This window comes from Salmo salar, chromosome ssa01 (assembly GCF_905237065.1).
Source record: "Salmo salar chromosome ssa01, Ssal_v3.1, whole genome shotgun sequence".
NCBI classification, from domain to species: domain Eukaryota; kingdom Metazoa; phylum Chordata; class Actinopteri; order Salmoniformes; family Salmonidae; genus Salmo; species Salmo salar.
The window spans coordinates 13213021-13334916 of NC_059442.1; the positions used below are offsets into that span (position 1 = coordinate 13213021).

General features: G+C 41.7%; 6 protein-coding genes and 3 non-coding genes across 10 annotated transcripts; 1 reads left to right on the forward strand and 8 right to left on the reverse strand.

Annotated features, from left to right (window-relative positions):
• Nucleotides 1-72783: 72783 nt before the first annotated feature.
• On the reverse strand, nt 72784-82349 carry LOC106562977 (heterogeneous nuclear ribonucleoprotein R). Of its 2 annotated transcripts, XM_045714406.1 has the most exons (12): nt 82177-82349; nt 78984-79141; nt 77538-77656; nt 77327-77434; nt 77098-77211; nt 76328-76507; nt 75992-76127; nt 75382-75587; nt 75044-75193; nt 74812-74933; nt 74127-74668; nt 72784-72846 (listed from the first exon to the last, which is right to left on the reverse strand). In XM_045714406.1, the coding sequence occupies exons 2-12, from the start codon at nt 79135-79137 to the stop codon at nt 72815-72817; spliced, it is 1863 nt and encodes a 620-aa protein (XP_045570362.1). In that variant the 5' UTR covers nt 79138-79141; nt 82177-82349; the 3' UTR covers nt 72784-72814. The 2 variants fall into 2 exon arrangements, with proteins under 2 accessions (XP_045570362.1, XP_013983651.1); XM_014128176.2 differs by lacking the exon at nt 72784-72846 and having other exon boundaries at nt 73269-74668.
• Nucleotides 82350-82684: 335 nt separating this feature from the next.
• On the reverse strand, nt 82685-87413 carry rpl13a (ribosomal protein L13a). The gene is made up of 7 exons (XM_014128281.2): nt 87262-87413; nt 85853-85925; nt 85580-85645; nt 85170-85271; nt 83537-83622; nt 83311-83370; nt 82685-82939 (listed from the first exon to the last, which is right to left on the reverse strand). Exons 1-7 carry the CDS (start codon nt 87280-87282, stop codon nt 82730-82732), a joined length of 618 nt encoding a protein of 205 aa, XP_013983756.1. The 5' UTR covers nt 87283-87413; the 3' UTR covers nt 82685-82729.
• Nucleotides 83059-83140, reverse strand: LOC123726809 (small nucleolar RNA Z195/SNORD33/SNORD32 family). The gene has a single exon (XR_006758960.1). It is a non-coding gene; the product is annotated as a small nucleolar RNA Z195/SNORD33/SNORD32 family (small nucleolar RNA).
• Nucleotides 84895-84966, reverse strand: LOC123726819 (small nucleolar RNA SNORD50). Its single transcript, XR_006758972.1, has one exon. It is a non-coding gene; the product is annotated as a small nucleolar RNA SNORD50 (small nucleolar RNA).
• Nucleotides 85371-85452, reverse strand: LOC123726808 (small nucleolar RNA Z195/SNORD33/SNORD32 family). Its single transcript, XR_006758959.1, has one exon. It is a non-coding gene; the product is annotated as a small nucleolar RNA Z195/SNORD33/SNORD32 family (small nucleolar RNA).
• A 1050-nt stretch (nt 87414-88463) lies between the features above and the next one.
• Nucleotides 88464-90489, reverse strand: atp5if1b (ATP synthase inhibitory factor subunit 1b). Its single transcript, XM_014128385.2, has 3 exons — nt 90223-90489; nt 88911-89023; nt 88464-88748 (listed from the first exon to the last, which is right to left on the reverse strand). The coding sequence occupies exons 1-3, from the start codon at nt 90289-90291 to the stop codon at nt 88607-88609; spliced, it is 324 nt and encodes a 107-aa protein (XP_013983860.1). The 5' UTR covers nt 90292-90489; the 3' UTR covers nt 88464-88606.
• Nucleotides 90490-95008: 4519 nt separating this feature from the next.
• zmpste24 (zinc metallopeptidase, STE24 homolog) lies at nt 95009-101170 on the reverse strand. The gene is made up of 10 exons (XM_014128473.2): nt 100713-101170; nt 99748-99894; nt 99504-99590; nt 99291-99407; nt 99002-99154; nt 98707-98848; nt 98311-98468; nt 97849-97953; nt 97586-97729; nt 95009-96761 (listed from the first exon to the last, which is right to left on the reverse strand). The coding sequence occupies exons 1-10, from the start codon at nt 100815-100817 to the stop codon at nt 96537-96539; spliced, it is 1383 nt and encodes a 460-aa protein (XP_013983948.1). The 5' UTR covers nt 100818-101170; the 3' UTR covers nt 95009-96536.
• Nucleotides 101171-105502: 4332 nt separating this feature from the next.
• On the forward strand, nt 105503-106644 carry dynlt1a (dynein light chain Tctex-type 1a). Its single transcript, NM_001141503.1, is given in 5 exon segments — nt 105503-105566; nt 105856-105897; nt 106005-106128; nt 106245-106322; nt 106455-106644. Coding segments are annotated over 5 exon segments (342 nt in total). The 5' UTR covers nt 105503-105539; the 3' UTR covers nt 106526-106644.
• Nucleotides 106645-108605: 1961 nt separating this feature from the next.
• On the reverse strand, nt 108606-121591 carry rlf (RLF zinc finger). Its single transcript, XM_014128598.2, has 8 exons — nt 121315-121591; nt 119169-119323; nt 118850-118931; nt 117231-117366; nt 116879-117081; nt 115135-115271; nt 114854-114995; nt 108606-113932 (listed from the first exon to the last, which is right to left on the reverse strand). Exons 1-8 carry the CDS (start codon nt 121492-121494, stop codon nt 109133-109135), a joined length of 5835 nt encoding a protein of 1944 aa, XP_013984073.1. The 5' UTR covers nt 121495-121591; the 3' UTR covers nt 108606-109132.
• Between the last annotated feature and the right edge of the window lie 305 nt (nt 121592-121896).

Consider the following 121896-nt stretch of genomic DNA (forward strand, 5'->3'; position numbering starts at 1 on the left):
GGTGCCAATGCTTTTGAAGGTGACTGTAGTTCCTGACAGGCTTGCTTAGGTAATGAGGTTTTTCATTTTCAATTTGGCTAGCTGAATATTCATAATAATCCAATTTAGCAATTTTTCAGTGCTTTTAAGTCCCTGCTCTGGACATCCTGTATTGATTATGAAAGCCCAACATTACAGCCCAGAGCAATATTCCCCACATTATATTGTGATTAGTTAGATGTTTTCCCATTTTGGAAGACAAAGCCTATAACTGAGAGGGGGAAAATAACATGGTTATGGATGTACTTCTAAAAAGCATCTTGTGAGCGGTCTATATAACATGGTATTGCATGCTGTCCCTTTCAATTCATCGACACTTACCCAGCATTAGCTGTCCAGCACAAAATCAGCATTCATTCTAGTTGACACATCTCTTTGGGGGTTCCCTGAGCTCCAGTTACCCCATCACGCCTCCCAAAACCCCCAGCTGAGGCAGTTTGCTGCCCTATTTGCTGCCCTTGAAAATGTACAATACCATTCATTAACTTTGATGAGGGCTGTGCTGAGAGACCAGGGGAGAGAACATGGATGGGTTTTATTGTGAATGCAACTGGGAGAGGAGGACAGTGTGACACAATTACCAAGATGTGGATATAATCCCACAAGAGACGTATTCCAAGAAGAAGAAGGTCATATGATCATATGGACCAGGGGACCATGTAAGCACCAGCCACAAGCCTGAAATAGAACTGCTTCCTAAGAGAAACGGACTGAACCAGAGGGGAGGGAAATCTCTCTAGATGTCTCACTGGCCAGCCACAGCTAGATAGATGTCGGAATGAGCTACAGTGTTTCTCCTATTGCGCTGGCCATGCACAACATTACTCCTGTCCTCCAGAATCCCAAGCTCCCTCACCTTGTGCCTCGTTAACTCCCTCTGAGCATGGCTATTCATCATTCCAGAGTTTTCCTGCAAGTCTTCCCTCATTTTTGTATCAAGGGGCCAGCTCCCAAACTCAGCGAGGTATTCAGCCATGAACCAAGATATGAAGAGGCTGTTGTTGCTAGCTAACGATACTGGCTATCCCCGAATCCGCTTGTGAGGCCTTTGGAGAGGTGTGTACACATGAGGGTATTTTAATACATATCTGTTTTCCCATTTATCTGTTTACCAAGCGTATCTTCGATACAATTACTATTCTCCTCTCTCACTTATTTTTTATTACATACAGAATGATGGGTACATGATGTAAAATGTAAATGCAATATGATATATAATAGATATATTATTATATACAGTATGATCATACATATGCACTTTTATGTCTCCCTTGCTGAAGGGGGGGGGGTCTACTAATGTAGGCTATTTGGTTGGAAGAGTAGTTTGATCTATTTAAAAAGTGAGTACATTTCGATAACGGCACAATTTCATTCTGCTCGCTGGGAATAATCATCTCCAGCTTGGAATTCATTATAGTTGAGGATGAACATTGTGACCGAAACCTCCATCATGCTTGTGCATCAATGACTCCCAAGATTAACAAGTCAACAGTAAACATGTTGTCCCCTACAAATGATTTAGTGTCCCCCTTAGACCAATCATATCCCTGAGCATGTGTGCCAAAGTTTTACACTCCGAGTCAAACAGATCAAGAGATATAAACATGTGCCCGTTATAGCGTCACCGTGTGGTCGATATGAGTGTTGATAGTGTTCGCAACATGTGTACCAAATTGTGTTGCAATACGAATACCCTTGACTGATTTATATGCATTTATGGGCCAGACCATGTGAATGTTTATTGGTCAATTGCGGTCATGTTGTTGTAGGTACTAGTCTGGAAAATATTGCTTTGAGAAAAATTTGTCCATAGATTCCACAGATCAAGTTTCGTGCAGATCGGTCATTCGGTGTCAGAAGAATACCGTTACATTTTTTTCCCACAAAATTCTGAATGCCGGAAAATCCATCATGGATCCCTGAGGTAAATGTTTTCCTTGTGAGGAGATGGACCTACAGTATGTACCGAATTTCATGACCTTAGGTCAAATGGGGTGAGGCGCGTGACCTTTCAAATTTAGCATTTTCAATCTGTTGTTATAGCGCCACCATCTGGCCAATCAGTGTAATTTAAAGTATAAATGCCGGATCTCTGTGCCAAGACGCATCATTCACCCAAGTTTCGTCAAAATCTGGCCAGTGCTGTCTGAGATATCGCATGACTAATGAACGAACGGTAAGAAGGACGGCGGAGACAGAACCAGTCCCCTCCTCGATTTCATTTTGGGGAACAATTATCTCCCGCATTGACTGAATCAGAATTGTATGATGATATTGTAATCACAATGAAATTAAAACCTGCCTCCCCTTCACTTTCTCCTTCTGTGGGGGAATGTTCTTGAAAAGCCATTGAAGTATCCTAGAGAGTACCCATCCCTCCTCAACCTTGCCTTTCCCAACAGCAAATGAAGCACTACTTTACCCGACCACAGTCCCAGAGCCTCATGATAACTTTATACAGTTTGTCTTGAGTTACAGACATACTGTAGTCACTATATCTATTTGATATTCCATACGATCAGTATAACGATGTTGCATACTGCCTGTTCTTTTAGCCTCAGCAGTATAGCGTCTAGTAATCTCATTTTAATTTCTATGACACAAACAGAAGCGCTGAGTTTTGTAGATTACTATGGATTATCTTTCAAGCCATTGTTTCATCCATTCTGTTACATAGCATGTTTCTTTAATTAACCCCTTAGAAACGATGTCTGCGCTCCACCTGAGATTCGAATTAGCATAATGAAAACATTTTTACATTTTAGTAGACGCTCTTATCCAGAGCGAATTACAGTAGTGAATGCATACATTTCATTTTCATTTCATGTACTGGCCGCCCGTGGGAATCGAACCCACAACCCTGGCGTTGCACACACCATGCTGGCATTGCAAACACCATGCTCTACCAACTGAGCCACAAGGAAGGCCAAAACATCGGTCTGTTTAAGCTAGAGATATTTGTTTCTTTGCATGGGCTTTGCATGGGCTGTGTCTCAATGCACCACATCCTCCAATGGCGGCCTTCCGCATCTACAGTGCAACGTAGCTGAGCTGTCACTCCGTATAACTGATTGGAGACAGGCGCAGGAATACGTAATAGGGGGTTTTAATACTCCACCCAAAAATACAACATGCCATGAAAGGCATGTAGACGAAGCCCAAAACAAACACGTATACAAAAACACAGGGATGTAAACCCAAACAAAAGACCGAGGTTAAACCTCTAATAAAATACACGGGACGAGACCGGTAATAGCCTTTGCACAATACACGCAGCACGAAAGCCGAAACAACAAAGCACAGGTACTCACAAGACCAACGGACATGGGAACAATAACCGACAAGACAATGTTGAACAGAGGGCACATATATACAATTACTAATCAGGGGAACTGGAATCAGGTCTGCGTAATGAAACCGACCTAGAGGCCGGTGACATAGACCTCCGGAAATGGTGCACGGAATGAGCAGCAATACCGGGGAATCCGTAACAACAGCAGTGTTTGTCAGACCATGAAAATGTCAATTTTTCCATGTATGACTCTGTGATTCAATGCGTTTCTATGGGCTAATAGCAGTAAGGCCAAATTCAATGTTTCATCAAATCATTTTCATACATGCCTGAACGGGTCCTAAAATTCTAAATCAGATAGCTAAGTGATCCTTGGTGTGACCATTCACAATCAACCAACATCTTCAGTTATCATATAGCATCTGGCCCGACCTTATGGTATTGTATAATGTTGTAAGTTCCAAGTAAATGTCTCTCCCCAGATTGATTAAGCCTGGCTCGTCGTCTCCAATATTCTGGTAGTATCTCTGGAAATCATCTTCTAGAGCAGACCATTGGTGTGCACTTTATTTTACACAGATCATCAAATTAAACACCTGCTGATCATTGGAAATTTAGGAAATATTATTACTGTTGAAAATGTGTCAGAGGAAATATTGACTGACTGACTCACTGTCTGCTGACGCACAAAGTAGCAATGATGGAAGAGAAATTTTAAAATATATAATATAATATTTAACCTTTGAAAGGTAGTTAGAGAAAAGGGAAAAGTTCTTGAACCTATGATCTAAAAATGTCATATTTAACTAGTCAAGTCAGTTAAGAACAAATTCTTATTTACAATGACGGCCTACACCAGCCAAACTCGGACAATGCTGGGCCTCATTGTGCGCTGCCCTATGGGACTCCCAATCACATCCGGGTGTGAAACAGCCTGGAATCAAACCGGGGTGTCTGTAGTGACACCTCTAACACTGAAATGCAGTGCCTTAGACCGCTGCGCCACTCGGGAGCCCTAAGGATCTAAGGGGCATAACAGCACTGAAAGACACCCAAAAGGGACTTTCAGATTTGTATAATACAGCTTTGTGGTGAATTTCCATGAATATATGCAGTAACAACAACCACCAGTATTTATGCTATTTATCAAGCTTTTCAATATGCACAAAGTGACAGTGTTTCCCTTTATAGAACTGAGCTAAGAGAAAGGCTGTCAAACTCATTAGTTAGTGAATTTAAACGGTCTCTCCTGGCTGCATTCAAAATGTTAATGCTTGAGTGCAAATTAGTATTCCCAAACTGCATTTGAAAAAATTATACACGCTGAGCCTGTAGACGTGAGGCACTGCCTCTCACGCGGGAGAAGAGACATACAGTTCCAGGATGTTGATTTATTGCAGCAGGCAACATGGGTAAGGCAATAGTGTTCCTCTTTATATATAGAACGCAATATGTCTGCTCCCAATATGCCGCCAATACTCTCTCAACACTCGACAGAAGCTGACACTTTAACTCATTACCATTTTATTTGTCAGTTTGAATATCAATTACATTTCAAATGTAAAGAAAAAAACACAGTATCATACTTCAATGTAAGAGTGTTCTCATCGTGGGTTTGTAAATATCACAGATCGCAAAATGGCAACGCTAATGAAGAATACCACTACGACATGAAAACAATATTGTTTACCTCGATGGGATATATAAATGTCTCCATGAGCAGCACCAAGTCTTTTGATCCATCCCAACAAACACTAACAAGCCATTCCAAGCCTCATTAATAATGACCATGGGTTTATCTCCACTTCAGGACTACAGCCACGGGGAACCAGCATTCAATTGCACAATGAGGAAGAGCAGCAACAATTGGAGCATAGAAAGCTGTGGTAGGCCTGATATAGTGTGATATATCAGAGTGTTAATAGTGGAATAGAAAGCTGTGGTAGGCCTGATATAGTGTGATATATCAGAGTGTTAATAGTGACAGAGGATAGTCTAGCCTTAGAAATGACCCACAGTGTCTCTGCTGTGTGAGGACATATCCTGGCCAGATGTATTTCGCCTGCCCCATACATTGCTTTTCTCTTAACTACCATGTAATAACTGCATTATCATGTTGGATCACAGTGCACCGGGTGATATAGCAACTCTTTCTTTGCCATCAATTCCTGTGAAAACAGAATCTTCATTATCCTTAGCCAGATCATTGCTGTAGAGTTTTGTAGGTGGCACACCAGGATTATAGCAGTACACAGTGCACAGGTGTGCATTGACCGTGATGGGGCAAAACTCTTTAACAAACAATCATGTAATATGATGTGCCGTTGACGGTCAATTTTGCTGCTGTTTTCCCTGTTATGTGGCTAAGAATGAGCCTCAAATTTGCATTGTTAAAGTCACGCAAATGCAGCCATATAAGAAATATATGAAATGTTATAGATGTTTACGAGTGAATTCACCATATACCGGATTTCAACGTATTTGAAAGCCAAGAAGCACGAAGCAGAAGCGTTCATGTTTCTAATGTAAAACAGTTATGACATGATACAATTTTCCACAAAAGCTACACCGATTTAACCCCCGGAAACCAAGAGCCAGCATTTAATCATTCTGACAGCTCTCTGAAAACGTTCAACTTTAAAAAGATGGCCCTTTTCATGTTGATCTGTCAATGGCTTGCTGGGGTTTGAAATGGGGAACTGACAGTTGCTGGTCTTTCTTACGTTTTTATTAAATGGGGAGGGGGATTAAATCAACCAGGAAGGAAGAGGCGATGCATCCCCATGTGTTGAAGCGTACCTGCTTTTCCAAGCATGATGACACCATCATTTAGCTTTGAAAATGCAACCCAAGGCTGCTGCTTTGTTCCTGTCACTATCAGTTAGTAAAGATGAAAAGATAAATGGAAGGCAAAAGGCCAAACCTGACTGAAATGATAGAGTGTCTGCATATCATCGTAGGGGTGACTCTATGCACAAGAGAGTGGCATATGGAGTGATTGACAACAAGGATGAGAGACGCATCGCAGACAAAGACGAAGACCGAGTGCTGATCAGACAGAATGACAGAAAACGAGAGAGAGAGAGCGAGAGAGAGAGAGAGAGAGAGAGAGAGAGAGAGAGAGTAATGTAGCTAAGGCTTGAGCATCCAAAGGAATAACAACTGATTTCAGGCACAATCTCAGTGTGTGAATAGGGACATCTGTTGCAAGCTAGAACATTAACAAACTTGAACAAATTGAGTAGCCCATGCATACATAGCTTTTGTTAACCTCTATAATTGATACAATTAACATCCTACACCATACAATGATTTCATGGCTTACAACACATTACACAGTGCCCATATCATCAGATGAAGTGGAGCAATAGACTAGATGAAAGACAATTTCAGGGATGAAAAACGCTCAACGTCTAGTTTTGATTTACATTTGGTTGAGTTGCAACTAACATGAATTCAATGTGAAATCAACATAAAAATGTCAGATGTTTATTTGTTTATTTAGACCCCCATTAGCTTTTGATGAGGCAGCAGCTATTCTTCCGGGGGTCCACACAAATGCAAAACATTAATAGACAAGGACAGTAAACACAAATGTAAAATACAACGATATACAAACAATATAAAAAACACACAGACACACTCTAAACACACACAGACACACTATAAACACACACAGACACACTATAAACACACACAGCCACACCATAGACACACACATTTTTGTTGTATTATAATAAAAACAATACAACAAAAATGTGTGTGTCTATGGTGTGGCTGTGTGTGTTTATAGTGTGTCTGTGTGTGTTTATAGTGTGTCTGTGTGTGTCTATAGTGTGTCTGTGTGTGTCTATAGTGTGTCTGTGTGTGTCTGTGTGTTATAGTGTGTCTATAGTGTGTCTGTGTGTGTCTATAGTGTGTTTGTGTGTGTCTGTGTGTGTCTGTGTGTCTATAGTGTGTCTGTGTGTCTATAGTGTGTCTGTGTGTGTCTGTGTGTGTCTATAGTGTGTCTGTGTGTCTGTGTGTCTATAGTGTCTCTATAGTGTGTCTATAGTGTGTCTGTGTGTCTATAGTGTGTCTGTGTGTGTCTATAGTGTGTCTGTGTGTTATAGTGTGTCTGTGTGTTAGTGTGTCTATAGTGTGTCTGAGTGTTATAGTGTGTCTATAGTGTGTCTGTGTGTGTCTGTGTGTGTCTGTGTGTCTATAGTGTGTCTATAGTGTGTATGCGTGTGTCTATAGTGTGTTTGTGTGTTATAGTGTGTCTATAGTGTGTCTGTGTGTGTCTATAGTGTGTCTATAGTGTGTCTATAGTGTATCTATAGTGTGTCTGTGTGTGTCTATAGTGTGTCTGTGTGTCTATAGTGTGTCTATAGTGTGTCTGTGTGTGTCTGTGTGTGTCTATAGTGTGTCTATAGTGTGTCTATAGTGTGTGTCTTGTGTGTGTCTGTGTGTCTAGTGTGTGTCTATAGTGTGTCTATAGTGTGTCTATAGTGTGTCTATAGTGTGTATGTGTGTGTATGTGTGTGTCTATAGTGTGTCTGTGTGTGTCTGTGTGTGTCTATAGTGTGTCTGTGTGTTATAGTGTGTCTGTGTGTGTCTATAGTGTGTCTGTGTGTGTTTGTGTGTTATAGTGTGTCTGTGTGTGTCTATAGTGTGTCTGTGTGTGTTTGTGTGTTATAGTGTGTCTGTGTGTGTCTATAGTGTGTCTGTGTGTGTTTGTGTGTTATAGTGTGTCTGTGTGTGTCTATAGTGTGTCTGTGTGTTATAGTGTGTCTGTGTGTGTCTATAGTGTGTCTGTGTGTGTTTGTGTGTCTATAGTGTGTCTGTAGTGTGTCTATAGTGTGTCTGTGTGTCTATAGTGTGTCTGTGTGTGTTTGTGTGTCTATAGTGTGTCTGTAGTGTGTCTATAGTGTGTCTATAGTGTGTCTGTGTATGTCTATAGTGTGTCTATAATGTGTCTATAGTGTGTCTGTGTGTTATAGTGTGTCTGTGTGTTAGTGTGTCTATAGTGTGTCTGAGTGTTATAGTGTCTCTATAGTGTGTCTGTGTGTGTCTGTGTGTGTCTATAGTGTGTCTGTGTGTCTATAGTGTGTCTGTGTGTGTGTCTGTGTGTCTATAGTGTGTCTATAGTGTGTATGTGTGTGTCTATAGTGTGTTTGTGTGTTATACTGTGTCTATAGTGTGTCTGTGTGTGTATAGTGTGTCTATAGTGTGTCTGTGGGTGTCTATAGTGTGTCTGTGTGTGTATGTGTGTGTCTGTGTGTCTATAGTGTGTCTATAGTATGTCTATAGTGTGTCTATAGTGTGTCTGTGTGTTATAGTGTGTCTATAGTGTGTCTATAGTGTGTATGTGTGTGTCTATAGTGTGTCTGTGTGTGTCTGTGTGTGTCTATAGTGTGTCTGTGTGTTATAGTGTGTCTGTGTGTGTCTATAGTGTGTCTGTGTGTGTTTGTGTGTTATAGTGTGTCTGTGTGTGTCTATAGTGTGTCTGTGTGTGTTTGTGTGTCTATAGTGTGTCTGTAGTGTGTCTATAGTGTGTCTGTGTGTGTCTATAGTGTGTCTGTGTGTGTTTGTGTGTCTATAGTGTGTCTGTAGTGTGTCTGTGTGTGTCTGTGTGTTATAGTGTGTCTATAGTGTGTCTGTGTGTGTCTGTGTGTGTCTGTGTGTTATAGTGTGTCTATAGTGTGTCTGTAGTGTGTCTGTGTGTGTCTCTGTGTCTATAGTGTGTCTGTGTGTGTCTGTGTGTGTCTGTGTGTGTCTATAGTGTGTCTATAGTGTGTCTATAGTGTGTCTGTGTGTGTCTGTGTGTGTCTGTGTGTGTCTATAGTGTGTCTATAGTGTGTCTATAGTGTGTCTGTGTGTGTATAGTGTGTCTGTGTGTTATAGTGTGTCTATAGTGTGTCTGTAGTCTGTCTCTGTGTGTCTGTGTGTCTATAGTGTGTCTACAGTGTGTATGTGTGTGTCTATAGTGTGTTTGTGTGTTATAGTGTATCTATAGTGTGTCTGTGTGTGTCTGTGTGTCTGTGTGTCTATAGTGTGTCTGTGTGTGTCTGTGTGTCTATAGTGAGTCTGTGTGTGTCTATAGTGTGTCTGTGTGTGTCTATAGTGTGTCTGTGTGTGTCTATAGTGTGTCTGTGTGTGTCTGTGTGTCTATAGTGTGTCTGTGTGTGTCTATAGTGTGTCTGTGTGTGTCTATAGTGTGTCTGTGTGTGTCTGTGTGTCTATAGTGTGTCTATAGTGTGTCTGTGTGTGTCTATAGTGTGTCTATAGTGTTATAGTGTGTCTATAGTGTGTCTGTGTGTGTCTGTGTGTCTATAGTGTGTTTATAGTGTGTCTATAGTGTGTCTATAGTGTGTCTATAGTGTGTCTGTGTGTGTCTGTGTGTCTATAGTGTGTCTATAGTGTTATAGTGTGTATATAGTGTGTCTGTGTGTCTATAGTGTGTCTATAGTGTTATAGTGTGTCTATAGTGTGTCTGTGTGTGTCTGTGTGTGTTATAGTGTGTCTGTGTGTTATAGTGTCTCTATAGTGTGTCTGTGTGTTATAGTGTGTCTATAGTGTGTATATAGTGTGTCTGTGTGTGTCTGTGTGTGTCTGTGTGTGTCTATAGTGTGTCTATAGTGTGTTTGTGTGTTATAGTGTGTCTGTGTGTCTATAGTGTGTCTATAGTGTGTCTATAGTGTGTCTGTGTGTGTCTATAATGTGTCTATAGTGTGTCTGTGTGTGTCTATAGTGTGTCTGTGTGTGTCTGTGTGTTATAGTGTCTCTATAGTGTGTTTGTGTGTTATAGTGTCTCTATAGTGTGTCTGTGTGGCTATAGTGTGTCTGTGTGTGTCTGTGTGTTATAGTGTGTTATAGTGTGTCTATAGTGTGTCTATAGTGTGTCTATAGTGTGTTTGTGTGTTATAGTGTCTCTATAGTGTGTCTGTGTGTTATAGTGTGTCTATAGTGTGTCTATAGTGTGTCTATAGTGTGTCTGTGTGTTATAGTGTCTCTATAGTGTGTCTGTGTGTTATAGTGTGTCTATAGTGTGTCTATAGTGTGTCTATAGTGTGTCTGTGTGTCTATAGTGTGTCTGTGTGTTATAGTGTGTCTGTGTGTTATAGTGTGTCTATAGTGTGTTTGTGTGTTATAGTGTGTCTATAGTGTGTCTATAGTGTGTCTATAGTGTGTTTGTGTGTTATAGTGTGTCTATAATGTGTCTATAGTGTGTCTGTGTGTTAGTGTGTCTATAGTGTGTTTGTGTGTTAGTGTGTCTATAGTGTGTCTGTAGTGTGCCTGTGTGTGTGTATGTGTGTGTCTATAGTGTGTCTATAGTGTGTCTGTGTGTGTCTGTGTGTCTATAGTGTGTCTATAGTATGTCTGTGTGTGTCTGTGTGTCTATAGTGTGTCTGTGTGTGTCTGTGTGTCTATAGTGTGTCTATAGTGTGTCTGTGTGTGTCTGTGTGTGTCTGTGTGTCTATAGTGTGTCTATAGTGTGTCTGTGTGTGTCTGTGTGTCTATAGTGTGTCTGTGTGTCTATAGTGTGTCTATAGTGTGTCTATAGTGTGTCTGTGTGTGTCTGTGTGTCTATAGTGTGTCTGTGTGTGTCTGTGTGTCTATAGTGTGTCTATAGTGTGTCTGTGTGTGTATATAGTGTGTCTCTGTGTGTCTATAGTGTGTCTGTGTGTGTCTCTCTTTCTCTCTTTCTTTCTTTCTCTCTCTCGGAGGACCTGAGCCCTAGGACCATGCCTCAGGACTACCTGACATGATGACTCCTTGCTGTCCCCAGTCCACCTGGCCGTGCTGCTGCTCCAGTTTCAACTGTTCTGCCTGCGGCTATGAAACCCTGACCTGTTCACCGGACGCGCTACCTGTCCCAGACCTGCTGTTTTCAACTCTCTAGAGACAGCAGGAGCGGTAGAGATACTCTCAATGATCGGCTATGAAAAGCCAACTGACATTTACTCTTGAGGTGCTGACTTGTTGCACCCTCGACAACTACTGTGATTATTATTATTTGACCATGCTGGTCATTTATGAACATTTGAACATCTTGGCCATGTTCTGTTATAATCTCCACCCGGCACAGCCAGAAGAGAACTGGCCACCCCTCATAGCCTGGTTCCTCTCTAGGTTTCTTCCTAGGTTTTGGCCTTTCTAGGGAGTTTTTCCTAGCCACCGTGCTTCTACACCTGCACTGCTTGCTGTTTGGGGTTTTAGGCTGGGTTTCTGTACAGCACTTTGAGATATCAGCTGATGTAAGAAGGGCTATATAAATACATTTGATTTGATTTGATTAGTGTGTATGTGTGTTATAGTGTGGCTCTGTGTGTGTTGTAGTGTGGCTCTGTGTGTGTATAGTGTGTTATAGTGTGGCTCTGTGTGTGTTATAGTGTGTGTGTGTGTTACAGTGTGGCTCTGTGTGTTTTATAGTGTGTTATAGTGTGTCTGTGTGTTATAGTGTGGGTGTGTGTGTGTTATAGTGTGGCTCTGTGTGTGTTATAGTGTGTCTGTCTGTGTTATAGTGTGTCTGTGTGTGTTATAGTGTGTCTGTGTGTTTGTGTGTGTGTTATAGTGTGTCTGTGTGTGTTATAGTGTGGCTCTATGTGTGTTATAGTGTGTGTGTGTGTGTGTTATAGTGTGTTAAAGTGTGGCTCTGTGTGTGTTATAGTGTGTGTGTGTGTGTGTGTGTGTGTTTATAGTGTGTCTGTGTGTTTGTGTGTGTGTTATAGTGTGGCTCTGTGTGTGTTATAGTGTGGCTGTGTCTGTGTTATAGTGTGGCTCTCTGTGTGTTATAGTGTGGCTCTCTGTGTGTTATAGTGTGGGTGTGTGTGTGTGTTATAGTGTGTCTGTGTGTTTGTGTGTGTGTTATAGTGTGTCTGTGTGTGTTATAGTGTGTCTGTGTGTTTGTGTGTGTGTTATAGTGTGTCTGTGTGTGTTAAAGTGTGGCTCTGTGTGTGTTATAGTGTGTGTGTGTGTTATAGTGTGTCTGTGTGTTATAGTGGGTCTGTGTGTGTTATAGTGTGGCTCTCTGTGTGTTATAGTGTGGGTGTGTGTTATAGTGTGGCTCTCTGTGTGTTATAGTGTGGGTGTGTGTGTGTGTGTTATAGTGTGGCTGTGTGTGTTATAGTGTGGCTCTGTGTGTGTGATAGTGTGTCTGTGTGTGTTATAGTGTGTCTGTGTGTGTGTTATAGTGTGTCTGTGTGTGTGTTATAGTGTGGCTGCGTGTGTTATAGTGTGGGTGTGTGTGTGTGTTATAGTGTGTATGTGTGTTATAGTGTATCTATAGTGTGTTTGTGTGTTATAGTGTGTCTATAGTGTGTCTATAGTGTGTCTGTGTGTGCCTGTGTGTTATAGTGTGTCTGTGTGTGTTATAGTGTGGCTGTGTGTGTTTTAGTGTGGCTGTGTGTGTTATAGTGTGTCTGTGTGTTTGTGTGTGTCCGCACACAGTCCTCTCCGTTCTCTGTGTGTGTTACAGTGTGTCTATTTGTTTTATAGTGTGTATATAGTGTGTGTTATAGTGTGGCTCTGTGTGTTTTATAGTGTGGCTCTGTGTGTGTGTTATAGTGTGTCTGTGTGTGTGTGTGTTATAGTGTGGCTGCGTGTGTGTTATAGTGTGTCTGTGTGTTTGTGTGTGTGTGTCCTCACACAGTCCTCTCCGTTCTCTCTGTGTGTTATAGTGTGTCTGTGTGTGTGTTATAGTGTGGGTGTGTGTGTTTTAGTGTGGCTGTGTGTGTTATAGTGTGGCTGTGTCTGTGTTATAGTGTGGCTGTGTGTGTGTGTTATAGTGTGTCTGTGTGTGTGTTATAGTGTGGCTGTGTGTGTTATAGTGTGGCTGTGTGTGTTATAGTGTGGCTGTGTGTGTTATAGTGTGGCTGTGTGTGTTATAGTGTGGCTGTGTGTGTTATAGTGTGGCTGTGTGTGTTATAGTGTGGGTGTGTGTGTTTTAGTGTGGCTGTGTGTGTTATAGTGTTGCTGTGTCTGTGTTATAGTGTGGCTGTGTGTGTGTGTTATAGTGTGTCTGTGTGTTATAGTGTGGCTGTATGTGTTATAGTGTGTCTGTGTGTGTGTTATAGTGTGGCTGTGTGTGTTATAGTGTGGGTGTGTGTGTTATAGTGTGGGTGTGTGTGTTTTAGTGTGGCTGTGTGTGTTATAGTGTGGGTGTGTGTTAGTGTGTTATAGTGTGTGTGTGTTTGTGTGTGTGTCCGCACACAGTCCTCTCCGTTCTCTGTGTGTGTTACAGTGTGTCTATTTGTTTTATAGTGTGTATATAGTGTGTGTTATAGTGTGGCTCTGTGTGTTTTATAGTGTGGCTCTGTGTGGTATAGTGTGTCTGTGTGTTATAGTGTGGCTGTGTGTGTGTTATAGTGTGGCTGTGTGTGTGTTATAGTGTGGCTCTGTGTGTGTTATAGTGTGTCTGTGTGTTATAGTGTGGCTGTGTCTGTGTTATAGTGTGGCTCTCTGTGTGTTATAGTGTGGGTGTGTGTGTTATAGTGTGGCTGTCTGTGTTATAGTGTGGCTCTCTGTGTGGTATAGTGTGTCTGTGTGTGTGTTATAGTGTGTCTGTGTGTGTGTTATAGTGTGGCTGTGTGTGTGTTATAGTGTGTCTGTGTGTGTTATAGTGTGGCTCTGTGTGTGTTATAGTGTGTTATAGTGTGTCTGTGTGTTATAGTGTGTCTGTGTGTGTGTTATAGTGTGGCTGCGTGTGTTATAGTGTGGGTGTGTGTGTGTGTTATAGTGTGTCTGTGTATTTGTGTATTTGTGTGTGTGTGTGTTATAGTGTGTCTGTGTGTGTGTTATAGTGTGGCTGTGTGTGTGTTATAGTGTGGCTCTGTGTGTGTTATAGTGTGTCTGTCTGTGTGTTATAGTGTGTCTGTCTGTGTGTTATAGTGTGGCTGTGTGTGTGTTATTGTGTGGGTGTGTTATAGTGTGTCTGTGTGTTTGTGTGTGTTATAGTGTGTCTGTGTGTGTGTTATAGTGTGGGTGTGTGTGTTATAGTGTGGGTGTGTGTGTTATAGCGTGTGTATAGTGTGTTATAGTGTGTCTGTGTGTGTTATAGTGTGGCTGTGTGTGCGTTATAGTGTGGGTGTGTGTGTGTTATAGTGTGGGTGTGTGTGTTATAGTGTGGGTGTGTGTGTTATAGTGTGTCTATGTGTGTGTGTGTGTGTGTGTGTGTGTGTGTCCTCACAGTCCTCTCCATTCCAGGAGATGTTGTTTAATATTTTTTTAAGGTAATTTTGTTGTTTGCTTGAGTAATTTGAGATGGAAGGGAGTTTCATGTGATCATGGCTTTGTATTTAACTGGTATTGCTGTGAATTTGTTTTTGATTAGGGGACTGTGAAGAGACCCCTGGTGGCATTGTTGGATATGTATGGGTGTCGCAGCTGAATGCTATTTGATTATGCAGACAATATTGTCATTGGATTTGGGTTAAAAGTTGGGTGAAAAAAATATGAAATTGCCTTACGTTGATTCAACGTCATCACACTTATTTTTGGGCGGTGAAATTACGTGGAAATAGCATTGATTCAACCAGTTTTTTTCCCAGTGGAAGAGAGCTGACAAACTAAAGGGGATTGGCCAATGGATCGGCTTTGTCATCAACAACATTGCTACATTTCACACATTATCGTTGACAGCAGATAAGGGAAAAGTCACACGGGCGCGAAACACCTCTCAGCTGGCTATATGGAGCATTAAAGTCTTAAGGCTTGTTTTAGATGAAGGAGAGCATGGCACTCAGTGCACACAATGTACTTGTTTATCTATTGTCATTTGAATAGATTGGTCAACCTTGTAACATTTTTAATAATACCAGCTCAGTGTGCGTACATGTACTATGCAGGAGTTACTGTACATTGAAACATTGCATGCTATCAATACTCATGAGGAAAAGGATAACCCTAATTGTGCCAGGGTCACTGTCAATAATGGCTGATCACTGATCACTGGAAATAAAAAAAAACACATTTCCATTTCACACCTCGTACAAGTTACCCACTTGAACACCCTGTTTGACCTTTTGAACTATGTATTAGAGCTGATACAGTTCCATCAATAATGTGAAGGAGGAGAGCAATATATAGGGGCAGATAGTGAAGAATAAGTTCTACTGGATGGAGTGTCATGCTATGAGACCATACATTTCCCCCAGTAACCTGTCTTTTTAATGGTGGTGTCGTGTCTGTGACTATCATTAATGTGATGACATGCTATTTTATCAAATTGATTACCTAATGTTTAATTGATTACGTGATTGAATTAAATCATGCAACAATTAACTAATTGATAACCTGGGGCACCACGGGGAAGTTTATTTAAGGAGTTTTTCTAAAAATCTGACATTTCAGTCATCAATCAGTCATCAATCAGTCATTAATTATTCTTTACCTTCTATCAGTCTCATCTGAACGTCGTAAAATTCTTGGTTATCTGTACAAGTTTCCATAATGAATCAGCAATATACAAATTGGCTTAATTATTTATTTACTAACTAACTAACAGAAATACATAACAAACAAACAGTAGATATTGGTTACTAACAATGATAGAAAGTCCCTAGTGGGCTAAGCCGATATGACGGCTTGGTAGACAAAGGAAAGAGAATGTGGAAATAGCGGGAAACACTAAATGAATTCACTACACACAGTCTATAATTATATTCATTGAAATGCTAATCCTTTGCACATGAACGGCCACTCATTCGAGAATAATTGCAATTTAAATATTTACGCACGTATGTTGTTGTCTTCTCTGTTGGAATCCTTGATCGTCCTGTAGGGTTCATCAGAGTCTTTGGTTAACTTTCACAGAAGTCACAATGTCTTTCGTGGTTTTAGGTGGTTAGAATGGATACTTTAGAGTACCATTCAGAAATGTTATCATAGAATAGTAGCTTCGGAAGTTGTCTGTATTCTCATTCTAGACTTTCGGAATTTCTAGCTGCAGACTAGTAATTATATGTCTAAGATTTGCTCTTATTCTGTAGTGATCGATAGTCTCAGAGCTTAACCATTTCCAGCCGTGTAGCCAATGCTCCATGGGGTATGGTCTTGAATGAAACACACTCATCATAACTGTCCCTTAAGTGTCCACGCACCATTCCCACATTCTGAAAAGTGGAAATATTGTTTAATTCTCCCAATTTGGAGATTTAGGAGTTTGGCCAAGAGAGGTCTTTGTTCTCTTAGACTCTCTCAATACTGCATGGCAGTTTCTACAAGGTATTTATGACTTTTCGTAAAATCCTAAAACTGTGGCGAGAGGGGGGGGGGCTATGATCCTCCCCCCAGGGCACGTCATGACAGTGGCTTTACAATATGTACATGGCATTCGTAGATTATACATACATATAGTATCCCTCACTATTGGAACAGTACTATTAAAAATATTGAATTTTTCTCTCTTCGTTCTGCCTCTTGAGATGCATACATTTTGCAACAACTGCTTAACCTCTTGGGGCTAGGTGGGACGCTAGCGTGCCACCTGTGGTGCACTCCATCAACAGCAGGTGCATTTCAAGAGCGGCAAATTTGAATCCAAATAAATGTCAAAATTCAAATTTTTCAAAAATACAACTATGTTACACCATTTGAAAGATAAACATCTCCTTAATCTAACCACGTTTTACGATTTCAAAAAGGTTTTACGGCGAAAGCATAAATTTAGAGTATGTTAGGACAGTACATTTACAAGAGTTGTGTGTAATGTTTTGTCAAGTCAAAGACAGGGTCACCAAAACCATAAAACCAGCTAAAATGATACACTAACCTTTTACAATCTCCATCAGATGACACTCCTAGGACATTATGTTAGACAATGCATGCATTTTTAGTTCTATCAAGTTCATATTTATATACAAAAACAGCGTTTTACTATGGCATTGATGTTGAGGAAATCGTTTCCTCCAATAACCGGCAGTCAAGTCAGCGTCAGAAATTAAATAATTAAAATTAGAAAACATTGGTAAAATATTATATTGTCATTTAAAGAATTATAGATTTACATCTTTTGAACGCAATCAACTTGCCAGATTTAAAAATAACCTTACTGGGAAATCACACTTTGCAATAATCTGAGCACTGTGCCCAGAAAAATACGCGTTGCGATACAGACTAGACGTCATGTTGGGGAGATCTAAAATCGAAAATACTATGTAAATAATCCATTACCTTTGATTCTCTTCATCAGATGTCACTTCCAGGTATCACAGGTCCATAACGAATGTAGTTTTGTTCAAAAAAGCTCATCATTTATGTCCAAAAATCTCCGTCTCGTTAGCACATGATGTAAGCCAGCCGGACTTCTCGTCATGAACGAGGGGAAAAAATATATTTCCGTTCGTTCAAACATGTCAAACGTTGTATAGCATAAATCATTAGGGCCTTTTTAACCAGAACATGAATAATATTCAAGGTGGACGAATGCATAGCCTTTTATAACGTATTGGAACGAGGGTACCCAACATGAAGTAGCGCGCCAGGTGTCTAATGGGACATCACCGTTCCATGGCTCTTGTTCGGTCAGATCTCCCTCCAGAAGACTCAAAACACTTTGTAAAGGCTGGTGACATCTAGTGGAAGCAATAGGAAGTGCCAAAATATTCCTAAACCCCTGTGTTTTTCAATGGGAGAGGTTTAAACTCAATACAACACATCAGGTATCCACTTCCTGTCAGAAAATGTCTCAGGGTTTTGCCTGCCAAATGAGTTCTGTTATACTCACAGACACCATTCAAACAGTTTTGGAAACTTTAGAGTGTTTTCTATCCATATATAATAAGTATATGCATATTCTAGTTACTGGGTAGGATTAGTAACCAGATTAAATCGGGTACATTTTTTTTATCCAGACGTGCAAATGCTGCCCCCTAGACCCAACAGGTTAACTTGCAACGCTCCATCCCATATCACCTTAATTTGCCCCTGAGTGTGTCTCTGGAAAAAGAGGAGAAGGACAGGACACAGTCACAGATGGACAATTTGTGTGACAGGACACAGTCACAGATGGACAGATTGTGTGACATTGCGTTCACATGTACTGCATGTGGATAAATGAAACCTCTGGAGAGAGAGATGGTTTCTGACACTGGTGAGATAGCATGTTTGGTTCCATGTGTTCAGAATTCCACTCATATCAGCTTGACTCGTTCGGCTTCGAATTGTGAAATCTGTTACGAGAATATTATTTCTTGAGACGGCTTTTATAAAATCATCAAGCGTGCAGGGGGTAAAACTGGATTTAATCACCCAGTCAGTATATCTACTCTGTGCACTGTCATTTTAAATATACAGTGTATCATTTGTAACGCATCCAAAGCTAAATATGGTTTTGACTACTTAAACCATTGGTGAGTCAATAAGTATTCAACTATTTTGTTATGGCAAGCCAAAATAATTTCAGGAGTAAAAATGTTAACAAGTTATAATAAGTTGTATGGACTCCCTCTGTGTGCAATAATAGTGTTTAATATGATTTTTGAATGACTACCTCATCTCTGTACCACACACATATAATTATCTGTAAGGTCTCTCAGTAAAGCAGTGAATTTCAAACACAGATTCAACCACAAAGACCAGGGAGGTTTTCCAATGCCTTACAAAGAAGGGCACCTATAGGTAGATGGGTAAAAAAAAATCACATTGAATATCCCTTTGAGCATGGTGAAGTTATTAATTACACTTTGGATGGTATAGCGACACACAAAGATACAGGCGTGCTTCCTAACTCAGTTGCCCGAGAGGAAGGAAAGCACTCATGGATTTCACCATGAGGCCAATGGTGACTTTAAAACAGTTACAGAGTATAATGGCTGGGATAGGAGAAAAATGGATCAACAACATTGTAGTTACTCCACAATACTAACCTAATTGACAGAGTGAATAGAAGGAAGCCTGTACAAAACATGCATCCTGTTTGCAACAAGCCACTAAAGTAATGCTGCAAAGAATGTGGCAAAAATTAACTTTATGTACTGACTGGTTGCATCACCGCCTGGTATGGCAATTGCTTGGCCTCCGACTGCAAGGCACTACAGAGGGTAGTGCATACGGCCCAGTACATCACTGGGGCCAAGCTTCCTGCCATCCAGGACCTCTATACCAGGCGGTGTAAGAACGCCCTAATAAATTGCCAAAGACTCCAGCCACCCTAGTCATAGACTGTTCTCTCTGCGACCGCACGGCAAGCGGTACCGGAGCGCCAAGTCTAGGTCCCTAGTTCGGATCAAGGCTGTATCACATCCGACCGTGATTGGGAGTCCTATAGGGCGGCTCAGCATCGTCCGGGTTTGGCCGGTGTAGGCCGTCATTGTTAATAAAACTTTGTTCTTAACTGACTTGCCTAGTTAAATAAAGATTACTTTTTTTAAATACTTTAACACTTATTTTTCTTAAAAGTGCATTGTTGATTAAGGGCTTGATAGTAAGCATTTCACTGTAAGGTCTACATCTGTTGTATTCGGTGCATATGAGAAATACAATCTGTTTTGATTTGATTTTGTAACGGCCGTCTGAAGGAGTAGACCAAGGCGCAGTGTGGGTTCATCATATTTTAATTAACGTGAACCAGCAAAACAATAACCAAAACACAATGAACTAACAGTATTGCAGGTTACTCACAGCTATGCAAAAATCAACTTCCCACAAAAGACAGGTGGAAAAAGGGCTACCTAAGTATGGCTCTCAATCAGCGACAACGATGTACAGCTGTCCCTGATTGAGAGCCATACCAGGCCAACACAAAGAAATACACAACATAGAATGGAACATAGAAATAGAAAATATAGAACATACAACAAAACCCCAAACACACAAAACAAACACCCCCCTGCCACGGCCTGACCAAACTACTATAACAAATAACCTCTTTTACTGGTCAGGACGTGACAGATTTGAATACAAAGCATTATATTTGGGGCAAATCCAACACAACACATCACTGAATACCACTCCTGTCACATCTTCTTCTGCTCCTTCCCTCCGGCATACGACGTAGCCAGAATACTAACCACCGGTCCAGGATCCATCATTACGTACACCTGGCACTCATCATTACGCGCACCTGTTAATCATTATGATTCACACCTGGACTTCATTACCTTCATAATTTCCTCCCCTTTATATGTCACTCTCTTATGTTCACTCACCAGATGGTATTATTCTTGTGTACTGGTGTGTAGCTACATGGAATTGTCTCGTTGTTTTACTAAATGGTTCACCTGCTTCCTACTTCCCGACTCACAGCGCCATTATTAAAGAATACCAACTCCAACTATGGCAGCAGCAGGAAAGTTGGATATCTCTCAGACGGTCGACAAACAAGGGTACCATCTACGTCAACACCATGACCAGCTGGCTCAACTGGGGACGGACATGGAAGAGGTTCTCCGCAGTCTGCAGCATCTCAAACACCCCCAAGAGACGTTGCAGCCCAGCAGCGGAGGATACTCTTGGAGCCAGTCTTCCCAGTGAGCCAGCGAAACGGCCCATTCAGCAACCCGCTCAGGTCAGCGATGCCCGTCTATCCCTCCCGAAGTACGACGGTACACCATCCAAATGCTGTGGCTTCCTCCTTCAGTGCTCCCTCTATTTTTCACACCAGTTGGGAGCCCCCAACACCGAGAGGTCTAAGGTTGCCACGGTTATTTCTCTGCTGACCGGGCGGGCATTGGAATGACCTACGGCCGTCTGGGAGAGACGAGAGGAGGAGCTAGATTCTTATGAGGGGTTCATGGCTCTGTTTAAATGCTTTTTCGATCATCCCACGGAGTGCAGAGAGGTAAGTGTCTGCTTCAACTACAGCAGGGGAATCAGATGGCTGCTGAGTATGCGCTCACCTTCCAGACAGTAGCAGCTACCAGTGGATGGAATGAGCCGGCGCTTCGCACGCTATTTAGAAGAGGTCTGCGCAAGGAGGTACAGACGGAACTGGCCTGTCGGGACGACAACCTCACCCTGGACGCACTTATTGCGATGGCCATCTGTCTGGATAACTTTCTCCAGGAGCGTCGGCATTCTCATCGCTTCTCTCCCTCGGGATCAGAGCCTGAACCCATGGAGGTAGGGCAGAACGCAGAACGACACAGACGGATACAGCTGGGGCTATGTCTATACTGTGGGCAAGGAGGGAACAAGCTCCAGCGGTGTCCAATATTTCAGAATCCGGAATCCGCTAGAGCAGAGGAACTGTCACTTGATGTTCCATCCCCTGGACCAGGAGTAAGTATTCCAGATTCAGCTCTTCCTGCTAGACTCTTTTGGTGTCCATCACTGTGGCTGATTGTCCCTCATGTACTGTGTCTATAGCTTTAGTAGATTCCGGCGCCACAGGGAACTTTATGGACCAGACCCTTGCCTCATCCCTCAACATTACCATTTACCCACTCTCCTTTTCCGGTTCAAGGTCTCAATTGTCGGCCATTAGGATCTGGAACCATCACACACATCCCTCAACCTGAAGCTGGTTGAGAGAATGCCAAGAGTGTGCAAAGCTGTCATCAAGGCAAAGGGTGGCTACTTTGAAGAACCTCAAATATAAAATGTATATTTTTTGGGGTTACTACATGATTCCATGTGTTATTTCATAGTTTCGATGTCTTCACCATTATTCCACAATGTAAAAAATAAAGAAAAACCCTTGAATGAGTAGGTGTCCAAACTTTTGACTGGTATTGTGTGTGTGTATATATGCATTGATTCTTGAAGATTATAACTTATAAATGCCTCATGAGCTTAATTCAACTGTCACACTCCATGAGAACCCCCCCCCCCCCCAAAAGAGAATATAAGCTTGTTTTTCTCCAAGGTTTGTTAACCCCTGTGCGGCCTCGGGACGGACATCCAGCGAAATATCATATCGCCATTAGCATAACAAAATTTAATATATATATTTTTTCAAATTATATCGTTTTATAGGTACACCTCTCCTGAATCGAACCACGTTGTCAGATTTCAAAAAGGCTTTACAGCAAAAGCAAAACGTTAGATTATGTTAGAGGAGTATATCGTAAAAGTAGCCACATAGCCATTTTCCGACCAACCACATGCATCACAAATAACCAAAAAACAGCTAAATGCAGCACTAATCTTTGACACTCTTCATCAGATGACACACCTAGGACATCATGTTACACAATACATGCATTCTTTTGTTCGATAAAGTTCATATTTATATATAAAAACAGCATTTTACATCGGTGCGTAACGTTGACTAACTATTTTCCCTCAAATGCATCCGATGAAACAGAGCTACAATTTACTAAATTACTATTCGAAAACATTTTTAAAATGTAATATTGTCATTCTAAGATTTATAGATGAATATCTCTTGAAAGCACCTGTAATGCCAGATTTAAAATTAACTTTACTGGGTAATCACACTTTGCGATGAAAGGGGATGCGATTCTCTGAAAAATAGGCTAACGTTACAGGTCAGCACCATCTTGGAACAATCGCATATCACATCTAGTCTTGTATACTATTGTCAATAATCCCTTACCTTTGGTTGTCTTCATCAGAAAGCACTTCAATCAAATCAATCAAATCAAATTTATTTTTATATAGCCCTTCTTACATCAGCTAATATCTCAAAGTGCTGTACAGAAACCCAGCCTAAAACCCCAAACAGCAAGCAAAGCATGTGAAAGAAGCACGGTGGCTAGGAAAAACTCCCTAGGAAAAACTCCCTAGAAAGGCCAAAAACCTAGGAAGAAACCTAGAGAGGAACCAGGCTATAAGGGGTGGCCAGTCCTCTTCTGGCTGTGCAGGGTGGATATTATAACAGAACATGGTCAAGATGTTAAAATGTTAAAATGTTCATAAATGACCAGCATGGTCAAATAATAATAATCATAGTAGTTGTCGAGGGTGCCGCAAGCACGTCCGGTGAACAGATCAGGGTTCCATAGCCGCAGGCAGAACAGTTGAAACTGGAGCAGCAGCACGGCCAGGTGGACTGGGGACAGTCATCATACCAGGTAGTCCTGAGGCATGGTCCTAGGGCTCAGGTCCTCCGAGAGAAAGACAGAAAGAGAGAAAGAGAGAATTAGAGAGAGCATATTTAAATTCACACAGGACACCGGATAAGACAAGAGAAATACTCCAGATGTAACAGACTGACCCTAGCCCCCCGACACATAAACTACTGCAGCATAAATACTGGAGGCTGAGACAGGAGGGATCAGAAGACACTGTGGCCCCATCCGATGATACCCCCGGACAGGGCCAAACAGGCAGGATATAACCCCACCCACTTTGCCAAAGCACAGCCCCCACACCACTAGAGGGATGTCTCCAACCACCAACTTACCGTCCTAAGACAGGCCGAGTATAGCCCACAATGATCTCCGCCATGGCACAACCCAAGGGGGGGCGCCAACCCAGACAGGAAGACCACGTCAGTGACTCAACCCACTCAAGTGACGCACCCCTCCCATGGACGGCATGGAAGAACACCAGTAAGCCAGTGACTCAGCCCCTGTAAAAGGGTTAGAGGCAGAGAATCCCAGTGGAAAGAGGGGAACCGGCAAGGCAGAGACAGCAAGGGCGGTTCGTTGCTCCAGCCTTTCCGTTCACCTTCACACTCCTGGGCCAGACTATACTTAATCATAGGACCTACTGAAGAGATAAGTCTTCAGTAAAGACTTAAAGGTTGAGACTGAGTCTGCGTCTCTCACATTGGTAGGCAGACCATTCCATAAAAATGGAGCTCTATAGGAGAAAGCCCTACCTCCAGCCGTTTGCTTAGAAATTCTAGGGACAATTAGGAGGCCTGCGTCTTGTGACCGTAGCGTACGTGTAGGTATGTACGGCAGGACCAAATCGGAAAGATAGGTAGGAGCAAGCCCATGTAATGCTTTGTAGGTTAGCAGTAAAACCTTGAAATCAGCCCTTGCCTTAACAGGAAGCCAGTGTAGGGAGGCTAGCACTGGAGTAATATGATCAAATTTTGGGGTTCTAGTCAGGATTCTAGCAGCCGTATTTAGCACTAACTGAAGTTTATTTAGTGCTTTATCCGGGTAGCCGGAAAGTAGAGCATTGCAGTAGTCCAGCCTAGAAGTAACAAAAGCATGGATTAATTTTTCTGCGTCATTTTTGGACAGAAAATTTCTGATTTTTGCAATGTTACGTAGATGGAAAAAAGCTGTCCTTGAAACAGTCTTGATATGTTCTTCAAAAGAGAGATCAGGGTCCAGAGTAACGCCGAGGTCTTTCACAGTTTTATTTGAGACGACTGTACAACCATCCAGATTAATTGTCAGATTCAACAGAAGATCTCTTTGTTTCTTGGGACCTAGAACAAGCATCTCTGTTTTGTCCGAGTTTAAAAGTAGAAAGTTTGCAGCCATCCACTTCTTTATGTCTGAAACACAGGCTTCTAGCGAGGGCAATTTTGGGGCTTCACCGTGTTTCATTGAAATGTACAGCTGTGTGTCGTCCGCATAGCAGTGAAATTTAACATTATGTTTTCGAATGACATCCCCAAGAGATAAAATATATAGTGAAAACAATAGTGGTCCTAAAACGGAACCTTGAGGAACACCGAAATTTACAATTGATTTGTCAGAGGACAAACCATTCACAGAGACAAACTGATATCTTTTACGACAGATAAGATCTAAACCAGGCCAGAACTTGTCCATGTAGACCAATTTGGGTTTCCAATCTCTCCAAAAGAATGTGGTGATCGATGGTATCAAAAGCGGCACTAAGATCTAGGAGCACGAGGACAGATGCAGAGCCTCGGTCTGACGTCATTAAAAGGTCATTTACCACCTTCACAAGTGCAGTCTCAGTGCTATGATGGGGTCTAAAACCAGACTGAAGCGTTTCGTATACATTGTTTGTCTTCAGGAAGGCAGTGAGTTGCTGTGCAACAGCTTTTTCTAAAATTTTTGAGAGGAATGGAAGATTCGATATAGGCCGATAGTTTTTTATAATTTCTGGATCAAGATTCGGCTTATTCAAGAGAGGCTTTATTACTGCCACTTTTAGTGAGCTTGGTACACATCCGGTGGATAGAGAGCCGTTTATTATGTTCAACATAGGAGGGCCAAGCACAGGAAGCAGCTCTTTCAGTAGTTTAGTTGGAATAGGGTCCAGTATGCAGCTTGAGGGTTTGGAGGCCATGATTATTTTCATCATTGTGTCAAGAGATATAGTACTAAAACACTTTAGTATCTCCCTTGATCCTAGGTCCTGGCAGAGTTGTGTAGACTCAGGACAATGGAGCTTTGGAGGAATACCCAGATTTAAAGAGGAGTCTTCCAGGAATCCCAGGTCCACAACAAATGTATTTTCGTTCGAAAAAATGACTCCTTTATGTTCCAAGAGCTTGTTCTTGTTAGCGCGTCTGAAGGCTGATCCAAATGCTTCGTCGGCCACGGGACAGCCATTTCGAGAAAAAGCATTTTTTTCCCATTTAGGTTCGTTCAAACATGTCAAACGTTGTATAACATAAATCTTCAGGGCGTTTTTCAACAAGAGAGCCAATAAGATTCGAGGGGGACGATTGCATTGTGTTTCAAAACGTTTCGACAGGGGAGGGTAACCAGGGGCGCCGGCGTCATAATGGTGATGGCCCTCTCCGTGTGACCACGTTCCACAGCGTCTCATTCATTCAGTTTTCACAGTAGGAGACTCAAATCACTTTGTAAAGACTGGGGACATCTAGTGGAAGCAATAGGACATGCTCAATGAACCATAGCTCACGGTGTGATTAATAGGCAACGTGATGAAGTTGAGTTCGCAATTCAGAATTCCACTTCCTGTTTCCATCTGTCTCGGGGTTTTGACTGCCATATGAGTTCTGTTATACTCACAGACACCATTCAAACCGTTTTAGAAACTTTAGGGTGTTTTCTACCCACAAGTATTAATTATATGCATATCCTAGCTTCTGAGTTTGAGTAGGAGGCCGTTTAAAATGGGCACGAATTCTTTTCAAAAATCGCTTTAGCGCCCCCTATCCTAGGGGAACGCCAAGAGGTTATTAACATTGCAAATGTAAATAAACACTGTATAGCCTCATAACATGGTTAAAACAACAATGTTGCTATCATGGATGGTCAGTCCTTGCATCCATAGCTCTGGCTAATCTGGGAGTGATTACATTTCTCCAGGCCCATCCCTCAACGTTTTACCAAAACAGACTTTTTTATTGTTTTATTTGTGGATTTGCCCTTTAAACGACTGCATATTATTGAGATATAAAAGTGTCACCAAAAAGGTACACAATAGGCCTATAGCAAATGCAGCATATAGCATTCATTTTTCACATGTAAAAAGCACTTTCAGTAGTGCTCAAAGCAGGCCATTCCATAAGCACCACATTCATTTTTCAACTCGAATCAATGAGACCAATCAGTCCTCCATGATAACAGAGTAGGGCTGGCTAATAAGTCCTTCGTTTTCGGGTTAGCTCAGGTGAAACAATTTGGCTAATCTATACTTCCAAATTTCCAAGTCCAATACTTGGGGCTCCCAAGTGGTGCAATAGTCAAAGACACTGCATCTCCATGCAAGAGGTGTCACTGCAGTACCTGGTTAAAATCCAGGCTGCATCACATCCGGCCGCACAATTGGCCCAGCAGTCATTGTAAATAAGAATTTGTTCTTAACCGACTTGCCTAGTTCAATAAAGGTAAAAAATATAATTGAAGATCAAAGGATATAACATTTATTGGAATTCTGATAGATTTTGGTTTTTAATGTAAAGATATAATTGAATCGTATTATTATATGTACTGTACAGTTGAAGTTGGAAGTTTACATACACTTTGGTTGAAGTCATTAAAACTCATTTTTCAACCACTCCACAAATTTCTTGTTCACAAACTATAGTTTTGGCAAGTCGGTTAGGACATCTACTTTGTGCATGACACAAGTAATTTTTCCAACAAACAGATTATTTCACTTATAATTCACTGTATCACAATTCCAGTGGGTCAGAAGTTTACATACACTAAGTTGACTGTGCCTTTAAACAGCTTGGAAAATTCCAGAAAATTATGTCATTGCTTTAGAAGCTTCCGATGGGCTAATTGTCATAATTTGAGTCAATTGGAGATGTACCTGTGGATGTATTTCAAGGCCTACCTTCAAACTCAGTCCCTCTTTGCTTGACATCATGGGAAAATCAAAAGAAATCAGCCAAGACCTCAGAAAAAAAAGGAGTCCTATATCGACATAACCTGAAAGGCCGCTCACCAAGGAGGAAGCCACTGCTCCAAAACCGCCATAAAAAGCCAGACTACAGTTTGCAACTGCACATGGGGACAAAGATCGTACTTTTTGGAGAAATGTCCTCTGGTCTGATGAAACAAAAATAGAACTGTTTGGCCATAATGACCATCATTATGTTTGGAGGAAAAAGGGGGAGGCTTGCAAGCCGAACACCACCATCCCAACCGTGAAGCACGGGGGTGGCAGCATCATGTTGTGGGGGTGCTTTGCTGCAGGAGGGAACAGTGCACTTCACAAAATAGATGGCATCCTGAGAAGAAAAATTATGTGGATATATTGAAGAAACATCTCAAGACATTAGTCAGGAAGTTAAAGCTTGGTCGCAAACAGGTCTTCCAAATGGACAATGACCGCAAGCATACTTCCAAAATTGTGGCAAAATGGCTTAAAGACAACAAAGTCAAAGTATTGGAGTGGCCACCACAAAGCCCTGACCTCAATCCCATAGAACATTTGTGGGCAGAACTGGAAAAGTGTGTCCGAGCAAGGAGGCCTACAAACCTGACTCAGTTACACCAGTTCTGTCAGGAGGAATGGGCCAAATTCACCCAACTTATTGTGGGAAGCTTGAGGAAGGCTACCCAAAACATTTGACCCAAGTTTAAAGGCAATTTAAAGGCAATGCTACCAAATACTAATTGAGTGTATGTAAACTTCTAACCCACTGGGAATGTGATGAAAGAAATAAAAGCTGAAATAAATCATTCTCTCTACTATTATTCTGACATTTCACATTCTTAAAATAAAGTGGTGATCCTAACTGACCTAAGACAGGGAATTTTTACGTGGATTAAATGTCAGGAATTGTGAAAAACTGAGTTTAAATGTATTTGGCTAAGGTGTATGTAAACATCCGACTTCAACTGTAGTCGAAAGTGATGGGTTAGAAGAAGTCTACATAACCAACCCACAAAGTAAAATGTAACATCCATATATGGCCAACTATGTAAACTTTAACAGTGATTGATCCTGCAATAGATGTCGTTCAATTGGTAACATACATTTTTGTCTTCTTCTAATGCCTTCTAAAGGGGAAAGTCATCTAAAAGTAACTGAATGTAATCAGATTACGTTACTGAGTTTGGGTAATCCGAAAGTTACGTTACTCATGACAATTTTGGACAGGTAACTAGTAACTAACGAATTACATTTAGAAAGTAACCTACCCAACTCTTGCCACCACCATGCTTCCCCTTAGGGATGGTGCCAGGTTTCCTCCAGACATGACGCTTGGCATTCAGGCCAAAGAGTTCAATCTTGGTTTCATCAGACCACACAATCTTGTTTCTCATAGTCTGAGAGTCCTTTCGGTGCCTTTTGTCATGTGCCTTTTGCTGAGGAGTGACTTCGTTCTGGCCACTCTACCATAAAGGCTTGAATGGTGGAGTGCTGCAGAGATGGTTGTACTTCTGGAAGGTTCTCCCATCTCCAGAGAGGAACTCTGGAGCTCTGTCAGAGTGACCATCGGGTCCTTGGTCACCTCCCTGACGAAGGCACTTCTCCCCCGATTGCTCAGTTCGTCCGGGCAACTTCTTCCATTTAAGAATGATGGAGGCCACTGGGTTCTTGGGGACCTTCAATGCTGCAGAAATGTTTTGGTACCCTTCCCCAGATCTCTGCCTCGACACATCCTGTCTCAGAGCTCTACGGACAATTCCTTCAACCTCATTGCTTGGATTTTGCTCTGACATGCACTGTCAAATGTGGGACCTTATATAGACAGGTGTGTGCCTTTCCAAATCATGTCCAATCAATTTAATTTACCACAGGTGGACTACAATCAAGTTGTAGAAACATCTCAAGGATGATCTATGGAAACAGGATGCACCTGAGCTCAATTCCTGGTCTCATCGCTAAGGGTCTGAATTCATGTGTAAATAAGGTAATTCTGTTTCTTTTTTTTATACATTTGCAATGTTTTGCTTTGTCATTATGGGGATTTGTGTGTAGATTTATTATGAAAAACATATATTTAATCCATTTTAGAATAAGGCTGTAACATAACAAAATGTGGAAAAAGTCAACAGGTCTGAATACTTTCCGAATACACTATATATCAAAGGTTGTTTTATTCTCCCTATGCATAACACAGTACAGACGTCAAATGTCACATTTAGCCTGCTGGGATATTGCTTGCAATGAGAAAAGACCAACAACTAATCAACATTCAGGCAGCCTTATTTTGCCCTAAGTTGTCTGTGTGATGCCAAATACCAAGGTAACTGGCAATCAATTACAGCTGAATTTCCCCCTAGGTTTTAAGACCTGAATTATTTAAACATTGTAGATGATGTCTCTAAGGCTGTCAAATGCAGTCAATTAAATTGAATTGCTGTTTTATTGACAATTATTTATTGTATGTCACTGTGTGCTTAGTCTACTGGAAGGAACGGATAACTTCACTCATTGTGAGAGCTGTGTGTGTGTGTGTGTGTGTGTGTGTGTGTGTGTGTGTGTGTGTGTGAGTGCGTGCAGCGTTCATTTTCATGGTCCTTCGAGCTGGATAGAAACAATTGTTTCTGAGTTAAAGATATGACCTGTAGAAAACATTATGGAAATCTTCTGTTGACAACAAATACGGCAACGTGTCATCCCAAGGAATTATTTTGAAAATGAAAGCCTCTTCTAATGCATTTTAATGGTTTTCTGTTAGACAGAACACATTTAGCCTGTTTTCAAAGGCGTTATGTCCCGGCCCCACCAAAACCACTGTGCAATACAGGTACTTTGGATTCCCTTCTATGTATAAAGCACCTCTCTAAAGTTGAATCAATGTTCTATTACTTGGTGAGACTTTTGGGTAATCAGTGAATAAAATGAAAGGGTTTTAGTAACCTGCTATGAACTAACTACAACATCCATTATTGTCCCCCTGTGACTTTTGTCGTCTTCTCTGACCTAACGGCATTTAATGTAATCTACTGATGTCAAAAGCAACCAATATCATTCAATGAAGGACATCTTTAATTTTCCCACCTCTGATCTCTCCCACCGATTCTCTCAGTTTTCCATTTTGCACGACAAGTGTTTTCAATTGTCTCTGTTCAGGAATAAAAACCTTCTCAGCATGAGAGATTTCTTCCTTAGCTTGCTATGGATTCATATCTCTGAATGCAGCCTGTTTCCCAATAACTGCAAAGGCACAGTAGATAGTTCATTAACAGACACAAGTGGTATATTGAATTCCTTTTATGGAGTACTAATCAAAAGGAAATCAACAATGAAGATTTCGGACATTCTTGCATGGGATATTCTTCAATTAATACCCTGTTGAAGCAGAACAAACTGTGGATGTGGTGTTTTCAAGCTGAACATTCAGCATTTCTGATTGACTATGTTTATATGAGGCTCCTCATGGCTCCTAGACACAGACAGCTGTGACACAGAAAGACTGAAAAACATGAAAGGGAGTTTGGTAACCTGCATCTTTCGTCATCGCCATGTTTTCTTATGGCTACTCCAAAGGGAACAATAGTCCGATTCAGAAGGGTCTCCATGTTCTTTCCCCTGTGTGCGATGATTAAAGTCTTCCCCTGACTCTTTTGCCCTGCTCCTATAAAATGCCTCTACTGCAGTCCAATCCCAAACGTACTGTACATCCTGTATTTTGGGAAATTCGACCTCAACAATTGATGTCTGTAGGGCCTTTGTCACAAAAGTGGAAAAAATAATGCAAACATCAAAAGTTTCAGAGGCTCTCTCAAACCAACTATGAGGATATAGCAGGCTATATGCAGGAGGACTACTCTGTGGATATAGCAGGCTACATGAAGGATGAATACTCTAAGGATATAGCAGGCTACATGAAGGATGAATACTCTGAGGATATAGCAGGCTACATGAAGGAGGAATACTCTGAGGATATAGCAGGCTACATGAAGGAGGAATACTCTGAGGATATAGCAGGCTACATGCAGGATGAATACTCTGAGGACATAGCAGGCTACATGCAGGAGGAATACTCTTGAGGACATAGCAGGCTACATGAAAGAGGAATACTCTGAGGACATAGTACATGCAGGAGAAGTACTCTTTGTGACTCCAAAATCAGTGCTTTTTTTAGGTGTGGAAATGTTTGGGGTAGGATACTACAGATTAACAGACAGATTGGAAAGATTGCTATGACTTTTTATACTTTGTGTTAGGGTTCTGTTATGTTGGTCAGTAGCACTGACTGAGGTGGAATGAATACTGTACACATAAATTGGATGTACATTTCAAAATGTTGATGTAGTACATTCCCTTAACACAAGCCCTTTTTCAGATATGTTTGGGTTGGATTTGGTCGTCCTCCACTCCCTACGGACCTCTCTGTTGTGCATCCCCAAAAAGAGTTTTGTGCTGCCACACAGCAGCTTCTATCTTGGTGAGCAATAGAGGAAGAAGGTAGTCTCAGGAGGGCTCTGTGTGAAACAGATAATCAGGAGAGAAGAAGACGATCCATTGAGTTATGGTAAAAAGCTGAAGGAGGGCCTGGAGAAACGGAACCACTCTAAAATTCATAAACAGAGTTATGGATGCAAGGACTGACCATCCATAATATAAAATTATCGTTTTAACCATGTTTTGAGGCTGTACAGTGTTTGTTTATATTTAATTTGTTTGCAAACATTGTGATAAAACAAGCTTATATTTGGGGTTCTGATGGGGTATGAGTTAAACTACGCTCATGAGAAAATGTATACGTTTTTTTCTTCAAAAATCAAGGGGTACATATTAATTTACACATCCAAAAATAGATGTAGTAGATTTCCCCTTCGAACTACTGTGTGTGGTGGGTACGTTTGTGTGGTTTTTGGCTGTGGTCTTCAGAGGCTCAAACCGCCCACCACAACAACATCCATATGGAAGAGATGGGAATATAATGTTACTATCTGAGTTTGGGTTTGTTTGTTTATTTATTTGTTTATTTATTAATCCAACTCGGTGAAATGCAGGAGGTGTGATACCAGAGAGAATGTAGTTAAAATAAACCTGAGTTTTCTTTTGCTCTGTCTCTTCTCTCCCGGAGTCTTGTAAGGGTGGTAATAGTCTGTCTTCATTCTCATCATGTAACCCCACTCTCCCAGACACTCCCTCTGGACGTGAGTGGCATTTAAGCTCTGTAGAAACGGATGGGATCCGAAGAACTGAAATGACTGCCGCGATGCTGCAGTGAGGGAGCCAATGGCTGTGTCTGGGGAGAACTCATGTCGCTATTGGACAGTCATCTGATTAGCTCATCCTCTGCGCCTCGGTCCAACCTCATCCACCTCTCCCAAAACACTGTCTTCCAGGCAGTGTGATCAAACATGCCCTGATTACCTCTGTTCTCCTCAGATGACTGAACAAGTACCCAGGGTGAACAGACACAGTTTGATGCTGTTTTACTGGGGGTCAAACTGATACATTGTTAGGAACGGAGGCTGCGTTTAGACAGGCAACCCAATTCTGATATTTTTTCAGTAATTGGTCTTTTGACCAATCAGATTAGCTCTGAAAACGATCTGATGTGATTGGTCAAAAGATCAATGTGGGGAAAAAAAATCAGAATTGGGCTGCCTGTCTAAACCCAGCCTTCATGGTCTGTTTCTTTTTCCCTAATTGGTTACTCCTGCAGTCGCACCGTTGTGCACACAAGCCAAACACAGTCAGAAGAAACATTAAAAAGGTCCCTAGGTCCTTGTTCCCAACTTCACATACTACATCGGAGTCCTAAGGACTCCTTAATGACAGAACTTAGCTCGGTACACAGACAGTTGCGTCAGACCGTCCATTCCTCCACCGAAGACACTCAAATGTGATTGCAAATACTGCCTCTGAAGGAAGCTTTAGCTTTTTACCATGCCTCTCTTTTCTCCCAGCAGACCTAGTGGCAGTAATATATGTGCATTACTCATAGAGCCGTTACATTAAGTAATATTGAATGTGCCAATGTGCAAAGCTACTTTGACTTCTCGCCGGCTAATTCACCCTCAAGGGAGATTGAGTTTTTCCCTACTAAAACAGCACTAGAGAAGCAGGGCAAAGGGAGTGAGGGGTCTGGAAAGGGGTGTTTTTACTAAGGAATCACGAATACAATTCTGAGCTAGTCACACATTCGTATGGCTCTGTGAGCACTTCAAGTCCCTGTGGAAGACTGGGAAAATATATCTCTCCAATTTGGCTGGGGTGTATTGCATTTTGCAAAGAGGTATTTCAACCAAATTACAATACAATATCACCTTATCTTATGGATTTCTTATTCATATCCTTCCTCAATCTAATCAGTCTTACTATTTTAGTAAACACATCAAATTGTGACTTTGTTAGTCAAAACATTGCTGCATACAGTTACTTTGGAAAGTATTCAGACCCCATCCCCTTTTCCACATTTTGATACGTTACAGCCTTATTCTAAAATGGATTAAATAAATGTTTTGCCTCATCAATCAACACACAATACCCCATAATGAAAAAGCGAAAACATTTACATAAGTATTCAGACCCTTTGCTATGAGACTCGAAATTGAGCTTGGGTCCATCCTGTTTCCATTGATCCTCCTTGAGATGTTTCTACAACTTGATTGGAGTCCACCTGTGGTAAATTGAATTGATTGGACATGATTTGGAAAGGCACACACCTGTCTAGAAGGTCCCACAGTTGACAGTGCATGTCAGAGCAAAAACCAAGCCATGAGGTCGAAGGAATTGTCCGTAGAGCTCCGAGAAAGGATTGTGTCAAGGCACAGATTGGGGAGGGTACCAAAACATGTCTGCAGCATTGATGGTCCCCAAGAACACAGTGGCCTCCATCATTCTTAAATGAAAGAAGTTTGGAACCACCAAGACTCTTCCTAGAGCTGGCCGCCCAGCCAAACTGAGCAATCGGAGGAGAAGGGCCTTGGTCCGGGAGGTGACCAAGAACCCGATGTTCACTCTGACAGAGCTCAATAGTTCCTCTGTGGAGATGGGAGAACCTTCCAGAAGGACAACCATCTCTGCAGCACTCCACCAATCAGGCCTTTATGGTAGAGTGGCCAGACAGAAGCCACTCCTCAGTAAAAGGCACATGACAGCGCACTTGGATTTTGCCAAAAGGCACCTAAAGGACTCTCAGACCATGAGAAACAAGATTCTCTGGTCTGATGAAACCAAGATTGAACTCTGGCCTGAATGCCAAGCATCAAGTCTGGAGGAAACCTGTCACCATCCCTATGGTGAAGCATGGTGGCAGCAGCATCATGCTATGAGGATGTTTTTCAGGAGCAGGGACTGAGACTAGTCAGGATTGAGGGAAAGATGAACGGAGCAAAAGTACAGAGAGATCCTTGATGAAAACCTTCTCCAGAGCGCTCAGGACCTCAGACTGGGGTGAAGGTTCACCTTCCAAAAGGACAACGACCATAGGAGCACAGCCAAGACAACGCAGGAGTGGCATCGGGACAAATCTCTGAATGTCCTTGAATGGCCCAAACAAAGGCCGACTTGAACCCGATCTAAAATCTCTGGAGAGACCTGAAAATAGCTGTGCATTGAGGCTCCCCATCCAACCTGACAGAGCTTAAAGAATGTGAAACTCCCCAAATACAGGTGTGCCAAGCTAGTAGCGTCATACCCAAGAAGGTGCAAGGCTGTAATCGTTGCCAAAGGTGCTTCCACAAATTACTGAGTTATGGGTCTGAATACTTATGTAAAAAATGTTTTTAAATAAAAACGTGTTTTTGCTTTGTCATTATGGGGTATTGTGTGTAGATTGATGAGGGAAAAAAACTATTGAATCCTTTTTAGAATAAGGCTGTAACATAACAAAATGGGGGAAAGTCAAGGGGTCTGAATACTTTCTGAATGGACTGTAGTAGCTAGCGACTTGACTTTTTTCCAGCCAGGTGGACAGTCCAGTGAGTGTCACCTCTAATCCACGCCAGCCAGGTCTGTTGTGGCTCCCCGGGACAGTTGGCCACTGGAGCGTGAATGCTGTGCCCACTTGAACGCCTTTCAGAGCCCAAGAGACGCCATCGTATTTGTGCACTGAACCGCTGCCCGCTCGCCTGTGTGCCATAGAACTAGGAGGCCGAGTGTCGTCTGAGGTTCCAAGATTCTGTCAGCCTGCCACAGATCATCTAGACTCTAGAACAGCCCCCCCCCCTTGCCCATTCACCCTCTGAATGGCACTTACACAATCCATATCTCAGGGCTTAAAAATCGTTTTTTAACCTGTCCCCTTCATCTACACTGACTGTAGTGGATTTACCATGTGACATCAATAAGGGATCACAGCTTTCACCTAGATTCACCTGGTCAGTCTATGTCATGGAAAGAGCAGATGTCCTTAATGTTTTGTACACTCCATGTATGTCAAGTAAGTTCTTTGTAAATATCCTCTTCCTAGCATGAATCATCTCACCCTAGAATGACTGCGTTACATTCAATTAGGTCCATTTTTATTTGTGAATGTTTCAATTGTGCAAGCTACAAACAGATAACACTTTTAAGCACTATGTAACTATAGGTAACCATAGTGGTGGAAAAAGTACCCAATTGTCATTCTTGAGTAAAAGTAAAGATACCTTAATAATGGCTCAAGTAAAAGTGAAAGTCACCAAGTAAAATATTACTTGAGTAAAAGTCTAAAAGTATTTGGTTTTACATATACTTAAGTATAAGTATCAAAAGTAAATTTAAATAGCTAAAATATACTTAAGTATCAAAAGGAAAAGTATAAATCATTTCAAATTCCTTATATTAAGCAAACCAGACGGCACCATTTTCTTGTTTTTTAATTTCCGAATAGCCAGGGCCACACTCCAACACTCAGACATAATTTACAAATGAAGCATGTGTGTTTTGTGAGTCTGCCAGATCAGAGGCAGTAGGGATGTTCTCTTGATAAGTGCGAGAATTGGATCATTTTCCTGTCCTGCTATGCATTCAAAATGTAATGAGTACTTTTGGGTGTCAGAAAAAATATATTGAGTAAAAAGTACATCATTTTCTTTAGGAATGTAGTGAAGTAAAAGTAAAAGTTGTCAAAATATAAATAGCAAAGTGAAGTACAGATACTCCAAAAAACGACTTAAGTAGTACTTTTAAGTATTTTTACTTAAAGGTACTTTACACCACAGGGTAACCACTCTGTAGTTTCAATGTAGCCTACCTGCCGATGTAATTACTATGTAAGTACATATGTTTTTTCCCCGGTTCATTATAAAGTGGGACCAACTTTTCCCCCCAAAACACCTTTTGACACGTACCAGATTTCAAATTTTACTCTATAAGTGTTTATTTATCAGCTGGAAATCTTACCATCTGCCAAAGAGAGGAACCGTGAACAGGAACCTGAATGTGAGAAATTCGTGACTGTTTTTTGAACAGCTAGACACTTCTCAGAAACAGACAACAGACAAGCTCCATCGGCTTAGTCGTCATTATTAAAATGCGCCACCTCTCAGCCGAGAGTGAGCACTTCTCTTTTTATTAACAAGAAAATATAGGAGAGAGAGTAGCTCTTCTCTCTTTGCAAATATGTCAGACAAAATGTGGTCTCATTTGATGAGGTACCATAAGGATATTTCTTCCTGTGACCTATGGAACTGCCTGCAGGAAGGAACGGCAGAGAAGCAAAATCGGTAGTTGGCAGTTGGATGTCCGACTGTTTTGGTGCGTGCAGCTGGGCTATTGTTGAGGAGGTGTTTTTGTGAGCACAGCTTTATTAAGGTTGACTGCGGTTTCACCTCCCCTGAGTAATAATGGTAAGCAATAATATAATCCAGTTGGTTTGGAGTAAGCAAGGCTTTGGTGTTCACTTTAACAAAAGGAGGTAATTGGCAGTTTTGTCATTGGAGAGTGATAAGTGCCCGAGTGAACATACATCACTCATACTTGGGAGTCTGGCAGGATGGAGATGTGACTGAGCATTAGGCTCATTGGTCCCTTCAAGTTCTGCATTCATAAGTGCTACCTACACAAAGGGTATAGAAACTCAGCTGAGTGCTCACAAAACACACTATCTCAGGTATACCGTACTGTATATTGGTGAAGGGTTAAATTGGATGAATATGAGCAGAACAGAGTCCAACAGTCCCTGGTGATTGTACCATTGTAGTGGCCATAGAATGCAACATAATCAACAGCTATTGTTATATTCTCATCATGGACATACAGTATATGGTACTGTCATCACTTCAGTGCTGAGCTGGGAGGCCTTACTATAGTTTGGAGAGGATTCTTGACTCAATGTTACTGGAGATAAAAAATAAAAAAAACAATAACCTCAGAAAAGATATGGAAAAACTCATTACTCTTTCCTGATGTTCGTCATTCATTTGCGGCTCAAGAGCTTCCACCTCTCTTTCCCCAGGTCACCTTGTCGCCTCTCCTTAAACGACAAGCTTCTCGTTACAAACACCTGTCACATAATTTTGATCCATGTTCTTATTGCTGAACTTACCATCGAATCATACTACAGTCACCTGAGCACTCAAAACCCTCGAAATACATACATTGAAAAAAAAAAGAGTTAGAGTAGGTTTTCAAAGTAATCCTTCAAGATTGATGTCAATGTTGAGTCACCCCTCCAAACATCTACCATATTTCCTGTATTGCCCTGATTATGCTAATGATGATTGCTCCGACTGTCAGTTTCGGGCCCCCTGAAAGCTCCAAAATGGCCGCCCTACAGTTTCCTTGATAGCTGTGGTTAACTCTGCCACTGTGTGCTCAGCGGCCCAGGGTTGGCTCTGCTCATTTGGGAACTGTCATTAGTTCACCCCGTGTGTCATCTCTGTGGTGAAACACATAAGACTACAGTGACCCCAAGGTGTGAAGAAGAAGACCCCTCTCTGCCACCATTTTAACAAGGACGAGAAAAAAAAATACCTCTGAGAGCGCAAACATTTAGTCCCCCTAGATAACACTGTCTGAGTTGGACCAGCTCTCCAGCAGCCAATTAAAATCTACAAGGAAAACATTGATGGTGATATATAGTTTGTTTACTAAACTTATGCTAAATGAATGCAATGGTCCAGAAACCATTTTCACCGCTGGTAATTTATTTAAATATATTCAAATATTATATTAGCACTCCACACCATGTTTAAAATATATATTATTAATTATTCACTCCTCTCAGGGTCTGAGCTGTGTCTCAGTCATTACTTTAATTATGCCCAGCATCTGTAAACACTAAAGAGTTGCTAATCGAAAATCCACAACGCAGCCAAGCGCCAAAATGTAGCATATGCCAGGATTTCTTATGGATATGGTCCAAATGTGATGGATCTCACGCTTCATGTATCCCACTTCTAAACAACTCTCTCACTATACAAGTATTGGAAATGCTGCTTTCGCCTCCAGCTTTTGAACTAAGTAAGTGAATCCAGCCAGTGGACTGGATATTGATTGCAGTTGCAGCTGAATGTGAGGGAGAACCTCGAGGTAGGTTAGAGGTGAAAACAGATGGCGTGAAGTGGAGAAGTACATCGTCCCTCAAAGTCTGCATGTTACACCTTATGAATTCAGATGAGTATGTTTATGGTGGCATAGCAAAAATGGCACCATCTTTTGCTATTATACTATACATATATATACACTATGTACTATATTGCACATTCATCTACTGCAAATCTACCATTCCAGTGTTTTACTTGCTATATTGTATTTACTTCGCCACCATGGCATATTTATTGCCTTTACCTCCCTTATCTCACCTCATTTGCTCACATTGTATATAGACTTATTTTTCTACTCTATTATTGACTGTATGTTTGTTTTACTCCATGTGTAACTCTGTGTTGTTGTATGTGTCTAACTGTTTTGCTTTATCTTGGCCAGGTCGCAGTTGTAAATGAGAACTTGTTCTCAACTTGCCTACCTGGTTAAATAAAGGTGAAATAAAAAATAAAATTAAAAATATGGTCAGCCAAACATGCAAGATTTACTATAATTTACTATAATTCTAAAACTTTTTTATGGCTTATGACGTATTTATATGCTATCTGGGGGGCCTGACCTCTGAGGAGACCACAACCCCCCAAAAAATGTTTTTGGGGGGGTTTGACTACGCCAGTGGCTGTAGTCAAAACCAATATATGTATTTTTTATTTAACTAGGCAAGTCAGTTAATAACCTCTTGAAGATCTCTACAGATTGGTGTCCCACCCTCGGGACGGTTGAGCTAATGTGCGCTAATGTGATTAGCATGACGTTGTAAGTAACAAGAACATTTCCCAGAACATAGACGTATCTTATCAAATTCTTGTTAATCTAACTTCACTGTCCAATTTACAGTTGCTATAACTGTGAAAACATAACGTGCTATTGTTTGAGGAGAGTGCACGGTTATGTACTTGAAAATGTATATATTGACCAATTAGGAGCATTTGGGCAGACTTGATACAACATTTTGAACAGAAATACAATGGTTCATTGGATCAGTATAAAAAGTTGCACATGCACTGCTGCCATCCAGTGGCCAAAATCTAAATTGCACCTAGAGTCCTAAGTCAGATAATGGCCTTTCTCTTGCATTTCAAAGATGATGGAACAAAAAAAATATACACAAATCTTTATATTATCTTTTACCAGATCTAATGTCTTATATTGTCCTACATTAATTTCACATTTCCACAAACTTCAAAATGTTTCCTTTCAAATGGTATCAAGAATATGCATATCCTTGCTTCAGGTCCTGACCTACAGGCAGTTAGGCGAAAATTGAAAAAAAGGGTCCGATAACAAACTCTTATTTACAATGACGGCCTACCCCAGCCAAACCCTAAACCGGACGATGCTGGTGCGTCACCCTATGGGACTCCCAATCACGGCTGGTTGTGATACAGTCTGGAATCGAACCAGGGTCTGTAGTGACGCCTCTAACCCTGAGATGCAGTGCCTTAGACCACTGCGCCACTAGGGAGCACCAAGAATGAGTTATCGTACCAAATCAAGTTGGACAAACAAGCTCACACTTGGAACAAACACACACTGACTCTCCTTTAGCTCTCTCACATCCCACCTCATATTTGCAGTAGTTATTTTTTTAAAACCTTTTGTCTCCCCAATTGGTAGTAGTTACAGTCTCATCACTGCAACTCCCGTACAGACTCAGGAGAGGCGAAGGTCAAGAGCCATGCGTCCTCCGAAACACAACCCAACCCAACCCAGCCACACTGCTTCTTGACACAATGCACATCCAACCCGGAAGCCAGCCGCACCTATGTGTCAGAGGAAACACCGTACACCTGGAGACCTGGTCAGCATGCACTGTGCCCGGCCCGACACAGGAGTTGCTAGTGCACGATGAGACAAGGATATCCCTGCCGGCCAAACCCTCCCTAACCCAGACGACGCTAGGCCAATTGTGCACCACCCCATGGGCCTCCCGGTCGCGGCCGGCTGCGACAAAGCATGGGCTCGAACCCCAAATCTCTGGTGGCACAGCTAGCACTGCAATGCAGTGCCTTAGACCACTGCACCACCCGGGAGGCCTATTTGCAGTAGTATTAAAATATTTATAGAATGTAAAAACAAAACAAGGAATATGCTGTATTGAAGGTTTGTGTTGAGGTTGATGCTTTTTGACTGTTGATAGCAGACTTCCTATTTGCGATGTGGCGTGAGCTGGGAGCTATGACAGCTATTGACCCAAACAATATGCCCTAAGCATTCTGGACAGACAGCTCATTTATTTGTTGAGGGTCACAGAACACACACACACACACACACACACACACTCCTAGGAAGTTGCCGTGAAACTACAAAAGGAGGCTGACGGGGTTGAGATCAGAGGATATAGAAAAAAATATGAATCAACACGTCAAGCCACCTTGGTGTGGAAACGGTTATTGTGCCATGGCCTTTAATTGTGACAGCAAACATATTCCCCTGAAGCTGACCTGATTACATCTTCCCCACCCTACAGGTGGCCCTCCTCACTACAGGTGCCCCTCACTACTGTTGTTGAGCCACAGGTGTTTGCTGTGTCTTGACAGAAGCATGGAAGAATCGTAATTGTAACCGGTTGCAAATGTCAATATTTCCAGGGTGAACAAGAGGAGCATTAAAATGACATATTCCTATTCGTACACAGTTCCTTCAGAAAGTATTCAGACCCCTTGACTTTTTCCACTTTTTCCACATTTTATTACGTTACCGAAGGCACTGTACAGGCACGAAGGCACTGTACTCTGGACCCTGATCTCTCTTTTGAAGAACATATCAAGACTGTTTCAAGGACAGCTTTTTTCCCATCTACGTAACATTGCAAAAATCTGAAACTTTCTGTCCAAAAATGACGCAGAAAAATTTATCCATGCTTTTTGTTACTTCTAGGCTGGACTACTGCAATGCTCTACTTTCCGGCTACCCGGATAAAGCACTAAACAAACTTCAGTTAGTGCTAAATACGGCTGCTAGAATCCTGACTAGAACCAAAAAATTTTATCATATTACTCCAGTGCTAGCCTCCCTACACTGGCTTCCTGTTAAGGCAAAGGCTGATTTCAAGGTTTTACTGCTAACCTACAAAGCATTACATGGGCTTGCTCCTACCTATCTTTTCGATTTGGTCCTGCCGTACATACCTACACGTACGCTACGGTCACAAGACGCAGGCCTCCTAATTGTCCCTAGAATTTCTAAGCAAACGGCTGGAGGTAGGGCTTTCTCCTATAGAGCTCAATTTTTATGGAATGGTCTGCCTACCAATGTGAGAGACGCAGACTCAGTCTCAACCTTTAAGTCTTTACTGAAGACTTATCTCTTCAGTAGGTCCTATGATTAAGTATAGTCTGGCCCAGGAGTGTGAAGGTGAACGGAAAGGCTGGAGCAACGAACCGCCCTTGCTGTCTCTGCCTTGCCGGTTCCCCTCTTTCCACTGGGATTCTCTGCCTCTAACCCTTTTACAGGGGCTGAGTCACTGGCTTACTGGTGTTCTTCCATGCCGTCCATGGGAGGGGTGCGTCACTTGAGTGGGTTGAGTCACTGACGTGGTCTTCCTGTCTGGGTTGGCGCCCCCCCTTGGGTTGTGCCATGGCGGAGATCATTGTGGGCTATACTCGGCCTTGTCTTAGGACGGTAAGTTGGTGGTTGGAGACATCCCTCTAGTGGTGTGGGGGCTGTGCTTTGGCAAAGTGGGTGGGGTTATATCCTGCCTGTTTGGCCCTGTCCGGGGGTATCATCGGATGGGGCCACAGCGTCTTCTGATCCCTCCTGTCTCAGCCTCCAGTATTTATGCTGCAGTAGTTTATGTGTCAGGGGGCTAGGGTCAGTCTGTTACATCTGGAGTATTTCTCTTGTCTTATCCGGTGTCCTGTGTGAATTTAAATATGCTCTCTCTAATTCTCTCTTTCTGTCTTTCTCTCGGAGGACCTGAGCCCTAGGACCATGCCTCAGGACTACCTGGTATGATGACTCCTTGCTGTCCCCAGGTCACCTGGCCGTGCTGCTGCTCCAGTTTCAACTGTTCTGCCTGCGGCTATGGAACCCTGACTTGTTCACCGGACGTGCTTGTTGCACCCTCGACAACTACTATGATTATTATTATTTGACCATGCTGGTCATTTATGAACATTTTAACATCTTGACCATGTTCTGTTATAATATCCACCCGGCACAGCCAGAAGAGGACTGGCCACCCCTCATAGCCTGGTTCCTCTCTAGGTTTCTTCCTAGGTTTTTGGCCTTTCTAGGGAGTTTTTCCTAGGGAGTTTTTCCTAGCCACCGTGCTTCTTTCACATGCATTGCTTGCTGTTTGGGGTTTTAGGCTGGGTTTCTGTACAGCACTTTGAGATATCAGCTGATGTACGAAGGGCTATATAAATAAATTTGATTTGATTTGACTGTATGAAGTCTTTACTGTCCATAATCATTGATAATCCTATCGCCCCATATTTACCCTGTGCACATTTTTGTTGAATAAACAAGTTGGCAGTGCAAATGTGTAAATAAAAGAAAATTGATGCGGGACAATGAACCTGGGCCATTATAAACCAAGTCTGAGGACAAACAGTCATTTCTATTTCATTTTCACTGCAGCCACGTTTTTGTCATTAGAATTTCTCAAAACACCCCAAAAGCCTTGTAGCAAAGCACCGTGCAAAGGTCGTGCATGTTTTCCAATCACCAATACCCCACGCTCTCGACTTGTCCATGCGCCACATAACCAGCTTGCAGATTTATTATTCCCAGACAGGCATTAGAATCGACTCCAGTTTCTTTCATAAATACCAGCTTGACACTAGGCAGAACTGAGCAGTGCTTGGGCTGTCAAGATGCTGCGCTGTGCACTGCCACTGTATGTATCACCCCTGTCAATCAATGTGGAATTGAGAGTCGCTACATGGAATCCAACAAAAAAAATCATAAAATGATAAGTCATATTAGATAGCTAGCAATCAGTCACTCCTATCATTAACATAATAACATTATCAGAGTCACACCCAGTACCTCGAAAAGTATATATAAAACAGAGAGTCAAATGTTACTCTCAATTTGCCAATGAACCTGTTTTCCCCAAAAGGGTAGCTGTTGCATTAGGCCAGGGAGTGGACGTGGACCAGCAGAGAATATTAATTATGCGATTTAAGACTTACAAAGTGTTCAGCCGCGCCAAGCAGCCAAACATTCTGCTGACTGATGCATGACAAGAAAGAGAAAAGATTCTGAGTGCCTAATGAACCCAATTAAAACACAACTCAGCCTTAGCATATGCTGCTTTAATGAGCCTAATTGGGATCTGGGTTAAAACAATAGACAGGTGGTTGTCTATTGATGTTTTAGGTTGCATCAGATGCCATTGCTGCTATTTATAGACTCATGATAAAGTTAGACATGTAGGCCTAGTAATTTACCATGGCAACGCTTTCCTCTTCCAATCCTAACAATGTTGCCAATGAACGTAACAAGATTGCCCTTGTGGGCACAAGACTGTGTTAGCCCACTGAGATAAAGCCTAGCCATTCACTCAGGAAGCTAACACAAGTCTTCAAGTCTCAGGCACAGTTACTCATCATGCAAGTGTGGTTTACAGAACCATGTCCCAACACCTCACTACTAGTTAGCAAATGTGATGATATCCAATACTGCCCAAGTGAATTTCTCTCCCTAATCACTGACTGACCACCAAGGGGTTTGTTTATGCCAGAGTCTGAGATCTCTCATGCAGAAACTTAAAAAACACATGATTAAAAACCAAGTTCTAGGATAGCTAAAATGTCCTGTTGAGAGACTAAATCAAAATCCACAGTGAGAGTACATGGTAAGCATGCAACTTAACCTGTTGCAGTAGATTTTATGTTTGGTTGCTTTGAATTAATATACCAAAACTCATCACCCACTTGAATTTTAAGTTTATTTCCTAAATCCTGGCCTTCCTTTCTAAGCTACCACATGAGCCTCCACATGCATGCTCATGAAAGGAGCATCTCTGGACAGAAGAAACATCTGCCAACTATTGAGATTATTAAGGGGATGGAGAAGGATCACACACCCCCCCAATTCTGCCCTAGTGCGAGCTGTCCCATAATCACTGTACTGCCTAATACCTGTGAAATTATCCCTCCATTCACCACTCTGACGAGAGCCAGGGCCATCTCTTGCCATGAAACAAAACACAGCTCTTATTGCTCAAATTCTTACAAATAAAAATAATAATCTTGAGTAAATATTGATATGTGACATTTGTACAATGTGCTCAATATGTTTTCAATACATCAACGGTATAATATACTGAGATATCAGCCATATATCCCACCTATAGTTTACTATGGTGCACCCCACTCTATTTTAATATGAGAGCTTTCAATATGCAAAGTTCAATGGAAATACAATAAAACTTGAATCCACAGGAAAACACAACCCAATTAACAAATATTGACTTATAAACCACTATGAGATTGAATCAAATGTGAGTCACTGTGCCTATCAATAAACATTGTAAGGTGTTTAAATGTGGTAGGTTCTTATGACAGTCCCACTGAAATGCATGGTGCAATGACGTCTTGCAACAAATAATCCTACCACACCATAGTATGGCAGTGCAAATTCAGGGTCCTTCAAGGAAAAGGCAAATCTTCTTACAGATGGTTCGGGCAGCTCGCCATCCTTGGTGGAACAAAATCCCAAAAACCTGACCTGTTTTAAAAACAGGATCACACTATATACCATGAGCATCTTTTCATATAAATATTAATATAGTGCTTTGCTTTAATCTCTTACAGGAATAATAAAATAAAACTTAGTCAAAATGCTTTATACTTTAACTACAGCACCAGGCTCATGAGGACAGGACAATAGACTAGCCCGGGCAAATTGTAAATACTAGGGCTTACAGCTATACACCATTTTTATAAAGTAATCTATGATAATAGCTAATCACATTTTATAAAAGTATGAAAACTAAAATAGTTTGTCATGCATGATCACTAATGTTTGCTATTTCAATTGATTGATAGCTAAGCTAGCCTAAATATCAACGGCTTGTGCTTATGCTTGGTTCAGTATGAACACGCACAAATAGCTTAGCTAGCCAAATTGCTAGCAGCTCGTTCTCCTTATGAAAACTCACCAAATCCTGGCGTCAATTTTTCCCTCAACCCCTTCACATCATGTTCGGATAGATAAGTGAGTGTTAATATCCAGTTTTCTCTTTTTAGTTAAGTTTATTACAACTTCTCATGACGATTTGAAAGTTCGTTTTTCTTCCATAGAATGGCGGTAGCTCTTCACGTTCCGTTCCAGCTCTTTTTCAACATGTTGGCGCCCACTGGTGTAGAACGTGAGGTTAGGAGAGGGACTGACATAGAATATAAACTGCTTGTCATGCAGCTTCTGACAATTGATTTGTAATAGCTGTCAACTTTTAAACATATCACAATATAATATAATATAATTGGTTACTGGAATCTCACTAGTAACGATTAGTATTCAACATTAGTTGACCTGCGCTACCTGCTGTTTGGGGTTTTATGCTAGGTTTCAGGATAAGCACTTTGTGATATCTGCTGATGTAAAAAAGGCTTTATAAATAAATGTGATTTGATTTGAGAGAGACAACACTGTAAATAACCAATAATATAACATTTGAAATGTCTATATAATTTTGAAACTTTTGTGAGTGTACTGTTTAATGTTAATTTCTGATTGTTTATTTCTTGGCATTGCTTTGGCAATGTAAACATTCCCATGCCAATAAGGCTTTTTAAATTGAGAGAAGAGAGAGAGAAAGAGAAGAGAGAGGGAGAGAGAGAGAGAGATGTTTATCTCCAGTATTATGATTGCTTGTCTGGATTCCTGGCTCCTGGCCATTGCCGATTCAAATTTGTGACCTTCTGGACAATACTTAATAAAAAAACAATATCCCACATCAGCACATCCTACGACTACGTCATTTAGTGACAATATATTTAGTCCATTATTGGTAGGCCTAAGCATGTGACTAAGGAGGACAATATTGAAGTCACTCACCTATGTTCTAATTCTATCATTCTAAATCATAATTCCATTTTGGAAAATGACGATCAGATGAGCTACATAATCATTCAGACTTGGTCATGAAAATGCATAAACACTCACACATGAACACATGGATGTCATGCACGGTCTTGCATCAACACCTTAAGCAAGGCTGTCGAATGAACAGTGTGCGTGTCTTGCTGTCTGGTTGCAGATACGGCAGAAAGAGAAGGCTGAGATGAATGTATTTCTTTAGTTAGCCACTGAAGGTAATGAGCCATGTGAATGACAGAGAAGAGGGGGTATATTTCGTTTTAGACTGGTCGGGATTGTCTCAGATTCCATGTGAGGTGAGAACGCAGCTCTGAAGCTGTCTGATAGCCATGAATCCACCTATGGAAAAACAAAGGAGATGATGACTCAACAATCAATACCCAGATGGGCTGACTAAAGAGGCTTTCAGCCTAAGAGAGACAGAACTATTGATTCAGGACCTGTGTAGCTCAGGGGTCCTCTGTAGCTCAGTTGGTAGAGTATGGCGCTTGCAATGCCAGGACAGTGGGTATGATTCCCGCGACCACCTGTATGTAAAATGTACACACAAATGACTGTATGTCGCTTTGGATAAAAGCATCTGCTAAATGGCATATATTATTATTATATTAGGACTGAGGAGTTGTCACCTTTGACCGTTGGCTCATTGCCGTATGCCACGACTTCGAGATATTGGCTTGAGTCGTTCTCCACTCCAGCAGAAGCCAGTCGCTTTTCTCTTTCAGTGTTGGTCAACTTATAAATTGCTTTTGTTTCAGTATCCACATCTCTTAGACTGACGTTTGTCAGTGGTGGTGAGAAGACTTGGTGTTTACAGTTTGTGTGATCTCAATACTCTGCATTTGTCATGGAAACTGCCTGATACAAGGTACATACAGTTGAAGTCGAAGCTTACATTCACCTCAGCCAAATACATTTAAACTCAGTTTTTCAATTCCTGACATTTAATCCTAGTAAAAATTCCCTGTCTTGAATGTGAAATGTCAGAATAATAGTTTATTTCAGCTTTTATTTATTTCATCACATTCCCAGTGGGTCAAAAGTTTACATACACTCAATTAGTATTTGGAAGCATTGCCTTTAAAATGTTTAACTTGGGTCAAACGTTTTGGGTAGCCTTCCACAATAAGTTGGGTGAATTTTGGCCCATTCCTCCTAACAGAGCTGGTGTAACTCAGGTTTGTAGGCCTCCTTGCTCGCACACACTTTATCAGTTTTGCCCACAAATGTTCTATAGGACTGAGGTCAGGGCTTTGTGATGGCCACTCCAATACCTTGACTTTGTTGTCCTTAAGCCATTTTGCAGCATCTTTGGAAGTATGCTTGGGGTCATTGTCCATTTGGAAGACCCATCTTCATCTCTAGTAGACAGAACGCGTCTCCTTCCTGAGCGGTTTGACAGCTACGTGGTCCCATGTTGTTTATACTTGCATACTATTGTTTGTACAGATGAACGTGGTACCTTCAGGCATTTGGAAATTGCTCCCAAGGATGATCCAGACTTGTGGAGGTCTACAATTGTTTTACGAGTTCTTGGCTGATTTCTTTTGATTTTCCCATGATGTCAAGCAAAGAGGCACTGAGTTTGAAGGTAAGCCTTGAAATACATCCACAGGTACACCTCCAATTGACTCAAATGATGTCAATTAGCCTATCAGAAGCTTCTAAAGCCATGACATAATTTTCTGGAATTTTCCAAGCTGTTTAAAGGCACAGTCAACTTAGTGTATGTAAACTTCTGACCCACTGGAATTGTCATACAGTGAATTATAATTGAAATAATCTGTCTGTATACAATTGTTGGAAAAATGACTTGTGTCATGCACAAAGTAGATGTCTTAACCGACTTGCCAAAACTATAGTTTGTTAACAAGATATTTGTGGAGTGGTTGAAAAACGAGTTTTAATGACTCCAACCTATGTGTATGTAAACTTCCGACTTCAACTGTAAGTGAGAACTGCCTCTGTAACTACTGTAAAACCCATTACATAAGAGGTGATTATGGGAACATCCAAAACCTGAATTGTGGCAAAATTTGGTATGAAACATAGTGATTTGTAAAAAAAAATCTAAAAATAAAAGCTGGACATTTGACAAGAATATTTCAGATCACTGGGGGCCTGATGGGTTAGATAAATTAGTTGTTTACCAGGCCAACTGAAGCATGCTTACTACTACAGATGTCACAACGTTATTAATGGCATTGTTCAGTGCAAGCATACTCTCATTCCTCTTATGATGTGTGGGAATAGTTAGGCTGCCCTGCTCTTGAACCTATATTAATACAAAGACATGGGACTGAAAATCTTTAACACAAAACCTTGGAGGAAGATCTATGCATCTACTATATAAGAGTCAAATCAACAAGAATGGCTTCTATCTTCAAGTACAATTGAGTAGTTCTGGAAATAGGTTTCTCTCACATTCAATTTTGCTGAAGTTGTTAATGCGGTACTGGAGGTGCCAAATGGGTTATGTCCGACATACCTCAAGCCACTTCTTATCGTGTCCCTGTGTACTCAAATATCCCTTTCATACAGACCAAAATCCCACTAATTTACCATGCCTGCTCTTTTATACCAGCTTTTTCATATATCTGAAAGGGGTTGGAGGTAAAAAACAAAAAAAACAAGGTAAATTAAAAGCCACCTAAAGACCTAAACGGTCTGTGAACATTTTGTATCTTCTTTTTTGCAGGTAAATTCATTAACACTGCCATTGTTTAACACCACCCTAATTTGAAATGCAAACAGTCCCCATGGTTTAAATGCTCCCCCACAACCCTCCCAATTTGCCAGTTACCCAGTCAAAACTGTTCGCTGCTCTGGCACCCCAATGGTGGAACAAGCTCCGTCACGACGCCAGGACAGCGGAGTCAATCACCACCTTCCGGAGACACCTGAAACCCCACCTCTTTAAGGAATACCTGGGATAGGATAAAGTAATCCTTCTAACCCCCCCCCCCCAAAAAAAAATAAAAATAAAATAAAAGATATAGATGTACTATTGTAAAGTGGTTGTTCCACTGGATATCATAAGGTGAATGCACCAATATGTAAGTCGCTCTGGATAAGAGCGTCTGCTAAATGACGTAAATGTAAATGATATCTATAAAATATGACTTTTTCAACATGTTGTGTTACAGCATGAATTTAAAATTGATTAAATTTAGATTTTGTGTCACTGAACTAGACACAATAACCCATAGTGGATTTTAATTTTAATTTTATTTTTTACAAATTAATTAAAAAATGGCTAAATAAGTACAGGTGTAAAAACTTGCTTAACATGTCAAATACTAGTGGTTAACATGTTTTTTGAATGACTACCCGATCTCTGTACCACACACATACAATTATCTATAAGGTACCTCATTCGAGAAGTGAATTTCAAGCACAGATTCAAGCACAAAGACCAGGGAGGTTTTCCAATGCCTCACGAAGGACACCTATTGGTAGATGGGTGAAGATGAAAAAAAGCAGACACTGAATACCCCTTTGTGCATGGTGAAGTTATCAATAAAGTTTTTGATGGTGTATCAATACACCCAGTCACTACAAAGACACTGCAAAAAAATTTGCCAAATAAATTACCTTTTTGCCCTGAATACAAAGCGTCATGTTTGGAGCAAATCTAACACAACACATCAGAGTAACACTCGTAATATTTTCAAGCATGGTGGTAGCTGCATCATGGCATGGGTATGCTTGTCATCGACAAGGACTAGGGAGTTATTTAGGATAAAAATAAATGTAATAGCGCTAAGCACAGGCAAAATCAGCTTTCCAACAGACACTGGGAGACAAATTCACCTTTCAGCAGGACAATAACCTAATACCTCAAAGCCAAATGTACACTGGAGTTGCTTACCAAGACATCATTGAATGTTCCTGAGTGGACTAGTTACAGTTTTGACTTCAATCAGCTTGAAAAATCTATGGCAAAACTGTCTAGCAATGATCAACAACAAACTTGACAGAACTTGAAGAATCTTTAAAAGAACAATGGGCAAATATTGTCCATCCAGGTATCCAGGTCTTGAGACTTACCCCAAAACACTCACAGCTGTAATCGCTGCCAAATATCATTATAACGTATTGACTCAGGGGGTTGAATCAATATATATTATTGTTTAATTTTTCATTAATAAGAATACAAAAATATATATATTTTTCTTCCACTTTTGACATTACAGAGCAATGTGTGTGGATCATTGACAAAAAAGGGCAAATAAATCCCTTTCAATCCCACTTTGCAACATAACAAAATGTGTAAAAAGTAAAGGGCCGTGAATACTTTCTGAAGGCAAGAAAGTGGTAAATAAGGGGGTCATATAAACATTTCCTTATATGTTTTACAGGTAATATAGCACATCTTCTGTCTGAAATTTTCACGTCCTGACCATAGAGAGCTCGTATTTTTCTATGGTAGAGTAGGTCAGGGCTTGACTGGGGGGTTTTGTCTAGTGTATTTATTTCTATGTTTGGTTCTAGTTTCTTTTTTCTATGTTGGGGTTTTTGTCTAGTTTTAATTTTCTATGTTGTGTTCTAGGTTCTTTTTTCTATGTTGGGTTTTTGTCTAGTTTAAATTTTCTATGTTGTGTTCTAGGTTCTTTTTTCTAGGTTGGTGTATTCGTATGATTCCCAATTAGAGGCAGCTGGTCATCGTTGTCTCTAATTGGGGATCATATTTAAGTTGTTGTTTTCCTCACTAGTGTTTGTGGGAGATTATTTTGCGTTAGTGCATGTTGGACTGCTTCGTCGTGGTTCTTTTGGGGTTTTTTTGCTAAAAAAAAATGTATTGTATGTATTGCATAGTTTCACATATAAATAAAGATGTGGAACGATACGCACGCTGCGCCTTGGTCTCGTTCATACGACAACCGTGACAGAAATGGGTAAAATTGTTAACTTTCTGTACTATTCAAAGGGTTCGCATTCTGGACTTAATATATTGTACAAGCACTGAAGTCTGACATTCAATTTCTCTCAACTTGTTCATGCGGTATTGGAGGTACCAAATTGTGTTATGGCTGACATACTGTACATCAAGGCACTTCCTATCGTGTCCCTGTGTATTCAAATAGTTTCAACTTTATTGTACAACAACAAGCACTGAAACAATATTTTTATGTGACTCACTTTTACATTATCCCTACATCATTGAGGGACTGACCCAACTCTAATTCCAGGAAGGGAGGGCTGTGATTGTTTAGACCATTATAGTATGGCCTGGAGGAGACACTCACACACTCCATGGTCTTTTCAATCTTTCTCCATTGGTAGCCTAGCCTATTGAGAGCTCAATAGCAACCATCTAAAAACTCATCTTTGGAGTAATCAAGGCAATTTCTCCATCTGTTTTCTCAGATTTCCCTCTTAAGAGGTAGAGTTTTCCGGCTCAGATATCTCCACTTCTGCTTTGAAGGCCTGAGCTCCTGGCCACACAGGTGTTGGCATGTGCATCCTACACAGGCCTTAATTACAAAGACAAGTTCATGATCCAGTTGGAGCCACTTGAAATTAAAACAGTAATTAAAAAAAACACCATGCCCACACAATTTGACCCATAATCACATTAGCACATAAACGCTATGTTCCTCTCTTCTCACAGAGGCAGCGACTCAGATTTTCTGCCGTCTTTTGTTGGCAGGATGTGCTCTAGGCTCTTGTCAATGTCACAAATCTAGCACAAGCAAAAAAGATACGTGGTGGGCTTTAAGCTCTCATGTTAATTAAGAATAATACTTGCGTGTCCTTGTTTAAACACCAAGCAAGCAAAGGACACCGGAGGCTAATGTTACATTTTTAAGCTGTTATTCGTTCAAGGTTTTTTATGTTGAAATGAGATTTGGAGGAATGAGGCATAGCCACTGAAATCCGATGATCAACATCAAAAATACATTTGACTTCTTGATTCTTCATATGGCAAGCTCAAATGGTCTCAGTCAATAAAGCACCATCACAAACACATTGGCAACAAATCTACCAATTTGACTTACATTTAAGTTATTTTAGTATACTCTGGTACAGATTCTTTTTGATATTGTAGAGGGCCAGGTAAAAGTTATAGCATGAAGAAAGTACAAGCCAAGCACTTCAAAGGTGAGGTGATCCCACTACTAGTAAGAAGTATCCTCAAAGGTATTCTCTTCATTCTCAAAGGGAGGCAGTGAAGTGTTTTGCTAGTCAAAGTTTATGGCCTCATATCATCTTCAGCTGAAGGGGAGTGGTTCACTTCCCAGTAGCCAAGCACAGAGACAGCGTAAAACAATTAGGAGTGTATTACTGGTGTACTGAGATAGGAAAACAACTATTATGAATATGCTCATAACACTAAGGGTTTGGCCGTGAGTTTAATGCTCACTGTTAAAAAGAAACCGCCTAAGAGAGCAGTCTAATTACCCACTTAAGAGCCTAGTTCTAAATCTCCATTTCAACCATGGAGTCACTCATTCAATAAAAAGTATAGCCACTTCTAATGCTTTTATAAATGGTAAAATGTTTCTTAACTGTAAATTGAACAGTTAGTGAGGTGAAACTATTCATGTTTAAAAAAGTTCAGAAGGAAGAAAAGCTGGACCCTCCTTCTCTACTACAAGCAAGTATTTCACTGCCCTCAAGTGGTAGCAAAAGGCAACTTATTTTGAGATCAAATCAGCTCCAGACATCTATAGAAGTGCCCAAAATGAAGCTAATGAACAACATGTTACATCAGCCTAATTCAAAGTTTTAAGCCCTTATTGGGTTGGGTAGATTTGGTATTCACTACCCAAAACAGCTGGAATACAATTACACACACTGAAATGATTCAGCAATAAACCCAGCTCAGTATCAGTCCATGTCTCCTGCTTGATGTAAATTGCAAAATTCCTGAAACTTTCATTAATATCCCTGTTGTTCCCAAAATCCCAGTTGGAGGATTGCTGGAATCAGGAGGGAATATGCAAGAAATCCGGAATCCTCCAACCAAGATTCCTAGAAAACCAGGGAAATTATTTAAAATTCACGGAATTTTGCAACCTTATGCCTGGTCTTTGGTCTCTGCAGTCAGATCAGTCTAGCAGTTTTTCGATAAAGTCGCACTAACATTGATGCCTGACAGATCAACCAATCTCAACTCATTAAAATGTTTCACATTACCATATTTTGAATGTGGACTGGGACATGAAGTAATAACCAAGTAGATGTAAACAGCAGGAAGTAATAACCATGTAGATACTTGGTGTTTGTAATATGTAATACAATTATGATTAAATCATAAAAGATGGTACGTCAGTACCAAATCTCAGGACATAAAATGATGCTAGGAATTCACTGAATATTTCACCTTAAACCCTAAATTATTGGTATTTCTCAGAGTATGAGTTTAAATCACCATATGTGATACACAGAACAAGAACAGAGTAGACAAAAGTCAGACACAGCAGAGTTAAATTAATTATTTATTTTTATTGATGAATGACTTATGGCTTCCACTCCAATTTGAATAAAAAACAGGCTCCTCTCAAACTGGACTTTGTGAGTACTGCTAAATCTGTTCAACATTTTCATGAAGGAAATTCGAGTTTGGCAAGAATCGTGGGAAAGACACCCTCCCCCACCCTCCCTTCGGAAAATCAGATCACACTTCCATTCTGATCCTCCCCACCTATAGGCAGAAACGTAAACAGGAAGCACCCGTGGTAAGGACTGTTCAACATTGGTCTGACCAATCGGAATATATGCTTCAAAATTGTTTTGATCACGTGGACTGGGAAATGTTCCGGGTCGCCTCTGAGAATAGTATCAACGTATACACTGACTCAGTGACGGGGTTCATCAGGATGTAGAGGATGTAGCTCTCACTGTGACGATTAGAACTTATCCAAACCAAAAACTGGGGATAGATGGCAGCATTCGCCCAAAACTAAAAGTGCAAACCGCCGCATTTAAAGGTCCCGTGATGCAGTTCACAGCAGCACTGACTGCATCAGAGTTTTGAAACTCTTTCCCCCTTTTGTTCCATACTGACTGAAGACCTATCTAGCCAGTAACTAGCTAACACCAAACACAGATGAAAGGCAAGACATATAATTACAGAATCTTTGCCATGGATGAATAGTGTAAACTTAAAATTATATTTCTTGACACCCTACAGTGAAATTTTGACACCAGTAGAGTAGCTATCTAGCTATATAAACCCCGCCCCTCCGCAAACACGCCTTCTCTGATGTTGGTTACAAGGCGGTACTTATTTAAATTAGGTAAATAAATATCATGTCACTATTGGTGTATTAAAATGAGAGTTAGCGTGATGTCACCCTATCCCCTTAATAATCCAGCCTCCTGAATCCAAGTGTTTGACATGGGGGAGGGGACCAGTAACTTCAAACTTTATCAATGTAGAAGCAATAGTAATTTTTCATACTTTGGTCATCATACTTTGTTTCATCTGGTTTAATCCAAATATCATCAAACTTCATGAAAAACATGATTTTGACTGTTCATGACCTTTAACCATGGCAGGGTGACTGGGAACATGGACGTGTACAAACAGACTAACTACGGCCTCCATAAGGCAATCAAAGAGGCAAAACGACAGTACAGGGACAAAGTGGAGTTGCAATTCAACAGCTCAGACACGAGACATATGTGGCAGGGACTCCAGTCAATCACGGATTATAAAGGGAAAGCCAGCAACGTTGCGGACTCCGGCGCCTCACTCCTGGACAAACTAAACACCTTCCCTTGCCCACTTCGAGGAAAACAACATTGAGCCACCGACGCGAGCCCCCTGACGCTCACAAGGACAGTGTGCTTTAGTTCTCCGTGGCTGACGTGAGTTAGTCATTTAAGCGTGCTAACTCTCACAAGCCGCATCGTCAGAGCATGTGTAGACCAGCTGGATAGAGTGTTTACGGACATATTCAATCTCCCAGTCTGTCGTCCACATGTGCTTCAAGATGTCCATCACTGTTCCTGTACCCAAGAAAGCGAAGGTTATTGAACTAAAGTGGAGTGCTATGAAAGGCTAGTTAAGGACCATATCAGCTTCACCTTACCCAACACCCTAGACCCACTAAAATTCACATACCGCCCCAACAGATCCACGGACGACTACAAAGTGCCCTATCCTACATAGACAAGAGAAATACCTATGTAAGAATGCTGTTCATTGACTGCAGTTCAGCCTTCAACACCATAGTGCCCTCCAAGTGAAGGTGGGCAACAACACCAACGCCACGCTGATCCTCAACACGGGGGCCCACAGGGGTGCGTGCTCAGCCCCCTACTGTACTACCTGTTTATGACTGGGTGGCCACACGTCTCCAACTCAATCAGCAAGTTTGCTGATGACATAACAGTGGTAGGCCTGATTACCAACAACGATGAGACAGCCTACAGGGAGGAGGAGACAGCGGAGTAAAATAACCTCTCCCTCAACGTCAACAAAACAATGGAGCTGATCGTGGGCTACAGGAAACAGCAGAAAGAACACACCCCCATCCACATCGACGTGCCGCAGTGGAGTAGGTCAAAAGCTTTAAGTTCCTCTGCGTGCACATCACTGACAACCTAAAATGGTCCCTTCACACAGACAGTGTGGTGAAGAAGGTGCAACAGCGCATCTTCAACCTCAGGAGGCTGAAGAAATTCAGCCTGGCCCCTGACATAGGGCCTGTTCACCCCACTACCATCTAGAAGGCAGGGACAGTACAGGTGCATCAAAGCTGGGACCGAGACTGAGAAACAGCTTATCTCGAGGCCATCAGACTGTTAAACAGTCACCACTGGCCTTAGTCACTGTTCTAGCCGGGCTATCTCCTCGGTACTCTACCCTGCACCTTGAGACTGCTGCCCTATGTACATAGAGCCATGGAACACTGGTAACTTGAATAATGTTGACATACCGCTTTACCTACTTCTTATGTATACAGCTCTGGAAAAAATTAAGAGACCACTGCAAAATGATCAGTTTCTCTGGTTTTACTATTTATAGGTATGCCTTTTGGGTAATATGAACATTTTTGTTTTATTTAAATAAACTACTGGCATTTCTCAGAAATCCCAAATAAAAATATTGTCATTTAGGTCATTTATTTGCAGAAAATGACAACTGGTCAAAATAACAAAAAATATGCAGTGTTGTTAGACCTCGAATAATGCAAATAAAATAAGTTCATATTCATTTTTAAACAACACAATACTAATGTTTTAACTTAGGAAGAGTTCAGAAATCAATATTTGGTGGAATAACCCTGATTTTCAATCACAGCTTTCATGCATCTTGGCATGGGGTTCAGGTCTGGAGACTGGGCTGGCCATGACAGGGTCTTGATCTGGTGGTCCTCCATCCACACCTTGATTGACCTGGCTGTGTGGCATGGAGCATTATCCTGCTGGATCCTCCACCAAATTTAACAGTGAGTGCGAGACCTGGAGAGGCCTACAAGCCACAGTGTCTCGCACCCACTGTGAAGGGTGCGAGACACTGGATCGGTGATGACCTGTGGGTGCTTCAGCAAGGCTGGAATCGGACAGATTTGTCTTTGTGAAGGACGCATGAATCAAGCCACGTACAAGGTTGTCCTGGAAGAAAACTTGCTTCCTTCTGCTCTGACAATGTTCCCCAACTCTGAGGATAGTTTTTTCCAGAGAAACTGATAATTTTGCAGTGGTCTCGATTTTTTCCAGAGCTGTATTTATATTAGGATCTCTGACATTGCTCCTTCTGATACTTTTTTATGTGTGTATCGTTGTTGTTTTTGTATTGCTAGGTATTACTGCACTGTAGGAGATAGAAACACAAGCATTTCTCTGCACCTGCGATAACATCTGCAAATCTGTGTACGCAACCAATAAACTTTGATTTGATTTGAGATGAATTGAACATGGCATTATCCAGGATAAAATGTGGACCAGTCTATGTGGTCTAAAACTGGCTTTAAAGCTTCTGTTGCTGTTCTGGATCTGCTTCCAGCAGTTCTGACCTACATTCCTAATCTACATTTAAAGAGCTTTTACTAATGCAATTGGATTCATGCAAACCATGCAAGTCATAATTGAAATGAAATTTAAGTAATTAAAGCTGATAATGTCTCAAATATAATAATCTGATCTTCATGCACAAGTGCCATGCATGTATAGCCATGGTAAAAATGGTAAAACTATGCGAGGGAGTTAATTTTTCCCACAAGCCTTTTACTCATGACAAATTAATTCAACTGTAAACACACTCGCTAGCAAGCATACTCGAGCCAGTAGCATACTTGAGCCAGTAGCACACTGGACAACCAATTAAAATGTTTAGGCCTATCTTCTCGTCTTAACGGAAAAACACTTAAGCCTACTTGAGTTGCAAGGTAGCCTACCTAATTTGCTGAATGAAGGACTGCAAATGCCATTTGAGTTGAGCCATGACTCGTGCTACCGAAACAGGTAGCTTTCTCATCAATAGGCCTGCAACTATTCACCGTTTACTCCCTTTTAACAGGGTGTAATTTACTTAATATTGGTATTTGAGACATATTTGAGACAGAGCATTAGAAAGCTGAAATTCTTTCCTTTTTAACCATTACATCCTCTGTGTTTGATTTGTGAGCTTAAACTTGATATGATGGGCAGGCTTCTGTTAAACATTAAACAAAGTAGTAGACTAATGAATACGCTATTTGCCTTCATCAAAACATTATTTTTGTTGCATATTTTAGTCTGGATCTTGCCCAGGTTTAGGGGGATTGTAACCAATGATTTATATAAACCCTAGATTGTTGATGCTATGTATTGGCCAGTGACATATATATATGTTTAGCTCACGAAATATAATTTAAAAGCATGCATTAAGGTGACTATAATAGTATAAACGTGGCAAAAACTAATTTACACAATAGGCCTAAGACCTGATAAAGATATACCACCGTTCAAAAGTTTGGGGTCACTTAGAAAGGTCCTTCTTTTGAAAAAATAACAAAAACAACATTGTCAATTAAAATAACATCAAACTGATCAGAAATACAGTGTAGACAGTGTTAATGTTGTAAATGATTATTGTAGCTGGAAACAGATGCCTCACAAGTCCTCAGATGGCAGCTTCATTAAATAGTACCCGCAAAACACCAGTCTCAACGTCAACAGTGAAGAGGCGACTCCGGGATGCTGGCCTTCTAGGCAGAGTTCCTCTGTCCAGTGTCTGTGTTCTTTTGCCCATCTTAATCTTTTCTTTTTATTGTCCAGTCTGAGATATGGCTTTTTCTTTGCAACTATGTCGAGAAGGCCAGCATACCATAGTCGCCTCTTCACTGTTGACATTGAGACTGGTGTTTTGTGGGTACTATTTAATGAAGCTGCCAGTTGAGGACTTGTGAGGCGTCTGTTTCTCAAACTACACTCTAATGTACTTGTCCTCTTGCTCAGTTGTGCACCGGGGCCTCCCACTCCTCTTTCTATTCGGGTTAGAGCCAGTTTGCGCTGTTCTGTGAAGGGAGTAGTACACAGCGCTGTACGAGATCTTCAGTTTCTTGGCAATTTCCCGCATGGAATAGCCTTCATTTCTCAGAACAAGACTAGACTGACGAGTTTCAGAAGAAAGTGCTTTGTTTCTGGACATTTTGAGCCTGTAATCGAACCCACAAATGCTGATGCTCCAGATACTGAACTAGTCTAAAGGCCAGTTTTATTGCTTCTTTAATCAGAACTACAGTTTTCAGCTGTGCTAACAATTGCAAAAGGGTTTTCTAATGATCAATTAGCCTTTTAAAATGATAAACTTGGATCAGCTAACACAAGGTGCCATTGAAACACAGGAGTGATGGTTGCTGATAATGGGCCTCTGTACGCCTATGTAGATATTCCATAAAAAAATCTGCCGTTTCCAGCTACAATAGTCATTTACAACATTAACAATGTCTACACTGTATTTCTGATCAATTTGATGTTATTTTAATGGACCAAAAAAAAGTGATTTTCTTTCAAAAACAAGGACATTTCTAAATGACCCCAAACATTTGAACGGTAGTGTATATTTTCTGGTTGAAATCTGGTCGGGATGTCTTATAACCAGATCGCAACCAGATTATGGTTAAAATCTGATGGAATTACTGACCAGTTACCTAAATGCTACTCAATTAATAGACACCAATCTATATAAACATGTGCATAGTGTTTGTGGGCCATGCACCAGGGCTTCCTTTAGCCGGTAATAGCCCGCTTTTGGCCGATAAAAAATGAAAAAGCCGATAAATACAATTGGCGCCGACCAATTGTCCAGAAGAAAAAAATTCCATTGCAAAATAATGCTTTTTAGCCTATTCATTAATGGAAATACCAGTCAATGGAAATACATTTGACAGGTTATGCTTATCAGTCTATAAGTTAATTAGCATATTTTTTTGCTAATTAAATTGGCGCGTGTGTACAGTATATTCGTTATGTATCTTATTTATCACATGAGTAAAGCATACAGATACAGAGCCTTCGAACGGAAAATCTGTCAGACAGCGCGAGAGCTGCTGCTACAGCATCTCAAACAGCAAATGCATACTGAAGGCCGACTTCATCAACGTGTCACACACCACTTTGCAATGAGCTGGAGGCAGTATGTATTTTGAAAACATATACTTAATTGTTCGAAACCTGAACGTTTTACTGCATATTATGAGGCATATCTTACCTTGCTTCTAAGTTGCCTAGCCAAAATCTGACCATATCCATGGAGGCAATTATTTTATATAAACTTAACTTCTTTGTCCAGTAGTCAAAGGCACAATCTAATCATATTAGCAACCCATGCTACTTGTTGCATATTAGATCTCCCCGCTTTCTAAATTTTTAACAGATATTTTCATCCCTGCCACATGAAACCGCTCGCATGTGTGGTGCAATTTGACAATGTTGTTTTCCATTAAATTGCATTATGAAACGAACATTTGTGCGTAGCCTACTGCCTTGTGCACATTGCTGTGCTTATAATGTGAAGAAATAATTAGTTTATCAATATTTTAAGCTAAACTTTCTGATCTGGTGCACCAGACTCATTGCTTTTTAACGTTTATTTATTTATTTTTTGCCTAGGCCTACTGGTTGTATAAATTTGGGATCTATCGTCTCACAACTGTCCTAGAGTCTGTTTGGAATAGGCTATTTCTTTCTCAACAAACTAATCAATAAAATAGGTAAACTTTTCTACTATGGGGATAGTATATTAATATAGGCTAGTGATTTTGCTGGTCATTACTCATCTTGTTGGCTGAGGAAAAGTCAATGTGGACAGTTATTCTAACATCTTCAAAGTATGCATCAGAATTCGGTAAGAAGGACCGCACATCGTTGCATGTTCTGTTGATATTAATTACCATAATCAAAATGTGATTTCTGTAATTCTGAGCACCGTGGGTGATGCGAGTAATCAGGTTACGCACCCAATGCATATAGGTCCGGTAAATTAAAATGCTGCCGGTCAAATGTCCAGTGCCACATTTTCTTAAAGGAAACTCTGCCATGCACCCATTGGATATGACACTAGAACCTTTACAATTATTAAAATGTTATTTTTCAGCAGGTTTTGCATGACTCAGCTTAACACAGTTGGCAAACAATAGCTGGCAGAGTGCACCAAATTGGGTTAGGGTCTCATGGCATACTGTACCCAGTCAACACACTGGGCTCGGGCCTATTCCGTTTGACACTTAGGGGACTAGACATGGACTCGGACTCAGGGAGCTTCATGCGGGCCGAGCACTTCCCGATTCCAGTAGAATCATATTACTCTAGTCTCCGCATTGATGCGAGTAACCAGTCTTGTTCAGTACATTGCAATACATCCGGGTATCTCAAGCACACCGGTAAAAACACTGGAGTTGCAGTAATTAACATTTACCAACAGATGGCATCACCGTGCCATTTCAGACCCATACCATCTTCCCTTTTATAAAATAGGAGAGCAGCTGTCAATTCCTTAACAAAACAAACATAGTAATAATTTCCAACATGAACAATTTAGTTGTTTTTTTTCTGAATTATTTTCTTCAGGTAACAACTTAACAGATTTTGATTCTCTTCCCTTTTATCACCGTCTGTCCACAATCCCTAATGGGAAACCTACAGATTAAGTATTTTTGGTCGCTGGGGCAGACGCCCGCAGCGTGAAAAGACAGGGGGCTTGTCTGCGGGTTCCTGCACAGGCGTGTCACCTGACTGTATACGGGGAGTATTCATGGGCGAGGGCGCTGCCGACCTGTGATCACCTGGCTCTTCACCCAGTGCCTCAGGCCCCATGTGACTTGCTGGGGTTCCGTCTTTGTCATACGACCCCTATGACCTTCAGGGTTCTGAATAGGTGCTGGCTCAGCAATCCGAAGGTCAACCCTGTTACGATGGTACAGTGATCCATTCACTTCAACCAAGTAGGAGTATGGTGCCACTTTCTGTACACAGGATCCGAGTCTCCAGAGGCCCGTCCGGTCTTTTTGCAGAGGTTCTTTGCGATTTTGACTGCCGACTCCGCCTTCCCATTAGGTTTTGGGTGTCGTGGCTTCATTCGCACTGTTTCGCCCACCCTGAGCTCAGGTAAGTCTTTTGCTGATTTGTCATAGATGAACTTGGAGACCTGTCTTCTGTGAAGTAGCTTCACCAGCACATCTGTCTGTCACCACACATGGCTCCAGGAGAGTGCTGGCTACTGGCAGAGCTGCTTTTAAGCGCCGTGCCATGAGGCGCTGGGCCGGGCTGCTATCCATGCCTTCTGTCGGGGTATTGCACCACTGCAGGATTGCTTTCCAGGCATCTTTGCCCTCTCGCAGAGATTTTTTGCAGAGGTTCTTTGTGATTTTGACTGCAGACTCTGCCTTCCCATTAGGTTTTGGGTGTCGAGGTGATGAGGTGATGTGCTCGAATTCCCATTCTGCAGCAAATTTTCGGAACTCAAATCCAGTGAATTGGGGTCCATTATCTGAAATGACCCTATCTGGCTGGCCATAGCGGGCAAACTGAGCCTTGCAGCGTTTGATCGCTGTCTCTGCTGTGAGGTCGGGGAGGAGGTCAATCTCCCAGAAGTCTGAGTAATGATCGACTACCAGCAGAAAGACTTTGCACTGTGCTGGAAGAGATCTAGACATACTATCTGCCTGGGGCGCATTGGCATCTCCTCTTTGACTGGCCAATATTCTCTGATGGCTAAAGCAGTTTCTTCCTTGCAGTCGGGCCAGCCCATCAGAATCACAGACCTCAATGCCTGGAGTTGCTCGTCCCTGTCTGTGTGCTGTCTGATTTGTATAAGGTGCTGGTCCATAACATTGAGGTAGTCAGCCTGGTTGATGTGTTCAACATCCACTTGCTGTTTGTAAGCTGCACACTGCATGTTGTTCATGCGTGTGTGTGTGTGCCTGATGCAGTAGCCCTGCTGAGCGTGTCACTCACATACATCGCTGGCCCTGGCTTAATCACCACCTTGAGGTTGTAGTTTTGTAGGGCCAGTAGCATGCTCTGCAGTCATTTCAGGGCATTCAGCAGAGACAGCCTTCACTTTCTCAGGATCCACCTTCAATCCGGTGGAGGACAAGATGTGCCCATGAAAGCGGACCTCTGGCACTTTAAACTGAAGCTTTTTTATGCTTAGCCTTAGCTTTGACCTGTCTGCATCTGTCCATCAGGGCCAGCAGCTTGGCGTCATGGTCACATTCTACCTCCTCATCACTGTCCCCATAGCTCACTAAGAGGATGTCATCTGCTATGGGTTCCATGCCACTGAGTCCCACCAACAGCTCGTGCTGTTTCCGCTGATAAACCTCTGGAGCCACAGAGACCCCAAACGGGAGCTTCAACCACCTCTTCCTGCCCCAGGGTGTCCAAAAGGTGGTCATGTGTCACATCCTGACCAGTAAAAGGGGTTATTTGTTATAGTAGTTTGGTCAGGGCGTGGCAAGGCGTGTTTGTTTTGTGTGTTTTGTGGTTTTGATGTATGTTCTATATTTGATGTATGTTCCCTATCTATGTTTTGTATTTCTGTGTTTTGGCCTGGTATGGCTCTCAATCAGGGACAGCTGTACTTCGTTGTTGCTGATTGGGAGCCATACTTAGGTAGCCCTTTTTCCACCTGTCTTTTGTGGGAAGTTGATTTTTCATTGCTGTTAGTAGCCTGTGAAACTGTTCGTTCGTTGTGTTGCTTCTTGTTTATTGTTTTTGCTAGTTCACCGTTTATATTATTAAAATATGATGAACCCAACCCACGCTGCGCCTTGGTCTCACTCTAACGACGGACGTTACAGAACTTCCCACCACAAGCGGACCAAGCAGCGTGGAAAGGAGGACTGGACATGGGAGGCCATCCTGGACGGCAAGGGATCCTACACTTGGGAAGAGATCCTGGCCGGAAGGGATCGCCTCCCATGGGAACAGGTGGAGGCACTCAGAAGAGCGGAGGCAGCAGGAGAAAAGGACCAACGGCAACGGTATGAGGGAACACGGCTGGCAAGGAAGCCCGAGAGGCAGCCCCCCCAAAAAAAAATGGGAGGGGGGGCACATGGGGAGTGTGGCAGAGTCAGGTTGGAGACCTGAGCCAGCTCCCCGTGCTTACCGTGGCATGCGTTGTACTGGTCAGACACCGTGTTATGCGGAGGGCACGGTGTCTCCAGTGTGTGCTCATAGCCCGGTGCGCTACATCCCAGCCCCCCGCAAGTGCCGTGCTAGAGTGGGCATCCAGCCAGGAAGGAGTATGCCTGCGCAGCACATCTGGCCACCAGTGCGTCTCCTAGGCCCAGGCTACCCTGCGCCTGCTCTACGCACGGCAGCAATCAGTCCTCTGCACAGCCCAGTTCGCCCTGTGCCAGCACTCCGCCCGTGCAGGGCTACAGTTACAACCCAGCCAGGACGGGTTGTGCAGGCTGTGCGCTCCAGACCTCCAGTATGTCTTCGAGACCCAGTCTATCCTGTGCCTGCTCCCAGAGCCAGGCCTCCTGCATGTCTCCCCAGCCTGGTGAGTTCTGTGCCTGCTCCCAGAGCCAGGCCTCCTGCATGTCTCTCCAGCCTGGTGAATCCTGTGCCTGCTCCCAGAGCCAGGCCTCCTGCATGTCTCCCCAGCCTGGTGAGTCCTGTGGCTGCTCCCAGAGCTAGGCCTCCTGCATGTCTCTCCAGCCTGGTGAATCCTGTGCCTGCGCCCAGAGCCGCCAGAGCCGCCCGCCAGTCCGGCGCAGCCAGAGCCGCCCGCCAGTCCGGCGCAGCCAGAGCCGCCCGCCAGTCCGGCGCAGCCAGAGTCGCCCACCAGTCCTGCGCTGCCAGAGTCACCCGCCAGTCCGGCGTCGAGGGACCCCGCTCTAAAGGCGCCACCAGTGTGGTGAGCCAGTGGTGGAGCGGGATCTGCGTCCCGCTCCTGAGCCACCACCGTAGGGGGAAGGATTGGAAAGGGGGGGGTGTAGCACAAGAACTGTCGTTGACGGTGGCCACCCTCCCTTCCCTCCCTTTAGTTTGGGGTTATTATTTTGTGAGTTTTTGTTTCAGGTGCATTCGGGGACTGCACCTTTGGGGGGGGGGGTACTGTCACGTCCTGACCAGTAAAAGGGGTTATTTGTTATAGTAGTTTGGTCAGGGCGTGGCAGGGGGTGTTTGTTTTGTGTGTTTTGATGTATGTTCTATATTTTATATTTCTATGTTCATTCTATGTTCCCTATCTATGTTTTGTATTTCTATATTTTGACCTGGTATGGCTCTCAATCAGGGACAGCTGTACTTCGTTGTCGCTAATTGGGAGCCATACTTAGGTAGCCCTTTTTCCACCTGTCTTTTGTGGGAAGTAGATTTTTCATTGCTGTTAGTAGCCTGCGAAACTGTTCGTTCGTTGTGTTGCTTCTTGTTTATTGTTTTTGCTGGTTCACCGTTTATATTATTAAAATATGATGAACCCAACCCACGCTGCGCCTTGGTCTCACTCTAACGACGGACGTTACATCATGTAGCTGCTGGGCTTGTCGAGCTTGCACTGCAGGAAGGCATCTGTGGTGTCCACGAGCGTGAAGACTCTGGCCTTCGGGAGCTTGTAAAGAACATCGCAGCCTGATTAACTTTTTCAGGAGTAGGGCCATTTGAAGTTTTTATTTGGCAGGTAACTTAGTAAATACCTTTGGTAATGGTTAATCATGGTTAATGGTTCATCTATGTCTTTACAGTTCCTGAATCATGTCAATGACCTTATGCATGGCCACTACTGCAGTGGTTAGCCACCCACTCAGTTACCAGGGACCTATTCTGCCACATCCCAAGAAAAGGAGAGTGAACCACCCCTCCTTAAATCTATAGCCATTGACTATGATACACGCTAAGAAAATAATTACATCAAAAAATGGTTCTTCGGTAGTCCCTATAGTAGAACCCTTTAAAGAATCCCTTTTTGGTTCCAGGTAGAACCCTTTTGGTTCTAGGTAGAACCCTTACCTGGAAACAAAAAGGCTTATCCAATGGAGACAGCCAAACAACCCTTTTGGAAGCCTTTTTTCTAAGACTGTAATCTGATCTTCAATGTGGACAGAGGAGCAAATGCCTTTGCTACCACTCATGTGCACACCAGTGTAGTTGCTAAGTTACATGTGAGTTGAGACATTTAACATAGACAATGAGACATTTTTTGTAGATTCTGTTAAATATACAGCATTTTACTGTGCGTTACTGTTCTGTGGTGTCTTGCATGTCTACATTATGCCAATAGGTAATTTATTTTCTTCTCTTTTTATGCTTACAGTAAGTGTCATGAAAAGCCAGAAAACTCAAGAGGTTGATGTGTTGCGGGCCCTCTGGAAAGTCCTAATATACACCCCTGACCGCCGTAATAAAGCTGATTCTCTTCACAACAGATCTGACTCATCACACCACTCTTGAAGAAGGCCACCCCGCTCCAGTTCGCCTTCTGTGCTCAGAGATCCTTGATGAGGATCTACCCCATCACACCATTCATCATTAATACTATGCATGTAATGTCTGTGGGTGAATCTTGAAACAATTACTGTATGCAGATGTGCAAAAAATTGTGATGTAGATTTGTTTTTGCCATTGCTTGATCTAATAGGGGCGGCAGGTAGCCTAGCGGTTACAAGGTAAAAATTTGTCTTTCTGCCCCTGAACAAGGTAGTTAACCCACTGTAGGCCGTCATTGTAAATAAGAATTTGTTCTTAACTGACTTGCCTAGTTAAATAAATGTTAAGAATATGTTGCAGATTTCAACTTTCATTGGTGCCTATGGAAACAAATAGAAAGGTAACGAACAATGTATTCAATTTCCAACTTTATCCTCTGCAATACTTTTTGCAGCAGGTGGGCATTATCAGGTTATGATGAGGTCTTAACTATGACCACATAACATAGTGGTCAGAGTTAACAATTATGGTAACAATTATGGCCAACTGGTCGTATGGTGGTCAGAAAAAATATGTCATATTCTGGTCAGTAAAAAGATGTACAAAAAACAACGTCCATTTCAACCAGTTTGTGAACAGAAGACGTCTTTTCAACCAAGTTTTGCCCACTGGGTAGTCTTTTGAATGTGAAACATTTTAGTGCCTACAGCTACTATGATATAAATGGAGCTATGAATTTGCTATGACAGCAAAATTCAGATTTGTTTTCTCAACTCCATAAGTGGAAAAGTGAAGTTATATTAATAAATATTCAATTAGCTACTGGGCATTGACGCGGATTTTTTTTACAAAACATAGAGCAACAAATTGAATTCCAGAGAATCATAGAGCTGTCACTCCCTGATCTGTTTCACCTGTCTTGTGCTTGTCTCCACCCCCCCATCAATTGTATCCCATTTTCCCCCATTATCCCCTGTGTACTTATATTTGCGTCCACTGTTGGTCTGTTGCCAGTTCCTCTTGTCAAGTCTTACCAGCATGTTTCCCATATCTCTAGTTTCTGTTTTCTAGTCCTCCTGGTTCTGACCATTCTGCCTGCCCTGACCCTGATCCTGCCTGCCTGCCATTCTGTCCCTAATTGAAGCTGCCCTGGATTACTGACCTCTGCCTGCCCTGGACCTTCCGTTTGCCTGCCCCGTTTTGTAATAAACATCTGAGATTTGAACTGTCTGCCTCCTGTGTCTGCATCTGGGACTATCCTGAGTCGTGTTAAGAGCAACAAATTGAATTCCAGAGAATCATAGAGCAATAAATGTAATTCCAGAGAGAAATAACTCCAACACTGGGAGCTGATATGCAATTGGAGTAAGCTCAAAGAGCTTCAGGCTCGAACCCAAAGAATTTATAATGGGGTCTGTAGTGGTTTAGACTAGAGACAGAGCTCTTGTTTTCACCTCTAAAAGGCAATTGCCACAGGCAGCTATTTTTGCTAATCCTTACGACACATTACATTTGATAAAAGTAGTGTTTAGAGTAAGTTTCTGTAAACTAAGGCTTTTGATAATGAACAGAATTAACAATTTTTGGTATTCTGAATCGTATACTGTATTCTTTCTCCAAGTAACTCAAAGTTTCTTCCAACTCCAAAGTTAACTTCTCTAACTGTGTATTGAGGGATACAGTGCTTTTCTCTCTACCTAAACTCACCCAGACACTGACGTTTGCTTTCCACATCTTAATCCCCACAGGGATTTGGTGAGACCTGAATCAGAGGGAGAGAAAGACAGTGAAAGAGAACAATGGTTTGGGAAGAAAACATCCTAAACTTACCCCGTAGTCCTTACAGCTGCCTCTGTCTGGGAGCCCCACCTAGCAAGTCCACATCGTGACAAGACTGGGTCGGGGCCACCTCGGACACGCACCCTGATAGATAAGCCAGGTGACAAAAGCAAGGAGTTAAAATACGATAGAGAAGTACCTACATCACTCCTCCTGGAAGTCATCTGAAATTAATCAGATTCTTTTCTTGATTCCTTTTTGTTTTTTGGAACCACAGGGTTGAGAATTAAAACGGTTTGGTCGTGAATTTCTAAAGTTAGGTGTAGCTAGTGCTTTGGCACCATTTGGTTGTTGAATCTTTTGTAGCATGGTAATAATCGATTGTATTTGGCTTCTGGTTGAGTGATCATTTGGTTCTAATTGCAAAATTGCATTGCATTGCAAATTGAGCATAAAATATATATTCTGTACATGATGTTATCCAGTGTTTATCAATTAATTTGAAGCAAATTAGCAACATTCAGATCCTTATTCAGAGATAAGGGTGCTTGTGTGAGCCAAAGTTTGATGAATTTACATAGGACTTCCACTTCATAGTCATATACAGCATCAACAAGACAACTCTCAAAATCTTACATTGCAGTTCCATGGCATTAAAAGTGTTTGTAACATACAAGAGATAACAGGGCAAAATACATGTGGAACAATATACAGTACCAGTCAAAAGTTTGGACACACCTACTCATTCAACGTTTTTTTCTTAATTTTTTTACATTTTCTACATTGTAGAATAATAGTGAAGACATCAAAACGATGAAATAACACATATTGAATCATTGTAGTAAGCAAAAATGTGTTAAACAAATATATTTTTGATTCTTCAAAGTAGTCTTGATGACAGCTTTGCACACTCTTGGCATTCTCTCAACCAGCTTCAAGAAGAATGCTTTTCCAACAGTCTTGAAGGAGTTCTCACATATGCTGAGCACTTGTTGGCTGCTTTTCCAGGTGCTTTTCCTTCACTCTGCGGTCCAACTCATCCCAAACCATCTCAATTGGGTTGAGGTCAGGTGATTGTGGAGGCCAGGTCATCTGATGCAGCACTCCATCTCTCTCCTTCTTGCTCAAATAGCCCTTACACAGCCTGGAGGTGTGTTGGGTCATTTCCTGTTGGAAAACAAATGATAGTCCCACTAAACCCAAACCAGATGGGATGGCGTATCGCTGCAGAATGCTGTGGTAGCCATGCTGGTTAGTGTGCCTTGAATACTAAATAAATCACTGACAGTGTCACCAGCAAAGCACCTCCACACCATCACACCTACTCATCCATGCTTCACGGTGGGAACCACACATGCAGAGATCATTGGAACCAAAAATCTCAAATTTGGACTCATCAGACCAAAGGACAGATTTCCACCAGTCTAATGTCCATTGCTCATGTTTCTTGGTCCAAGCAAGTCTCTTGTTCTTATTGGTGTCCTTTATTAATGGTTTCTTTGCAGCAATTTGACCATGAAGGCCTGATTCACGCAGTCTCCTCTGAACAGTTGATGTTGAGATGTGTCTGCTACTTGAACTCTGTGAATCATTTATTTGGGCTGCAATTTCTGAGGCTGGTAACTCTAATGAACTTGTCCTATGCAGCAGAGGTAAATCTGGGTCTTCCTTTCTTCCTGGGGTCCTCACGAGAGTCAGTTTCATCATAGCACTTGATAGTTTTTGAAAAAACTTGAAGAAACTTTCAAAGTTCTTGAAATTTTCCGCAATGACTGACCTTCATGTCTTAAAGTAATGATGGACTGTCATTTCTCTTTACTTATTTGAGCTGTCCTTGCCATAATATGGACTTGGTCTTTGACTAAATAGGGCTATCTTTTGTATACCATGTCACAACAAAACTAATTGGCTCAAATGCATTAAGAATGAAAAATTCCACAAATTAACTTTTAACAAGGCACACTTGTTAATTTAAATGCATTCCAGGTGACCTCATGAAGCTGGTTGAGAGAATGCCAAGAGTGTGCAAAGCTGTCATCAAGGCAAAGGGTGGCTACTTTGAAGACTCTCAAATATAAAATATATTTTGATTTGTTTAACACTTCTTTGGTTACTACAGGATTCCATGTGTTATTTCATAGTGTCGATGACTTCACTATTATTCTACAATGTAGAAAAAAGTACAAATAATGCAAAACCCTTGAATGAGTGGGTGTGTCCAAACTTTTGACTGGTACTCTATAGGTATACAAATTTCACATAAAGATGCCTGGGGCCATATGTGTGCAGGGACCATCATGTATTTATTTTAGCATAAGATAGCACTTGCACAGATGCACATTAGGGCACGGGTCAAAACTATACGATACAGAACGGTGGAGGGCTGATATGTCAGGAATAACACCAAGTAAAAATTCCGAGCCCACTCCAGGATATGACTCAGGAACTGAGAGCAGCCTGAGATCTCCATTGAAAAGATAAATAAGCATATCCAATAGATTGCCTCACAGTTGAATCAAACAGCAATAGGTACAGCAACAGGATTTACTCTGGGTTGGGTACGGTCAGATACTTAGCTACTTTTCATTTTACTTTTGAAATGTATTAGGATTGAACATGATTGCTAGCTGTGAATGAGAGGACGTGAGTATCCAGCCTGGAGCGCTGTAAGCTGGATAATCAATTATAATAAATGTATTATGTAATATATAATACATTTAATTTTTGAACATTCAAGCCTATATTAATAATGAACAGAATGTGATTATATTATCATAGTTGGCTCTCTTATAAAAGTCGACCATCAACTGTATTAGGAGAAAAAAACTTATACCAGACGCCATTGTATTGAAAACCCTAACACATCAAATATCACTATTCACTAACCTCCAACATGATGATAAACACTAGACACGCGGTCCTATTCTAAACAAAACGTATTCTGTCTATAATACAACAGTAGCAGGCTAACGGCTTTATTCCGTCCAGCTAAACCAGCATGGAACTCTGTGCCCAATAATCTGTTAGAAAACAGCTATCTGATGAGGGAAGTAATGTGAGTGTATAAACAGATGACTTAGGGGGGTTGTTGGTTCAACTCCAAGGCATACCATTTCTGTGCCCTTAAACTGATTAAGTTTGGCAAATTTGTATAGATGTATATCTGAATAAGCCCTAGACAGGGTGCCAGAGTAGAGACAATGAACAGCGATCATAAAGTTCATATGTACTTCCAAAGATCCATTATGGGGCAACAGCATCCAATCTGTCAGTACAAACAGATTAGCCAATCGTGTGGTCCTTCCACGAGACGTTCAGCAGACATAAGATTCCAATTGCATTAGTCCTCGAGATTCCAAATGGTGAGCAGAAAAACATTTATCTCTATCTTCAGATTTGTTTTGCCAAATTTAGACATGAGCATTTGGAACATGTGGCCATGATAGGTCAATAAAGCAGGATTGTCCCAAGTGCAGGACACAGTTGAATGTTGGCTTTAATTCACTCTTTTCAGGTGAACTCAAACAAAAAAATGGCTAACGCAGCACTTACACGTAATCACAGGATAGTCTTTTTCATCTGCCCTCTTTTATGATTCTCGTTCAGGATGGCAGTGAACTTTTGACTTTCAACAATCAAGTGATATGCTAATACAGCATATACACACAGACTGATCCTTTTTCATCTGCCCCCTTTTTGTTTTTGTTAAGGACAGCAGTGAACTTTTAACTTTCAACAAAGGGTGACACCTAATCTGCATAACCTGTACCTACAATATATCTTTGGTCTCTGGCAAGGTAGCCTAATAAAGGCAGCGCTAGTTTGGGGAAGCTTTGTGACTGTAGTCCTCATACGAGGAGAGAGCTATTTTCTATGTTCTGCTCAGTAAACACACCACTGCATTATCTGTGTTCACGCATAAACCTCTAAGTATTAAGCAGAATTTCCCATTCACCTTACCACAATTTGTTTTACTAGAGGTGTTTACCAGAAAACGAATTGAGTCATTTTCAACATGATTTAACATCAGATACTAGCTGATGTAATAAAACTGGTGCATTATTTTACTGAGCAAAACAAGTGAAGTGGGCCGAGCCCCTCAGCAGAGGAGAGTAGCGCCAGTTTAGCGGTGAAGAGGTAAACCAGGCTCACCCTTCTTTGGGGAAGAACACAGCAGAGAATAGATGTGTTCCTCACTCACTCAACCGCTGCCGTTCTCGCGTCTTCACCTGGGGTAATTCGGAATAAAAGGAGAAACTTAAACAAACAAAACACAAAATAAAACTGTTAAGTTGTAATAAAATGGGAGAGTAGCTAAATAAGAAATCAAAAGGATAAAAAAATTATCCGAAAAATATGCTGTACTATTTATATTGCCGGGAAATGGAGGGGCCAGGAAATAGCACATTTGCGTGAATTGCCAGGTGTTCGGTGTAAATGTTTTGATGTCACTTTACACTATTTGGTGTAAAGATGCCCAAATTGGAGTAGCAAAACATCAGTCAAATAACTATATGATCTTAATAAAAGCAGTTGCTTTGTGTCTTTCATAAAATAATTCAGATCACTCACATTCAAGGCCAAACATGGAGGTCAAAATTAGTCTAATCATGACACGACTTGACACAACTGAATTTGAAATTGCTGATAATTGAATGAAGTATGGTTGAGTTTTATTGAAATGTAACAAGAACATTTTTATAAATACAAACACATCAAAGAGCAAATTGTCTTGGCGATTAAGGTTTTGCCAGACCCATTATCTAAAAGGGCAAATTTGAGAGAGTTGTAGTAATACGTTTAGAAAAACACAGTTTGTCTACTTCTACGAATGCTTAACATACAACTTTTACGTAACTATTCCGGTACATGAAAAAGTGCAATTTTCCTCTCCTTTTTTCCCCACCTCTGCAACAAAACTGAAAATAAAGCTTTCAGTTTAAAGCCTTTATGTACAAGCAAAGTCCTATGCCTACCTATCAGAAATCTGGGAGGGAAAATGTCCAATGGGGAGAGGGGTCTGGGAATGGGTTGGTGGCCAGTCACTGAACGATTCTCATGATTGCAAATGCTTTCTCAAAGAATTTTTCTCTTCTTTTTTTTTTTATGATCGTCCAATTTTTCCTGTAAATGCCAGCTTAAAAAAGCTAAACAAAAAAATCTTAAATTTTAAAAATAATAAAATAATGGTAAAAAATGTCCCAAGTAGCCACAAGCAAAGCAAAAAAGGATTAGCACAAATTATTAAGCAAGCTTATGTATGTACATTCATATTTTGCTCCATATTGGTACTATAGTGCAACAAATCCATATTTCTAATGTTATTTATGCATTTTGATTCATTTTTTTATTTTTTTTCTATTTCTTTTGAATGTGAAGGGTGATATATACACACAGCCAATCAAAGGTTGCTGTCAAAGCCCAATCCGTTCATGTTTTGTCTACTTCCATTGGTGCCCATAAGAATCTTGGTAAAACTCCTGGTTGTCATTATTGTAACCATAGTTACCAGAGTAGTCGCCACCTTGTTGCAGGGGTTGCTGGGCAATGGGTTGGGAGCCCCAGTTCTGGATGTTGGTCTGCCTGCGCTTGGAGTCCGGTTGGTTGTAACCGTCAGCCTTCCTCTTCCCGCCCAAGTTGTCCCCGCGGTTTCCCCTGGCCCCTCTGATGCCGCGGCCCCTCTGCTGGGGCGGGCCTCCCCGGCTCCCACGGCTTCCCCTCGGTACACCCATAGGAGCCCCCCTTTGGACGTAGCCACCTCTGCCGCGAGGGGGTGGTGCTCCTCGGCCTCTAGGGGGAGGGGGGGCACCTCGACTCACCCTGCCCCCCCTTCCTCTCGGCACGTAGACATCATCGTATCCCCCATAGTAAGGGTCGTCGTAGCCACCTCGGTAGTCATGGTAGTCGTAACCACCACCGTAGTAATCATCGTAGTAGTCCTCGTAACCGTAGTAGTCTGGAGGGTAGGCATAGCCACCTCTCCCACCTCGGCCTCTGCCTCGCATGGGAGGCGGCATGCGTGGAGCAGGATAATAGTAGTAATCATCATATCTGTGACAACAACAAAGCAAACAGGGACATAGGAAATAAGACAAATGGCATATATATAGAACAGGAAAAAAATATCATAATACAGTCATACCAGCCACTCCCAGCGGACTGGGCGTGGCTAGGTGCGGTCAACCTCTACTCACCCTGTGGTCCTAGTTGGCTGTCTCTGGGCCTGCCGCTCTTTCCTCTTCCTGTCCGGAGGCTTTGCCAGAACAATCTCTATCTCCTCGCCTTCCAATTCTTTGCCATTCATTTGTTGCATTGCCTAAATAGTGATGGGTTTCCCCAAGTGAATTTCCCAGAGATTTTCTACAAGCACAAGGCAAACACATAGCATGCATACTCCAAGGAGGTGTAGAAGATGCCAGTACTCACCTTCACGGCAGCATCTCTGTCCTCAAAGTGTACAAAGGCATAGTCCTTCAGCTTCTTTACCCGCTCCAACTTCCCAAACTGGGAGAAGGTTTTCTCTAGGAGCTCCTCTGTGACTGGTGTGGCCAGGTTCCTCACAAACAGCACCTTTACCTGGTGGAAGACCAACTCAGACAGTTTAGAAGTTGTTCTCTGGCATATTACGGCCAGTTCTCTCAGTGTAATGTTTCTACATGAAAGATATCTGGGTATTTCCTCTACTCCCTAGTATCTGTGATTTAACATCCTTGTCTGTAGTCAGATACTAGCTTGACGGAGGGGGGGGATCTTCAGGACCTTACCTTTGCCATAATCTCTGGGTCCGGTTCGTCTACTGGATCTGCCCACTCAACAGTAACAGGGTTCCCCCACACCTTCACCTTGCCACTCATGAGGCGGCGACGGGCCTGGGCTGCAGTTTTGTGGTCCTCGTATTCTAAGAAGCAGAAGCCACGGTTCTTCTTTTTATCATCTGGCTGGTGGTAGAGTATCACCTCCACGAGGCCCTCTGGTGGAGGCACACATATGTGCATGGTCAAAAAGAATCACAGGAAAAGCCTCCATTACACTGATTATATAATATGAGTGTAATATGATTGACTAGGAAATGAGGTCACCGGTAAGAATAGATTCATGAAATCATTTGGGATGAATGTCAGAACACACAGGGCTGCACCAACTAATATACGGTATGAAGATAGGGAAAGAATGGCAGATATTTATATCTAGGTGGGGTACCCAGGTATTCAAGCATGAATCAGATAACTTAATAACTTGTTGAAAATCTCTATGAAAGTATGTAAGAATCTCCAATTTCCTTGTACTTGTCAGCCGATGTTTCAAATATAAAACCTTGTTTAGATTGAGGGCACCAAAAAAGATGACATAACAATGGTACTGATTTTCTCTAACCTGTGACTTTGCTGAAATCTTCCAATATGCTTTCTCTTGTCTTGTTCTTTGGAATTGACCCAACAAACAGACGATTGTTTGCGACAGAGATGCAGACACCCAGGTATTTGCCCGACCGGATTTCATAATTATCACACTAGAACAAAAATATAAACAAAAAGTGTTCTCAAAATTGACCCCCACACAGATAAGTCATGCAGTTACACTTCATAGATAACTCTGGCATGATGATACACAGTGACCAACCTGTCTACAACGTTCATGGCTAGCAAAGCAAACACAATAAATTACCAAGTCATGCTCTTTACTTGTGGCGATTAAAAGGGGAAATCTTACAAGCTTGACGGCCTCTAGGGCAGCATCTTTATTGCAGAAGGTGATGAAGGCATATCCTCTGTTCTGACCCGAAAGGAGGGGGTCCATCATTAGACGCAGGTCCCAAATGGGCCCGGCTTTCTCAAACAGAGGCACCAGCTCATCCTCATACAAGTCTCTGGGGATCTTGCCAACAAATACCTGCATTGATAAGATCAAATTGGCAAATTACAAGCATACTGTGTAGCTTTGATTGTATTCAATGCATTTTTGACTTGGACAAGATGGAGCACTCTAGAAACTTTAGAGGTCGATTTGTGAAAAAGGCATATTAGATAATATTATAACTTTAAAGGCTGAGTAAGATGTTTCAGAAGATTGTAGTCATTACTTACCAACAACAGCTGCAAATCACAATAAAACTACATCAAGTTTTAAAGTTGACTTTCCTTCCGTTGTCTACCTAATACTAAAAATGTTGTGGTTCAAAGTGCGGTATTTATTTTGTTCCAATAGCACCAATGTTTGCTAGCAAGTTTCTAACTGCATTGTGGCATTAACTAACCATTAATTACTTACATATAACAGATTTTAATTTCCGTATATTTGTGGACAAAAATCGGACTTATTGCACCTTAAAAATGTTGAACCGTAATAAAATTGCATTCGTTTCCATAAGGTTGCGAATATTTTTTTCAACAGCCCAAAATTGAGAGGAGGACACCTCCTTAACAGCCAATAGCCTGCATGAGAAGACTGACAGGCAATAGAAAATAGGTTGTGCTTCTTGCCTCTGTTCCGATTCCAGGCTGGGCCCCTGAGTACACCTCGTCAGGTGGAGGCCCCCCATACTTCCTCTGTCCTGTGGTGACGTCCAAAGTGTAACCTGTTCTTTCCAGAAGAGCCTAGACAGTATCAAAGACAGATACATTCACTCAGAGACCTTTAGTCCATATGTCCATCATTGTTAAAACATAAGCTTATGGCACTTAATGGGAAAAGAAGAAACAATTTGTTCACCTTTATCTTAGTCTCATCAGGACCCTTTGTGGATTCTTGAACTTTACTTCCTTGCTTTTCTCGCTGTCTGTATGTCTTCATCACACCACAGAGAAATGCACTTTTGTTCTGAGAGAGAGAGGACCAATAGCGTTTAGTGTAAATCACTTTTATACCTTGTTGCGTCTTTGTATGACTACTCTTGAGGGACGATGTGGACAGGACCACTCACCTGCACATGTGACAGGTCACTCTCCCTGAACTGCTGTAACACTGACAGGGCTCCCTCTTCATTGAACTCCCTCAGGGCGTCGATGGCTCTCTCGTCCAGGTCAGCGTAAGCCACCAGTCCTGGGATGCACACACACACCCACACAACACACAGAGAGAGACAGAGACAGAGACAGAGACAGAGAGAGAGAGAGAGAGAGAGAGAGAGAGAGAGAGAGAGAGAGAAAATGTTATTTAGGCCGAGTCTGCGGATCCATAGGTAACCACCCTGCCCCCTTGTTTTTTTTGCCCCGAGAGCTGAAGATCCAATTTACGTTCTTTCGCATGTATTATTTTACAGACACATTTTTTTTAACATAGCTGCTGCTCAACCTCCCCCTTCACATTTCTCTCTTTACCCACCCTCTTCTGAACCCTCAACCAATTTGATCTACATGATCATGTAGGCTACGTCTCTGCCTCATATTTCTGAACATGCGGCTATTTGAATGAACATTCCAAAAAAAAAAGAAAGTTGGCTAATTTAGGGTGTAGGCTACAACCTTCTCTGTCTGTTGAAACTAAGGATAATGCCGTAGCACAAGCAGGGGCGCAGTTTACACAATGCATTGGGGCAAAACAATCTGCGTTTTAGTCACACGTGTACATCTCTAATAATGTCATCTTTATAGTTATGCTTCCATACTGTAGCCTGAGAAGCTAAAAAAAGAACACTGCTACTTTGACTGCCCCCTGCTTTACAAATGTTTGCAGTGACGGTGAACAAAATAACATTAAATCGCTATTTAGACTGCGTGTCTGTGTCTTGCTCGTGTTTGATATGCTGTCTAAATTGCTGCATGTACAGCCTCTTGACAAAAGAACATGAAATCGTTACTTAGACTGCCATTTTGTGTTGTGCTTATGTTTGCAATAGCCTACTGTTACAACAGACAAAAATGTTTGCTGTACAATAAGTTGATCATGTCTATTGTACAACATGTCAAAGTCTGTAGACTACACCAGGCAAAGATGTCCGATCATCGATGGGGAGAGAAAGGGGCAGCGGTAACATAAAAAAAATCTACATAGAGAATCCTGTACATGCGCAGGCCCTCTCTGACCTTTAGTTGTCGGGAAGAAAGGTTCAGGAAAAGTCGGATCAGCAGCCACTCCGTTCTATTTATAGGGTCACAACTAAGTCATACATTCCTGGTGAGAGTCACTGAAACATGATGATGACGCCCGGGGGAGAGGGCTCTCTCTGTAAGTCACCATTACACAGCTATGAGCACAACGCTCACTGACTCCTTCACTCAACGTGACTTACATCATACCACCGACCACGGTGGAATCCTTTGGTTGATAGTCTTCTTGAGCTTGCAGAAATATACATTATGATGTCTTAAGAAATATCATGCAATGCAATCAAGAAGTAGTGTGAACAACCCTCGCCCTTTGCACTTACCAGTCTGAAATATATTATCCAGGCTCTCCGCCACTTTCTGTGGAAGGCCTGCATCTATGAGTGTCTGGTAGTTCTCTGTGTGTGTTACAGTTATGTCCATTGGTTCGTCTTCCTCCTTAACTGGAGCTGAACTGCCATTCACTTCAGCTGCCATTCTCCTTTGGGTCAAATGATGTGAATCAAAAGAGATAGCAGGGGACTAGACACCACATGAAGAAGCAGGCCTATACATCACCTATGCTGCGCATTCACAAACAATATGTAAGACATAATAATACAATACTAGCTACTCTACAATGAGCAGAATACTATTTACTGCCCAATTATGGATATGAACATGTTAGGTATTGGGTAAAATGCAACTGTGATGCAATAGGCTTATTTATTTTCCATTGCCACCTGACCCACCATTAGCTAGCTAGCTAATGTCATCGTCATGCAAGAGTCCAATAAACCTCCACAGCAGGGAAAGAATTATCAAGCCTATGTCGACAGAAATTCAGTGGATACATTTTTAAATGTGAATAATAGAAATACGGAAAGTTCAGCTTGGTAAGTTAGCTAGCTAGCTCGCTATCTATCTACAGAGCATTGTTATAGAGCCAACCACTGATGTCTGACAGGGGGCACTGTATTGAAGCCACCAAGCAGCCATTTTCATACTCCTCCATGATAAAAAATTATTATTTTTAAATAATAGATTTTGGAAGGTATAAAGACATTTATTAATGTCTACAGTCATTTTTGCAAAGTATATTCTATTACAGACACCTTAACACATATTTTTTTATTATATTATGTGAACTAAACAAAAAAAGTAAAAATATCAAATAAAAAAATATATTTAATGTAGGTTACTTTTAGTCAGTAGTTCTGAAAGTAGCACTCACGAGCCAAAAGTGGTCCCCAAAGTTGTGTACTACATCACATATGTACACTGCAATATGTGCACCATGTCATTGCTCTCTCTCTCGCTCTGATGTATGTGCATCTTGCTAGATGTCACTCAAATGGCGAGGGGCTGAAGCTCATTGGCTAGAACTCGAATTGCTAGGGGGCTGGCACACGTGGGGGGAAATGTAGGGAAATGGTGCAGAGATTTTGTGGCTAATGGGGAACATGCATAAAGATGGCAGAATTCAGATATGATGTCATTGGCCTTGTTCGAGAAGATCAAAACTGTAATGTATCATGGGCAAATTGTGATTGACTGACCTACAAATAATAATGAGTAGTTATTTATGGTTCAAGGTTCTTTGTAGATCAGTCAGTCAAACAAGCCCATTGTCTTAGCCCTATATACTGAGTTTTTAAACTACTGCGACACGATATGGTTCAATGTACCAATAAATCAGCACAATCTACGTTTTAGTTTTTCCAAATTGCTGGTGTCTTGAAGCTAAATTTGAGATCATGTATGCTCTAATGGCCATACAAATAAAAGCACAACGGAGAGAGCTATATACAATACTGCTAATTTAGCAAAACGAGGAATTTGTGGTAAGTACATGAGAAACACCATCTTTATACACCTCCGCTATTGAGGTAAAACAGTAATTCTGCTCATAGATTATGCACGCATGAACTACACATTGACACATCCAGACCAAAGCGGGTGGATTAAAAAATACTTAGTCGCCAAAGTTCCGGAGCATGTCTTTAAAACTTCTTCGGGATCGGTGTCCAGTCCACGGGACAGTTGAGCTAACGTAGGCTAATGCGATTAGCATGAGGCTGTAGTAACAAGAACATTTCCCAGGACAGACATATCTGATATTGGCAGAAAGCTTAAATTCTTGTTAATCTAACTGCACTGTCCAGTTTACAGTAGCCATAAAAGTGAAAGAATACCATGCTATTGTTTGAGAGTGCACAGTTTTGAACATGGAAGTTATTAATAAACAAATTAGGCACATTTGGGCAGTCTTGAAACAAAATTTGGAACAGATATGCGATGGTTTATTGGATCAGTCTAAAACTTTACACATACACTGCTGCCATCTAGTGGCCAAAATCTAAATTGCAGCTGTGCTGGAATAACACATGGCTTTTCTCTTGCGTTTCAGAGATGGTACCAAAAAATAAAAGGTTTTTTTCTTTGCATTATATTTTACCAGATCTATTGTGTTATATTCTCCTATATTCCTTTCACATTTCCACAAACTTCAAAGTGTTTCCTTTCAAATGGTTACAAGAATATGCATATCCTTGCTTCAGGGCCTGAGTTACAGGCAGTTAGATTTGGGTATGTAATTGTAGGCGAAAATTGATCCTTAAGAGATTAACAAATACTTAAATACATGTAATTTTGTCCTTGTAACGTCTTACTAAAATACTGTAGAATTCAATTCATTCCTGTGGTCTGCTGCTGAGAAGTACCAATATGGCAACCGGTGGCTTCAAAGCCTCTCATTGGCTATTACATTGCATCCGCAATACAGATTTACACATCATTGGAGCCAACCAAGCAGGAGTTAAGTGCCAGTGTAATGTGATGTTATTTTACCCCCTAGCCCAACTGTCCATTGTATACTCTTTATATACACACAGACACACACTTGTGTCCCCCATGTACCTTTGTATTGATTTGTCAATAACGGTAGCATTCTGTAAAACCACACACACAAAAATGAGTGCCAGTGTCGACCAGACAGCCACCTGGATACTTTTTCGCGCGCTATATTACAAGTACGAGGTAATACACCATTCACGTGCTAGATTGCTAACCGAGATGGTTAGCAATTAATCTATGAAATTCAAGCACGATATTACAGTAACGTTGCTTTTAACTGAAAAGTGCGACAAGTAGCAAAGCTAGTCGTTTGAAATATATTTTGCATGTGGGAGGTACATCTGGCTAACGTTACTACTAGCTGGGTTGCACGATGCATGTCTGGTTGGTATGTCTGAGACGTGGGCTCGTCTGTAGTACACAAAGCCAAGCAGACCCGCCCCCCTCGACTGAGCATAATTGGCAATTCGCTTACATTAATACCAGTACACACGCAATTAAAAATGAGATCAAAAGGCAGGGATTAAATTCCATTTGATTTCAAATGTTTTCCCCCTATGATTAACTAGTGTCCAACACCGGGGCCTAATCGCTCTAGCTAGTTGCTACAGTATCGCAATTTCAACAGCCCATTTTGCTAATCCTTCCCGATCAAGAACAACAAAACCTGGAAGCACTTACCGCTCCACAAATCCCAGTATTAAAAAAAAAAGTTAAAATTGTCACAGTATGCCAAATGTGAACAAAAGTGTTCCGGAAAATGTGATTCTTGTTTATTTGGGTTTGCACATCGGAGAATGACCGAACTGGCGCTCGTTCACGCCCCTTTCTCGCGGTCAACCCGACCCTGCCAGCCGCGCGCACGCATTTGATCCACGGGGTTTCCTACAGCATTTCACAAGGACCAACGCCATAGAAATATGTTACATTATTAACGCATTTAGCACCGATTAATAATCACTTGTTACACGCAAAATGTGTCCGTTATGAAAAATGTACAACCTGGATGTTGCTCCAATTGTAAATAAAACAGCATTTTGTCTAGGCGTGCTTCCATTGTGTTCTAACTTTGATTAGAAGTAATACTGTTCATCTCTAGCAGTAGGACTGCATCTCAAGATTCATTACATTTCCTTCTCAACTTCATGCAACTCAAACACACCAAAAAAATGAATCAAGCGAGTCAAGCTTTCTATAAACATTTATTTATCTTTATTGGCCACCACGAACCAGCTCAGACAAGGACACCATATTGTTTCAGGACAGCAGTGTACTTTGAAATCGTGCTCTCCACGTTCTTCTCTGCCAGCTTTGACAGCTTGGTCACTGTCTTTTTCTTGGCGTACCGGATCTTGGCCTTCTCCTTCCTCTTCTCCTCCAAGGTGGCTGTGATGGCCTGGTACTTCCAGCCGACCTCGTGGGCCAGACGCCCGAGGAGGGCGAACTGGGGAAGGCAGGTTCACACAAAGTAGAAACAATGTCAAACAAATCATTAGCCCAACAACCCATATAAAGGTCATAAGAATAGTTTCCACTACTTAGGGTTATAATTATTATTTGGCTGTTGTCTCAGATGGTAGTGCATGTAAAGTATTCTCATGGTCGTTAAACTCGAATATTTACCGATGTAAACGTCACTGACAAGAATAGATGGGTACCTGGCTAAATACATTTCGGCCAATGTCTGGCTAGCAAGAATGTGGCTAAACATTAGCTAAACTACAGTGTTGCCTGCAACTTTTGACATCTACCTACTAGTCAATGAAGAGTTGATCAATTCAGTGGTGTTATTTGCTAAACCGATTTTAGGCTTACCTTGCGAGTGGGCTTCAGACGGACAATCTTCAGGGCAGCAGGTACGACCATGCGCTTCCTCTGTGGAACAAAATAAATGTCAGCTCCAAAAGCAACAGCAAGTTCATTAAAAGGGGTAAGACATTCACTTCTCATACTCAAAGTCAATACTCAAACAATGTAAGTATTAAAAAGTAGCATCACCAACAGCACAAGATCAGTTATGCTGGATGATTGAAACACTCACCTTGTCATAAGGAGGTGGGACACCATCGAACACCTTCAGCCTCTCCAGTGCAGCCTGTCCCCTCTTGGTTTTGTGAGGCAGCATGCCTGTTGGGTTCCAAGGGGGATCAATAAAGTTCGGATCTTACTAGGCAATTAGGTCAACCCACATAGGATAGGCAATACGCTGTAGCACAAGGGAAGCCAAGGGAAAAAAATATATCTATACTTATGGAGACAGTGTCACACACAGGTTCCATGCCAATTTTAAATTGTAAATATGAAATAGGTATAAATCCCAAATGTGCAGAAACTTCCCTCTAACTGTTAACTTCTTATGGCTTGGGGGCGCTATTTTCACATCCGAATGAAAAGTGTGCCCAAAGAAAAACTGCCTGCTACTCAGGCCCAGAAGCTAGGCTATGCATATAATTGGTAGATTTGGATAGAAAACTAAAGTTTCTACAACTGTTTGAATAATTTCTGAGTATAACAAAACTGATTTGGCAGGCGAAACCGAGCACAATCCATCCAGGGGAAAAAATTTGAGGTCAATCTGTTTTCCATTGGTTTTCTATGGTAAGCCCGTTAATAGAAACATGCTTGCAGTTCCTATAGCTTCCACTAGATGTCAAAAGTCTTTAGAAATTGGTTGTTTTTCTTTAGAGAAATGAAGTAAGGCTTTTCAGAACGAGGGTCCAGCCTAGGGCTCTCTAATGTTTTGATGAGCGCGACCTAGAACACGCTCTTTGTTTTCCTCCGGTATTGAACAGTTTATCCCGCCTTAAATTCGATTGATTATTTACTTTAAAAAATACCTAAAGTTGTATTAGGAAAGTTGTTTGAAATGTTTGGATCAAGATTACAGGTAACTTAAGATATTTTGTAGTCATGTTGCGTGAGTTGGAACCGGTGTTTTTTTATTTTAATCAAACGCGCCAAATAAATGGACATTGGCGATATAACGACAGAATTAATCGAACAAAAGGACCATTTGTGATGTTTATGGGACATATTGGAGTGCCAACAGAAGAAGTTCTTCAAAGTTAAGGCATGAATTAAATCGTTATTTCTGACTTTTGTGTCGCGCCTGGCGGGTTGAAATCTGATTTTCATGTGTTGGTATGCTGGGCGCTGTCCTCAGATTATCGCATGGTTTGCTTTTGCCGTAAAGCCTTTTTGAAATCTGACACGGTGGCTAGAATAACAAGAAATTCAGCTTTAATTTGGTATATTGCACTTGTATGAAAGTTATTTATTTTTTTTAATTTGCATTTGGAGCTCTGTCATTTCACCGGATGTTGGTCAAATCGATCCAATTAATGGGATTTGAGCCATAAGAAGTTAACAGACACCAGCACAACATTGTGGCCCTGACTAAACTCAGCAATCAGATCCGAAAGTTTGTCTCATCAAAATGATCAGCTTCGGGATAAGTGTTCATCACAGTCAAGTAGGAACCATATGCTGTGCAAGGTGGAGTTCAGAATGTGCATACTTCATGCCACTGAATCACCCCATAGGGACCATTTAAATCAATGTCCATAAAGGTGAGGTCCAAGGAAGCCCCTGGACTAGTAAAACAGGCAGCTGAAAAACAGCCAAAATTTGAGCTCGAAAAAAATCCCAGTTTAAAGAAGGGACTGTGATCTTACCCCTTACGGTCCTCCAGAAAATTCTGCTGGGCGCTCTGAAGTGATATGGTCCACGTGAGGGGTTGGTGTTCATTCTCTTACGCAGGAAAGCCAGGTACTTCACTATTCATAAAGATAGGCGCAATACATTCAAGCTATGCCAGTGTCTAAACCGTTACACAACAGCCACAATTTCACAACTCTGGTCATACCATATTGCTTTATGTCTCAGATGGTAGTGCATGTAAAGTATTCTCATGGTCGTTAAACTCGAATATTTACTGTGGTAAACATCACTGACAACAAGCAAATCTTAAGATTTGGCTCAAAATAGTTACTATGAATCAAAGGTAGGACATCAGAATCACACAACACATTACAATTACACCAAAGGGGTTAACCTGAATATATACAAAGTGTCAATAACTTACATTTGTTACGGTAGAAGTTTCCAGAGATGTTGATACCCTCACATCTCACAACTACCACCTTGTGGCCTGAAACGGGAGAAATCATGACTTACATGAGTTATCATTGTAGTTAAGCAATGTAGGTTAAAAGCATCACTGACAGTTGTAGCAAGCTAGTCAAACATATCTAGGACCAAATCAAGGTGCAATTACACATCAAGTGACATGAAATTCTTGGATTTAATATTGATTAAAGTAACAAGATGGGTATTAATTTATCGCGACATGACTCACCAAGCAGAACTTGCTTCGCCACAATGGCAGCGAGACGACCAAGTAGATGGCCCCTGCCATCAAGCAGCAGAACCTGGCAAGGTAAGACGCACATCAAGTAATTGAGAATAGCTGCACACCACCTGTGGTTCAAATGATTCAACAAAGTTGCCTAAGTCTCAGATCGTAGTGCATGTACAGTATTCTCATGGTCGTTAAACTGACAAACAAAACAAATTAACTTGGATAAATACATTATAGCTACGGTTTAGGGCCAACATGGCCGAATCTGGCTAACAAAAGCATCCAGTGCCTTCAAGTAAAGATATAACATTCAAAATGGGTATTGTTTTTGTGCATCTCTGTGCAGCGTTCCAGCGATTCCATGGCAAATTTCATGTTCACGTGAATCTGAGCTACAGCCATTCAAGCAGGGAGAAATTAGGCTCGTATGACGTAGCATCGAGATGAAGCCACTCACTAAACTGTTAATAGGAAAACGACTATTAGATCTAAAACGTCCATCATACATGTCAGATATCAATATTGGCCGATGTCATAAGGCAGGAGGTTGTACTCTACAAGGAGCCATTATTCATATTTTTGTTGCATTCCTACCTCAAAATGTCTAATTCAATTGGGGGTTTAAAACATTTCTCCCATTGGTTTGCATTTTCAGTTCCGGTTGCATTGCGCCATTGCGAATGCCAAACTCCACTGAGGCACATCGATCTTCATGCTGAAAATCGTGAGATTGTAGAATCCTAAATTGAGCTATTTTACAGCTAACTACTCCACAACACGCTGATAATGACTTGGGTATTATAGTGTGTTGCTACGTTTGCTAGCTAGCCCATAGAGAGCATTGCATTGTGGGGTTAGTCGATTTGAGCTGCAACAGATATCCACATGTTGCTACCAACCTTATCACGATAAAAATCAAACATTCACAAAAAATTGTTCGTGTTAAGTAACCCTTTAAAATTATAGGAATGAGTGGTTTCGGGGGGGATTCCATTTTAACTGGGTCTAAACATTAACTCGCGTCAACGTGGCCCTTGGCTTACCCAACTACCGTTATAACGTTAAATAGTAAATTCAGTGTTAAGAAATCTTCAAAACTAGACCCATTTGACCTCAACACTTCACCAAAAATGCCAACGAACCAGGGATTTATTCTGAAGGGTTTTTGTAGCCAACTATCCAGCCTAGTCCGAGTTAGCCGCGTTGCGTTCTTTTAGCTATTTAGCTAAGTTGCGTTAACCAACATATGACATCCTGGATGTGTCAAATAATACGACAAATGCTACGAAATGATCTCCACTAGTCTTCATTTACAATACACAGAGATATTTAACCGGAATAAAATGTATCTATATGGATGTATTATTTACAAATATAGATATGTTGGTTCTTGAGCGCTTACACACCTTATTGAACCGGTCCGCCATGATGTGCGAAAAGAAAGACAGACGGGTTGTCCCGCAGTAAAAGACAGGGGTTTCTAGGCGGAGCAAAAGTTTTAGAGGAAATGACGAGTATGTTCATTCTTATTTACGGGATTTATACAGGGCTTTATACGCAGTGTACAATGTGCTAATTGCCACCCTCTGGACAGCGTGAGGATTAAAGAAATCATTACTCTCCCTAGACATGCATTGGTCCCTCTTTATCTGGGTCCATTGGACACTCTTACAGACTGTTGTGGCTGCTTTGCTTGATGTATTGTTGTCTCTACCTTCTTGCCCTTTGTGCTGTCTGTGCCCAATAATGATTGTACCCTATTTTGTGCTGCTACCATGTTGTCATGTTGCTCCCATGCTGTGTTGCTGCCATGCTATGTCTTAGGTCTCTCTTGATGTAGTGTTGTCTCTCGTCTTGATGTGTTTTGTCCCATATTTTTATTTTTAATCTCAGCCCCCATCTCCCCAGGAGGCTTTTTGGTAGGCCACCATTGTCAATTCTTTTTTTTTTTAACTGACTTGCCTAGTTAAATAAATCCATACAGTCAATGGGTTAGATGCATGTAAATATCAGAAATAGACACGTCTCAAATGTATAATACTCCACAACAAGCATCTCCTTCACAAAGTGTCAGCTTCATGTTTTCATACATGTATTGGCTTTCATACATCTATAGCAATTAGATAAACATGACTATTGTGTGTCCCTTTCAGGAAATGTCTTGCATAGCAACAGCACAGCATCAATACAATGAAAATCAAACAATATTACAAACATGTGGATAAGGTTCATGTGGTGGGGGTGATTTCTGTGCTCTGGCGGATGTGTACATGGGATCTGTATCTGCGGCCTGATAGTAATAGCTGGTATCACCTTCAATTAGCAATGTTGCATGATTGTTTCTTCAATGGAGGATGTTATGGCATTGGCAAAACAGAGTTGTGTACGGACACCAATTCATGGGATAAGTTTCAATAAAAGACATAGCATCAAATTGTCTTCTCTTTGCCATTCATATTGCCAGAACCCATTTGGACAGTACAGCTACACTAGCTGTAATCATCCTTCTGTAATGTGGCGAACAATCATCCTCCATAATGGCACCCCACATCTCAAATCTTAATTTTAGCACAAACAATAATTGAAAGCAATAACCATGACAAAACAATAACCATTTCAAATAAATGTTTAATAACCTCAAGCATATACAGAACAATCAATCACATATACACAGCTGCCCAGAGACAGTGCAGGCGATGACTAGGATTTGGCAATAGAGAATCCCTGGCCTTTATTCTAATGGAGTGAGTCTCAGTCATCGTGCTTCAGTTTCCTAATTTTTCCCTTGTGACGGTCAATCTCACTCTGCAGCCTCGAAATCTCCTTCTTGTGGTGGTCAATCTCCTCTTGGTGATGCTGCTTTAGTGCAGCCAACTGTTCTTGCTCTTTACGCCTGTAGAGGGAGATTGGAAAGTGTTAGGTACAGTGAGGACACAGTATGAATACAGGCCAGGCAGACTGCCACAAAGCCTCGATAAATATACAGTGTCAATTTTGGCAAACAAATAGGTCTACCACCAATTGGTCGTACAGTATACTGTAAGTCCCAACTAACCGGAAGTACATTTCCTCCTCTGCTGCCTGTTTCTTTCCGAGGGCTCCTCCTGCCTCTCTGACAGATCCTCCACCGCCACCTCCTTTCCCTGCACCTTTGCCCAACTCACCCAGCTGGTACATGGAGAAGATTAATCAACAGGTGAACATATAAGAACAACAAGATGTTCCTTAGTAGAACTATGTATGAGATTGAAATGTTGGCTTATGGACAACCTTTGTTTGAGAAAAAAACATGACCACATTGCATAAAGCTTTCATTTTACAATGGTAAAGGCTAGGCTGTTATCAGCATACAGTATATAGAAGTAAAGGGTTCTCACAGAGATGGAAAGAGGTATAATCTTTGCATCAGTGCCATTATGGCGTCTGACAGCATGGGCAGCGAGAATGAGCTACCTCCATTTTAAAGTAGTCAATTGTTTTTCTGTTTGAAAAAAGTGCAAAGCTAATATTAGTGATTAACCACCACCTGCAGTGCTGGAGTCCTGAACCAAATCTTGTCATTCATATGTTGTGGCCACTAGATGCTGGTATCATAGTGGAGATCATTTCATAGCACCCCATTTGAAGGGGACAATGCTCTGATCATTGGCTCTCTGCTCCCAAACCATAGACATCCAAGCCCAATTTACTACTTTAAAATGGTGGAAGCCCTAAAAGGCAACGTCCATGCTAAAACTGGTTATTTCCAAGTTGAGTCCTGTATACATCTCTATGGGTTATCCTTATGAAGTGTCACGTGACATGCAGCTAAGGCACATATTGAAGTGGGGAGTTTTTTGCACGCGGAACACCGTAATCTATGTCAATGCATTGCAAAGTGTTAGGCTATGTAGCCTCAAATAATGCATACACTAATTCTCATGTCCCAATGAAAAACTCCCCCCTTTAATGTTGACTGAAAAGACCAACAGAATTGACCAGAGAACGTAAACACTGCCTTTAAAAAAAACCTCTGACCATTGTGGGCAACAACTGTAAGGTCAGAGAATTGTTTCAATAACCATTCATAGCGGACGCATTCAACCAAATTCCATACACACATTAGACCGAGGTGTATGATTGAGCTGCTTACAAAGCTATTTCGATTCATAGAACGGCGTCAGTACAGTCGTTTGCTACAATTTGTATCAGAACGTTCCAAATACCAGCTAAACATTGTAACATACTGACATAGTAACAAGAGCATTACAAAGTGTCCAAGGCCATCGCGAAATCACTTGACAATTGAATACGACTCGTTTCATTTTAACTTTGGACTGTATTAGCAGCGAGACGTGGTTGTCTAATCATATGTGGCGCATTTTTACCTGGTCAGATGCCATCCTTAGCTGTGTGGTGAGGAGACTCCTAACATCAGCTCTCAAAAACCTTGCCATTTCGTCCCAAAAAACAACTAAATTTAGACCGTTTGCCCTTGTCTACCAAAATAAACCAAATCAGGGCCTAACCATTTAATACAATGGGGGTGTTTGTGGATGAGAATGAACTGAGTCTTTATTTTTCTATGAAGGATCAATAAGATACAGCGAAATAGATTACCATCTGTGAAAAGTGGGTTTTTACCAGTAAGAACGTTTTAATAAATGGTGATCTGCCTCAAACAACAATTATATTTGAAAAAACGTTCACCCCTATGCGTAATGGTACGGTCTCATAACGGACAGTATGATACCAAAGATGTTTTATCATATTGACAAGATAGTCGAGTGACCGCTCTTACAAGGGAAATACATGTCCTCAAAATTGAAGGCAGGCTGAATGACGCAAGATCAGTTGGGACCATTTTATAAAGTCGTTTTATGTCAAAGTTGCCGAAATGCCACGTGCGTCTACTTACATGTGCATTCATAACAACCTAACCATTACAAAACTTATATTCGATCAAATGAGCTTCACGTAGCAAAAGAGCAATTACATGTTTTGTTGACCAAATTCGACACTCTCATTGACCTCCATACAAAAATTCCTCACTTTCAGGGCGGCGTAAACTCCTTCGCTTTGCCTTTCTGATGACACCGCTATAGCTAGACCGTTTGATATAGATGGACTGCGTACTACGTAGTGGCGTCGGGAGTGGCCTTGCACTTCTGCTAAATTATGGCTTTGATGACCACATATGCATGTTGTCAAACACACAGTAGGCCTACACCACAACTATTTGACATTTCAAAATTAAATTCTATTTCGAAATTAAGGTATTGTATTTATAGCCTACTATTAAACAAGTTCAGTCATCAGAAAACAAGCAGGAAAGCCATGCATGACTCTTTACCCAGTAGTAAATCGTTTGGGTAACTGACATTTTCCATGACCTATATTCCAAGTATCACACTTTAGAGGCAGCGTGAAAACAAAACGTTTGTTTTATGGTGTAACAAGTGGTCAGTTAAAAGGGCAATCAGCAGGTGCAACAGCAATTTTTGGCCTTAAGTATATAAATGATATACACATTGATTTTTGAAGAATTAACTTATGCCTCATGAGCTTAGTTCATCTGTTGTACTGCATCAGAACCCAAAATGTAAATTAGTTTTATTCCAATGTTTGTAAACAAACTAAATGTAACACTATATAGCCTCAAAACATGGTTAAAACTGTACATTTAATATAATTTATGGCCAGTCCTTTGAGAGTGGTTACATTTCTCCAGCCCCATCCCTCAGCTTTTTACCGAAAGAGATGTGGGGATCAAGAACACTTTGTTTCAGGTGCTGACTGCCACTTTAAAGTCAGTAATGAGATTATGTGGTCTGTAATTTACTGTAATTGGTCCCTTATGCAGGCTATGCTTACTATGTGTAGACATAATTATTGTTTTGATAGCCATAATCAACTACGCTATACAAGATATTGGGCTAAAATATGTACCCTTAGCCTGGTCTCAGACTAGACGGACATAGTAAATGTAAATCCAGGACACTCATTAGTATGATATGTTACGTTTGGCATGGTTACACAAGATAGATGGTTACTAACGAAAGTAGGGTGGTTGGTCGGGGTGGGCGTATAACGCGAATGTCTAGCAAACCAAAAGTTGCGAGTTCAAATCATCACAGCTAACCCTTCCCCCAACTCCTAACATAGCTAACATTAGCCACCTAGGTAGAATTAATAAAATATCACACAGTTTGAAAATTCATAACATAATACGAAATGTAATTCGTAACATATCATACGAAATGGACATCCACAAATAAATACCAACGAAACATGAGTGTCTCAAAACTAAATGAGTGTCTCAAATTTACGTACACAATAATATTGTACACAATAATATAAAAAGCTTTGAGACCTGGTTGGCAGCGATATGACTATACAAATGGGCCATATCACAGTTAGTGCAGTAGTGCATCTGTCACTATATGTGACTCTCACTACCCATAAAAAGGTTGAGACACAAATAGGAAAAGACAGCTGCTGTAAGGGACTTTATTCACAATGCTGCAAGAAAAGTATGTCCTTCTATAACAAACCAAACACTTGATTCATCTGATGTAGCCCCCCCCTCTTCAGTCAAAACTGGGTTCATTATCACACCTCGCACACACAGGCACCAGAAGATAAGAAACAAAACAATAACACATTAACAGTAGAGTCCAAACCACATATTACAAATGCATTCACTTTTTTTCTCCCTTTGCCATTAAGCTATTCAATGATTTAAAAGTACAGTATGGTCAGACCGTTAAAAGTGCATTAAAAAAACAGAAATTGTGTTGAAAAAAAAAATAAACTTGGAAATGTAACCTTAATTGAAAATTCCTTTGGTCCATCATTGGCCCAAATATTACTTAAAAACTATCACCACAAGTGACAGATCCCTGGGAAGTCACAGGCACTCAAACCTTAATACAGGTAACTGCCAAAATAAAGGAAATACCAACAAAGTGTCTTAATAGGGTGTTGGGCTACAATGAGCTGCCAGAACAGCTTAAATTCACTTTGGCATAGCTTCTACAAGTATCTGGAACTCTATTGGAGGGACGCAATACCATTATTCCACAAGAAATTCCATAATTTGGTTATTTTAATGGTGGTGGAAAACGCTGTCTCAGGCGCCCTCCAGAATCTGCCACAAGTGCTCAATTGGGTTGAGATCTGGTGACTGAGACGGCCGTGGCATATGGTTTACATAGTTCATGTTCATCAGGCCAAGTCTAGGTCCAAAAGGCTCCTTAACGGCTTCTACTCCCAAGCCATAAAACTAATGAACAGTTAATCAAAAGGCTACCCGGACTATTTTCATTGACCCCTTTTTTTACGCTGCTGCTACTCGCTGTTTATTATCTATGCAGTCACTTTACCCCTACCTAAAAAATCCAAATAATTTCAGATCTTCATTGTAAAGGGTTTAAACACTGTTTCCCATGCTTGTTCAATGAACCCTAAACAATTAATGAACATGCACCTGTTGAACGGTCGTTAAGACACTAACAGCTTGCAGACGGTAGGCAATTAAGGTCACAGTTATGAAAACTTAAGAAACTAAAGAGGCCTTTCTACTGACTCTGAAAAACACCAAAAGAAAGATGCCCAGGGCCCCTGCTCATCTGCATGAACGTGCCTTAGGCATGCTGCAAGAAGGCATGAGGACTGCAGATGTGGCCAGGGCAATAAATTGCAATGTCTGTACTGTGAGACGCCTAAGACAGTGCTACAGGGAGACAGGACGGACAGCTGATCGTCCTCGCAGTGACAGACCACATGAAACAACACCTGCACATACATCCGAATATCGCACCTGCGGGACGGGTACAAGATGGCAACAACAACTGCCCGAGTTACACCAGGAACGCACAATCCCTCCATCAGTGCTCTGACTGTCCGCAATAGGCTGAGAGAGGCTGGACTGAGGGCTTGTAGGCCTGTTGTAAGGCAGATCCTCACCAGACATCACCGGCAACAATGTCGCCTATGGGCACAAACCCACCGTCGCTGGACCAGACAGGACTGGCAAAAAATGCTCTTCACTGACGAGTCGCGGTTTTGTCTCACCAGGGGTGATGGTCGGATTCGCGTTTATCGCCGAAGGAATGAGCGTTACACCAAGGCCTATACTCTGGAGTGGGATCGAGATGGAGGGTCTGTAATGGTCTGGGGCGGTGTGTCACAGCATCATAAGACTGAGCTTGTCTTTGCAGGCAATCTCAACGCTGTGCGTTACAGGGAAGACATCCTCCTCCCTCATGTGGTACCCTTCCTGCAGGCTCATCCTGACATGACCCTCCAGCATGACAATGCCACCAGCCATACTGCTCGTTCTATGCGTGATTTCCTGCAAGACAGGAATGTCAGTGTTCTGCCATGGCCAGCGAAAAGCCCGGATCTCATTGAGCACGTCTGGGACCTGTTGGATCGGAGGGTGAGGGCTAGGGCCATTCCCCCCAGAAATGTCCGGGAACTTGCAGGTGCCTTGATGGAAGAGTGGGGTAACATCTCACAGCAACAACTGGCAAATCTGGTGCAGTCCATGAGGAGGAGATGCACTGCAGTACTTAATGCAACTGGTGGCCACACCAGATACTGTTACCTTTGATTTTGACCCCCCTTTGTTCAGAGACACATTATTCAATTTCTGTTAGTCACATGTCTGTGGAACTTGTTCAGTTTATGTCTCAGTTGGTAAATCTTGTTATGTTCATACAAATATTTACGCATGATAAGTTTGCTGAAAATAAACACAGTTGACAGTGAGAGGACGTTTCTTTTTTTGCTGAGTTTACATATTACATCAAACATGGTCCAAGCACACCAAGACAGTCGTGAAGAGGGCACAAAACCTATTCCCCCTCAGGAGACTGAAAAGATTTGGCATGGGTCCTAATATCCTCAAAAGGTTCTACAGCTGCACCATCGAGAGCATTCTGACTGGTTGCATCACTGCCTGGTATGGTAACCGCTCGGCCTCCGACCGCAAGGCACTACAGAGGGTAGTGCGAACGGCCAAGCTTCCTGCCATCCAGGACCTCTATACCAGGCGATGTCAGAGGAAGGCCCTAAAAATTGTCAAAGACTCCAGTACCCTAGTCATAGAATGTTCTCTCTGCTACCGCAAGGCAAGCGGTATCGGAGCGCCAAGTCTAGGACCAAGAGGCTTCTAAACAGCTTCTACCCCCAAGCCATGAGACTCCTGAACATCTAAACAAATGGCTACCCAGACTATTTGCATTGTCCCCCCTCTTACTCTGCATTGTTGGTTAAGGGCTTGTAAATCAGCATTTCATGGTAAGGCCTACACCTGTTGTAATCGGCACGTGACAAATAAAATGTAATTTGACCACTCATGCCCTGTGGATTGGGCATCGTCATCCTATGGGGGCATAGTCATGGTAGCCAAAATAATGGCCTGCCCAGCATTTTTATACATGACCCTAAGCACAATGGGATGTTAATTGCTTAATTAACTAAGGAACCACACCTGTGTGGAAGCACCTGCTTTCAATATACTTTGTATCCCTAATTTCCTCAAGTGTTTCATTACTTTGGCAGTTACCTGTATAACTTCAACAATGATCCATCTCAAGCATAGTCTTGACTAAATCTGAAAAGGTGTGTATCTTTTGAAGTTCTAGTGTTCACACACACGTCTCATAATAAACAGTTGTAGATGGAGCCAATCAACCAGCAGGATATACTATTAATAATAAATTGATGGCCCATTCGCTGTACATCCTATTGTCATTCTTGATATTTTTTTCTCAAACACCCCCCAAAATGGATTGGATAGGGATAGTTCCACCCCTAGTGGCCAGGGATAGTTCCACCCCTACTGGCCAGGGATAGTTCCACCCCTACTGGCCAGGGATAGTTCCACCCCTACTGGCCAGGGATAGTTCCACCCCTACTGGCCAGGGATAGTTCCACCCCTACTGGCCAGGGATAGTTCCACCGCTACTGGCCAGGGATAGTTCCACGGCTACTGGCCAGGGATAGTTCCACTACTGTACATTGAGGTTTTATGAGAAAACACTTGGAATGACAAATTCTCAGGGGAGTAAATGAAATTCAAATAGAACTTCAGTAAAAAAATGTAAACCTTGCTGAAATATGAGAAATCCTTGATCAATGTGACCTGTACTAGCTGGAAGTGCTTAAACTAAAAATGTTTGGGTAATTATTTATGCCCACAATTGTATTGCATGTTCATGTTTCCCTATGTTACGGACGTCACTCTGCTTGCTTAGTGAGTACAGGTTCCTCCCGATTCGGCTCGCAGAGCTCGAACTCAGGACCTATGCCTGGCTAGCACACGTGACCGCACTCCTTGACAACTTACAAACCGTTTGAGCTATCGGGAAAATGTATAAATCGATAGCTCCATCGGCGACATGTCAAGCTAGCTGTGGCATGAGCTTATGGTACATTCTTAACTCCATTACACCTAGAATAAGCATAGCCGATAGATCTTGTCTCACACTAGATTTCTGAAAACTTTTGGTATTGTGCAAATTTGAACCTGGAAGAAAAAAAAATTACCAAAAAAGGAACATAATGGCGAGGATAAAGGAGAACAAGAATAGGGAAACAGAGGTAAATAAGGGAGACTACATCAGAGTGCCAGAAGAGGCCTGCGGAAACCCTTGGGGAGAGGCAGCGGGCGTGGCTCTCCTTTTGGGACTTGTCAGTCCTGCTTGGTGCTTCCCAGGGCCCGTAGGCGCTCCAGGAGGGGAGGGTGGGAGTAGTGCCACATGGAAAAGAGCCAGTCAGCCACAGGGAAGCCCAGGTTGTCTTTGTTGAGCTTGATGAGTGCAGAGTAGAGCTCTGAGGCTCGACCCATGCCCCGCGCAAAGGAGTCCGCCTGGAACTCAAACCTGCGGCTAAGGACAGTCAGACAGAATGACAGGACCTGGAGGTAAGAATGGGAGAAATATCAGTTTTCCTCAGTGGCCTGTAGCAGGTACTCATCTGCTCATCGCCATCACAAAAACACTTTCTGTTTAAGCGGACTTAAGAAATATATTGTAGCTTTAGATGTATATTTCTTTGGCCAATATTTACTACTAGTATGCTCAACGTATTTTCGCCAAACAAACACTGGACTTAATGAGAATAGCTGCCACAGCACTTGCAGGGCCAACAGATAAGGCCTCCGCTGAAGTGTATTAAGAGGTCAGATAGACAGAGTGTACAAAACATTAAGAACACCTGCTCTTTCCATGACAGACTGGCCAGGTGAAAGCAATGATCCCTTATTAATGTCACTTGTTAAATCCATATCAAAATCAGTGTAGATGAAGGGGAGGAGACCGGTTAAATAATACTTTTTAAGCCTTAAGACATGGATTGTGTCTTTGTGCCATTCAGAGGGTGTATGGGCAAGACAACATACTTAAATGCCTTTGAAAGGGGTACGGTAGTAGGTGCCAGATGCACCGGTATGAGTCAAGAACTGCAACGCTGGTGGGTTTTTCACGCTCAACAATTTCCTGTGTGTATCAATGATCTACCACCCAAAGGACATTCAGCCAACTTGACAGCTGTGGGAAGCATTGGAGTCATCATGGGCCAGCATTCCTGTGGAACGCTTTCGACACCTTGTAGAGTCCATGCCCTGACGAATTGAGTCTGTTCTGAAGACAGAAGGGGGATGCAACTGAGTATTAGGAAGATGGTCTTAATGTTTTGTCCACTCAAGTGTAAATGCATTGTTTAGGAGACGGAGTCACTCACCTCATTGTATGGGGAGAAGATGAACTGGAATATGATCATCAACCCAATCAAAGTCGGCTGGCTGTTATAGAAACCAAAGGCCACGAACAGCTCCTTCCGTCCAATTAGCACAGCAAAGAGGAAGAAGCACAGGAAGGAGTTCATCTGCAAGGACAGAGGCAGGGGGGAAAATTGTATCGATGACATTTCTGCATCAACATGAAAGTGGCCTATTGGTATAGAGGTGATGTGCAGATGCATATCAAGGGAATTCTCAAACAAACCTGACTGATAACTATGTTTTTCACAGTGTGGCCCAACTTCCAATGGCCCAGCTCGTGGCCCAACACCGCCAAGACCTCTGGATTGTTGCAGCCTTGCTTCTTGTTCTGGAAAAAAAGAATCAGTTAGAACATAACTGGTTTGATTTTTAAAAGAATTATGCATGAAATATTGACTACAACTTCTAGTACACCATGTTATGTTTCTATGATAGGACCACCACGACAAATTAGATTTATAACATGAAAAGTTGTAATGTGCTGGCGGTGCTCTAACCAAGACTACAGAAATGGTATGTATGGCTGAAGTGGTGCTCAGTAATACTGGAGACCTTTGAAGAAGAAGTTTGCTTCAGCAATAAATATTATTGAATGGAATCAAGTTGCCTTCCTAAACCTTTTTTCAATATTTTATATTTATAACATTGTGACACCCAGTTCTCTGCGTAACGGAGTAAGTCTGACCTTGAGCTTGGATTTGTCCTCGGTTGGTGTGTCAGTCTCTGGCTCTCCGTCCTTGTTGAGGGGAGAGTAGTCCTCCAGCAGGGTGTCGAACAACACTATGCGCTTGTTCTTGAAGAACCCATAGAAGTAAGCGTTACTGTGAGAGGAACGCTTGGAACCTGAAAGAGTAGGTCAATATGGATCATTACAATACAACTTTATAGTCCATAAGTAACAGCAAACATCGGAAAGGTGTTTCTGCTATGTTTTCAACCCCCACACGTCACCACACACAGTTAAGACGAACACAGGGTCAAGCTGCAGAGTAGCGCCCATTATGCCTTGCTCTCCTCTGATGTTAAACAATTATAGATACAGTCTATGGTGTTACATCTTTGGGACAAAACAAGTTATTACCTTCTACAACATAGACCTTAGTGAGAGGGAAACTGATAGACTTCGACATGCTTTCAATCTCTTCCTTCAGCTCACCCTCTGGCAAAGGGGTGAACTTGTCAAATAGGGGCGCAATGTAGTCCGCATAGATGGTCACCAGAACCTAAGAGAGAGAAGGAACAACGAGAAAGAAATACATTTGTAATCTATTAGGATATATTGGATATTAGTTTAGCTCCATTAATTCCTCCCCAGAGCCTAAACAACTGTTGTTTGAATATTCCCATCCAGCCAGTTATGAGGTGAAAGGACTGACAAGTGAGACACCCAGTGTGAAGAGCCAGGCGTAGATGAAGAAGAAGTCTCCACCAATCTTGATGATGTAGAGGAGCAGTGAGGTCACAGGCAACAAGATACACTGGGTCACAATAAACTTCTTTACAGCATCCTTTAGGAAGAACCCCAGCGTCTGGAAGGAGGAACATAGACGACAACAAAAACAAATAAACTGGGTGTTAGAAACCATGCCAGTGAAAAAAAGTAATTGATTCAATCTAGGAAACTGTCTGTATAATAAGAATGTCCTCAGAGAGTTGACAGTCTACCTGCTGATTGAAGCCATGCTTCTCCTCAATAACAAAGGTGTTGTAGATACTCCAGGGAAGGCCAGTGAATGCACTGAACAGGGTTGCTAGTATCAGAAACGAAAGAGACTGGAAAATCTAAAAGAAAAGACAGAGCCATGGAATGATTCAAGAAAATTGCCAAAACATTTGTAATACTGGACTACCAATTTTAACTGTGGACCATACACACACCTCATACTCTGGACCCAATCCAAAACGAGCAGTCACTGTCCCAGCAACTTTCCAAACAAAAGGGATTCCGCCAAATAGCAGGATCAGCTATGAGAGAACACAACAGTGTTATATCGGGAAAAAATGAAATTCCCTCTGTGTGGAGGTGGTACTCTCTGTCAGCAGATAAATTGAGGTAGACAACTAGGTTGTAATATAACAAAGTAGGTCCTAACAAATCAATGGATATTTTAGTTGTACCCACCGTCCCCTCTGTTTCTGAATACAGTCCAGACCAGAAACTGAAGTTGCTCTTGTCTAGTTGATAAAGGCGTGACTTCTCAAAGGTATCTGTGTCCATGATCTTTCCCAACTCTTGTGGTACGTGCATGGTCAACCTGTATATTCTCCGCTGGGTGTTAGAAGAGACACTTAAACATAATGTTTTTTCTATTCAACATAGCTAATCAAAAAAAGAAATGTCCATGTTACAGAATGATTAGTGGGGCCTCGAGTTGCAGTTGGGCAATTCCATGTTAGTGGAATTTTGCCAAACAAAAACCATTGTTTTCAAAGTTTAACAAACCATATAACTCTACGCACAATGAGAACTTTAAACAATTGACACAGTAAATAAAATAAAAACATTTACTGGAAAAACTGCAGATGCAAAGTTCTTTCTGTAAACGTATTTCTGTAAAAAAAAAAAAAATCTGTGGAAATTGTTAAAAATAGTTATTGTGGATAGAGTTGTATGGTTTGTTAACCTTTTAAATCAATGATTTTTGTTTCTATTTTTTATTTTATTTAACTAGGCAAGTCAGTCAGTTATTTCTTATGACGGGCTACACCGGTCAAACCCGGATGACGCTGGGCCAATTGTGTGCCGCCCGATGGGACTGCCAACCACGGCCGGCTGTGATACAGCCTGGATTCGAACCAGGGTGTCTGTAGTGACGACTCAAGCACTGAGATGCAGTGCGTTAAACCGCTGCGCCACTCAGAAGCCCAGTTTAGAATACATTTTAGAGCGTAAGTCTGTTACCATTGATTTGCACTGTATAAAGAAGACGTCACTCCCGAAAACAGCTTTGTTCTTGGTAAAATATTGTAGACAAACAACAATGACAACAGTCAGCATGCGGCCAGCTAGCCAGCAGTGAAATGCAGTAAAGAAAGCCTTGTTATTGACAGAGACCGTTACGAAACAAAGTAAAGTTCAACAATTACCTGTCTGTAGGCAAGGTAGGCCTCCCATAGATACACCGTCCATGAGAACACCAGAACAGCATAAAATATTTTATTTTCGATTGGTAGGTTAAGTATCGTTTCCATCTTTATTCTGGCCTTGGTCTCTATTTAAAGTTAGCAAGCTAGCTCGCCTGCATGTGTTGCTAGTTGGACTCACTGGCTGAACCCGTTGTTCACACGCCTTCCAGTCTTTATTCAGAAGATACGATTGTTTATATTTAAATAACTTAGTATGGTTTATATCCCCAGTTTAAATTGATTAGCATCCAGTCCACTCAAAATGATAGCAAGCTCATTCGCATCCAGTTCCCATTCATGCTAAATGTTCTTCGATAAGGTTTAACGGCGGTTGTCATCCAATAGAGGTTGCCATGCTAAATGTCAGTGCAGCAGTTAATTTTGTTCCCAGTGAAACTAAACCAGTCGTCTAAATAACTAAGGTTCCATGCTCACTATATTATCTCTCAAAATATACTGAACAAAAATATAAAAGCAACCATTTAAAATATTTTACTGAGTTACAGTTCATATAAGGAAATCAGACATAGGCCCTAACCTATGGATTTCACATGACTGGGCAGGGGTGCAGCCATGGGTGGACCTGGGAGGGCATATGCCCACCCACTTGGCAGCCAGGCCCAACCACTGGGGGGCCAGGCCCAGGCAAACATAATTCGTTTTTCCCCACTTAAAGGGCTTTATTACAGACAGAAATACTCCTCAAAAATGCCTGTGTGTGTGTTTTGTGTGCGTGTGTGTGGGAGTGTCAGTGTAGTATGTGTGAGTGTGTGGTTAGAGTCCAGTGACTATACATCGAGCCTGTGCAAGAGAGTCAGTGCAAGAAATAAGAATAAATTAGGGTTAGGGTAATGGCGTTGTGATGAAATTGTATCTTCTTACTTTACACATGCTAATAAATACATTTATATAAATATATTTATATATACATATATATATATATATATATATAAATGTACTTATTAGCATGTGTAAAGTAAGAAGATACAATTTCATCACAACGCCATTAGTTGCTTTCATAATACACTTTTGCCCCCCTCCCCATGAGTTGTATATACACATGTACAGTACCAAAAAAGGTACAGCAATGAATACAGGGAAAAAATCTGACCTACATATAATTATTATGAGGACTGTTTCGCTAGCACAGACTGGAATATATTCTGGGATTCATCCAATATACACTGCTCAAAAAAATAAAGGGAACATTTAAACAACACAATGTAACTCCAAGTCAATCACACTTCTGTGAAATCAAACTGTCCACTTAGGAAGCAACACTGATTGACAATAAATTTCACATGCTGTTGTGCAAATGGAATAGACAACAGGTGGAAATTATAGGCAATTAGCAAGACACCCCCAATAAAGGAGTGGTTCTGCAGGTGGGGACCACAGACCACTTCTCAGTTCCTATGCTTCCTGGCTGATGTTTTGATCACTTTTGAATGCTGGCGGTGCTTTCACTCTAGTGGTAGCATGAGACGGAGTCTACAACCCACACAAGTGGCTCAGGTAGTGCAGCTCATCCAGGATGGCACATCAATGCGAGCTGTGGCAAGAAGGTTTGCTGTGTCTGTCAGCGTAGTGTCCAGAGCATGGAGGCGCTACCAGGAGACAGGCCAGTACATCAGGAGACGTGGAGGAGGCCGTAGGAGGGCAACAACCCAGCAGCAGGACCGCTACCTCCGCCTTTGTGCAAGGAGGAGCAGGAGAAGCACTGCCAGAGCCCTGCAAAATGACCTCCAGCAGGCCACAAATGTGCATGTGTCTGCTCAAACGGTCAGAAACAGACTCCATGAGGGTGGTATGAGGGCCCGACGTCCACAGGTGGGGGTTGTGCTTACAGCCCAACACCGTGCAGGACGTTTGGCATTTGCCAGAGAACACCAAGATTGGCAAATTCGCCACTGGCACCCTGTGCTCTTCACAGATGAAAGCATGTTCACACTGAGCACGTGACAGACGTGACAGAGTCTGGAGACGCCGTGGAGAACGTTCTGCTGCCTGCAACATCCTCCAACATGACCGGTTTGGCGGTGGGTCAGTCATGGTGTGGGGTGGCATTTCTTTGGGGGGCCACACAGCCCTCCATGTGCTCGCCAGAGATAGCCTGACTGCCATTAGGTACCGAGATGAGATCGTCAGACCCCTTGTGAGACCATATGCTGGTGCGGTTGGCCCTGGGTTCCTCCTAATGCAAGACAATGCTAGACCTCATGTGGCTGGAGTGTGTCAGCAGTTCCTGCAAGAGGAAGGCATTGATGCTATGGACTGGCCCGCCCGTTCCCCAGACCTGAATCCAATTGAGCACATCTGGGACATCATGTCTCGCTCCATCCACAAACGCCACGTTGCACCACAGACTGTCCAGGAGTTGGCGGATGCTTTAGTCCAGGTCTGGGAGGAGATCCCTCAGGAGGCCATCCGCCACCTCATCAGGAGCATGCCCAGGCGTTGTAGGGAGGTCATACAGGCACATGGAGGCCACACAGACTACTGAGCCTCATTTTGACTTGTTTTAAGGACATTACATCAACGTTGGATCAGCCTGTAGTGTGGTTTTCCACTTTAATTTTGAGTGTGACTCCAAATCCAGACCTCCATGGGTTGATAAATTGGATTTCCATTGATTATTTTTGTGTGATTTTGTTGTCAGCACATTCAACTATGTAAAGATTATTTCTTTCATTCAGATCTAGGATGTGTTGTTTAAGTGTTCCCTTTATTTTTTTGAGCAGTATATAATAATACCATGAATGTAAAATGACTGAAAACAAAGTAATTTGGAAAGTAACATGATTATGAGCGTGATAAACATCCGAGCAGCGTAGCCAAGTGGTTAGAGCGTTGGACTAGTAACCGAAAGGTTGCAAGATCAAATCCCTGAGCTAACAAGGTACAAATCTGTCGTTCTGCCCCTGAACAACCCACTGCTGTTATTGAAAATAAGAATTTGTTCTAAACTGACTTGCCTAGTTAAATAAAGGATACAAATAAAATGTGGAAACAAAGTGAACTGAGTAGGTAAACCTATTTTGGATTTATTCCATGCTATGAACATTACAGATAATCAGTAATATTCTCCTGTGGGAAGGCATTGATTTCAAGCAATTAGAGATTTATTTGTTGTAGTATGGCTGTATGACCGATTACTTAGCCCTTTTAAGTGGTGCCTATCATTTTGTTAGTACAAGAATGAAAGAGACAGCAGAGATATTATTGAAAGAAAATATATTTAGAAAACAAGTGTTTTCTCATGCCAATGAAATGCTGTATACACATAGGTGTCCTGCACAGTCTAAACTGCAGGGTCAATGAAATAACCATTTAAATGTCTCCTTTGGAGTGGAGTCCATGTTGTCTTTATGACCTATGCAGCACTCTCCCAGTCTGAAGAGCTGTTGGTGTGTACAGAGCCCTTGGTCTGGAGAATGTTTTGAGAGCAGTGTGGGGAGGAACAAGATGGGGAGGTTTGATGTGAACCATGCTTCATCAAAGTTCTCTTCATAGCAGTCACTTTCAATTCAAGCCGCTTGACTTTGATCAGTGGAGGGCTTTGCTGCCTTTTTCTGGACCTTCGCCGCACCACCTTCTCCCCTGAGTTCTTCCAGCTAGCTGGACATTTGGTCACCCAAGTCCAGGCAGCCTTAATGAAAACGTTGAGAATGTAACACATCAATAGCCTTTAAAAGGATAATTACTACATTTTAAATTAACACATAACTATTAATGGACAAAACATGAACATGGGATTATGAGTGGCTGAATGAAATATTTGGTTACAGAAAATGAGTTTATGGCCTCCTTTCATGATCATTTGACTGCTAAATCATTCACTAATGGTAATGCATTTTGATTAAACATAGCATCAAGCTGCTTGAAGTAGTCAACTGCCACTCCGATGGTGGTGGTGATGCCCACTGGGCACACACTGGTTGAATCAACGTTGTTTCCACGTCATTTCAAGGAAATTCCGTTAAACCAACCGATGAATAGACATTGAATTGTCTTCTGTGCTGTGGGTGATGATGATGGATGAGACAGGAGTTAGGACCACACTTACCTGTGAAGGTAGGAGAGAGCAGCCACAAATAAAGCTGTGAAGCATTTCCATCCTTCAAAGACAGTCTTCGGCGACGAGACAACCATATTGAAAGTTGCATGTCTGACTCTGTTGCTACCAGTGAAGCCTGTCGTTAATGCACAACGCATCCTTGACAACTCAGATGATTGGGATTCAACTCCTTCAATCCAATCCATTTCAATCAACGTTTTTACATTTTAACTGGCTAGATGGATGAAATACACTGATAAAACGTGTTGTGGAGCAATTTTATTTCCCACAAATTGGTCGACATTCCAGCATCTAAAATGAGATTCTAGTAATTCTATACGCATGACTTCACAAACGCTGCAGATAATTATGACAGGGCCTAGTTAGGCGTCTTTCTCCACAACATTCCATCCATTATTTCCATTTAATGTTTTTCATTACATCATGTCCACACATTTGTGCTTAAGGCCTATGTTATCCAGAAATAAATTAAAATATCTGGCATCTTAAAACGTCCCCTTTTTCTGAATATTCGGGATATGGCATAGACATAAAAGGGTATTGAAAATAAAATCCTATTTACACTATAGTCGGAAATAATAGCCTAAACTTGAAACCAAATAATCTCAGAATTTATGTTGCACAGATTCAGGTCCCCGTGATTTGACGTTGACATATTTGTTTGGAGGTCCCTATAGCAACCATCTAAAACTGTCATACGCCACAGGACCATGGACGAATTTCAATTATCTGAAGAGGTAGGTTTAAAGAAAAAACGCTACATCAAATTATCTTGGGGAAACATTTGAGGTCTTTCCCGGCTGCATGGTTCATGCATCGGTATATTGTTGCATTGTATCACATTGACAACATTATGTTGCTGTGACGTTATGTCTATTATTTGAGCGGGCCAGATAAACTGACCTCTAAAATCAGGTGGCTATATACCGTATGTGGGAAATAAAACAAGAGACAAAAACACCAAATGTCATACTGCAAATGTTACTTTCCTAGCTAGAAAAATTAATATTTTCGCTCCCTTTTCAGACTGCATTTGTCGTTGATGATATAACTACAATCATAAAAGATGTAAGTATTTGCGCAATTGGTGATATTACTACAATCATAAAATGTATTTGCAATTTCCTAAACAAGTGGTGATTGACATGTCGGTGTTAACTGAAATAAATACTTAGACTGTGGAGACAACTATTGGAAGCAGTGCCTATCAACAAAATCGAATTAACCAATGGACATCCAGTGTGGTGGAAACAAGTCTGAATCAACTGTCCAAACTAGGAAAACCCTTTAAATACATAGGTAACCCTTCTTGTTATGTTGTGTACAGTACATTTGTAAAATGTAAAAGTATGGCAATGAAAGGACCCAACAAAATCAGGTAATGATTTACGCATCTTTACTGTGTTCATCATTAGTGACTTGCATCATACTGCAGAAAAATGGAGCAGGCCTGCACACTGCCAGCTCTTGCTTCTGGGACAACACTATGGACAGTAAGCAACATAACAATGTTTTGCAGACAGTGTCTACAAAGCTAAGCAACAGCAGAGGCCCACAATGGTTTTTCATCATCTGTAGAATGTTGGAATGGGAACTATCACAATCTGTGTTTGTTTCTCTTCCAGGAAGCTGTATGGTGAGATGGGAGAACAAAACCACATACTGTATAGTCTGTGTCTTTGGGTTGGCTGTCTGACAACCACCATCTTCTATCTTCCCCTGTTTTGTAATCAGACATTTTCCCAACCCCAGTGAAACCAATCTTTTGATTTTCAGTATAATCAACTAATAAATGTAGCCCTTGGTTTTGAACACAACTGGTCAATCATTGAACACACCCGTCTTATTCCTTATCATATTAAGAGGTTTAGCAGTTTAGCTAAGTTCATAAATCTGCAATAAACAGTTAAAAAGACATTGAAATTATCATTTTTTCCCTTTCTTCCCAAATGATGATTGCACATTATTGCAAACTGATCATTGCAGATTTAAAACCATTGAATAATGAACAGTTTAATACCACTTATATGCCTTTTTATTAATAGACCTTAAAAGGTAGTCTCAGCGATATGATGTAGATGCAGAAAATAAACAGCATAGTGGGTCAATTTACACATCAACTAAGAGCATTGAAGTGCAAGGCTCAACTTCTCCCTTGTTTTGGTCCTGTTCCTACCACACTAACCAGTGTTTGTGCATCTGAAAACATATTTTAAATAGTTTATTTAACTTGGCAAGTCACTTAAGAACAAATTCTTATTTACAATGATGGCCTACCCTTGCCAAACCTGGACAACGCTGGGCCAATTGTGCGCCACCCTATGGGACTCCCAATCACAGCCGGATGCGATACAGCCTGGATTCAAACCAGGTACTGTTATGACGGCTCTTGCACTGAGATGCAGTGCCTTAGACCGCTGCGCCACTCGGGAGCCCAGTTTACCCAGCCACCAATTACTTCAACCTGGAAAAGTTAAGCTACCCTTAAGAAACATATAGTTTACTTAACTAAAGTTATTTTGAAAAAGTATACTGAAGAAAATATAAATGCAACATGCAACAATTTCAAAGATTTTACTGAGTTACAGTTCATAAGGAAATCAGTCAATTGAAATAAATAAATTAGGCTCTAACCTATGGATTTCACATGACTAGGCAGGGGTGCAGACAATCATAATTAGTTTTCCCCCACAAAAGGACTTTTATTACAGACGTGCTCCATCAAAACATCTGTGGCATTGTGTTGTGTGACAAAACTACACATTTTAGTGGCCTTTTGTCGCCAGCACAAAGTGCACCTGTGTAATGATCATGCTGTTTAATCAGCTTCTTGATATGCCACACCTGTCAGGTGGATGGATTATCTTGGCAAAGAAAACTTGCTCATTAACCTGGATGTAAACAAATTTGTGCACAACATTTGAGAGAAATAAGCTTTTTGTGCATATGGAACATTTCTGGTTGATGAATTGATGAAACCAACACGTTACATGTTGTGTTTATATTTTTGTTCAGTGTTGTTCACTACAACCAAACTGCTTTGTGAAAAATGATCATTCCTTAATCTGAAATGTCAAACCAGGTTTTCATCCAACCTTATGCAAGTAAAGTACCTCATGACAGGCCTGACAGAAACAGACATGGTCGGTAAACTTTCCAAATGGGTTTTCTTCACAACTGGTGTCAATAAAATTAATTATGCGAGAGAAGTCAGTGGAAACGCTTTTATGCACAAATATTGATATAACCATAATATTGAAGAAAACTTGGGAGTATCACGATGACGTGTGGTCCTTCCACTACGACTGGTCGGGAAATCATGCAGTTTATTAGGCTACAGATTAAATAAATTACGATCAACTTCACAGGGCGGTGAAAGTGCAAGGTGATGAGCTTGATGCTCATTTCCAATAAATAGAGGGTCTTATTCTGGCGATATTATCATTGATGCTTAGTTGCCATTTGACAAATAAAAATAATCTTGATCTTTTGTCCATAATAATCTCACCATATAGGCTATACGTGCGTTCTAGCCAACAGTGTGCAGATAGATACTTTAACTGCACGCTTTTTGCTAGAGCGCACGTGCCACTTTGCTAGTGGGCACACTCGTTATAGAAACACTTTCTTGTGAGAAAAGCCACTAAAGTAAAATGGGTTTATTTTCATAGATAGTGAAAATATAGTGGACTATTTAATACTGACTAGTTCCCTGAAGAGTTTAAAGACTAATCAATGTAAAGGCATGACAAGGAAAATAAAGATAGACAATGCAATTTCATATTTTTGAAAGGGCCTATTCAAACATTTATTATTCTTATAAAGCATTACACATCTGCCCACTGCATTGGAAAAAAAAAAGAAAGGGGTCTTGATATTCAGAGGGGACAACATTTTTCCTCAAGTTATTAGTGGGCAAATGAGATGTTTCTGTCCCATGAAAGCTATTTTCAGACAAATTAATAGCATTGAAATGGTACAATGAGCTACACCGTTCTAAATAATATTTGAAAATGTTTTATAAAAAACTTCATTGTGTAGTGAGAAGACGCATATATATACATATATATACACATTAGAACGTTCATCACCTGACAGAAATGTAATACAAATACTCTAAAGAAGTTTTTAAAAAATCAGGGGAAGGATCATTTTACACACGTATCTGTTGTATGTCAATTAAGGTACTTGAGCTAATCAGTTTGGCAACTTAAAAAGATACTGATAATATCAGAGTAGTAATTACATTAGAAAAAAAAAAACACTGGGATAGTCTTTATATTGGACACAAAGGTACTCAGTTCTACGAACTGTCGAGAAGTAGCTTATCATTAGTTTTTGTGGGGAAGAGGTCAAGCAAGGAGGTGGAAAACCTTGGCCTCTCAAGAACTACCACGGGCCTGAGGTACTGCAGCTGCTTAATGGCTAGGTCACCACAACCCGTCAGAGCCTTGTCCAAGATGAGGCGCAAGTTCTGGACTGATGTGTATTCCCCTGTCCTGGGAAGAGGCTGAAGTGGGGAAGATCGAGCCCGCCTGCTACGGGTAGTAGTGAGGCCCATCTGGCTGTTCTCCTTTACAGAACAGTTACGTCTGTAGGAATCCCGCCGCCGAGCAGACACCACAGGTGGTTCAGGCCTGTGGCTGTTGCAGTGAGAAGCCCGGGGCCTCATATCATCCTTAGTGCTCTCCTGTATGAACTTCAGGAAAGATGACTCGAATCCCATTGGTTTATAAGCAGCCAGGTCAAATGTGCGAGGGGGAGGGCTGTGAGGCTGGGGGTCCTTTGGAATGGGAAGGAGCTCAGAGAGCTCATTCTTACGTTTAAGTGGCTGGCGGGCTTGAGGGGAGGGCAATGGCACAGAAATTGTTGGTTTGCCACCATCTTTGCCTGAACTGTCCATGAAGCCCTCATCAACACTGAATCGGAGGGAGGATGGTGGAGAGAGATCAAGAGCGGGCGGGTTTGAGGATTTTCGCCTTGGCCTCTCCTCTTGGCTGTTTTGAGTAACAGGCTCTTCAGTGTGCCCACTAGGTTCTCCATAAAGCAAGTCATCGGCACCCACCAAAACATTCCTCTCAGCAGGTGGCTCCTCTTTGAACCCCAGTGGGTCATGCTCATCAAGTGTGTCTGCTTCGATGGAGTGCAGACTCATAGGGACAGATGGACCACCAGGGTTATCTGGCTCTGCTTGATACTCCATCTTCAGAACTCCGTTAGGTGCCCTCGTCATATCAGGGCATGCAGATAATACAGTATTCCTCTGAATCAGCTCATCCAGTTGCTCTGCACTAAACACAAGCTTATCCTCATTCAATTCAAAAACATGATTGGTTAATTTGTGGCAAGTCAAATAATGACGGCGCATACTACGTATAAATTTCACTACAGAATCACAACCTTGCACCATGCACGGGTAGGCTTTACGTTGAGAACGATCTTGGCACATCTGCAAGGCCTCCTCATGGGAACGGAATACCATATCTTCAAACCTTCTGGATTTCTTTTCAGTTGACACATTTTCGCCGTCATCTTCATCTTGCTCTTGCTCTTCACTAGTTTCTTCAGCCTTAACATCTTCAGGAGACTTTGGGCAGTGTCTTAGAGATTGCCTGAGGGGTAGCTTGGTTGCATCTTTCTGTGGCGTAGATGTGATGATCAGCTTCTTTTGGCATCCAGTGGCTGACGTGTCCTTGTGAGTATTCTGGAGACGTAATACGAGTGAATCATAATAATTGAGGTGGCTAGAGAGTACATGTTTTTTCAGACTACTGCTTTGGGTGAACACTTGTGTACAGCCGTCATACTTGCAGCACAAGGTCGCCTGGTAAGGATGATCACTTTTTCTGTGACGCTTTAAGCTACTGGTCGCCTGGTTAGGATGATCACTTTTTCTGTGACGCTTTAAGCTACTGGTCGCCTGGTTAGGATGCTCACTCTCTGTGTGTCGCACCAAGCTACTGTTCAGGAGGTAAGAAGCATTACAGTTGGCATAGCTGCACCTAAACTTCTGTAAAGCTGGGTCTTCTGAAAGCACGGAAGGATGTCCCATCACCTGCGAATGAAACTTCTTCTGGTGGCGATAAAGACTGGAGGTGTGGGAGAAAATAACCCCACAGTCCTTGAGCTTGCACATATAAATGCCGCCCTTGCCTCTTCGCATACCTCCATCTTCACTTTCCTCCTCTTCGAAGTGATCCTGCACAGAAGATGGAGCATGACTGCATTTCTTACGCTTGTCTCCAGATTTAGCAAATTGTACAATATTTTGTCGCATTATTTTCTTTTTTTGGTACTTCTGCTGCCAGGAGGGGTGTTGCCAGGTGGGGGTCTGAGATTTTTGTGTAAAGGAGGATGTTTGCTTGGTGTGTTCTGGGGGCTGTGTAAAGGAGACTATTGGCTTGGTGGGTTCTGGGGGTTGTTTTATGGAGACTGTTGGCTTGGTGGGTTCTGGGGGTTGTGTTATGGAGACTGTTGGCTTGGTGGGTTCTGGGGGTTTACCCTCAACCCGCTTTTTAGACCAACAGCTCATTTGCTCCACAACTGCCTCGCTAAGTCTATGCGTCTGAAGATAATGAACCCTCAAGTCCGTCTTCTCTCTATGGCATTTGGAGCAGAGGTGACACTTAAATGGCTTAAATGTCAGTGATTTGAGGATCTTCATTCCTTTCGCCTTCTTCTCTGAGAAATTATGCTTGTTCATGTAGTGGCGCATTAGGGTTGTGCTGGTCACACTTCTAAAGTTGCAATCATTAAGCTCACAGAAGTATGGTTTAGTAGAGGCTTGCAAAACAAAGGGGCTGACCTGGTCTGCATCTAAGTGTTGCTCTGAGGGTAGACTGTGGGCTACTGATGATTCAGTGTTTGATGTCAGTTTCACCCTCTTGCCAACAGCGGGTTGCGCTCGCTTTTGCAAAAACACAACTGGGGACCTGGTACCAAGACCCTGCTGGCAGGATATCTTTGATGTGGATCCTGAGATTGGATGGAAGGGCTCACAAAATCCATTTGTAGAGCTGGAGAGAGTCAGACTAAGCTGGCTAAGCCCAATCAAAATCTCTCTCAAAGGGTCATTGTCCAGGCTTGAGGGAGATATTGCTGTGTTCTTAATAGAAGCATTTTCCTGGCTTGACCCCTTCATTAGCAGACAAGCTGCAAGTTCATGTTTGTTCTTGTCATCGTTGTTCTTCTCTGTTTTTATCTTTAGACCTTTCGATTTCAAGTCCTTCTCTTTGATAAGATTTTTGCGTTCCTTATTCTCAGACTTGAAATGTTCTGGATGAACACACCTTAGGTGCTGGTGGACATCTCTAGCTTTGGAGAAGGTCAATCCACACCTCTCGAAACCACAAGTGAACTTTTTTCCATCAAAGCACACAGCAACAGATGCCATTGTTCCCTTGGGCTCCTTGCAAATCTGTGAGGAGGAGGCACTGCATGTAGAGAAAGTAGCATTGTTTTCCCCGTTGACTACCTCCTCCAGTACAGTCTTTATGTCACACGACTTTTTGGGGCTGGTTATCTCCTCTGTTATGGAGTCAAGATGTTTTCTTTTGGCCTTCCTCTGTGCCTCAAAGTCTTCCTCAGAGAAGGTAATGCCATGTGTGGCTAAATGCCGGCCAAATTCCTTTTTAGAAAAGTAGAACTTCTTGCAATCAAGGCTAGTGCAGCTGTATGCTGCATCACGAAAGTGCTGTGCTTCATGATGGTATACCTGCCCCAAGTCACAGAAAGAAAGACTACAACCTTTGAGCTCACACTGGTAGCTAAGTTGAAAGCCATGGCTCTGCTTATGTGTGACAAGCTCATTGGAGGTGCTGAAACGAGCACCACAATCTGTGACCATACACATGTAAGGCAGGTCACCGTAGTGCACACGCCGATGCCTGCGGTGGTGATAGGCAGACATGAAGTGGCGCCGACAGTAAGTGCACTTTTCCCTACGGTCTCTCATTTCACAATAATGTTTCACATTCTCGTCGCTAACATGGTCTTCTGATTTAAGGTGCACACCCAGGTACTTGGAATGCTTAAAAGTCTTTGTACAGTGAGTAGCAGGGCATGTGTATATGTCACGATTCTGCAATTCAAAATGAACGTTAATGTATTCAATTGTGATGTTATCCTCATGACCAGGCTTCCTGGGTGCAGATGAAGCTTGCTCTAAAATGTGCTCCAGAACATCAGGATCATGTGTGGACTGGTAGTACAGCATTAAGGATGGGTCAAGGGCAATCTCACCAGGCTCCAAGTCATCCAAGTCGTCCTCCTCCATTTCCTTATCCAAATCAACCCTCTTTTTGTCCTTTTTCTTCTGTCGAGTGCTTCTGGATGGCATTTGAAGGTGTAGTTTGGTGTGTGGGATAAAATCCTTTCTGCTCTTAAACTTCTTCAGGCAGACAGGGCAGGTGGAAACACCGTTTTCTTCATGCCTCTTAGAGTGAAGAAGGATTCGGGTCTCAGTAACAGATTTCTTACAAATCTTGCAGAAGAACTTGTATTTTTTCTGCAGTGAACCCTGCTCTGAGGTACCCTCAGCATCTGGCTTTGAAGGTGGTTTACTGTCCCGGTCATTTTCTTCATCTTTCTCATGACCATCAATGCTTCCACTTGTCCCATTTACATATTCTTTTGGCATATCAACAAATCCCGTCTCCACCTCCTCCTTTACATCCTGCTCAAGACTAACCTCCTCCTGCCCCCTCCCTTTCTCCTCTTCCTCCTCCGGCTCAGGTTCAAGCCCCAGCAGCATGATGCACTGATGCTTTAGTGTCTTCCAGTCCCAGAATTCAGGGTCGAAAGGCCAGTGGGCTTTAAGTGCCAGGAGCAGTTCACACCGCAGCGAGTTGGGGATAATGGCATTTTCCTGGTCATACTTCTGATCGGGCCGCAGATAGAGCTCTTGAAGGGTGCTGAAGGCCACATGAGAGAGGCCTAAGAGAAACTCTGTCAGCTGGCAGGCCCGCAACACCTCAAGATCGTCTGGTAGGAGGCAGGATACAGTCTTGCACACAGATATCCTCGTTTCTGTGTCCTCTTGCTTTGGGAGCTGTAGTGCTTTAACACATAACTCCACAGATGAAGCCAGACCCAGCTCCTCTGCCTGTAGAATAAACATGAGATCGTTTTTTCCAATGGTGTGACAGTGGCCTACAATTTAAAGTAACTGCCCAGTGAAAATTTCACTTAAAAAAAAATATTCTGTTAAGTCATATCCAAATGTTGTTGACTCGTCATATACTCGTGGCCAAAGTATAAAATAAAAAAATAAACACTTCAAAAACCCCACCTCAAACCTATCTCAAACAGACCGTTTCAAAAATGCTGCCATTTCCTCAGAACATGTCGTCATCTCACTGAGGATTGAGCTGGCCAATTAGCGGTTTACTTACATGAATATTTAATGACCAGTATAGACGGGTTGGCTGACAACGTCATGAAAATGATGCGCGCATTGATGTCTAGCAACAATGACAAAAATCTTCCTTGTGGGACATTGCAGATGGCTCATTTCAGCATGTATCTTGTATTGATACCATGTCTTGTTTTGACTGATGTCATGTCTATGCTAATATGGCTCAAACAATTGTAACAATGTATTTCAGAGACAGTAAGTGCTCATTGAGCAAATGTATTTATGTTTTCATTAAACATTGAGGCTAATTATATATGTCGTCAACAGTGTAAGCCAACCGGTCCGTTTTACCCCATAGTTGCGCACGCATTGCTTTTGTTATTAAACAACCAACCCGTCTATACACCCACACCATTCTGTTGTTGGGGTACGCCGACATCATTCCAACACAGAAAAGTTGCTTTTTAACATACTTAATTATCATTTTTTGGAACTAAAACGATTTCACTCATATTGTAAGTAATTATAGGTCATATTTCATAGAAATCTGCAAACACTGGGCAGTTACTTTACATTTTGGGAAATTGTAACTGATATTTTACTAAAATAAGTTAACTTTATATTGCAATGACATATCAAAATCAGAGGTAGAAAAGTCTATTCTCCTACCTCTGTCCGGATGACACGCACAAGGAAGAGCAGATGGTAGACAGTCTTAGCAATTGCACCTAGCTGCAGGCAACGCTCCAGCAGTGATTCCAAAGATGGGTCGATCCTTCTCTGCAGCTTACTCCACAACAGTGTGAGCTCCCTAAAAGTCAGAAAAGATGAAGTAGCATAGAAAAATATAAAATTAGAACAAGACCCAAAAACACACCTGCGCAGAAATAAGAATTTCAATTTATCCATATGCTTTGCAAAACTCTTGACATTGACCACTGAAAACTCACCAGGAGCAGTACAGGCTCTGCTGCTGCAACTGTTGAGTTAGGAAGGTAGTACACAGGATGAAGGCCGTGTTATCCTCCCCCTCGGTCTCCAAATTGCATGTAATATCCAGCACATCCTTACAGTCCAGTCTGGATATCTGTGGGATAAATAAATAAAAGGCCAAGTCAGTGGCCTTCAGAAAGTATACACACCCCCTGATTTTTTCCACATTTTGTTGTGTTACAGCCTGAATTTTAAATTGATTAAATTGAGATGTGTCACTGGCCTACACACAATACCCCATAATGTCAAAGTGGAATTATGTTTCTAGTCATTTTAACAAATTAATTAAAAACAAAAACGCTGAAATGTCTCGAGTTAATACGTTTCCAACCCCTAAATAAGTTCAGGAGTAAAAAATATTCTTAACAGGTCACCTAAGTTGCATGGACTCACTGTGTGCAAAGATGGTGTTTAACATGATGTTGAATGAGTACATATCTACATCACCCCAAACATATGTAAGGTCTCTAATCAAGCAGTGAATTTCAAACAGATTCAACCAAAACCAGGGAGGTTTTCCAATGCCCCGCAAAGGGCACCTATTGGTAGATGGGCAAAAAATAAATCAGACATAGAATATCCCTTTGAGCAGGGTGAAGTTATTAATTACTGCAAATATTGTACAATCCAGGTGTGCAAAGCTCTTAAAACCTCTTCTGGATTGGTGTCCCTTCCACGGGACGGTTGCGCTAACGTAAGCTAATGCGATTAGGATGAGGTTGTAAGTAACAAGAACATTTCCCAGAACATAGACATATCTGGTATTACAGAAAGATTAACAAGAATTTAAGCTAACTGCACTGTCCAATTTACAGTAGCTATTACAGTGAAAAAATACCACGCTATTGTTTGAGGAGAGTGCACAATTTTGAAAATGAAAAGTTATTCATAAACAAATTAGGCACATTTGGGCAGACTTGATACAACATTTTGAACAGAAATATAATGGTTCATTGGATGAGTCTAGAACGTTGCATGTACACTGCTGCCATCTAGTGGCCAAAATCTAAATTGCACCTGGGCTGGAATAAAATGGCCTTTCTTTTGCATTTCAAAGATGGTAAAAAAAAAAAAGAATGGTTGTTTTTTTCTTTATATTATCTTTTACCTGATCTAATGTGTTATATTCTCCTATATTCCTTTCACATTTCCACAAACGTCTAAGTGTTTCCTTTCAAATGGTACCAAGAACATGCATAACTTTGCTTCACAGCCTGGGCTACAGGCAGTTAGATTTGGGTATGCCATTTTAGGCCTTATTTTTTTTAAGTGGCGGATCCTTAAGCGACTTACCCAGAACAGCTGTTAAAGTTGATTCTAACATGTATTGACTCAAGGGTGTGAATACTTATGTAAATGAGATATTGCTGCATTTCATTTGCAAAATGTTGTAAAATCATGTTTCAATATGTAATTATGGGGTATTGTGTCTAAATCCATTGAATCCATTTTGAATTCAGGCAGTAACAACAAAATGTGGAATAAGCCAAGAGGTACGAATAATTTCTGAAAACACAAACTACAGTATTGTGGAAAATATCACTTACATTTTAAGGGCAAAGGAGTTCAAACGAACAATACTGTCAAATTCACTAAGCCATCACATTTATTTCCTTACATAATAGCATTCTCTGAAAGCTATTTAAATAGCAGTATGAATAATAATGCAACTGAGCTGAACTCAACAACACACTGACAGACCTCCATGATGGCCTCCTCGCCCGGCAGCAGTTGGCAGAGGAGAGAGACATAGGTCTGGCGGAAGGTGGTTTGGTTGGAGACAAGATGGCATTCAGCACAGGCCTTAGCCAGTACCACAGCCTTCGCCACCTCCCCCACTTTCTCCAGGTGTTTAACTCGCATCTCCATGAAGCCCTCCCCCTCCAAGGAGATGTACGCGTCAACTACAGGAACATGACAAAGCAACAGATGCTAGCTGATTGGCTGACCGGAATCATAGTAAAATACATCAAATAGACAAGATGAGGTTTATTACAGTCACTGCTACTTTATTATTGCACTGTTGACAATAGAGTAAGGTTGTGATAGTGACCTTCCTCTGCGGTTGTAGGATGACCGGTGAGAAGGGCGCTTAGGACAGGGTTACTCCACGCTCCACCCTCCCCTGTGATTTGGAGGAGGGCTTGTAGATCTATGCTCCCATACTCCAACAAGGCATCATGGGCCACCTGCAAAACCGGCAAGAACACACAAAAAAGGGGGTTGTGCCACAAATGTCAGGTGAGGTAACAGTGACAGCACGGTAAAGTAATAGGGCTGTGACGATACCAGTATTACAATATTTTTTTCCACAGCAAAAAAATGAAAACATGAAGCAGACCAGACTCTTTGGTAATTTAAAAACATGCGGTATATAAAATATTGTGTGCTATAGCTTGGAAAGTAAATGTGACTCTGGATGACAACATGTTTGTTTCTAACATTAGGGACGTTTTCCTAAAGAAGTTACAATCCGCTGTTTGTTTCATTTCCTTGCCACGATACTAATGAGTATCGCGATACTGGTATTGTCCCAGCCCTATAAAGTATGTAATGTAGGACAGGTCCTCACTATATCAAGATTTGGATTGGAAATAAAAAAATCCCCACTGCAACTTGTCTCAATTCCCCCTCCTAATGTGTTGTCATGCTTTCACTCCCTTCTTCCAGAACACATTTACTTTCAATGTAAAACATTTACTCAAACCCCTCTGGTGGATTCCCAACTTCCTATCAAACAGGCCCCAGGTGGTCAAGAACCACGGCACGTTATCGGATGGGGCCACAGTGTCTCCTGACCCCTCCTGTCTCAGCCTCCAGTATTTATGCTGCAGTAGTTTGTGTGTTGGGGGGCTAGGGTCAGTCTGTTACATCTGGAGTATTTCTCTTGTCTTATCCGGTGTCCTGTGTGAATTTAAATATGCTCTCTCTAATTCTCTCTTTCTCTTTATTTCTTTCTCTCGGAGGACCTGAGCCCTAGGACCATGCCTCAGGACTACCTGGCATGGTGACTCCTTGCTGTCCCCAGTCCACCTGGCCGTGCTGCTGCTCCAGTTTCAACTGTTCTGCCTGCGGCTATGGAACCCTGACCTGTTCACCGGACGTGCTTGTTGCACCCTCGACAACTACTATGATTATTATTATTTGACCATGCTGGTCATTTATGAACATTTTAACATCTTGACCATGTTCTGTTATAATATCCACCCGGCACAGCCAGAAGAGGACTGGCCACCCCTCATAGCCTGGTTGCTCTCTAGGTTTCTTCCTAGGTTTTTGGCCTTTCTAGGGAGTTCTTCCTAGGGAGTTTTTCCTAGCCACCGTGCTTCTTTCACATGCATTGCTTGCTGTTTGGGGTTTTAGGCTGGGTTTCTGTACAGCACTTTGAGATATCAGCTGATTTACGAAGGGCTATATAAATAAATTTGATTTGATTTTGATCAGACAGCACCAGTGTATAACGTAGTATTCCCCAGGGAACATTGCTTGGGCCACTGCCATTCATCAACAACACAGCATGTCAATAGTACCACCAAGCGATAGTAAATACATCTCTTTATACTGCATCCACTTCTCTATAGTTCAATCAGTCGACCAATCATTATTTTTCCTTCCATCTTCTCTCTCTCTCATTAGCTACTATTTCTTAACATCTCACAGCCCATCCTTTACCTGAACAGAGCGGTGAAATTGAACCCAGGCCTCATAAGGGATTTCGTTTTCAGGCACAGATAGCAACAGTTCAAAACAGCTCCTGGAAGCAAAATAACAGAGACAACGAAGGACAACTTGTGAAACTTCATGACACAACGTTATCTATTTCTAACATGCAGCACAAAGAAAAAACAATGAAGCCATGTCAGCAACAAAAGAAGGCTATGCATTGGAGCGCACAGTAGAAAGGGTGGTGATCACTATACTTCTCTAGTTTCTAAATAATAATCTAGGTACAACCCTAACAATGTAAAGCACTGTTACTGAGTTGACTCACAGTGCTAGTCTCTTCAACACCAGGGCAACAGTGTCAGAGTCTGCAGTGAGATGTGGCCTTGCAGCAGCAAAGCAGTTGATGGCCAGGCAGTAGACCTCCAGGAGAGGAAGACCATGTTCCACAGAATTCCTGCTCCCAGCGTAGTCCATCAGTGCCTGCAAAGACAGTCATGGAGAAGTCAAAAACACTTTCAATGACAAAAAAAAAACAGGCAGCTGGGTTAAGGTTATTAAAAAATATGTTTTCTTTGCACTTTCACTAGGATTAAGACAACTAACAGCTATCTTATTTAGTTATGGAAAACACCCTGAATGCCAAAGACATTGTGTTGATAGCAGGCAGGGCAAGCACCATATGCCATTGTTAATTAGTCTTCCTGTGAGGTGTGGCAAGGCTCATTGGGGAAACAGGCTACAGAGTGTTTCCCCTAGGATTTATTTTATTCTCCCTCCTAAATTGCATGGAATTTGTTGTTTCAGTTTCTTACGAAGGGCCCATTATTTTTTTGTCCAAAGTGATGAGTCTCGCTTTTACGCCATCTACGTGTAGAAAAGTAAATATATATATATATGAATTGTCATGGCAGGTTGGTGGGTGTGGGGTACCTGTCTGATTGGTCCCAACTTGCACTCTCTCTTTACCTTGATTGGGCCTGGGGGAACAGCCTATGTATTTGACAGCTCTAAAACAAGGTGTACCTAGAGAGCTGTGGACCCCCAGTCTGTCACATCAACATTTCCTCAAAGCCTCTCTTGCCAAGAGTCCTCAGTGTGCACTTCTCTACCACCATTACAGTGGGTTGGCTAAATTTAACCTCCATCTAGGGTAAATATGAGAGTCGCTCCTCCAGAGAATAAGCTCCAGCCTGGGTATATCTAACACCCAATTAACTTCTAATTAATGGTTAGCAGCTATAATTAACCCAGTTTAGGGTTTTTCGGTAAAATAGTTAAATGGAAAGTCTGCAGTTCAAACAATAAAGTAATCTCCCCACCACTGATTCTGTAAACAGCTGAGGGATGGGGCTGGAGAAAAGTAAGCACTATCAAATTCATAGACAGAGCTATATATGCAAGGACCATCAATTATATCAACATAGTATCAACCAGGTTGAGGTTATACAGTGTGTGTTTAAAATGACATTCTTTACAAAGACATTAGTTTAGAAAAAGCCTATAAAACAAACAAGACAGTTAAAACTAAGATTGAGCCATTTTAAAGTTATATTCAAGAATGAATGGCTATATCATTAATTTAAAAGTAAAACAAGGATGTAGCAATCTGATTGTCCCTTTAAACTCTCAACTTTACGAAAGTAGATAAAACAGCATAGCAAACTGATACTACAGAACAGTCTGTTTAAAACAAAATAGTCTTCATTTTCAAATTATTTATACTTGAATATTGATTTTGACACAAGTGTTAGTGTTAAAAACAAAATGAACGTGGATGAACCACGTTGTTGCCATCAACTAGAGAGAAAGCATGTTTTTGTAGCGTGAGGGTCAAATAAACTCCTCAACTCGATAATGAAACAAGTAAGGTTGAAGTTAACAAATAAAATGTCTAATAAATAATCTAACTAGGCTAATTGATAAGTAGGCTGACGAAGAACACTTGCACTGCAGGCCTATTTACATGCATGCCTGCAAGTGCCTGAAACAAAACGTGAAACACCCCGCCCCGCTTACTTTAAATATTCTAAACGTTGCAAATAGCAGCACGATAAACTAGTTAACTACTAGTTTGTACAGACTGGACATCGTACTAAAATATTTTGCATGCATGGTTGTCGTCCTGGACCACTGCATCCGTCTCTCTCTCGGACAAGCTTGCACAACAACCATGACAACATTGGTCGCTAACGTTAGCTAGCTGGCTAACTATTAGGTAGCCCAACTGATGATAGCATGGCTATGTTTTGCACATCATTGGTGGTTATGTCATGCAGTTATGTTATACTTTGCTGGGATCGTTTATTGTGCATTAGATGCATATTGTTCGCTTATCCTGATCAAAATGTTCCAGCTAGCAGCTAAAGGCCATATTGGCGCTGACGCATACACAGCCAACATCGCTAGCTAGTTTAGCTATGCGAAAAAACATAGCTTTTCCTTTGAGTTTTGCATGCACGCACGCTAGCTACCTGGCAGAAGTTGTCGCAATATTCGGTGGATGATATTTCCGAAATGTCTTGTTGCCTGAGCGTTGCTTCAAGCGCTCTCAAGGTGGTGAGCAAGCATTCCATGGCGACGAGAGTGTCCTCGGCAGTGTTGGAAGGCCGATTACTCCAGTCGGGCTCTGGTTCAACATCACTATCCGCCATCTTCAGTCCCCGCCACCGCGCGTATGCATCCCCTTCATGTGACGCGCGTGCACCAGCGTGCGCTCACCACTTCTTCTTCGTGTTGTTTTCCGACGGACTAGACGCTTTGTGGCGTATTGCTGCGTTTTTCAGGTCGGAGTTCAAATTGCACATTTTGTTCACAAAAAAAGGGAAATGAGCACCATCTAACCCTACAAATACGCCACTATCCCCAACAAAACCACCACTTTGTTCCTAACAGATCCACCAGGCATTTGGCCTGGGAGGCTGGAACCCCTTCTGTACAATATAATGAATGACTAGAGCAATAAACACCAATAAACCAAACTTACTAAATGCACAATTTCGGGTCACTCTCAACTGGTCTACTAGGCCTACCCAACTAGCACATTTGTTTCATTG

Coding starts and splice junctions, on each gene's coding strand:
- rlf (XM_014128598.2), bottom strand. CDS start 121,494: ATGGCGGATAGTGATGTTGAACCAGAGCCCGACTGGAGTAATCGGCCT. Junction 114,996..115,134: donor CAGAGCCTGTACTGCTCCTG/GTGAGTTTTCAG, acceptor TCTGACTTTTAG/GGAGCTCACACTGTTGTGGA. Junction 113,933..114,853: donor TGCGTGTCATCCGGACAGAG/GTAGGAGAATAG, acceptor TTTATTCTACAG/GCAGAGGAGCTGGGTCTGGC.
- LOC106562977 (XM_014128176.2), bottom strand. CDS start 79,137: ATGGCAGCTGAAGTGAATGGCAGTTCAGCTCCAGTTAAGGAGGAAGAC. Junction 77,657..78,983: donor GGATAATATATTTCAGACTG/GTAAGTGCAAAG, acceptor TGTGCATCCCAG/GACTGGTGGCTTACGCTGAC. Junction 75,194..75,381: donor ACCCAGAGATTATGGCAAAG/GTAAGGTCCTGA, acceptor GTCTTCCACCAG/GTAAAGGTGCTGTTTGTGAG.
- zmpste24 (XM_014128473.2), bottom strand. CDS start 100,817: ATGGAAACGATACTTAACCTACCAATCGAAAATAAAATATTTTATGCT. Junction 98,469..98,706: donor TAAGGTCTATGTTGTAGAAG/GTAATAACTTGT, acceptor CTACTCTTTCAG/GTTCCAAGCGTTCCTCTCAC. Junction 97,730..97,848: donor AAAACATAGTTATCAGTCAG/GTTTGTTTGAGA, acceptor CTGTCCTTGCAG/ATGAACTCCTTCCTGTGCTT.
- rpl13a (XM_014128281.2), bottom strand. CDS start 87,282: ATGGCGGACCGGTTCAATAAG. Junction 85,926..87,261: donor TGGCGGACCGGTTCAATAAG/GTGTGTAAGCGC, acceptor TTACCTTGCCAG/GTTCTGCTGCTTGATGGCAG. Junction 82,940..83,310: donor GTCTGAAGCCCACTCGCAAG/GTAAGCCTAAAA, acceptor TGCCTTCCCCAG/TTCGCCCTCCTCGGGCGTCT.
- atp5if1b (XM_014128385.2), bottom strand. CDS start 90,291: ATGGCAAGGTTTTTGAGAGCTGATGTTAGGAGTCTCCTCACCACACAG. Junction 89,024..90,222: donor TAAGGATGGCATCTGACCAG/GTAAAAATGCGC, acceptor TCCATGTACCAG/CTGGGTGAGTTGGGCAAAGG. Junction 88,749..88,910: donor GAGGAGGAAATGTACTTCCG/GTTAGTTGGGAC, acceptor CTCCCTCTACAG/GCGTAAAGAGCAAGAACAGT.